General features: G+C 36.5%; 7 protein-coding genes across 15 annotated transcripts; 5 read left to right on the top strand and 2 right to left on the bottom strand.

Moving 5' to 3' along the window:
* Nucleotides 1–9,241: 9,241 nt before the first annotated feature.
* LOC132091047 (uncharacterized) lies at nucleotides 9,242–14,102 on the top strand. Its single transcript, XM_059497817.1, has 6 exons — nucleotides 9,242–9,385; nucleotides 11,915–12,282; nucleotides 12,432–12,575; nucleotides 13,491–13,592; nucleotides 13,679–14,011; nucleotides 14,092–14,102. Exons 2-6 carry the CDS (start codon nucleotides 11,928–11,930, stop codon nucleotides 14,100–14,102), a joined length of 945 nt encoding a protein of 314 aa, XP_059353800.1. The 5' UTR covers nucleotides 9,242–9,385; nucleotides 11,915–11,927.
* On the top strand, nucleotides 14,027–19,756 carry LOC132160546 (ephexin-1). Of its 3 annotated transcripts, none has more exons than XM_059570203.1 (11): nucleotides 14,027–14,304; nucleotides 14,446–14,606; nucleotides 15,106–15,258; nucleotides 15,386–15,515; nucleotides 15,614–15,688; nucleotides 15,790–15,879; nucleotides 15,996–16,147; nucleotides 17,490–17,663; nucleotides 17,785–17,858; nucleotides 18,963–19,067; nucleotides 19,172–19,756. In XM_059570203.1, the coding sequence occupies exons 1-11, from the start codon at nucleotides 14,125–14,127 to the stop codon at nucleotides 19,363–19,365; spliced, it is 1,488 nt and encodes a 495-aa protein (XP_059426186.1). In that variant the 5' UTR covers nucleotides 14,027–14,124; the 3' UTR covers nucleotides 19,366–19,756. The 3 variants fall into 3 exon arrangements, with proteins under 3 accessions (XP_059426186.1, XP_059426187.1, XP_059426188.1); XM_059570204.1 differs by having other exon boundaries at nucleotides 18,963–19,103; nucleotides 19,172–19,305; XM_059570205.1 differs by having other exon boundaries at nucleotides 14,220–14,328.
* Nucleotides 19,757–20,896: 1,140 nt separating this feature from the next.
* Nucleotides 20,897–84,117, top strand: farp2 (FERM, RhoGEF and pleckstrin domain protein 2). The gene is made up of 27 exons (XM_059571189.1): nucleotides 20,897–21,022; nucleotides 24,341–24,598; nucleotides 55,671–55,775; nucleotides 57,658–57,700; nucleotides 57,788–57,866; nucleotides 57,951–58,048; nucleotides 59,418–59,532; nucleotides 62,092–62,239; nucleotides 62,437–62,532; nucleotides 62,957–63,120; nucleotides 63,864–63,932; nucleotides 64,053–64,110; nucleotides 64,217–64,430; nucleotides 71,674–71,855; nucleotides 72,737–72,826; nucleotides 73,010–73,143; nucleotides 73,495–73,576; nucleotides 73,689–73,926; nucleotides 74,017–74,147; nucleotides 74,735–74,803; nucleotides 74,881–74,970; nucleotides 76,944–77,026; nucleotides 78,140–78,258; nucleotides 78,420–78,589; nucleotides 80,424–80,531; nucleotides 80,609–80,760; nucleotides 82,926–84,117. The coding sequence occupies exons 2-27, from the start codon at nucleotides 24,395–24,397 to the stop codon at nucleotides 83,017–83,019; spliced, it is 3,135 nt and encodes a 1,044-aa protein (XP_059427172.1). The 5' UTR covers nucleotides 20,897–21,022; nucleotides 24,341–24,394; the 3' UTR covers nucleotides 83,020–84,117.
* Nucleotides 84,118–85,998: 1,881 nt separating this feature from the next.
* On the bottom strand, nucleotides 85,999–93,036 carry stk25a (serine/threonine kinase 25a). Of its 5 annotated transcripts, none has more exons than XM_059571188.1 (11): nucleotides 92,706–93,036; nucleotides 90,643–90,873; nucleotides 89,663–89,719; nucleotides 89,410–89,518; nucleotides 89,168–89,325; nucleotides 88,799–88,984; nucleotides 88,077–88,222; nucleotides 87,877–87,985; nucleotides 86,926–86,997; nucleotides 86,696–86,832; nucleotides 85,999–86,519 (listed from the first exon to the last, which is right to left on the bottom strand). In XM_059571188.1, exons 1-11 carry the CDS (start codon nucleotides 92,733–92,735, stop codon nucleotides 86,456–86,458), a joined length of 1,299 nt encoding a protein of 432 aa, XP_059427171.1. In that variant the 5' UTR covers nucleotides 92,736–93,036; the 3' UTR covers nucleotides 85,999–86,455. The 5 variants fall into 5 exon arrangements, with proteins under 5 accessions (XP_059427171.1, XP_059427170.1, XP_059427169.1 ...); XM_059571187.1 differs by having other exon boundaries at nucleotides 85,999–86,611; nucleotides 92,706–93,035; XM_059571186.1 differs by having other exon boundaries at nucleotides 85,999–86,495; nucleotides 92,706–93,035.
* A 4,801-nt stretch (nucleotides 93,037–97,837) lies between these two features.
* On the top strand, nucleotides 97,838–107,029 carry boka (BCL2 family apoptosis regulator BOK a). Of its 2 annotated transcripts, XM_059571183.1 has the most exons (5): nucleotides 97,838–98,138; nucleotides 98,247–98,580; nucleotides 100,152–100,280; nucleotides 103,342–103,505; nucleotides 106,018–107,029. In XM_059571183.1, the coding sequence occupies exons 2-5, from the start codon at nucleotides 98,358–98,360 to the stop codon at nucleotides 106,141–106,143; spliced, it is 642 nt and encodes a 213-aa protein (XP_059427166.1). In that variant the 5' UTR covers nucleotides 97,838–98,138; nucleotides 98,247–98,357; the 3' UTR covers nucleotides 106,144–107,029. The 2 variants fall into 2 exon arrangements, with proteins under 2 accessions (XP_059427166.1, XP_059427165.1); XM_059571182.1 differs by having other exon boundaries at nucleotides 97,838–98,580.
* Nucleotides 107,030–108,364: 1,335 nt separating this feature from the next.
* Nucleotides 108,365–118,601, top strand: atg4b (autophagy related 4B, cysteine peptidase). 2 transcript variants are annotated; one of them, XM_059571180.1, is made up of 13 exons: nucleotides 108,365–108,470; nucleotides 109,585–109,686; nucleotides 109,766–109,837; nucleotides 109,953–110,051; nucleotides 110,126–110,227; nucleotides 110,334–110,406; nucleotides 110,594–110,673; nucleotides 111,629–111,828; nucleotides 111,951–112,029; nucleotides 117,187–117,332; nucleotides 117,602–117,658; nucleotides 117,759–117,849; nucleotides 117,951–118,601. In XM_059571180.1, the coding sequence occupies exons 1-13, from the start codon at nucleotides 108,461–108,463 to the stop codon at nucleotides 118,022–118,024; spliced, it is 1,185 nt and encodes a 394-aa protein (XP_059427163.1). In that variant the 5' UTR covers nucleotides 108,365–108,460; the 3' UTR covers nucleotides 118,025–118,601. The 2 variants fall into 2 exon arrangements, with proteins under 2 accessions (XP_059427163.1, XP_059427162.1); XM_059571179.1 differs by lacking the exon at nucleotides 108,365–108,470 and adding an exon at nucleotides 108,477–108,626.
* Nucleotides 118,550–120,421, bottom strand: dtymk (deoxythymidylate kinase (thymidylate kinase)). Its single transcript, XM_059571181.1, has 5 exons — nucleotides 120,127–120,421; nucleotides 119,522–119,630; nucleotides 119,311–119,401; nucleotides 118,875–119,072; nucleotides 118,550–118,785 (listed from the first exon to the last, which is right to left on the bottom strand). Exons 1-5 carry the CDS (start codon nucleotides 120,254–120,256, stop codon nucleotides 118,675–118,677), a joined length of 639 nt encoding a protein of 212 aa, XP_059427164.1. The 5' UTR covers nucleotides 120,257–120,421; the 3' UTR covers nucleotides 118,550–118,674.
* Nucleotides 120,422–129,276: the final 8,855 nt, after the last annotated feature.

The following is a 129,276-nucleotide window of genomic DNA, read 5'->3' as shown; positions in this document are numbered from 1 at the left end:
AGCGTCGTAAGACAGAGCCACCATTCCGCCAGAGGCAGCCCAGGAAGCCCAGTTTTGGTACTAAACCGGCCTCTAGCAGCCAAGGGCGACCGGCAGGCAAGAAGGAGCAGCGTTCCTGATGCTCGTGCCAGGGGGAAGAGAGCGCGGGACGTGTTCGTTGGACCCGCGGCGAAGAGGGCGTGTTCCCGCCCAGAGTTCGTCAACAATGTAAATGTTGTGAGAATGAACCCGCTGTGTTCTGTTTCAATAAATATGCATTACATGCCTCAGCAAAAGAGCTTTCTACCTCCCTCTACTATTACCAGCTACATAAGCGAAGCCTCTCCCCCGAGAGACGCTTCGCAAAGCGGAAGCTTGGGGAAACCCGAGGAGGTGACTATGTATGTTCCCGTGCAAGAAGCTGCGGACGAGTCACCTGCCATTCATATAGCGGTCAATGCTTCCCCGGTGGCTAGTGCGCAGCCCCCGCCGCAGCATGCATTAATACCCCCTGTATTGAGTCATCTGAGCGCGTGGCCGACGCTCCCCGCGGCATCTTATTGGGTGATCACCACGATAAAACGTGGCTATACGCTCCAGTTCGCTCGCAGACCACCCCGCTTCGGCGGTGTGATTATGACAGAAGTTTCAGATCAGAGCGCCCCGCTGCTAAGAACAGAAATATCCTCTCTCCTGGCCAAACAAGCAGTAGAGATAGTGCCAGTGGAACGGATAAATTCCGGGTTCTACAGCCGTTATTTTCTAGTTCCAAAAAAGGACGGAGGTATGCGCCCCATCTTTGACCTGAGATTACTGAACAAAGCGCTCGCGAAACGCACATTCAAGATGATAACTGTGAAGCAGATCTTCGCGCACATTCAGCCCGACGATTATTTCATTGCAGTGGATCTAAAGGATGCATACTTCCACATCCAGATAGCCCCACATCACAGGCGCTTCCTGCGTTTTGCATTCGAGGGTGTGGCGTACCAGTTCAAAGTGTTGCCGTTTGGGCTCGCTTTGGCTCCCCGCGTATTTACAATGTGCATGAATACAGCGCTCGCTCCCCTGAAGCTCAGTGGAATGCGCATACTGAACTATCTCGACGTCTGGTTTGTCACCGCACGGTCGAGAAGCGCTCTCAAGGAACACAAACACAGACTCCTCGCCCATCTGACAGGTTTGGGGCTGTCTGTGAACATTCAGAAGAGCACACTGCAGCCGCACCAATATATCACATTCCTGGGTATGATACTGGACTCGCACACTATGATTGCGAAGCTGTCAAAGCCGAGAATCCAGTCGATTCACAATACACTAGCCCTCTTCGTTCAAGGCAGAGCTATCCCCTTAAGAACGTTTCAGAGGTTGCTCGGTCTGATGGCGGCCGCAGCCTCCGTCTGCAGACTGGGCTTGTTGCACATGAGACCGCTTCAACACTGGTTACAGTGTCGAGTGAAGCCGCGGGCGTGGAGAGCGGGAACGGAACGCCTTGTCATAACGCGTTCATGTCTCGAGACTCTGGCGCCTTGGTTCTGAACGACCATATTCGAGCAGGGTGCTGCTATGGGCAGAGTGGTCAGACGTGTACTGGTCACTACGGATGCTTCACTATCAGACTGGGGAGCCCTATGCGATGGCAGACCAGCATTCGGTACGTGGACAGGGGACCAGACGTGCTGGCATATAAACTGCTTGGAGATGGAAGCGGTTCATCTAGCGCTGCAGAGTTTCCTTCCGTTTGTGAAACACCATCATGTTCTCATCAGAACGGACATCACGGCGGTGGTGGCGTACATCAATCGCCAGGGAGGTTTGCGTTCGCGATCCCTGCAGGGATTAACGAGACAGCTGCTGTTATGGACGGACAGGGTACTTCTGTTGATTCGAGCAGTGCACGTACCGGGCAGTTTGAATTGCGGCGCGGACATGCTGTCCAGGAACGGCATTGTACATGGAGAATGGAGGCTCCATCCGCAAACGATAAATATGATCTGGAATCTGTTTGGCAAATTGGAGATCGACCTCTTTGCGTCACAAGAGATCGCCCACTGCCCTCTGTACTTCTCGCTGACAGCATCCCCCCTGGGGGGAGACGCGCTGTCGAGCCGCTGGCCCAAGGGACGGAAGTATGGTTTTCCCCCAGTCAAGTTAATGCCGCTGGTGCTGCAAAAGATCAGGGAGGAGAGATGTGCGTTGATCTTGGTAGCACCCAAATGGCCCAACCAGCTTTGGTTCCCGGAACTGGTGAACATGTCGGCCATTCAGTGGGGAGGCACCCCCTGATAACGAGCTTTCTTCGGGGAGCTAGGCGGCTTAATCCACCCCGCATTCGTCAGATGCCGGTCTGGGACCTGTCATTAGTTAACATCAGTGGTGTCTTTTTGGGGGCTGAACGTTAAATGAAGGCTCTCTTTTAATGTAATTATGGGCCATTTTGAGTGAGCAAAAAACGCTATCTTAATCCATCATTCACGTTCACTAACTTAGTTTTGCAATGCCAGTGACATTATACATCTTTTGTGTTGCCACAGGAGTCTGCAGAATGTAGGTTTAAAGCAGAAAAAAGGGCACAAAACAGTACAACATTCCACCAAAACTGCTTCGATTCCTGTCGGACCTGAGTGACTTCCAGGATCCTTTGAAGATTTAAAGGTCATTACACAAACTCCTTTGTTACTCACACTGTCTTATTCTGTTGAAATCTTGTACATTTGGCACAACTCTGTAAACTCAGCTGCTGGCTGAGACAAACCGGCTGCTCCTCTACCAGGTAATGTTACCTGCAGGCAGGAAATAACAGCAGAGAGAGAGAGAGGAGAAGGAAGGACTGATGCCCGAGTTCTTCATCCTTTTGCAAATGTTGGCCAGTATTGTGATGTCAGATATCGAGTTTGTATAGTTGCTTTGCTATTGTAAACTTTATACGCTATAATTTAAATATGAAATTCTAGTCCTATTTTGAATTTAAAAACAACCACGGAGCTAATATGCGCACCTTAGTGTTTATTTATGGCAAGTCATATCGTCATCTCAATATATCAATGTTATCGCACATTGCAGTTGGTTGTTTGCTAGGATGGCTGAATGTGCGATGCAGTGAAAGACTTGGCTTAATTTAACTGAAGTCATAGATAAGGAGGAAGTGAAATGTCATTTATGTTCCAAGTTCATTTCTTGGGATACATGTTCAGTGCTATTTAAAGTATCTCAGCAAGATCCATTTGCTAATTAATATTTTGTTTTTGTTTTACAGCCGTAGAAGTAGCATCTGGAATGGAGAGAAAGGAGTGTGGTGTGTTTGTGTGTCTCTGTCTCAACAGGCATGCTATTGTACTCCCATCATTCACCAACTAGACACTCAAAATGATGGAATTGTTCAATTGTGTTTTGTTCTTAATAGTTCATTACATTTACTGTGATACAACAAACTTTTATAGTACAAACATGTTATTTGGCAGCATATTGATTAATTAATTTAAAACAATGATTCAAAAAAAAAAAATTTTTTGAGAGATGTCCCAATGTTGTTGTTTTATCTACACTCCTTTTCTGTTTAATACAACAGTGGTTTGACAAAATATTGGATATAAATAAATGATAATAAATGAATTAATATTTACCATTTTATGTAAGAGCATTTATTTCAGATTAGAGAACAAAATATCACTGTGTCTATGACCAAACTGTCCGAACAAGCCCTCCGTATTGCATTATATCTCCAAGATGACACCAAGAGCTTTAGAAGGCCAACCCCTCACCTCCAGGGAAATGGGTCTTTCTGTTTGGAATGTTTACAACCACGAGTTACTATGATTATAGGTACACTGTTAACTAACAGAAAAGTAACATTTCTATTTGCCAAAATTCATAAGTTTTTTTTTTTTACTATAGATACACCATTAAATGACAGAAAGTAAAAATTTTTTACTATAAATATATCATTAAATTACATAAAGTGTCCTGATTTTTTTTTACCATAGATACACCATTAAATAACAGAAGATTTCTGTTTTATTTACAGTGGGCACACTGAATTGACAGAAAATTTCCGTTTTTTAATTACGGGACAAAGTCTGGGTAATGAGCTGCCAGTTCTTTTTCTGTTATTTTACGAAATTATTTCTTAGAGTGTACTGTACAGACCAACAGTTTGGATACACCTTCTCATTCAAAGAGTTTTCTTTATTTTCATGACTATGATTTGACCAAGAAGGAGAGTGATGGGGTGCTGTGCCAGATGACCTGGCCTCCACATCACCGGACCTGAACCCAATCGAGATGGTTTAGGGGTGAGCTGGACCACAGACAGAAGGCAAAAGGGCCAACAAGTGCTAAGCATCTCTCGGGGAACTCCTTCAAGACTGTTGGAAGACCATTTCAGGTGACTACCTCTTGAAGCTCATCAAGAGAATGCCAAGAGTGTGCAAAGCAGTAATCAAAGCAAAAGTTGGCTACTTTTAAGAACCTAGAATATGACATATTTTCAGTTGTTTCACACTTTTTTGTTATGTATATAATTCCATATATAATTCCACATGTGTTAATTCATAGTTTTGATGCCTTCAGTGTGAATCTACACCCCAGAGCTGGTGTTTATAATTTTCAGAAATGGTCTTTTTTTTTTTTTTAATTCCTCCTTTGTAAATAATTGTAAAGAATTATAGTGCCTATGGAGTTTCATTTTCAATTTTTGATTTTAAGGATTTATTTTATGTGAAATCTGGGTCCTGAAACAAGAACACTGAATAGACAGTATTCAAATGGAAGCACACAGAGGTTGCAAAAGCCTGTACTATTACATTATGTAACTATAATGTGGATCTAACAAAGTTATTGATTTCCATTGTTTTTCTTGAACGATTTAAGCACTGCTTGAGCACACTTCATCCACTCTCTCCGCCCCATGTCATTATTCCAATCTCAGAAGAGTAGGTGACATGGTGACTGCAACCTATCATTTGCTCTTTTGAGGTTTTGTGTGAAATACTACTTTGAAATAATAATTTTCAGTGTAGTTCATATGATTTGAATTCATTAAAAGACAGAAAGGGAAAAATTCTCAAATCTGAATCATCAATCCATCTTCATTAATTTATGCTGTTTATTGGAGAGTAATTGTGTTTTCGGCCATATGCTTTTTAAGTATTTGAAGTTCATATTTTTATTGCAGATTTACAATGTGAAGATCAACTAGTTGCAGTATTGCAAAGTTACACCCACAAGATGGGGACAGAGTCCTCTCATTCAACTACTGTGACTTTTTAGTCGGAAATGGAAGATGTGAACCTATTTTGTGTGTACCAAAAGTGTACCAAAAGCCCAACATCTATCAAACAGTTCATTTTAGTAAATCAAATTTTTTTAACTCAAACTGCTCATCAAAAGATTCATTCATATAGTGATTCTCATAGCATGGTTAAATAAAAATGTAGCACAGCTTCAAAAATAATGTAATGGAGGGGCATCGCTACAGTTTCTGGGGCCTTTGTAGTTTTCATTGCTTTGGGGCCCCCATGAGTAGAGATTGGTGTCCATGTCCTTCTAGGTAGAGTTCACTGTGGCCCTCAAGGGGGATCTTTGGTGTATACGCACACACAAACTTATGTACAGCAAAAACGCCAGTACAGTAACGTTTTACATAATGCATATATATTTATTAACTTAATACTTACAAATCAATCATCCCACTACTGCAAAACTTTATGTATACCTAATATATAACGGAGTAAAAACAACAGAATTGACAGTTAGGTATCTAACTTAGTGTAAGTGTTAATTATTAAATCAAAGGTTTGGGCCTTCATATACTGCTCTGGGGTATTGCTAAGAAAATAATCAAGAAAATGATGTATGAGTAGCATGTACAGTGCCTACAGAATGTCTTCATACCCCCTCTTTTTTCACATTTTGTTATGTTGCTGTATGATGTTAAACTGCTTTCAATTACTTTAAATGAATAAACCAAAAACTGGATTTATCACAACTTTGCAAATTTAGTAGAAAGTAAACACTGAAAAAAAATTACATTGCACAAGTCTTCATACCCTTAACTCAAAACTTGGTTGAAACAATTTGGTAACAATTACAGCCTCAGGTTTTTTTGGGTATCTGCAATTTTTTTTTTTTTGCCATTCTTCTCTTTAGATCATCTCAAGCTCTGTCAGGTTGGCTGGGGACCATTGTTGGACAGCCATTTATAGGTTTCTCCAAATATGTCTGATTGGTTTCAATCCCATCTCTGGCTAGGCCACTAGAGGATGTTCATAGAGTCGTCCCTAAGCCACTGCTGCATTGTCTTGGTTGTGTGCGTTGGGTGTTCATCATGTTGGAAGGTAAACTTTCAGCTGAGTCTGAGGTTCTGGATCAGGATTTCATTAAGAATATCTCCTTATAAGATCATGGAAATCAACCATCAGTGTCTTGGTCACCTCTCAAACCAAGACCCTTCTCCTTTGATTGCTCAGTTTGGCCAGGAGGATAGATCTAGGAAGAGTCTTGATTGTTTCAAACTTCATCCATTAAGGATTGTAGAGGCCAAATGCTCCTTTGAACCTTCAACATATCAAGCAGCCGTTGATCCTAGTTTCATACATTTACATTAATGAATATACATATTCCACTTTGGCATTTATCTGTCGTCTCTCTGTTTTGATTTATGAGGTTCCAATCTCAATTTTACAAAATTTCTTCTATGCTAGAATGTACAGTCGTGGCCAAAAGTTTTGAGAATTACATAAATATTCGTTTTCAAAAAGTTTGCTGCTAAACTGCTTTTAGATCTTTGTTTCAGTTGTTTCTGTGATGTACTGAAATATAATTACAAGCACTTCATATGTTTCAAAGGCTTTTATCGACAATTACATGACATTTATGCAAAGAGTCAGTATTTGCAGTGTTGGTCCTTCTTTTTCAGGACCTCTGCAATTCGACTGGGCATGCTCTCAATCAACTTCTGGGCCAAATCCTGACTGATAGCAACCCATTCTTTCATAATCACTTCTTGGAGTTTTTCAGAATTAGTGGGTTTTTGTTTGTCCACCCGCCTCTTGAGGATTGACCACAAGTTCTCAATGGGATTAAGATCTGGGGAGTTTCCAGGCCATGGACCCAAAATTTTAACATTCTGGTCCCCGAGCCACTTAGTTATCACTTTTGCCTTATGGCATGGTGCTCCATCGTGCTGGAAAATGCATTGTTCTTCACCAAACTATTGTTGGATTGTTGGAAGAAGTTGTTGTTGGAGGGTGTTTTGGTACCATTCTTTATTCACGGCTGTGTTTTTGGGCAGAATTGTGAGTGAGCCCACTCCCTTGGATGAGAAGCAACCCCACACATGAATGGTGTCAGGATGCTTTACTGTTGGCATGACACAGGACTGATGGTAGCGCTCACCTTTTCTTCTCCGGACAAGCCTTTTTCCAGATGCCCCAAACAATCGAAAAGGGGCTTCATCGGAGAATATGACTTTGCCCCAGTCCTCAGCAGTCCATTCACTATACTTTCTGCAGAAGATCAATCTGTCCCTGATGTTTTTTTTGGAGAGAAGTGGCTTCTTTGCTGCCCTTCTTGACACCAGGCCATCTTCCAGAAGTCTTGGCCTCACTGTGCATGCAGATGTGCTCACACCTGCCTGCTGCCATTCCTGAGCAAGCTCTGCACTGGTGGCACTCCGATCCCGCAGCTCAATCCTCTTTAGGAGACCATCCTGGCACTTGCTGGAGTTTCTTGGACGCCCTGAAGCCTTCTGTACAAGAATTGAACCTCTTTCCTTGAAGTTCTTGATGATCCTATAAATTGTTGATTTAGGTGCAATCTTAGTAGCCACAATATCCTTGCCTGTGAAGCCATTTTTATGCAACACAATGATGGCTGCACGCGTTTCTTTGCAGGTCACCATGGTTAACAATGGAAGAACAATGATTTCAAGCATCACCCTCCTTTTAACATGTCAAGTCTGCCATTCTAACCCAATCAGCCTGACATAATGATCTCCAGCCTTGTGCTCGTCAACATTCTCACCTGAGTTAACAAGACGATTACTGAAATGATCTCAGCAGGTCCTTTAATGACAGCAATGAACTGCAGTGGAAAGGTTTTTTTAAGATTAAGTTAATTTTCATGGCAAAGAAGGACTATGCAATTCATCTGATCACTCTTCATAACATTCTGGAGTATATGCAAATTGCTATTATAAAAACTTAAGCAGCAACTTTTCCAATTTCCAATATTTATGTAATTCTCAAAACTTTTGGCCACGACTTTATTCCTGACCAAAACAGATTCAAGACTAGACAAGTCCAGAAGACATGTACACGATCAGTCAATAATGTCCCACACTCCCTCCAGCAGATGCTCTGATTTGTCATTCCTTCTTGTTTTGCTTTCACTTCGGGCTTGATAAAGAAACAAATTGTATTTTTCCAACAAAAATCCCTTAGAGCCCTGGAATGACTAGTCACACAATTGCGCAAATTATTATTATTATTTTTTTCTTTTCTTTTTTTTTTCTTTGATATACTGTGTAGAATGGCCTTTAATATCTTTGATGCAGTTCTATAAACCAGATAAATAATACTTTTTCACAAGTATTTGTATTATAGACTTTAATAAACATATTTATCAAAGGGGGATAATCATTTGTTACTCTTCTGATTTTCATATCATAATAGTAACTTGTACAAATCTATAAAAATCCTGTTTCTCCAGGCCAAATTTGATCATTCAATTCTGAAAATCATGATTTTCCCCCTTTGATGTAATAGAACAGTAATTAGTTACTCCTTTTCGTTTCTAGCTTTGAAAACTTTTATCCATCTGAGCTGGGTAGAACTGAAAATCATAACCAATCCAACTTAATATTCTCATCTGATGCTCTAGTTTGTAAACCACAGTTCTAAAACATTTTTTGTCCACTGAGTTATATTTTCAGATATCTCCTTAAATATATTGTTATCACCTAAAAGTGACTGAATTGGAATTTGGCTTTGCAAGATTTCCAACTGTTTTTTAATTAGAGGTATGTATGAAAAATAACTGAATGCCATTCCTACCCAGCCAAAATATCCTGTCTTTTTGATTATATATTGTTCTGATAGTGTGACTAGTTTTATGTTATGTTATAACCCAAGTATAAGTTACACTAAAGATGCATTATGAGTGGATTCCAGACTTCTTACCTGATTGACTTTTTTGCCTTTTTTGATTTGGCGTGTTGGGACGGATCTTCTTTTTTCCCTCCCCTCTCTCCACATTTGAAGTCGAGACTGAATTCAACAGTTAAAAGGCATAGAGGCATTCCCAACTGTAGAACTGTAGAATCAGTTAGTGTCTGAGGGTATCAAGTTTGCAAAGCATCAGGAGGTGGACAACATTTCAGAATTAAAAGCAGTGAATACAAACCAAGGTAAGTGGAAGTTTTAGTTTACTTAATATTAGTTTTAATAATTATTTTAATATAATATGGGAATATAGGTTTATGTCTTTTTGTAATACAGTACTGCATCTCCTATATATGGCTATATCCGATATCAAGTGTGTTTACAGAAACACTGATACAAAATTTAAATTATGAGGTTTAAGAGAAACATTAGTGTGAAAGTAATGGTCGTAAAATGTTTACATAAATACATACACGCAGTATACACATAATGGTTTTTGCTTGTATAAAGTCATTTTAAATGTACACACAAACCATCAAATATGTTTGTGTTGCATTATAGCGTCTGGCCCTTCATTCTCATATGCACATATCCAAAATGCATCTTTCTTATCTTCCATCTGTTGTGTCTTGAAGTTGTTGAAAACGAAATTTGACAAGGATTTATATGGGTATTGGGCACACTGACTGCACTGTTTTCTCACGATCATTTAATTGCAGGGTAAAGTGGACTGAGGTCAGCTACCTTTTATATTCAGTTGTCCGGAGATTAATAATTAATTACTAGATGTCTATTCACTGATATACTGTTATGTAATTTACATCAAACTACTGAAGTACCAAAATTTGTTTTGTGCCTTTATAATACACTGACAAGCACCAACAACACAGGTGGTAATTAGAAAGCCACATGTGGAATAAAAGTTTATCAAAAGTAACTTTTATACAAACTGAGGTAAATTACATATAGAGACTAGGTTTAGTCATGCACAGAAATAAAAACTAAAAGTTATAAAATGTAAATGATATGATTACTTGTTCTTCACTTACACAAAAGTGAGGAACACAAAAACTCATTTTACACAAAAACTGTAAAGTACTGTACAAATGCCTATATGAAATGTCCTGTTAGATTTATCTTAGTTTTTCACTGTATATAGTAAGGAAAGATTGCTATTAACCAATTAACCAATTAAAAACTAATTAAAACAATACTTTTGTTATTGCAGTGCATGTTTACTTTAATTAAATAAAAAACATAAAAAATATGCAGTTCTTAATTTGGGCAGTGGCTGAACTTTACCTACAAGTTCCTCTTGCCATTCCTACCCATATAAAAACAATTGCTTTATTACTGACATGGTTGTTTTCCCTACTATTTCAGTGGGAAATTTCCACATTCCATTATAAAGGTGACTTAGCAGAAAGCCTTAGGAAACATTACCTGCTCAACTCAATTTAGTAGGAATGTCTTAGATGATACAGTATAGCAGAGTTGACAGCAAGCGGAGACATGTGACCGGATCTCATGAGATGGGAAAAGTGGGAAATCCCAACAACAGCTCTTTTCACTACATGATCCAGCTGTGCCCACAAAAAGGAAATAACTGGTGGGCCTGTGTGTGTGTGTGTGTGTGTGTGTGTGTGTGTGTGTGTGTGTGTGTGTGTGTGTGTTTGTGGTGGGTTGTAGGTAAAATGTTCTCACTTGTCAGCCATTAAGAATTTAAAGAAAACATATTATCAGTGCATAGAATGTTTTTGTATATGAGAATCTGTAGTTATGTATAAGCACATATTTTATCTCTCAGTGTATATAGACACCTCAGGTGTCAACAAATTACATTTCTCTTTTTCTCAAATGAGAATACCTTTCTCTTTTCTTTTCTCTGTTTTCTGGGCCAATATGTTGAATCATCACTTTTCAGAGAGCACAAACAAAAAGGCAAGTTTGTCTGAGCTCTTGTGTGCAGTCAGATCAGATCACTCTCTCTCTCTCTCTCTGTCTGGACCTTTACACATGAGATATAGTCCACCCAAAACATACCCTCATGTTGTTCCAAACCTGTATGAACTTCTTTTTCTCTGCAGAAACAGAAGAGGATATTTTGAAGAATGATGGGTAACCAAACCGTTTTAGTTCCTATCGACATCCATTGTCTGTGTTTTTTTTATTATTATTATTTATTTAATTTTTTTCTGTACATTAAAAGTCAATGGGAACCAAAACAGAATTAAAAATAAAGTCAGACATGTTTGAAATGGCATAACGAGTTAATGGAATAAAGTTAGAGAAGTAGAAGTACACTTTGGCATACAAAAAAAAAAAAACTTATATGCAAAAATATACTTAAAAACATATACTCGTGCAAACTGAATGTGCAGAAACTTAACTGCGTGTTAACTTGCAATTCAATTAAAATGCAAAAGATCTTCTAAAATCAAAAGATCTTTCATATCCATTACTAGAAAAATTTGGCCACTCTTTATTTTAAGGTCCAATTCTAGCCATTAACAAACCATTAACCATGACATTTGCCTCAATAAACTCCTATTTCATAACCACTTATTAATGGTTAGTGAAGTAGTTGTTAAGTTTAGGTATTGGGTACTAATAAACAGCCAATATGTTAATAATAAGCATACTTATAAGCAAGTAATAGTAAGAACTAATCCCTATAACAAATTGTTGCCACAAATTTTTATAATCATCTGACAGAATTTACACTGACAATTAATAAGTAGCATTGTGCTCCTTCCATCTGCTCTTCCTTACAGGCATCCGAAGGCCATGCCAGGGCCAGATGGATACAGAGAACTATATCCATGCCAAAACCTTCCTGCATCTAAAACTTGCTGTCCTCCTAAACCTCCGCTTAAGGGTGAGAAATGGCACAGAGCGACAGACTTTATTTTGAGGAGAGATGTCCAAGAGAAGGACCAACAACGCCAGGCCACCCAGCACTCCACAGTGGCACAAAACTCACGCAAAGTAATTGCCACTCATGGTCTGGTTGCTCCCCCAAAGATAAAACCAACCCCAAAACCTCGTCATCTGAAGATGCAGATCCATGTTGAGCAATCACAGCCTGTCCATAATATCATTATGAATTATGTCCCACCTACATCAGACCAAGCTTGTTCAGGTACAACATACAGAATGTCTAATTCCAATTTATTAACATAAACTCCTAGACGATGACTAAGCAAAACCAGTCCTGCATGACAGCACATGACAGCACATGTGAGTAAATCTGTGAACCACTGGCAGACATTCACCAATCTGTTTCCACAGATGGAAAGAATAATGACACTCATTTGGAAAACCGGCACAGTCGTCCAAAAACTACCTCACATAAATCAAAACGGGTCCCTCCGAGCATACCTGTACCTGCCAGACCTCTTCCCAAAGAGCCAGAGAAAATGATCTCCATGATGGGTGAGTGTTCATTTCCCTTAATGATTTGAATTTATTTCTCATTTCTTCATGACTTACAGGCATCTCTCAAGCCAAAAATACACCAACTATCATATAGTCAACCATTTTTACCATTCAGGTTTTGGGTCTAACACCCCAAGGCCCTTAGTACCACCTAAAAAGGTTATGGAGAGAAGTGTCTACTAAATGCATAAATGTAAGAGTTGGCAGAACAGCTAAGTTTTTAAATTATTGTTACATATAAATCACTATTGGCGCTTTTCCATTAACAGTACCAGCTCGACTCGACTCGGCTCGACTCGCCTCGGCTCGGCTCGTTTTTCGCTCCGTTTTCCATTGCAGATAGTACCTCCACAATAGTACCTGGTTGTCATAGCGACGCTGCAGGAAACTGCCGTGACGTAATCTTCTACGCGACACACACCCGCTACCCACACACACAGGACAATGGAGGAAATCGAGTGCATGTTGTTTTTGATCCTCGGGATGTGGCTGTTTATCACAGCAAGAAGACAAACGTTGTTTCAGGAGAGGCTGAGGGCAGCAAAACGAAACACTGCTGAAAAAAACAGGAGTGTAATGATGACGCAGTGAATAGTGACGATTCTCTCTGACCAATCAGCAGTCTGCTGTGTTTTTACGTCACATTATAGTATCGCCTCAGCTCGCTTGGAACCTCGCCGGAGGTGGTACGAAAAAAAGTACCTGGAAGCCGGTACAGGTACAACTTTTACTCAGTGGAAAACCAAACAGAGTCGAGGCGAGCTGGTACTGTGTAGTGGAAAAGCGCCATATGGTATTTAGGGCTCCAAACAAGAAGGTTTATGCATATAAAGCACATTCAGGTTTCTTATTGTTTGAGAACCAATGCGTCAGCAGTCTGAATGGAGGTTTTATCCATTTTTGTTGGCAAAGCACCAAAGAATGATATTGATGAGGGAGTTTATATGGACGTAGACACATCACCAGTCCAGTCTGAATGCTCCAGCTCACCAGTGCTGCCCCACAGACAATCAGGTACTCTAATTCCACCATCATTATCACTGTGTAGTAGTATTTCATTGTTAAATCTTACCTTGCAATGTATCTCTTGTCCTCTCCAGCTTCTGAGGTTTGTCCCAATGGCAAACCTCTTTTATCTTTGTCAAAACCAATTCCTGCTTTCAGTGTCCACGATAAAACCAAAATTCAGCACAATGAAGTTGGATTGCGCAGCGAGCTTGTCAGGGAATGTTTGGTTTCTGAGCTACACAAAAAATTCTCAGGAGCAATTAAAGAGAGAGATTGTAGCACCAAAAAGAGTAAAGTATTTAAGGCTAAAGGAGATCATTCGCCCCAAATGCTTAGTAACTCTCAGTTAGAAATTTGCTCACTATGCTTTCACACCAAAAGACCGACTGATGGAGAAAGACTGCATGAAAATGTATCCATCTCAAGTGTTTCCAATGGAGAGAGTCCAGAGGACGTTCTTTCTGTGATAAAAAAACAAGAAACAGATGAGGAGAATCTCTCTAAGAACGTATTTGAAACTTCTCAGAGGTCTCCAACAATGCTGCCTCTTCCTGGTCTAGTGGATAAACTGATCAAAAGCCCTTCTAAGAGAGACTGCAACTACATGTGTGCTGATACTAAGACAAAGTTGGTGGAGAACTTGTGGCAAGAGCGAAACATCGTAAGAGACAGTGGAATACTACATCGACTCAGTAAGGAACAGCTAAAGCTTCAAGAGGTACCCTAAAGTGTATAAAAATTGGTAATACCTGGTTTTTAGGATGTCTACTGAATATTTATATTCTTTGGTGCTCTCCACACTTTCTCCCAACATTCTTTGCCTTTGCCTGTAATTCTCATCCCTTCAACCCTTTACCAGCATCTGTATGAGGTTATTACATCGGAGCAGTCCTATCTTCAGAGCTTGACGGTGGCTGTGGGGCATTTTCAAGAATCTTCAGAGCTGAAAGACGCTTTGGCACCAAGAGACAGAAAGTCATTGTTTTCTAGCATTGCAAAGATCAAAGAGATCAGTCAAAGGTACGAACCAGAGATTGTGTATACAATATAAAGTCTGTTCAGCAAGACTGCAGAATAAATGTCTGAGGAGAAAACGTTTATAATATTTGAAATATTTCTTGAACTCCAAATCAGTTTATTGGAATTACTTCTGAAAGATCATGTGACATGGAAAATTGGATTAATGGCTGCTGAAAATTTAAATTGTAATAATATTTCACATTATTACTATTTTTACTATTTTCAGTACTTTTCTAATGGAACATTTTCATATATCAATTTGATGAACTTATGTGAAATGAAGTGACTTCATAAATTCATGAAAAAAATGACCTTTAAATCAAAAATAATTGTTAAGTGGCTCTGAAAAGTTAGTTGCGGAAAAAAACTTTAGCATCGTTCATTTGCATATGCCACTTTTTAAGCTATATGTTGTATAATGCAATTAAATTCAGGCATTTTTCATTGTGACTTAAGTGTCCAAATACTTACCTTTATCTTATGCAAACTCTTTTTTTAGCTTCATGGATGCGATGCTGTTGGAGCTGGCCTCAAGTGTGTTCTGCTACTTAATCTGTGATGTTGTACACCAATATGCTCTTGGACCCTTTGATGCTTATATAAATTACATCCGTAATATGCCCTATCAGGAGCAGACATTGCACAACCTTGGGTAAAAAAAATAGTTATTGATGTTTATTTATGCAAATTGGTTGTACTGTATTCTACAGATGTTTATGATTAATGTGTCTGCTGTCGAAAATGTAATATATTTAGAATCTATGTTGTACTGTAATCAGAAAAGAGAGTCCTCAGATTGTGGAGATCTTGCATAAACTACAGGAACACCCTCGATGTAACCGCCTTCCCCTCAAATCTTTCCTTTCACTGCCATTTCAGAGAATCACACGGCTTAAAATCTTAATGGAGGTGAGTGATGAGAAGCACCAGCATAATAAGCATGAGAATGCTTCATTGTTTTTAAATGTTACATCACTGAATATGTCAAACATTTCGATGCAATGCAGAATATCCAGAAGAAGGCCGTTCCAGGGTCAGACTGTGAGGCCTCAGCATTGAGAGCTCTGATGGAGATCTCCAGGGTATGAATGCCAAGCTGCTAAACATTTTCTCAAAGACTGCTATTGTATAAAAATCAGTTTGCTGCATTATGTTGTATGTTTTGTGCCGTCTTCATCTACAGCTTCTAGAAGCTTGCAACTGGCAGGTGGGCAGAATGAAACAGATGGAAGAAATAGTGCAGATTGCTAATAAGATTAAGTTTGCATGCAAGGTACTGTATTCACAGATGGTCTCTGGGAAACTGTTGCATATACATTTTGTAATGTGTAATTAATTTATTCTTTTCATCGATGCCTGTCTGTTTTTGGATCTTTCTGTCTCTCTCAGGCCCTGCCTCTTGTGTCTTCTTCTCGCTGGCTTGTGAAGCAGGGAGATCTGGTGCAAATCTCTTTGAAGGAAAACATGTTTGGCCAGAGAAAAGTCTGTCCTGTACTTCTGTTCCTCTTTAATGATCTGCTGCTGGTGGCCACCAGGAAAGGGTAGGAGAGCCAAATCAATGAGTTTATCAAATAAGCTGATTTAAACGTTTACTTAGTGAGAAGTTTCTTTGGTTTTCATTAGGTTTTAGTTTCTAGGAAGATGGATTGTTCCTTATATATCTTTTATCTTATGGATGTCTCCGTTATTTAAAGTGACAGATTCAACTATTTATCTACCTGGTTTGCACTGATATTAAAATGTGACTGATTATTGATAATTATGCTTTGGCCAATAACAAATAAATTGACAATATTAAAATTCTGAGCAGTTTTATCCTATATATATATATATATATTGTATAATTTTAAATGCCACAAATTTAAGTGTCAAACTACATCATTGCACAGTGCGAAAATATTTATTTTGAGATTTGCTAAAGATGAATGTCTTTTAAAGAGTGATTTTAATGAGCATTAGATGACAGAAAAGGTCATCTAAATGTTAAAATAGAGGATATAAGTGTGCATGATAAATATATCCAATATTCACAGATACCAATAAATATAGAAACCTCTAACAATAACCAATTACCAATATGGTGCTGATATACTGTGTACAAGTAAATCTCTAAATTGATGGAAAAATACAGTAAAAACAATAATATTGTGAAATAAAATTATTAATCTTCTTTTTTAATATTTTACAATATAATGTATAACTGTGATGAATTTTCAGCAGTCATGTTTTCAGCATCACATGATACTTTAGAAATCATTCTCATATGCTGATTTGGTGCTAAATAAATATTTTTTTATTATAATAAATGTTGAAAACATTTGTCCTGCTTTTTTGGAAACTCTGATAATTTCATAAGGATTCTGTGATAAATAGAAAGTTCAGAAGAACAGCATTTATTTGAAACTGAAATCACTGTAACGTTATTAATGATTTACTGTCACCGTCGATTCATTTAATTGCTGAAAAAAACTGTTAATTTATTTTTTTTAATCTTACTGACCCCAACTTTTAAACACTATAGATGCAGCAGATGGTCATTTGTGACCCTGGAGCACAAAACCAGTCATAAGTAGCAGGGGTATATTTGTAGCAATAGCCAACAATACAATGTATGGGTCACAATTATCCATTTTTCTTTTATGCCAAATATCATTAGGATATTAACCTATTTAATCCCAAATTGGGTTTAATCGCAAATTGAATCCCAAATCAATATATAATCAATAATATTTTTTTTAATTGTTTTTGACAAGTGTATGAATAACTATGTTTTGTGTATAAAAAAATAAAAATGTACCCTTTTGACTGGCTTTGTGGCCCAGGGTCCCATCTTTGTCTGTCTACCTACCCATCCTAAGGTGTTAATGTTTTTTGTGAATGCAGGTTGGATCGTTTTGTAGTTCATGACTACGTGCACCGCTCTCTGATAGAAGTGACCGAGGCCAAAGATCTGGAGGAGGAGCTGGAGGGATGTGAGCTGAACCGGATATTTAGGCTCGTCCTTTTGCATAATCACCGGAGCGCCACCTCTCAGCTTCTACTGCAAACAAATTCAGAGTTCGTACCCACAATGCAAAGAACCATCACAGTCAAACATGGCCTTTATGCCAAGATAAAAGCAAGCCATTACATAACCTAAAATCTTTCTCTTAATAAACACATCTTATTGTTTTATTAGAGCTGAGAAGGACTTGTGGGTGGAGCTCCTGGGTGGGCGGAGAGATGGACAGGATACGGTGTATGAAGAGTGGGGTAAGAATGAATCACTAAATGCATTACTTGTTTTTATGTGTTTGTTTGAGTCAGTTCAACAGAAACCAAAAAAATATTATAGTACATATATCATAATGACACCGTCTTGAATGTGAATGTTTATCCTTCATTATTAGCCTATATAATATTATAATAATCATTGTATTTGTATTATTATCTATTACATACTGTACAGACCAAAAGTTTGGACACACCTTCTCATTCAAAGAGTTTTCTTTATTTTCATAACTATGAAAATTGTAGATTCACACTGAAGGCATCAAAACTATGAATTAACACATGTGGAATTATATACATAACAAAAAAGTGTGAAACAACTGAAAATATGTCATATTCTAGGTTCTTCAAAGTAGCCACCTTTTGCTTTGATTACTGCTTTGCACACTCTTGGCATTCTCTTGGTGAGCTTCAAGAGGTAGTCACCTGAAATGGTCTTCCAACAGTCTTGAAGGAGTTCCCCGAGAGATGCTTAGCACTTGTTGGCCCTTTTGCCTTCTGTCTGTGGTCCAGCTCACCCCTAAACCATCTCGATTGGGTTCAGGTCCGGTGACTGTGGAGGCCAGGTCATCTGGTGCAGCACCCCATCACTCTCCTTCTTGGTCAAATAGCCCTTGATGCCTTCAGTGTGACTCTACAATTTTCATAGTCATGAAAATAAAGACAACTCTTTGAATGAGAAGGTGTGTCCAAACTTTTGGTCTGTACTGTACATGGCTAACAATTATTTGGGGTCAGTTAGGTTACCTCTAAATATCACATAACAAAACATATTTATATGAATATATGTCTGATCTTGTGTTTTGCTTATAAGTGTTATTTATTGACAGTGCGTACAAAATAATTTAACTTTGGCAGTTCTGTAAATAATTTGTAATAGTATGCAATAAACAATAGCTTGTGCAGCTACACATTGTCCACCAGGGGGCAAAATTGTCAATGGCTTCAAGATTATGTTTCCAAAAATGGGAAACATCTGTTCTTAATCAGAGAAAACAATTCACCGTGTTGATGCTCTTTAGAATTATAATTATAAAGTAAAAAAAACAATGTACAGATTTTAATCAAATAGGCATTGTGTCTAAGACTGTCCTCAGGTGCAATGTGTAGAGGTGTACAGTGGACAACAACAAGGAGAGCTTAGTCTACAGCTGGGAGATATGATCAACGTCATGCAGAAGACTTCAGATGGTACTGTTGCAACATAACCCTGCCATTCTGAATTCAGTAAGTCTAAAATCAGTTAATGCTTTTTGAATTGGCCTGCTAATTCTCTCGTTTCTGGTCTTTTGTAGGGTTCCTGGAAGGCCGCAGGGTACAGGACGGACAGCGGGGCTGGTTCTCCACTGCATGTGTTGTAGAGATCACCAATGAACATGTGCAGAGACGTCATCTTCGTCAGCGGTATCATGTCCTACAGACAGCCACCCGCCTGCTGAAACAACGCAGTGGGAGCCTTGAACTTCCAACCACAAAATGCTTTAAATGAGAGACTGTCTACATTGCAATTTGCATTTTTTCACTGACTGACTTAAAATAAATTAGTAAATAATTATATGTATAATCTATGTATAATTTAACTGAACTACTGCCAGGTGGTCGTTTGGTCTTGGTTTATATATATTTTATGTGTCCGGTTTTACAGAACAACTTCAAACATCTCTGCACGTGATTTAAGAAACACTGAAACTACTTTCTATGGTTTGCAACAAATAATGTGGTCAGTAGTTATTTTTGCTCCAGCTTGCAAACATGGAGTTGCTTTTTTTATTTTATTTTGATATAAATTAATTTTTATTTTTATGTAGCCTGATGTACTGTGCAGGACATGCATATTTCCTTCTGTTATATTCCATTATGTTTAAATAAATTTTGTAATATAATCCATATACCTCTATTCCATTTTTGTCCGTTTTTGGTCATTTGACACCTCAACTTTCCACACTTATTTGCTTATATCTTCACTGTTTTGAATGACACCTTACATGTGAAGTTTGAAGCTTCCCTTATTTTGCATGTTAACAAACAATATTTCATTATTTGGTTTTCCTGTAATTTTCCTGGAAATATGATATAGAGCACAGACACAACTAGAGGTTGTTTTTTTTTTTTTTTTTTGTCCCTATAACTAGCAATAACTCTGTAACTAGACAGTATTTTAGGCAGCACTTTGTAAATTGCTCAAAGACGAAAAAGGGTTTTAAAAAAAAGTAACAAAGTGACGTGGCATACACCCAAGTATGGTGACCCATACTCAGAATTTGTGCTCTGCATTTAACCCATCCAAAATGCACACACACAACAGTGAACAGCCATATATGCTGCGGCGCCCGAGGAGCAGTTGGGGGTTTGGTGCCTTGCTCAAGGGCACCTCAGACGTGGTATTTGACTCAAACCCACAACCCTTAGGGTTAGGAGTCAAACTCTCTAACCACTAAGCCACGACTTCCCCCAATCATGAAAACTATAAGTGTATACTGCTTTAAATTGTTGTTGTCGTTGTTGTTTTCCGAGAAAAAAAATTATAAATATTATAATTTATTTCCCTGATTTACAGAAGAGACCCACTAAAATTGCCCATTGGTCAGTAAGAATTTTTTTACTCATTTAAAACAATAAAATGTAATATGCTGCCTTATTCTTTTATATATTTTAATATGTACACATGAGAATGCGCATGTTGTTTGAATTTTTACACTGAATGACAATGTAACACTGGTTCAACCAAATTTTTACATTTTATCTACCAAAAACTTATTTGAAAACTTAAAAGTAGACACTTTACTTACATTTAATGTGCTTTCTATGGACATAAAATCACTTTTGTTAACGTCTTTGAACCATATTATATTATATTATATTATATTATATTATATTATATTATATTATATTATATTATATTATATTATATTATATTATATTATATTATCAAACTGCATGGCATTTCGAAACCAATCAAATTAATCCGCAGGCATAACTTTCAGCCAATAGCTGCTGTGCATTTCAGTGCGAGTCTGAACCAATAGAAAGCAGAATCTGTCTGAAGTCGTCCAATCAGAGCGGAGCCTTGGCCGCAGTTCGCCTACAACGACGGTCGGACGTGTAACTCATTTAGAGTTGAAGAAATACCAGGCGAAAAAGAAAAGGTATGATATCGATTTATCTCAAAATAGAGATTAAAAGCAAATTCAGATAAATTATGTTGGCAGTATCGTATTTAAACGTGTCTCAGTGAAGCACACGATAGGGTTTATGGTCTATTCGCATGTTTGTGTGGTTTGACTAAACTTTGTCAGTCTTTGTTTCATCTCTGTAATGACAAACAGCAAAATGTGTGCTTTTATTTTTCTTCGCAGCTGAGGATCTTTTTGTTGTTATTAGTGAAATACGACGAGTAAAATAAGTTTGTCGTGAGCGTTTAAGCTATTACAGAGATTTTTTTTTTTTATCTTGGTTCCAAGCAGCTTTATCTCATTATATTACACAACTCCAGAGTTTATGTCGGCTTGTCATTTAATTGTTTTCAAAATTGTTGCATTATCAAGTGCAGCCTGCAATGAGGAATTTCTTTTCATTACTAAAACAAAAGAGATTAAAGGTCGCTGATCATTGGCTGATTCAGTTGAAGGAATTGCTCAAACTCCGGGATAAAGTATTCTTTCTCAAATATAAACTCTATTCCTATGAGGGGAAATAGGTCAGTTTGGAACACAGCTTGTAAGTGAGCCTGTGCTTTGAAAGGATTCCAGTCAAATTACTTAAACCAACCTGTTGCTTTAAAGAGCCAGAACCATGCTGAATGATGTTGGCTTTAATGAATGTTATTCTCAGTTGTCCCTGTTACTTTAGAGATCATGAGAGTTAAAGTGGAGCCTGTTTGAGTTGGTCGTGTTGCATTGATGCCTCTAGTGTTGCCAGTGTTAATCAGACCTCATGCAAAGTCACTGCTAAATTTGGCAATACATTAGTATTTTGCAATGGATTATGTGAGCTTGTGTCTTGTGGTCATGTCACTGCTATTGTGCTGGCCAATAATGACAGGAACTTTGTGAAGTGTCATGTGAAGGAAAGGGAGTCGGATCACACTATTTCAGTGTAAATGTCATCAGATGTTTTTAAAAGTATAGAGCAGCTGTGAATGTTTGACTTGAAACCTTGGCAATTAGTAGTGATGCACCGAAATGAAAATTCTTGGCCGAAACCGAAAACCGAAAAAGAGAAAACCAAGGCCGAAAACCGAAACCGAAACACCGAAAGAAATTATGCCAATTATTCCATTGCATTTATTGCTATGACCATGTACTAACTTTACTAAAATTAAGACATTGCAATTGCATAAATTAATATTAAAGTTTCAAAGATAATTACAATTACATAAATTATAAAAAAACATAAAAATACATAATTACAAATTATGCAATATTTATTAAGCACATTGCAACAATGCACAGTATAAAATAAAATTCAAACTAAAAATGTATCCCACTCATGTGAATATTAAATAATAATGTACAGGCCTACTGGCCTGCAGAAAGGTTTTAAAATGAACTGTTCTCTCATAAAAACAAAGTGCATTTAGGTCAAGTGCATTTGAAATTGTTCTCTGTAGGACTAGAAAGTGCATTACTTCTCCAGTAGGCAAGACTGTTATCACTTCTGGGGATGGGGACTTCAGACAGATAACCATCTAGCTGTTGAGCAGTTGAGCTTGTCATCTGCCTGACATTTGAGAAATATTTGAGAGAGTGTATTTAAATAGGGGCAGGGCATAAATAATTTGTTTTATCAAATTAAAGCAGAAATCTAGCAGAAAATCTAGCAGAAATATGGCTACAATCTGATATTATGTATGTATATGTATATATATATGTGTGTGTGTGTGTGTGTGTGTATATATATATATATATATATAGGCTACTGTAAATAAAATGTCACATATATAGTAGCCTAAGAACTAGAACAATAGCCAATGTATTATTATTTGAGGCACTTTCTTGCAGAATTTCACTGAAAATATCAGACAACGAGGGTGAATGCCAAGAGACGAGTCTTTTTTCCGCGCTCTGATCTGTCTCCTGCGCTTGGCGCTTCTCCGTCTCCACGCGGGTTCTCCGCATCCAGCGCGGCCTGGATCATTTCTCGTGCGCTCTGCCTTATTTCCGCATCCAAGTAATGATCTTTATAACGCGGATCAAGCACATTCGCGATGAAGTGCAGAGGATCCGAAAAGATCTCAGTGAGACGTGTGCTAACAGACTCTATAAGACTGTACCTTTCTTTGTTCTCACTTCGTGGTCCGTCTCAATCTCTTTGTTAGGAGACGCTTTAGTGCTGCGAATAAAGGAATAAGAAGAGAGAGAATGTTCTCACTGGTGTGAAGTGAATGTCGCGGGGAGCTCGTGGTCTGCGCTATGCAGGTGCACGTTCAGGTCGCGGTTTCTGTTTGCGTCATCATCACAACATTTCGGCCGTGTTGTTTCGGTGATAAAAGTCTTTCGGCCAAAAACCGAAAATGCTCTTTTGGGCCATTTTCGGCCGAAAATCTTCGGTGGCCGAATATTCGGTGCATCCCTAGCAATTAGTCAATCAAGTTTGACAATACAATAAATGCACCAATTCTGACTGACTCATGCCTGTTCTCTAAAGTTGACATTAAATGTAAAAATCCTTCTTATTTTTTTTAAATGCATCTCATTGATTTTTTTATTGCAAATGAATCATCCATGCATGGCTCATAAAAAAAAAAATAGAGCTAGAAAACAAAACCCCTATCAACATAAGAAAAAAATATCTGTCGATACATGGATACAATGTCCGAATAATCTGTTTGTTGAACACTTACTTCGATAATTGTTTTGGCTGATATTTCAATGATATTTTAACTTTTCCACAAAATTTATTATTGATTTTTCCAGTGAAATTAAACATAGGCCAAAACTCGGATGAACTCAACGGATTGTAAACAAAATGTGCAAAGTCTTTTAATTTAACTTTTTTTTATGATTAAAAACAACAAAAAAAAATTTTGAATGGTTGGTTTAAATCTTAAACTGTGTGCTATATATATATATATATATATATATATATATATATATATATATGTATGTATATATGGAGGAGTATGTTATCTTTTGTATGTTTATTATTTAGGTTGTTATGGTTATTAGTGTTCAGTAATAAAATATCAGTTTGCCTAATATGTGTAGTTGACTATCATAACATTAAAACAATGAATATGGTACCAGTCATAAATTATATTTATTAAACTTATTTTTCATTCTTAAAAAAAAAATAAAAAAATCCTGATTCTAGATTTCTAACTGCTCTCTCTGCAGATCCGGTTTCATCTGTTTTCCTGTCTTTGAATCTTGGATTAGTTCTTTCAGATTGTACCATAATATTAATTCGTGTAGAACTGGCTTGTTCCTTTCATTTCATTTCTTTGATTGTTCTGTTGTCTCCAGGCAGGGGTGTGTATATGTGTGTGAGAGAAGGGGTAGGCTGCATTGGGAGCAGCTATGGGTGAGATCGAGGGCACCTATCGCTCCTTGCAGACCCCTGCAGGGACACGGCTCGGAGCTCAGAACAACACCGGCATCAGCACCCTGGAGCCCGGGCAGAGCCTCAGCTCAGCTATGGGAGCAGGAGGGAAAGGCCACGGCAGGGGCCTGCAGATCTGCGTCCAGGGCCTGGATGATGCTCAGGAGTTTTATGACCTTGAGGTGAGTGAGTCCTTTCACATCAGCTCAGTTTTTTGTCTCTGTTGATCTCCATATATGTCTGCATGAGAGACCCTGAGTTTTTATGTAGTTGTGATGAATGTGCACTAATATAATTTAAAGTGTGTTTTAATGAGCTTTTTTATTTGGCCATGGTAAACTCTAATTTTGGGATCGGTATGATTATTTTTTTTTTTACGTGTTACACTAAATAACATTAAAAATATTGAAATGATGTGTGAAATGTCTTTGAAACGTAACATATTCTTGTGGTGACAAAACGGAATTATCAGCAGCCATTGCTCCAGTGTCCCACATATTTCCATAAACGTTTGAACGGTCATGTATTTCATAAAGGTCATGTCAATAGACTAGTTTAATGATTCTTCTAAAGTATTCGAGGTGGGAAGTTTGATTCATTTTCAATAATTTCCAAACTGTCTTTTTTTAGTGGTTGTCCATTCAGTGATTGTTCAGTGAATCATTTCAAAACTTTGATTCAGCTTGGTTTTTTTGTCATCAGTCAAAAATGTTTTAAGTCTCCATGTGGCGTTTTTCTTTTTTTATATTGCTTGTTTATTTTTATATTGGTGCACTGAATACAAATTTGCATAATCATTTAATATAACTATGAATTAAAATAACTTGTATTCATTTATCAAAAAAAAAGTGTAGAAAAACATAGCTTGATTTATATTTTTAACTAGATTTTCGTTGTAGTTTACTTTTTTATTATTAAACCCAATTAAACCTTTTATATTTACTTAACTACAACCTGTCTTGTTGAACTGTTGAAATGATTCATATCACATATGGTTACACCGTGAAATTTCTTCCATGGTTGTCTGGTTAATTGTTTGCCTGGATGTTTTGTTTGTTTGATTCCGCTGCACAAATATTGTACATTTGCTATTGTGTTTGCAAAGCTACCCAAAGTTTATTTAAAAATAAGCACACACACTGTAGCCAGAACACTGTGTTTGGTTTTGTCCATTTGCGGCTGTGCTGGAGAACGTAAACGTCCATCTCTCCGGAGACCTCTGGCAGTCTTGCGTTGCATATTGGGTTGTTGTGGGTGACAGCTGCCACATGGCTTTAGCACTTAAATCCTGCATCTATAAGTCTGTTTTACACCCTTGGCCTGAAATCACTTTCTATGTGCTAGCCTGGCTGTATTTACACATCTGATCTGACATATGCATTTCTGCATTGATGTTCTGTTTTTATCACTGTGGGTGAAAATAAAAAAAGGTAAGGTTTTCGGTGAGGATGCATTGCTTAAGTTTCCTACAATATCACTTTAGCATTTGAATACAAAACGACATGGACACGTCAAGATTTAAGATTTTGTGTGTTTGTGCAGTTTTGAGGTTTGCAGTGTGGCTTTTAAAGCGCTTTTTTGTTGCCAGCTGCTTAATGAGGGATATGGAAAAACGCCAACACCTGAATTCGTCTTAAAGGAACAGACCTCAGGCCATCCAAGATGTACATGAGTTGGTTTCTTCATCTGTACCGATTTGGAGAAATTTAAAACCTGACTTTCTCACCAGTGGATCCTCTGCAGTGAATGGGTGCCATAGAATGAGATTCCAAACTTTTGAATAAAAACATCCAAATAATCTATAACACAACTCCAGTCCATCCATCTTGTAAAGGGAAAAGTTGTGTGTTTGTAATAAGTAAATCCTTCAGTAAGAAGTTTTATAAGCTGTTTGGGCTCTCATTCTGACGGCACCCATTCACTGCAGAGGATCCATTGGTGGTCAAGTGATGTAAAGCTGGATTACTCCAAATCTAGGAAATGTTTATTTTGGGGTGAACTATTCCTTTAACAACTCTTTTTTGATTGATATGGAAGACTATCTACAAGACAGTGTTTTGGTAGAGGATGAGAACTTCCCATGATTAGATCAGATAACAATGCACTTTGAATTCCCCTGTTACAAACATTAAACACAAGATAGTGGTAAACGGTCATTATCCAGCTTTATTAGGCTACAGGACTCTGGAATGCGGTGGCACCACCAAACATGCTGTACTGAAGCAGAGACACCCTGCTGGAGGTAAATGATTCTTCATATTACGTCTAGATAATAGAAGAACAATGGGGTTAAATCTGGTTCAAAGATTTATTACTCTTTCTAATGTTCCTCTGGAGTGTATTGGGACATGTTTTCCATTACACTTAATTTAGCACTGGTAAGTGTGTTTGAATTGTGGTATTGATTGGTCTGTTGTCAGATGGTGTGGATGTTTTATTAGGGAGATTGTGTGTAATGATTCATAAGGCAACATGGTTTCCTGATCTGTTTCATGATGCACAAACTGACGCTAACGCAGTCTGGTGTTGCTCATGAAAGGGGTTTGTTTATTCTCAGCAGGTGTGTGTGTGTGCACGTGAACTTGTGTGCACGTGCACTTGTGTACTCGCTGCATTGTGGGTCTGATGTCATGTTGCCACATCTGTTTCCAAGATGGGACTGTGTTCTTTGAATGCACACCCAGGTACACAAGTGTGAGAGCTGTGGGAAAATATACCAAATTGACTCTCAGGACTAAACTGCCAGACCAAAGAAATAAAGACAGATGTGCTGAACTACTGTTCATGTTAGTCTAAAGTAGGGCTGTAGCAGGGCTGGACGATTATGGCCTAAAATCAAAACCTTGATTAATTGAACATTTTACCTCGATTACGATTAATGAACGATTATTTTGTTTCGGGTTTTTTTGCCCTCATAGTTCACTGACAAGGTTTGTACTGAAAATAACTGCTGATAGTCAATCATATTTAATCTATGTTCGTAACATTTCTTACTAGGGTAGAGTATTGTTTGAATTTTATCAATTCCTAGTTTTGATTCCAATAAGATAAAAAATCCAATATAAAAAAAATTAAGTCAAACATTTAGAGGTCAAACATTTTTACAAAGCATTCTGTTGCAGCTGAATAACATGAGCAAAGATAAGGAGGCTAAAAACACTACAAGAGGAATTTTGCCTGTGATTAAAAAAAATACCATAGCAAAAACAACTAGATTCATATAAATTTCAAATATTAAAGTGTTAAAGACAAGTAATAAGATAGGAACAAACAAATCAATTAGCAATATCATAAATAAATACAACTAAACTAAATTTCAGGTACAGAAACTGTAATTAAAAGTTTAAAAACACTGCATAGTTTTCTTTTTATAAATAAAATAAAGATTAATCAAGTAAAGTTATTAAATATATTCAGTCAAGATCAGTGAATGATTTTCTTTTGTTCTTTGATTAACATTGACAGGCAGCGCGTTTATTAGGCTGTTGTCTCTTTAAGCAAAAATACTGTATATGTTTGTTTTCTTTCTCATCTGTTTACGTTCACGTAAGACAAAAATGGCTGTGTTTATGATGATATACTGATGTAGTTTTCTGTATCGTAGTTTCGACTCGGAACAACCTTTTCTACAGTTAAAATACACAGAACAGTCCGAGAACGGACACAAACCAGGAACCCGCAGCGCGACCGCCAACCGCTGCACTCTGTGCACGCGCTTGTGCTTCATGTGCGCTGCACACAAACATGTTATAATAAGTTTTGAGATTCTAAGCTACTTTAGTGATAAATCACAGGACAGCGCTGACAACTAGTTTCTGTGTTCCTCTGTGCACGCGATCTTCATAGCTACTGTTTATATGAGTGTTTCTAGCCACAATGCAGCTGCATGAACATGGTAGCTCAATATAATAATACACATCCGTTCATCTAATCGCTTGAATGTCCAAACCATAAAACAAATACAACTGACAAAGTTTAGTGAAGACGCAAGCCTAACCGCTCACGTGCCATAAGTATGTGTTGAACCGGTGTTGTGCCCAATTTCGACCCCCTGCCGAATTATTACCCCCCTAGTATTGGTAGGTTTAGGAGTAGGTGTGGGGGAGGGGTTAGGATTAAGGGTTGGGTTTGGATTAGGCAATCAGTAGTGATTTAAACAAGGGGGGTAATAATTCGGCAGGGGGTCGAAATTGGGCACAACACCGGCGTTCACCTCCGTGTTTTGCTTTTATGCCACTGACTGGAGAGCAGAGTCATGTGGCTACACACGCGCTAGTATGCTTTTAAGGGGGAAGTGTTAACAGGGTAAAATAACCGACATGGGAAAATTACGTCGGTTAGAGGTTATGAATTTCGGTTTATTTTTCAATTAATCGTCCAGCCCTAGGCTGTAGCTATCGAATATTTTAGTAATCGAGTATTCTACCAAAGATTCCATCGATTAATCGAGTAATCGGATAAAATGTGTTTTTGCTTAATTAAAGTGCAATATTAATTATGCAAGAGAAAATAAGACTCATGGGTCTCTTAAAATGAACAACTAAGTTTCCTTTTTTAGAAAAAAAATATTTTTATTTTTTAAATGCATAGAATGCAATGCATACATCAAAAATAAACATTGAATTATTACCCATTGTTTGTCTGTCTGTACTTGTACTGTGAACAATGACAATAAAGTTGAAAGATGAATTAAGTGCATTTAAGTGCCATTCAGTTGGGGTTTTAAATAAAGCATTTTCTGAGATGCAAATTAAACATTAAACACATTAAACATTAATTTAATTTATCTTTTAATTATTAAAAAATTAAGCAAACTTTTTGGTAAACAAAGGGGATTTACTATAAAACATAAAACATGGAAGACATTTTGTGATTAAACCTTAAAAAATAAAATTATAAAAAAATAATGTTTGAGGTTTTTTTTGTAGTAGGCTATGTACATTCTGCTGAACAAAAGTATTTGCCAGAGATGTATTACTAGTCTAAAACAGGACTTTTATTTTGACGGGTTGACATACCTTTACAGTTCTGTGTATGTGATGTGACGCTAGTTTTACTCAAATCAAATGGTCAAATGCTCATGAAGTGACTGTCAGAGCAGTTCTGGAGATGTTGTTCATGTGTTCACGTCCTTATTTAGTGAGACAGCAGACGCTGAAATCACCCGAGCGTCACGCGTGCTTCCGTGTGTTTGATAAAGGAAGACGCACTTCTGCTCCATTCATTAACAGAGACACGCAGAAGTTGCAGGATTCATATTTAAATAGACTGTTCCGGTTTAATATTTACACATATTAGTCCATATCGTGATTTGATGTAAGTGCAATGACCTATTTTTGATTAATTCATTCAAAATTTGGCAAATTCCGTGCCATTCCGCGTTAAACTGTAAATTCCGTTTTTATGACTGGATTCTGTGATTCTGTCCGCGTTTTCTGCATCTCGGAAATCATAGGGCCCTAGTTGTGGTATGCCAGCTCTATCTTGCAATGGACACACACCACGACATTCTCTTTACGTTTTCCCGCGCCCTCAAATCAAAACACTGCTGACTCCTTGCAGTATGAGATTTCGGACGCAGCGCTTGTCTCCTTCCGCTTTGTGGGTGACGTAAACACGTTGTGTCACATTAAAACAATCATTGCGAAAGAACCTGACATGAGATTTAAAATAAATTAAAAGAGGCTTCGAGGCAGAGGAATTTGACTCGATCATTTTTTGTAATCGAGTTACTCGAGTTACTCATACACAAATGTATGCATTGACTGGTGACAGTTGTTTTGATTTAGACTGTTTTGATTTAGTTTTGCAAATGTACAAGTTTAAAACCCTGGGTTTGTTTTATTGTTCAAATGCAGACACGTTTTTTTTTCATAATCAACAAGACGGTGCGTTTTATGAACAACTGAAAAGTCTGACATTTTTACATGAATTAATTTATTATGTCAAAACCTGTCTATCTGAATGTCTTTTCATTAATTCAATAATAATAATAATATATGATCTTAATTATTTTAAATTAAATGCTGCATCCTATTCCTCTCTCTTTTCTCAAATTATTTCCAGTCACACTGTCATATCAAATAAAGCCAGAAATGTGCAAATAAGTAAAGGTTGAGAGCAAAAGATAAAATTTGAAAAATGTAAAAAGAGGAAAAATAAAATACCAAGGGAAAAAAAATCAATACATTGTAGGGATGAAAAGTGTATGAAGAATGAAAAGTGTAGAAGCATAGAAAAGCATAGAAAAGTCACTGACTTTCGCCATTCCTTCTCGGAAAAAAACAAAAAAAACATGGTGCGCTGCGCTTGCGTCAGACTGTTGCTGGCTGGACATGATTTAATAGTGAGTTATTAAAACCGCGATAATCAAACACGGTTTTAATGATAATTCATTTTTAAACGATATTACTAACCTTCAGCACATTTTATCACGGTTATCAATAAAACCGGTTATCGTCCCATCCCTAATACATTGCCTTACAAACCAAGAGTAAGAAATGAAAGCAAAAAATTTAAAATACTAAAATAGTTATTAACTGTAATTATACAATGTCTAAATTTGCTTAAATAAGATGTCTTCATCATTCGAGTGTCGAAGTCATCATCGGATTGGTTAAATTCTACAGGATTTCCGTGAGACATGTCGCGTTCTTTAACACTCCGCCTAGGAACAAAGATACCGTGGTGGCGCCAAACCCCTTCATTAAAAAAGAAAGCTGGCGTGTTTACAACTGTGAAGAGGGGTGCTTATCAGGATCAACTAAACGCAAGGTTTTCAAAAGTATTTCAAATATTTAAAGTTCGCGTCATAGAATCTTTAAAATACATCCGAGAGTTTTACACACCGGTCTGTTATTGCGACGACATTTCTAGGCCTTGGAACATGATGATTAAAGAAACGAACTGTGATTGGTTGTTTGGCATTTCGGTCAAACGGCCTCATGGGCGGCCCTTGGGCAATGAAAGCTGCCATATATTCTATTGTATGAATGTATTAAATGTTCAAAACTTTAAAGTAGGGCTGCAACAAACCGTTATTTTGCTAATCGATTAATCTAACTATTATTAGAACGATCTAAGCATTGATTATTTAGCTGATTACTCAGCAGACATTTATTGATTATTCAGCTTTTGCAATTAGTTAAAATGTTGTTATACATATTCTAACGAATAAATGAAGGTAATCACTTCAGCTTTTGAAAGTCATATTATGTAATTAGTTATACAATTTATACAAATGAATATATTTGGCACACAAAATGAGATTTAATTACCTAAAATATATTTTTGAGTCATGAGTCATATGGATAAGAAACAAAATAAAGGTTAAGTGATAAGACGTTTTATTTTTTGGATAAACTAATATTCACAACATAATCTCTCTTAAAATACTTTATAGGGTTATGATAATCCGAAGTCATGGCCTAATGGTTAGAGAGTATGACTCTATCGATTCTCGATTCTCGGGCCGGCAATACCACACGTTAGGAGCCTTTTGCGCAAAGCACCGAACCCCCAACAGCTCCAGGTGTGTGTTCACAGTGTGTGTGTGTTCGCTGCAGTGTGTGTGTGTGCACTTTGGATGGGTTAAATGAAGAGCACGAATTCTGAGTATGGGTCACCATACTTGGCTGAATGTCACGTCACTAATCAGAACAGTCCTGAGCTAGATCAAGCTTTGATTTCTGCAGACCAAACTATAACTTTAATGAAATATTTTTTCCCCACTAATAAAAAGATTGTATCACTTGCTAGCTCCACACTGGAGAGCTGCTTTATAACAGAACATCAGGTTGTAATTCTTAAAAACTCGTTTTTCATGTTTAATAATAGTATAAAGCTGCTTGATTTAAGGCCATCTACTGTATAAAGTACTAAATAAACTTAAACAATCTTACTGATTGACTGTTGGTATACAAGTATTCAGCCATACTGATAATTGAAATGTATTTTATTTATTATTATATATATTTTTTTTGTTGTTACAGACCTAAGTTGGCATAAAGGAGGGAGGTCTTACAGCTGTTTGATTTTAGGAATTGGCAGGCCCACACAGTCTGTAATGATTTGCCTTGAGGGAATGAATGCTTACGCACGTGCATATTGGGCACCAGTCTGTTTGTTTTGCCTCTAACCTTATTCCCAGTTCACCCGGAAACCCACTGACCTGCTCTCTTCCTCTGTGAGCCGCTCCTCAGCCTCGTCAACTTGTAATTTGTGCTGCCATCTAAACGCTGAAGGCCTACAGCGATCCCAGCCTCAGCATTTATTTATGGATATGGGTTTGTTCTCTGCTCCACAGCGTCTGCCAGAGTTATAATTTTCTCCGACTTTGAAATCAGGGAAAATGTATTTATGGACTTTTAACCCGTGGCTGGATTATGTGGATATATTTAACTTTCGTTTTGGGATCTGTAGTCAAATTGTGAATATTTGGGCCTGTTTACACTTGGCCACTTTGTTTGTCAGGACTGATAGCATAGCTGATCTGGTCATGAAAAGAGCAGATGTAAATGAAATGTGTTTAAGACAGATCACCATCCGATCACTCGAACCATTTAATGAGGTAGTTTAAGGCGCACTGTATTTGTTTGTATTGTCTCATCAGCGTTGACACCGCTCTCTCCTATTGGAGTCTTTGATCTTGTGAAGGATTTGTTATAAAGTCAGACGCAAGCATTTGGCAATGTGGTGATGTGCCATCAGTCTCTATATTTGACATGTTGCTGAATTACTCCAGACACTTCATTTTCCCTGTTTGTCTGAACTACACTATTTTAGTTTGAATAATATACAACCATCAATCATATTACATATCTTCAACTGCAACATCAAACACAGATTGTGATGTTTCTTGTTTGAAACATCATTGAACATCAAACATCATTAACTCATTGAAATAAATTTAACTTCAAATCATATTTTTTTCACACCTGTTCAAAAGTTTGATGTTGGGACGATATTTTATACATTTTTGATAAAGTCTCAATGTCCACATTTATTTGATCAAAAATGTATGATGTTTTCGATACAATGATCAAAAACATTGTAAAATCTGAAGACAGTTTTCTACTTTAAATATATTTTAAAATGAAATTTATTCCTAAAAGCTTTAGGAAGTTTTGCTGCTTGCATTTTTAGGGAAATTGTGATTTATTTTTATTTTTTAATTGATAGAAGTCTTTTGTGAGATTATAACTGTGCACACTCTAGGGCTGAAACAATTCCTCGAGTAACTCGATTACAAAAAATGATCGAGGCAAATTCCTCTGCCTCGAAGACTCTTTTAATTAATTTTAAATCTCGCATCAGGTTCTTTCGCAATTATTTTTTTAATGTGACACAACGTGTTTACGTCACCCACAAAGCGGAAGGAGACAAGCGCTGCGTCCGAAAATCGCATACTGCAAGCAGTCAGCAGTGTTTTTATTTGAGGGCGCGGGCAAACGTAAAGAGAACATCGTGGTGTGTGTCCATTGCAAGATAGAGCTGGCATACCACAACTAGGTCCCTATGATTTCCGCGATGCAGAAAACGTGGACGGAATCGCGGAATCCAGTCATAAAAATGGATTTTACAGTTTAACGCGGAATGGCACAGAATTTGCCAAATTTTGAATGAATTAATCAAAAATAGGTCATTGCACTTACATCAAATCACGATATGGACTAATATGTGTAAATATTAAGCCGGAACAGTCTATTTAAATATGAATCCTGCAACTTCTGCGTGTCTCTGTTAATGAATGGAGCAGAAGCGCGTCTTCCTTTATCAAACACACGGAAGCACGCGTGACGCTCGGGTGATTTCAGCGTCTGCTGTCTCACTAAATAAGGACGTGAACACATGAACAACATCTCCAGAACTGCTCTGACAGTCACTTCATGAGCATTTGACCATTTGATTTGAGTAAAACTAGCATCACATCACATACACAGAACTTGTAAAGGTACGTCAACCCGTCAAAATAAAAGTCCGGTCTAAAGACAATTATTTGCCAGATATCTATTACTATTGTTCAGCAGAATGTACATAGCCTACTACAAAAAAGGTTTAATCACACAACATTTCTTCCATGTTTTATTTTTTATAGTAAATCCCCTTTGTTTACCAAAAAGTTGTTTGCTTAATTTTCAATGATTAAAATATATATTAAATGTTTTATGTGTTTAATATTTAATGTGCATCTCAGAAAATGCTTTATTTAAAACCCCAACTGAATGGCACTTAAATGCACTTAATTCATCTGTCAACTTTATTGTCATTGTTCACAGTACAAGTACAGACAGAGAAACAACGGGTAATAATTAAATGTTTATTTTTGATGTATGCATTGCATTCTATGCATTTAAAAAAAAAAATATATTATTTTTCTAAAAAAGGAAACTTAGTTTTCATTTTAAGAGACCCATGAGTCTTATTTTCTCTTGCACAATTAAAAATATTATTTTTCTAAAAAAGGAAACTTAGTTGTTCATTTTAAGAGACCCATGAGTCTTATTTTCTCTTGCATAATTAATATTGCACTTTAATTAAGCAAAAACGCATTTTATCCGATTACTCAATTAATCAATGGAATTTTTGGTAGAATACTCGATTACTAAAATATTCGATAGCTACAGCCCTAGCACACTCTCACCATTAAACAGTTGCATCCTTGCTTAAGTCTTACTTATCCAAAATTGTAGTGTATGTGTTTGTAGTAATACTAAAATTGTTATAGTGTAAGGTTTTATGAAATGTGTTTCTGTTGAAAAGTAAGTAGGATACATGCTGTGTCTGAAATTGCATACCTAGCATGTAGAGTATGTATTGTATGCAAGAAGAACTGTTTATGTGTAAATACATTCTTGGACAGACTATATCTGCCATCTTAGCATTGTCCTTTGACCCGTGTGTTCTTTGACCTATGACACGCATATAACAGCAGCACAAATAGTTTACCTGCATGTTGTTAAAAATTGAACCATTTTCTTGATACCAATAATGTTTGGCTAGAAATGGACCACCTAGTTTACATCTTTTTTTAAAAATCTGATTGGCTTCCATTGCATAATGGGATAGTAATGTGTCTGATATCAAGTGTACAGCTAATTGGTCTGTTTTGGCACATTTTCTGAGATGATTTGCAGTCTTGACATTTCCAGTAAAACAGGCTCTGAACACTCTGAGACTGTCAGACATCTGGCTCTCTAGGATTTCTGCACTAGGCCAATAGGAAGTGATGAGGAAGCTGCTACAACAGCCTATAATTCCTGTCCCATCCACACCCTTGGGACGACACAGGCCTCAATCACTCAAGCTATATTTTGAATTAGTTTTTATATTTTTTATAATAGTTTTATTTATATATATATATATATATATATAATTATTATTTTTTTTTTTTATATATATATATATTTAGTATATATTTATTAGGGCTGAAACGATTCCTCGAGTAACTCGATTACAAAAAATGTACGTCAACCCGTCAAAATAAAAGTCCGGTTAAAGACTATTGTTCAGCAGAATGTACATAGCCTACTACTAAAAAAAAAAATCAAACCTTTTTTTTTTTTAAGGTTTAATCACACAACATTTCTTCCATGTTTTATTTTTTATAGTAAATCCCCTTTGTTTACCAAAAAGTTAAGTTAATTTTCAGTAACTAAAAGATAAATTAAATTGTGTTATGTGTTTAATGTTTAATGTGCATCTCAGAAAATGCTTTATTTAAAACCCCAACTGAATGGCACTTAAATGCACTTAATTCATCTTTCAACTTTATTGTCATTTTTCACAGTACAAGTACAGACAGACAAACAATGGGTAAGAATTAAATGTTTTTTTGATGTATGCATTACTTTCTATGCATTTAAAAAATAAAAATATTTTTTTTCTAAAAAAAGGAAACTTAGTTGTTCATTTTAAGAGACCCAGGAGTTTTGTTTTCTCTTGCATAATTAATATTGCACTTTAAGCAAAAACACATTTTATCCAATTACTCGATTAATCGATGGAATTTTTGGTAGAATACTCGATTACTAAAATATTCGATAGCTACATCTCTAATATTTATATATACTAAATATAAGTATATATATATATATATATATATTAGGGGTGTAACGATACGCGTATTCGTACTGAACCGTTCGGTACAAGGCTTTCGGTTCGGTACGAGGTACGCATTATGGACCGAACGGTTCGTTGAACTAATTAATTATATTTGGAAAATAAAACAAATTGTGAAATATAATGATATGCGTTCAACAAGGTAGCCCAATAACCCAAACGACGTAACAGGCAACACCCCTGACACCCCCGAAGAAGAAAAAAACACCAACTTATATGTTTATGTTAGGCTACTCAGTCAGGCGCTCGCTCACTCAGTACGCGCTGAAGGCGCGTTGCGAAATGGCCAATGCGTTTAACAGACCAGAAATAGAAGATCCTCCAACAGGTCTGGTGTTTGGGTGCACTTTGGATTCCCTGTAAGCTATAATGGTGATGGCAAGAGAGCGGTGGATAAAAACAACAACGATATGTCGCATCTAGGGTTACACCAGCGGGAATACAAAAAAAAAACACCAGCGGGAATACTTGAAACATGTCAACTCATTTACGCCGACATCACCTTAGTGTGTCAGTATCTGGGAAAAGACGGAAAAAAAGGAGAAACATACATGCAACAAACTATCCCCGCAGCATTTAGACAGACATTTCCGACGGATTCAAACAGGGCAAAAGACATCACCACGGCGTTTGGTAGGCTACATTTACGTTATAGCCGCGGATATGAGACCTTACTATTTACCATTCATTCTATCATCACCATTATAGCTTACAGGGAATCCAAAGTGCACCCAAACACCAGACCTGTTGGTTATTGGAGGATCTTCTATTTCTGGTCTGTTAAATGCATTAGCCATTTTGCAACGAGCCTTCAGCACTACTGAGTGAACGTTATAGCCGCGGATATGAGACCTTACTATTTACCATTGATTCTATCATCACCATTACAGCTTACAGGGAATCCAGTGCACCCAAACACCAGACCTGTTGGTTATTGGAGGATCTTCTATTTCTGGTCTGTTAAACGCATTAGCCATTTTGCAACGAGCCTTCAGCGCGTACTGAGTGAGCGAGCGCCTTACTCTGTAGTGGAAAACATAGGTTTTAAGAACATGCTTAATGTAATTGAGCCCCGTTACAATATTCCTTCACGAGCCCATTACAGACCGTAATTCCTGCTTTGTTCCAAAAAACATAAGCCCTATAGAGTAAAAACACACTCAATATAAAGAGTTATAGAGTTCCATATAAAAAGTTACATCTTTGTATTTGTTCATAACTAATATAACATTTTCATTTTTTTTTATAAGGAGCTGTTTTTGTTTTATACAGTATGCTGCTAAGAAAACACCATAGAAGATGGGTAAAGAATAGCTCCATCATTGTTCAATGTAAAAAAAATAAATAAAAAAAAACATACTTTGTTAGTTTTAATAAATAAAACATTTTTTAAAAATCAAGGAAATTTATCTGGCAACTTTTTCTTTTTGCTGTATCTAAAACGTAACGAACCGTACCGAACCGAACCGTGACACCAGTGTATTGTATCGAACCGAACCGTGAATTTTGTGAACCGTTACACCCCTAATATATATATATATATATTTATTTAGTATATATATATATATATATATATATATATATATATATATATATATATATATATTTAGTACATCAGGAATAAAATAAGTTGTTTTTTTGTTTTTCTTTGACAAGTAATGCAAATGATTTTCGTATGGTTTTAGTTAACCCTGGTTCTACAGGAGTCAGATCTGTTCAATACATTTCTGTTGGAGTGCATGCAAAACTACAACACTGACCTAAATTTGTAGTCATAACAATGCCTCTGCCAGCTGTGATGGAGTGGGCTCATCTTAGACCATTGGTATTTATAATTTAGTTCACCATATGCTGTCTAAGCTCTTGAAACAAAGAGAGGACATGCGCACACGCACATTTGCATGGAATCTGACCAGCGCACGCTGCACGCCATTCAAGACCTACTGTGACTTTCTGAGGAATCTAATGGAGCGCAGGGGCTCTGCAAGGGGAACAGCAGAAATAGATGCCGTTAAACAGAGACTGCAGAGACCTCTCGCACAAACCAGGGCCTGAGTGTGCTGCATTTTGGGAGATCCCCTGCTTTCAGTCCCGAAGAGAGGCAGGAGAGGTTGTGTGTGGTAGCATGTCACACTGGTTCTCTAACTGAGCGAAGTCTGTGCTAGGACCAGGACCCTTGCCAAATACTCTCCAATGAGGGTCTGTTACCAGCTGCTTGTGGAGAGAGCGAAGAAAAGAGAGTGTCCACTTTATCTGCTCAACGACTCTATGCAACAGATATAAATACACCTCAGACGGGTGATAATGTCCTCTTTGTCTGGACAAATACTTTTTATCCAAGTCTACAAATTTATAGGCAGGCTGCGAGTTTTAGTCATGATACATCAAAATGTTACACTTAGAGTTGCAACAGTGACTTCTGGGTCAGTGATGTGGCACTCTTTTTTTGTGTGTGTGTAGACCTCTTGTATGATAAACTTGTTTTTAATTTCTGATTTAAAAATATACTTTAATTAAAAACTTTTGTGAAGTTTTTTTTTTAATGTTGTGATATAAACCAAAAACAAAAACTGACATCGTGAAGAGGACTCATGATGACTGTGTCATGGTCAATGTCTTAATTCCTCATCATGTGACCTTTTTATGACATCAATCAGATAGTTCAGATTGCAAAATGTGACTGCCCATGAATGTAATTATTTTTTTACCATAAAGTGTAATTTTCAATTTTGATAGTTTTTTTTTTTTTTTGAGTAATTTAAATTTAGTTTAAGATCATGGCACACTTCAAACTAGATTTTTAAAGGATTTCTCATTTTCTTTATCATGCAGACTCTTCTTTGTCATTGACCCAATCGCTTTGTGTATTTGCAAAACTTGTGATAAACATTACTTCAGGAATCATAAAATCTGTTCTGACTTTACACACTTGTATTTAAATCTTGGGCTTGTTCTCCATTGATGTGCAAGTAAAAATAGACAATAATTGCTGCATTGAATGTTGAAAAACAGCCTGTCTTTCCAAAGATGAACCACTGAGAATGTCCAGTGGGCAGAAACGATCTTTGAACCTGCACAGACCTGGAAACATTCACATTAAAAGACATTTCCTTTACATAAATTACATTAATGGCACAACAGAAAGGAAAACATGCCTTCCAAGAATGCTGGCTCCATGTAGCAACTTTAATCCTTACTGGCAAAGTTCTTCCCTTATAATGTGTGTTTTTCTTCTTAATAAACACAATGTTTGTTGTGGAAGCCTGTGCACAGACCCAAAGTAGACATTCCTTCTTTATGTAGACGTACCCAGATTCTTACCTTTAATGCTGGAGCCATTTTTGAATGTGCTTTCAGAATCAAAACAACTGCATCTGACTGCGAGGGAGCCACAGTGACACCAGGTAAATGGAGGCTCTACAAAAAAGAGGTTTGAATGGGATTGGTCAGCAGGTTCGGGGCTCCACCCACACCTCACAGCACAAGGAAGCTCAATAACACTGGGCCTTTTTATTCAGCTCGTAACAACAGCAGAGGGGAAAGAAAAGCACTGACGTTCACTGCGTCTAAGGCAGACCTGAAGAGCGATGAAAGAGTGTGTGTTTTTAATGAATATATATGAATGAGTTTTATTTGTGTGAGGCACAGATGAGTCTTTGTGGAGGGGTCAGTGCAGTGAGGAGGCTGCTTCGATCCCTGGGGAATGCGGGACAGTGGAGACGGGGGCTGGCTGATGGGAATTCAGAGGAGGGAGTGGAGCAGGAGCAGCAAACAAGCTCATAAATAGTTCGGTTGACAGGCTAAAGAAGGGTGGGTGGGAGTAGACTGTTGAGTATTGGGCGGATTGTGTTGGTGTAGCATGCTAGTACTGTGGTAGAATAAACAGTGGGACTCCAGTAGTCCAGAATTTGGGCAAGCCTTAACTTTAAAGACCTATAGATGACTTAAGATTTTTTTTAAGTACACTGATGTCTAATAATAGCCCCTTTTACATAGCCATACCAGTAAATTCAAAGTGTGGAATCTTTGAATTTTACACACTCTCGGGAAAACATGCCAAAAATGGCATGCAAAGTTGGGATGTGCACAACGACTAATTTGACTGCCGTTTAAACTGAAGTTTTGTAACCGACTTGTTGACTAGTCTAAAAGCAAGAAGCCCCCAAAAGATGGTAAGAATAAAAATAACTTTGTGTGTGTATATAATAGCCTATATTTGAAATACTTAATCTATGAATCACACTGTCAGATTCCTCAATAAATTCTGCTCAAACTAGGTCACATTTATGCCGTTGCCTATGCTTGCTTCGCGTTATCATCTCATTTTAGGCAGTCGTTAAAGAAGAGGAAGAGCACAAACTCAACGTCAGCCAATGCTTATTTATAAAAAATCATCTGGGGAACAATGGAAAACCAATCAATAGCCTGGGTGATTTCTTCATCTTCATATAACGTTAGCCAACATATTAAAACACAATTAAAAAACAATAGGAAATTTCATCAAGGAATAGCATTAGAATGACTTTTAAAAACATACTTCATCATGTAGGCTATATCATCCAAAAACAAAACGAATTAAAGAAAGACAGGACCTGAGGCGATAAACAATTCCTGCACTTAAAAAAAAAAAAAAAAAAAACCTTGCTCTGCGGGAAATGAAGTTGCAGGGACACGGAGATGACGAAAAGCAAGCTAACAGAATTTCGTAAAGCACCTGGACATCCTGCACCACCACCGAAATGGGTCTGCCTAGTCTCTAAGCTAATGCCAACGTGCCTGCATTTAATATGATAACGCATCACTCTAGTACAGTTATTATAAGATAATTTGACATTACAGAGTTTACACACAACTTTTCAGTTTCCTTATAATTCTAAATAATCCCACACCTTGCTCATCTTTCATGTGATCACGTTTGAGCTCGCCACTACTGACACGAAGAAAACTCATGTGAGGTCTGAGGAAAAAATTTAGTTTATGCCCCGATACACTTTTAAAAATAATGTAGTATTTTTCAAATATTTTATTTGGGGGGGGGGGGGTTTGTCGTTAACTTGTATTTCTACCAGTTATTTGAAATTACTATTATGGAAATATGGCAATGTAGTAACCTTATATATTTTAATTCCAGTCTCAAATCAACAGTGACGAAACTGCATTCAAATAGTCAGTCACCGGTCGAGCGATGTGTCCCATCAGTACAGTCAGTAATAGGAAGCCTTACACACACTCTCATTTGGCTTGCTTAACGTCCACCATACGATGCAATTAGTGGAACAAATTAGTGGCTGCTTTGACAGAGCTGGCTATGAGGAAAATCCTAGAGGCCAGCGTCTCTTGATTGCTTCAAGCCCCCGCCGTCCCCATCTCAGATGACAACTTTTGCCATCTCTCACTCTGATATAATTTGAGGGTGTTGAAGTGTGACAGATTGGGCTTTTCATTGGTTTGGCCCTGTTGGCAGCCATCGCTGGCTTTGAAAGTAATAGATTCAGACTAAATTATATATTAGGTTAAATAAAATATAAGTATAAATTATATTATTGTAATATATTTGTTTCATTTAAACAATGACAGTAATTATACAATGCAGTAGAGATGGTAGGACAACTTTGTACTAAATGTCTTTCTCTTTTTTATTGTATTTTATATTTAACCCGAAAACAATCTATCGCAACCTCTCTAAGTGTTATTGCAGTTTGACACTTTTCATTTTTATTCCATCCTTTTTTAGTCATTGTTGTCATCTACTATTTTCTCATACAAGCTTTTTCTCATAAGTCTGTTTTTGGGGGGTTTTAAATGCTGGTTGACTGATATATTGCCAAGGCTGATATATCAGCCGATATTTTTCAAATATCGACATTGGCCAATAAGGTTTTCTGTTTGGCTGATGTGTTCGACTTTTATTTTGACAGCGCTGAGAAAGGCAGCACCTGACACAGAGCTCACATTCTCCCTCTTCATTGTTTGCTATCACAGTTTAACAGTTCTTTCTAATAGGGATATAAATCAGTCTCATATTTAGATAGAATGTTAAACAAAGGATTTTAAAGGTATACAAAAAAGTATTAAAACAACTGCTTTTATCTGATTAGTAATAGAAAGGCAAACATACTTTCTCGTTTACCATCAGCCTTCAGCAAAGATGCATTTGTCATTTAAACAGACCTTTGACTTAGACTTTGAATGTCTAATAAACATTTAATTTCAAAAACCTTGCAGACTTAGTTGGATTTAGCTGTGAGATCTTATAAAGTGTGTGTTTGTATCCTGCATGGTCACGTGTTCTCTGCATGACGTTTGGTCCATGCAAATTGAATGCTGGCAGGAGGAGAGTTCAGCTTCACTGGAGACACGAGATTGATAAACTTTAATCTCATGATTTCAAACTATGCTGTGTTTTATCAATTTTCCCACTGTCATGTTCATGTCATTTTCACTGTGCGCACTTGTGGATTGTTCAAATTCACTACCCTTTCGAGTTGTTTGGGATGAAAACATCCACTCAATTAAACTGCTGTAAAAATGTATCAGATTCATATTTTTTTTCTATTTTTTTTTGCATAAATCTGTTAATCAACCTCAGTCCTGATCAAAACTACCAAATGTTTTTAAAAAATCCAAGATTTTAACTCTTTAATTGCCAAGTTCATAAATTATGTCACTGATTTGGGGAAAAAAAACAAACAAAATGACTTATTTTCATTTTAACTTAAAGTTTAGTAGCAACATTGGCTTTGATGCATTTTTAGTTTTTGTGCAACATTAGATTTATTTTTTTTCTCCCTAATTAGTTGTTGGTGGCTGTTTTTGCCCCATTGACTTCTATTATAACAACATTTTTTGATTGCAAAGCCATGACACTATGTAATCATGCATTCTTGATTGTTGGTGGTTTTCCCTGTTGGGAAGAGGTAACATTTGTTATTTTTACAGTTGATCACTAGGTGGGACCATTAACCATTTAGATAGGCCTGTGCAAAAAAAGCTTAGTTTCTGACGTGTATATGAAGCTATATGGAGTATAACAGCATATTATATTGAGTGTGTATGTGTGTGTGTGTGAGAGAGAGTGTGTGTGAGAGAGACCTTTGCGCAGTTACCTTAATGTATTTCAGAAAATCACAATGTACACCTCAGCTCTTAGAACTACATGGAGTAAACAAAAGTGTATTTATGCACCTGCTGCCTTTTAATGGTGGTGAAAGTATTCGGTTGTTAAGTGATGACGTAAGAAGCGCTGTTTCCGGGTCCAGGCCTCAACTCGCTTCACTTGAGATTATGACCTCAGCAGCCATTTATGAGCACTGTTTATTCATATTGATAATTTAAGTTAAATGCTTTCAAACTTACGATATACACTATAGTCTCCGTGCTCACTGCATCCCAAACACAAATAATTTTTAGATATTTTTTTTATATTTATATTTTCATTGTCTGGCTATCTGGTACTTCGGTATGGAGTTAAAGGTTAATATTATAACTTTTTCGCTAGTATTCTATCACATTGTGAGTTTATATTAGCACCTTTTGTTGTTTTCTCGTGGTAACTGATAGAGCGTTTGGACACGGAAGCACTGCTACGTGACGTCAGACTTAATAAGCGAATAGACTAAACAAAAGCAAAGTACGTGGATTTAAACACTTGCATGCCATCGTGCTGGATATTTAATGGTTAAAGAGAAAGGGCTTGACTTGTACCAAAGTTTTAGAAATGATTATGTAGCGTGACCCCTCCAGCGAGCTGCAGCTTATTTGAAGTTGGTATTGCATTTTGGTTCATAATACATTATGTTCATAAGTTTGATGCGAAGTAGATTTTTTTACAGGATTTTAAGGTTTTAAACTGGCTTTACCATCAAGAAAAAGAGGAGCATTTCACTTATAGGCCATCTGTACTTTTTACCATCAAAAGGAAGCAGGTGCATAAACACACTTCTTTTTTTATTGTTTACTCCATGTAGTTCTGAGAGCATGAGGTGCATATTTTGATTTTTTCAAATACTGTACATCAAGGTAAGTGCACAAAGGTCTCTCTCACACCCTCTCTTTCTCTCTCTCTCTCTATCACACACACACACACACACACTATAATTTGCTATTATACTCCATATAACTCCATACAAGCCAAAAACTATGCCTTTTTTTGCACAGGCCTATCTAAAGGGTTAATGGTCCCACCTAGTGATCAACTGTAAAGAATAACAAATGTTACCTCTTCCCAACAGGAAAAACCCCCAACAATCAAGAATCTCACACACACACAAACACTATAATTTGCTGTTATACTCCATATAACTCCATATACAAGCCAGAAACCAAGCCTTTTTTTGCACAGGCCTATTTAAAGGGTTAATGGTCCCACCTAGTGATCAACTGTAAAAATACATTTTTTTACCTCTTCCCAAAAGTGAAAACCACAAACAATCAAGAATGCATGATTATATGGTGTCATGGCTTTGCAATCAAAAAATGTCGTTATAATGGAAAAAGGGGAAAAACAGCCACCAACAGCTAATTAGGGAGAAAAAATTTGAATCTAATGCTGCACAAAAACTAACAATGCATCAAAGCCAATCTTGTTACTAATCTTTGACATGCCCAAGACTGTGATAAAAGGTAAAAAAAAAAATCCAGTCCACAATCACTTTTTATATTGAAAATTATGTAATTTTGTGTGTTTTTTTTTTCTCCCAAATCAGTGTCATCATTTATGAACTTGGTAATTAAAAAGTTAAAATCTTGGATTTTTTTTTAAAATTTGGTAGTTTTGATCAGGACTGAGGTTGATTAATAGATTTATGCAAAAAAAATTGAAAAAAATATTTATCTGATACATTTTTACAGCAGTTTAATTTAGTGGATGTTTTCATCCACGAACATCCCGAAAGGGTAGTGAATTTGCCCACAGTGTACCGTTGAGTTTTTTAAAAATTTCAAAGCATTTTCCCAAAATATGGGTCAAAATAAGATTTGTCACCAAAAATCATTCCATTAGCTCAAACACAGAGAAAGTTGTGGCCAAAATAAGACTCAACTTTACCCCCTAGTGGACGAAAACGTCCCCAACAACCCACAAGGGTTAAAGGGTTAGTTCACCCAAAAATTAAAATGATTTCATTAATGACTCACCCTCATGTCGACTCACCAACGATATCATTGGAATCACTTTCAGAACGATTTTTTTTTCTGATGAACGATAAAAACATTGCCAACCAATCAGAATCAATCCTGCTGTAATGAGCTCTAGAATTTAAAGCAGCAGATGCGCGTCCACTTAGAATACACAGACAATATTGTTCGCTGGTGTGGACGCTAATATCGTTATCTTTAAAGTTATCTTTATAGTTATCGTTCGTGGTGTGAACGGGACTTAAGACCTCCGTTCATCTTCGGAACAGTTTAAGATATTTTGGATTTAGTCCGAGAGCTTTCTGTCCCTCCATTGAAAATGTATGTACGTACATTTTGGTCCAAAAAAAAAGTAAAATTACGGCTTTATTCACAACCCTGCAGTGATGGTGCTGACGTGTTTTCTGGTTCGCCCAATAACAAAGATAACACGTCAGCAGCGTTGTACGTCAGCAGCGTCACTGCAGTGTCGTGAACGCACTCACAACAGACCCGGAAGAGAAGACAATGCTGAATAAAGTGGTAGTTTTTGTTATTTTTGGACCAAAATGTATTTTCGATGCTTCAACAAATTCTAACTGACCCTCTGATGTCACATGGACTACTTTGATGATGTTTTTATTACCTTTCTGGACATGGACAGTATATCGTACATACATTTTCAATGGAGGGACAGAAAGCTCTCGGACTAAATCTAAAATATCTAGAGCTGAAACAACGAATCGATTTAATCGATTAAAATCGATTATTAAAATAGTTGTCAACTAATTTAGTCATCGATTCGTTGCTAAATAACTTTTATTTGCCGTAAGCGGCTCATTTCGCGCATATTTCAAATCTGCGGTGACCAAAGTGTGGCAGTAATGAGCCACCGGAGGTTTTACTCAGCCAGTACAGCAGGAGAAGTAGCCAATAGCTGGCCTCGTTTTATGTCACGTGCTTCCTGAATAGCGTCTCTGCAGCATTCAGCGTGATGTGGGAGAACTTTACTTTGAGCCTTTAAAAAAGAAGAGTAACCTGTAAACTCTGCACTACTGAACTGTTTAAGGGGACGTTCACATATCGCGTCTTTTGCGCGCTCAAGTTCGTTATTTCCAACACCGCACCGCATCGAGTTAAAAACATTTAAACTTTTCAGAATGCGGCAAGCGCACCGCGGGTCATGTGACAAGAACTAACCAATCAGCTTCATTCTTTCCCGTAACGTTAAAAGCTCAGTCAAGATGAAAGGAACAGCTGATCATAGTTGTATATGGATTTCCATTTTGAAATAAATTTACTAGCAGAGCTACTGCAAGCGATGTTTTGAGCTGCAAATCCATTTATCCTTTGCTGAAATTTCCGCGTCTTCAAGGAGAGAGCACGTCATGGTTGCTTAGCAAAGGCAGACACCTCAGGAGCGCTTCTGCCCGAGCGCTTTGGAAAGAAGGAGAAAGCGGCGCGCCTAGCGTTTTCCACGCGTTTTTAGGCGCGATATGTGAACGGCCCCTAAGACTTTCATTTGTGCAGATTCTCCAGTACAATGTTGTTTGCAAATGTTTAGTCGTAAAAGCTGATAACATTGCTTTTTAACAGTTAACATTTAAAGCTTTACAAACATGTTCTGTGATCAGTTTGTCGTTTACCAGTTCAAAATTCAGTCTTGCAGCCTAATTATGACTGAATAAGAGAGGTAAATGTTTAAAGATATTTGAAATGCACTTTTTTTCCTAAGTATTCACTGCTCTTTTTCACACAGCAGGTTTTTTGTGTGTGTCCAATTTTTTTTTCTGGACAACCTTCTGATGGATTTTACTTTAAATTGTGAGTTCCATTCAGGTTTCATGCCATTAGCACTTTATTCGAAGGATTGTTTACAATTTCACAGCAAAAGCTATAAAGCTGTTTCCCAGTAAATAATAAAATACAATGCACTGCAATTTTATTCTGTTTTATCCTTATTCTTCGTGAAAATATGTTCTGAAAGATTCCTTAATAAGCTTTGTTTGGGATGTTAAACTACGTTAGGAGCTCTAAGGACTGCCATGGTGAAAACATTATTTGAAATCTACTTGTGAAATTTGCTGAGTATGGGTCAGTGTTCTGATTGCAGAAGAGTTCGACAAAGGATTACTAACACATAATAAAACAACTCCAGGTATATTTTTGATGAGGATATGACAGTGCAAAATGGTTAAAATCTCTTAAAAAATCTATGCTGAAGGATAAAGACCATTTATTAATAATTTACTTGGGGAAAAAATGGAAAAAACTAAAATATAAGTACATAAACCGATTAATCGATTAATCGTAAAAATAATCGACAGATTAATCGATTATCAAAATAATCGTTAGTTGCAGCCCTAAAAATATCTTAAACTGTGTTCCGAAGATGAACAGAGGTCTTACGAGTCATTAATGAAATAATTAAAATTTTGGGGTGAACTAACCCTTTAAGAGTGCGCACCGTGAAAATGACATGAACATGACAGTGGGCAAATTGATACATTTTTGGGTGAACTAACCCTTTAAGATATTGGCATCAGCATTGGCTGTCAAAAAAACAATATCGGTCAAAATTATTCAAAAATTCTGTAAAACGCTGTTGCCTGGTCACTTGTCATGTGGCATGAGAGATGCTATAAGTGAAATGGATTTCTTTGGATTAAACTCTCACCCTTCATTCCAAAATGATCTTGTTTTTTTTTCCATTTAAATGAATTTTATCTCTTGCTTTTAAACAAGGCGGTTCTGTTTTCAGTTGACTTTAAAGCCTGAAGTATATTTGTCTTATCCACATTCCAGTCCAGCTTTTGGGCAAACAAAGAAAGGTCCAATAAGTAGTGCTAACATTATTGTGCAATTGAAAATTTCTTTAAAAGAAAAACAACAGAGAAAAATGCTTTGATTCATCCCATCACATGTAAGAATGATGTCTAGGCGGTTTTGCAATGTCACTAGAATTTATTCCTGAAAATAAGAGCCGGGCTTAGCAATGGGCCAGTCATTTTGGCCTATAGCAAAGAATGTGGTAAAAAGAGAGCATTTGATAGAGTGACTCCTGGGAACTTGTTTACACATTAAAGGAGCATTTCACCCGTGGGAACATTGATCTTCATTGAAAGTGGGTCATATATGTAGTCGAAATCTATTAAAACTTTCGAATTTGGTGCCTTTTTGACCGAGTTATTACAGAAAGTAACTTTAGGGCTCATTTGTATGTAAAACCACAACTCCCACAATGCAACACATTTGCACAGCTCCACAAGCCACTCCCACTAATCCAGAACACCGATGTTAGGTAGTTAGGCGATATTGTCTACAAGACATTGAGGACACAGTTAGCGATGTATGGTATTTACGTGCCACAGTAGTAAACAATGCCACAGTAAGCTTTTTGTGCATTAAAAAAGGTACTGCACAAACAGTTTACAGTTGACGTTACGTAACTTATTAACTGGGAATCATTTCGTGATAATAATGCTTGAAGAAATTGTGTACATTTCACGAAATGAATAATAAATAAAATTGAAACACTTATTTTACAGTTAGACGTCCATTTGTGCAGGCTTCGGCTGGCGTTTCCAGTTTTCTGAATTCTGAAGTATGTCTCCAGGACGCCTCTGTCCATATGCGGGGCGAAACTAGGATGGTTCACAACGCAAACATCCGTGTCCTTGTCTGCCTCAGACATTTCTTCGAGGAGAAATTGGCATCTTTCAAATTCTTGCAGCAGACGGACTCGAGCTCTGTGTCCGTAGGCGCACAACGAGAGCACAGCCACCACCAGTCCGCACCAGCTCGAGCACGCCCGGGCTCCTCGGACGCGACAGGCAGGTCTCCGTCCTCGGCTGCAGCCGCCGCCGCCTCCTGTTCCTCCATCAGCCTCAGCTGCTCTGCGCTATATTGTGGCTCGTATAGATAGCCACGAACATCTGTTTCGAGCAACAGAAAATCCTCTTCTTCCGTATCATGAGTTGTTCCTCCAGCCATTCTTGTAAATCTGACTCCATAAGCGCTTGTTAGCTTAGCTACATAGCTTCCAAACAAGATGGCGGATTTTCATTTTCGTTTCTGTAAGTTTAGTCCCACCCACTGATCTGTAATAGGCCTGTTGGGTGAGTGGGTCCCACCCCCTGGAATAATAATAAGCTAGTCTCTGTAGTCTCTACACTTTTCAATGAATTTTGACTTCCTGCTTATTATGACGCAAAATGACGATTTTTACGTCATAATAAGCAGGAAGTAAAACACTTAAATCCTTATTTCTCCCATCTCAGGGAAAAATAAAGGGAAAATCCATGATCATTATAACATATGACTGGGTTTCTAACAATACAAAGCTAAATGCAAATGGGTGAAGTGTCCCTTTAAACATTGTATTAAATGTGACTAAATCACATTAGATCTACAACTAGATAATGTGTTGCTCTGTGCTGTGCTTGTTGAGTGAGACTGAGCTCCAAACCCCATGTTTACAGTTCATGTTGAATCTGCACTCTGGGAGTTTGGTTCACAAGGCAGGATTTAGTGAGGTGTTTAACAAACTGGGTGACCCTGCACACTGGAGCAGTTGGTCAGTAATGCCAGGTGCACTTAAACCCTTCTCTGATCCTTATTAACTCCCATTTTAACTGCTGACAAACTCTTTACTGTATGTCCAAATGTATGCAGAGAGGTGATGGTCACACATCGCTAGTGGAAGTCAGTCGGATTGATGCATACAATAAGATATCAGATTTATAATGAAATGGCCCGGTTCTGTTTATTTTAAAGGTCAGATTCCTGAAGCATTGAATGAGGTCTATGCTCTTAAATAAATCCAGAGTAAAGAATCTGAGAGTAGGGTCAGCTTCAGTTACGTTTTTTGTGTGCTTTGCATGTACGTTCTTACCTCGGTGATGAAAAGTTGGGAAATGTAGCCGTCTGCAGCACATTTCCTGAGAACTTTTCCTCTTACTTCAAGCTAAATATTGAACTAAATAGTTCATCTAATATGTACATTCATGTGTTGTTGCCGTTACATTCATAAAATCATTTGGCTGAGGCTGCCTTTGATTTGTTTGATTTGAATTGATTCACGAACAACATTCCACAATATATAAGTGCACAAAACTTGCTTTATTTTAAGATGGATATTAGCAGTGCTGGGAAGGTTACTTGGGAAATGTAATAAAATGTAGTAAGAAGTGTAACTATTTCATTGACTTCATTAAAGTAATTTAACTGATTACATTTGATCACTTTTTGATTACTTTTTTTTTAATTTCTGTTAATTATTTTGAAACCTTTAAAGCCAGCAGGGTTAACCTTACAGTATTACTCAACACTCATTACTATCAGACTTTTTAGAAACATTCATCACTTAAATTAAGATTATACAAAAAAAAATTCTAAAGAACAGACACCACAAATTTGGACTTTAGCACCCTTTTTTTACATTGAGATTGCTCTGAGGTTAAATACAGATTTAAAATCATAACACAAAATAGTTTAATTTCAATATATCAAATGGGAAATAAAACCGTTGTCGAATAAGCATGTGTCCTACTCTGTGTCCTAAACTCCTGAAACATTGTTGTCTCATATTTTAGAGCAGTCAATGCAATTTATGAAAGAAGTCCATTAAATCTGTTTGTGTGTGATAATATTCAGATGTAACCCTTTTGTAATCGGTAACCTTTTCAATAGTAACTAATTTAATTACACATTGTTTCTCAGTGACTGTAACAAATTACAGTTACTTTAATTTAGTATTTAAATTACCTAATTATGTTGGTACATGTAAGGTACTCTCCAAAGGAAAGATCCACTCTGTATATGGTTAATATTTGTTTTTTTTGCCCTTGTGATTATAATCAAAATGTCAACTCTATCATCTGGTGAAAATGGCAGACTAGACTGGTGATGTTTGCCAGATTTCTGTGGTCGTATCGTCCACAATCCACTACAAGCTTGCATTGATTATTGAGTATCTAAAAACAACAATCAATTCATCCACATCCCTCCCATAGGTTTCCTTTTTTTTTTACATTCGGATATATGTCACAGTATGAAAAAAAAAGGTTTCTGTTGCTACTTAAGTTTAATTGTGACCATAATCAAGTCAGATGTTGAATCATTGAGTTAATTTAGTTAATGATTTGCATGAACTTGTTATTCTTTTGAACAGATATGATTTATTTTGCTGAGGGCCTGTGGCGCTAAAGATTCAGCAACCATGACATAGGAAACACTGTAATCCATTCTTGTAGCTGCAATGCATTTACTTAGTTAATGATTTACAATGTTTTTCATTACAATCACTTGTTGTTAAGGTGTGGCTAGAATCATTACGACGCAGAAAAATCTGCCAGCTGCTTAGAGTGTGAGAAAGAAATGCCTCCTCCTGAGATCTCAACATGCCCAAACACAGTCAGCACTCAAACGCATGATCACAAAGATTCTGTTCACAGACAGACTAAATGAAAAAGCTTACACACTACTGTTAGTTTGGATTCAGCAGTCGCCAATATAGTCTGACAAGCTGGCTTGGTGAGTACCAGAAGGATTCCCCAGACTGTGAACATCTGCTGCTCAGTAATCCCAGCCACTGTTGACCCATAAACCTGCCCAGCTGACACTTCAACTGTAACAGGGAAACGCCTACATGATGGCACTGCTCTCTGTATGGAAAATATGATTCGGCTGCTATTTCCTTGTTGCAGTCAACACCACAGAGTTGATCCATGGCTTAGTTTTGTTATGCTGTATTTCTAATGGGCTTTTAGTTTGGGTGCTTGGGAAAGCTGGAGGAAAAAAAAAAACCTTAATCCAATTAATGCTGAAGTACGTGAACTGAGAGTCTGTAGAACTTACTCCCAAGCATAAGACACACCTCACACGTGAGAACATTAAAGGTGCATTCCTGACCTTTTTATTTTTTTTTTTTTTTTTTTGAGCAAACCATGTCCTTTTTTTCCAGGATTTTTTGTTAAATAAAAAGTTCCAAAGAACAGCATTTATTTGAAATATAATTTTTTTTATATAACAATAGCCATACTTACATGGACACTTTTTGTTTCAATTGGAATTTTTGAAATGGGCACTTTTCATTCCTACTGATGAATCCGAACATAGTGTTCACATGAATGCTTATGTCACAAGCTTCAAACCGGATTTAATCTTTTGACATGCTCACACTGCACGAATATGCAGTGTTACCCACTGTTTTTACACAATAACCATCCTCCTTTTCAATTTACATAGTTGTTCAAAGCTTTGTGCAATGATCCGTATGAGCTGTAACAATGCTAATTCCTGCATCCAAAACAAGATGTCTGCAGATGAGAATCTGAAGCAACAGTAACCTCAAAATATTACAATTTCTGTCGTTTTTGGCATATTTATTCCGATTGAAGCAAATACATGGCACGTTTTCATTTGGATTGGACTTTTAAACTGATTGTAATCGGACTACAGCTTCATGTCAACATACCTATTATAAATGTATTTACTGTCATGCTTGATCAATTTAATGCTTCCTAGATAAATAAAAGTAATAACTTTCACAAAAAGACTTAATAGTAGGATATCTTTTTTTGTATACAAAATTAATTGTGATCTTGAGCAATCCAATATTAATTCAGTGCCAAGGTAGAAGAAATCATACTTTGCCAGAGATGTTCTTGGGGAATTAAGAATATACAGCACAACCAGTGTAGCCTGATTTCTAAAATGAATGACATTTATCAGCCAGTTCTTTAAAAGGATAGCTTAAAAAGGTGAATTAACGGTTTTGAAGTATTATGCAATGCCCTGTATAATTTAAAGCATTAGAGGACAATTTATAAATGTCATTATAACTGAAATATCCCCAAATGAAATAAAAAAAGTATCAAGTTGATTATGCAGTGTCCAAGGGCATTTTGATTGTGTGAGTCACAGACCATGGCAAAATGACAGCGGCAAATAAATATTAGATCATTATTTAAAACTACAAAAAGGAGACAACAACGGAACAGGAGAAGATGGCTTTCTTTGAATCTCCACAAGGACTTGAATCATGGCACATCGGCATTGTCTGTCACGGACAACTACTGATGTATAATGCTATGTAGTGTAATAAACGTAAAGACACTTGTGCTTTGCTTAGTCTTATTTTATATAAGAAGGTGTAACATTCAAATTAAAGTGCACATAAACAAAACTCAAGTACATATTTAAGGAGGGGTTCTAACAGACAAATCAGAGCGCTTGCGATCCACGTAGAGTTGACCCGCTGTTAGATTTTTGGAGAGGTGCACGTCAGGTTACGGCGTAGGCAATGGTTTAGAATGTGTGTCTATGCGTAGGCTACGGCGTGGGTTCGACGCAGAAGTATAAATCAGCCTTTATAAATGAAAGGCAATTCGTTCATTCACAGCTGCTCTGTTGAGCATTGTGAGTTCTTTATGAGTGGTCTGTCTCCTCTACTTTGTACTGAGTGTGTTGTACATGTTGATGCGGGTTTTGGCAGAGCTTATAAAGCAAGCCATTTGAAAGGTGCTTACGTACATTCTTTACTTAAAAAACTGTATTAAAGGCAGAAAGAATCTGTCAAGTTTAGAACGTACCAAAGAAATGGAGGGCAACAATCTAGCCAGCCCTATTCAACTCAGGCTGTTTTTATGGTTTTTAAAAATACATTTCACATTACAAACAGCTGTCTGCTGTATAATTTTCCCAGGAAGTCACAGGCTCGAATGGCAAAACCTAAGCACAGTGTGTTCTGGGTACATAGTAATTAGTCCTTCATTTTGTAATGACAAACCCCCGAGTCCGTTTTTTCAGCAGGTTTAACTGCCTGTTTGCTCTGAAATGTCCTCGGATGTTCTCCTAGCCTTTCACAGTTCTATGTTTACAACAGACAATCCAGCTGATCTCAGAGATTGACTGTGTTGTGGCCTTGTGTCTGGTTTTGGCCCGGCTGCATGCTGTGGAGAATTACTCCGATAGCCCACAGATATTTCCTGCTGACACCCATTAGCCTCAAAAATCAAGAGACTTCATAGCAGACACAGCTGCTTTTCCACAGAAATATGTAAATATTTTGACCCCCAAAACCCCATAATCTTCAAAAAGACAAAAAAAAAAACTTTGTGTAAAAAAACCACATTGTGTAAAATAAACTTCAATTTTTAAATTAGAATAGGTTAGACTTTCACTCAATTATTTGATTGAATTGCAGTTATAATCAATATTAAAGGTATACTTCACCCAAAAATTAAAATCCAGTCATCATTTACTCACCCTTAAGCTGTTTGAACCCTGTTTATGTCTTCTGTTGAACACAAAAGATATTTTGGAAAAAATGAAAAAAAAGTTGATGGCCCCATTTGCTTTCATTTGTGTTTTTTTTCTATCTTTCTTCATTCTATGGAAATCAGTGTGGACCATCAACTGTTTGTTTACCCATATTCTTCAAAATGTCTTAATTTGTGTTGAACTGAAAAAAGAAACTCATACAGGTTTGGAATTACCTGTGGGTGAGTAAATGATTTTCATTTTTGGAAGAACTATCCCTTTAAGAATCACATATTAAGAAAGTGTTGGGACACTGATCATATGTAGATCACTGGTTAGGGGTTGTTTTATGCAGTTCATGTATCCTTTCTAAAATGTATTACTAATGCATAAACTTCTGACATTCATCACAACAATAATAATCAATATTATATTACCATAATAATCTAATTATGTTGGATTGATAAAAAAAGCAGTGTCAATGTGAAGTGCAGAGAAATATTAATTTATTTGTTTTATTTATTGCAATTTGAGATATAATATTTAGAATATTGCTCTTCATGTCATCTTGATCTTGTGCAATACGAAGCATTAAAGAGAAAGGTACAATTAAATCATTAATTGTAATTATTTGTTAATCAGGAAATAATTTGATAATCAGCCAAATTGTCATGATTGTGTCAAAAATAAAAATAGGATTTTTTTTCAAATGTCATAATTGAATGTCTTGTCTTGTTTTTCTTCTCTCTGTTGTAGTCAAAAGCGGATGGGCAAACTCTTCACAATGAAGTGTTCAGACGGATCAATCTCATTGAGAGCGATTACTTTGGTCTGGAGTTTCAGAACCTGCAGATGAACTGGGTAAGTGGCCACTTTGACAAACAGTCCCCCTGCTCACACAAAGACAGGATTGTGAACGGCCCGCTCCTCTGAAAACCCGGCTAAGCTCTTAAAAGATGAGGAGGTGTATTATGTTGTTTGTGCTGCTTCTCTCTGGGCCCCAGAGGTTTGCTGTTCCCTTTAAACCTGCCTGATACAGGCACACAAACTTAAAGAATACATCATTATATTTTAAAACATACCTACAAATAAATGTGTTTAAAAGGATACATTTATGCAGAATTACTATAGTAATTAGTATGCAAACAAATTAGATACTTTACAGTTGATTAAAGACAAGATTTTAAGTATTTAAAGGATTATTTGATTCAGGCTAAAGTAGAAGTAAAAAGTTTCTTAAAGGTGAAGTATGACCCTTTTTTTTAAATCTTAAAATACTTACCCTTGCTTAATAGTCAGAGAAAATAAGTAATCCATCAGTAAATTGATTGCAGCACTGACTCTCACTGAATATTGTGAGTTATAAGTGGAAATCTCCTTTTGTTTGACCAATGAAAGGAATGTTGAGGAAACCTGTGTGAAAACAGTCATTGTTTATTTTTATTTATTTTGGTGTCACAGGGACAGAGATTACACAATTCAACTTTAAGTCAGTTACATACATAGTCAGTATAATCTTTTTGCTTAATTATGTGCTCAAGTAAAGAAAGTTCAAAAATGAAAAATTGTCTTTTGTTGTTCCAAACCTGTATTTCTTCCTTCTGTAGAACACAAAAGAAATTATAACCAAACATTTTCGCTTCCCATTGATTCTATTGCATGGACAAAAATACAAAGGAAATCAAAGGTAACTGAAACAGTTTGGTAACCAACATTCTTCAAAATATCTTCTTTTGTGTCCAGCAGAAATAGGAAATAAAGGTTTGGAATGACATGAAGGTGAGCAGATGATGACAACAATTTCATTTTTGGGTGGATTATCCCTGTCCCTTCAGAAGTGTTTAGTAATGTTTTTGTTACAGGCTTGTTGTTGTTTTCTTGGTTTTCTTTTCTTTTTGTTTTGGATTTGAGTTTTGGTTTGTTTTTGTTGTTTGGCTTTTTTATTATTGAATTGGGTCTATTTATTTAAGTATTTTTATTTTATTTTTATAATAACTAGGAAAAATACTGAGGCTGCTGACAAAGGGCTGTTGTGCTGTATAAACCCACTAGTATGGCATTTCAATTATCGCCATAATGCATCTTTTTTCATCTGGGTCTCTTTATCATTGGTGAAATTAATAAGAAAAAAAAAGTAATTTTGAGAGAAGTACTGGAGACAGTATGTTGGCCATCTGTTTTTGAGTGTGTCAAGCCAGCTTTTTTGGAGAGAGTTGAATCAGGTGTGGAGTGTGTGTGTGTGTGTGTGTGTGTGTGTGTATGGGGTTGTTGTGATGATTCTGTAAAAGATGAGAGGTCAGTGGTGTAGAAGGATCTGGAGGTGGAGTGAGAAAAGGTACATTCTTGCCACAATCAGCTCCAGATGTGCTTGGAGGAGCAGGGCATCTACAAACTCTGCAGACACATACAATTAAAACAGATCATCACATCTATGCAAGACCCCAAAACAGGCAAGCACAGAGGTTTTCATTAATAATGTGCATATCCCGGAGCATTCGAATAATAGCTGATAATATCTTTCCAAAGATTCCTGAAATGTGTTTTTGGTGTGGTCAGCACCTCAAGATCTTATCTGTGGCCTCTGTGATTGAGATGTTCTTCAGATTTAGTGCGTTCCTGAAAGACCAGAAACAGATGTAGTTTGAAAGAGTGAGAGATTATTTGTATTATTTATTGCTTAGACTTTATAAGGTGGTTAAAAGCAGAAATGCCAGTCTTACTCGGCACTGTTTTGTTTCAACAGGTTTGGCTGGAGCCCACCAAGCTCATAGTGAAACAAGTGAGACGTAAGTACACTTAATGTTTTGTCGTGTTTAGAGCTCAGAGGATGTTGGGGTCTTTGAAACTTGTGTGTTTATGCTTACTATTCACAGGGCCGATGAACACACTCTTTCGGCTTTCAGTGAAGTTCTTTCCTCCAGATCCTGGTCAGCTTCAGGAGGAGTTCACTAGGTAGGATGTTCAGAATTATCCTCCATGTTTTATATACTGATAAGCTGAATTATGGTTGTAACTAACTATGTACTTTTCCTCCAGGTACTTGTTTTCTCTGCAAATCAAGAGGGATCTTATAGAAGGCCGACTGAACTGTACGGAAAACACTGCTGCCTTGCTGGCCTCTCATTTGGTGCAATGTATGTATAACACGAATCAGTTTGTGTACCTGAAGTCCTGAACTCCTGTCCGCCATAATGTTTTAAATCTATTGTTACTCTGATTCTGTTGTCTCTGCTTTGTAATGTTTTTGATAATGAACGTTATTATTTTCCTGCCTCTATTAATAGATTCAAAAATGCATTAATGAGGTCATGAATTGCCTTTTTATTTGTATTTTTTTTGTACTGTTCTCTGTCAGAGAATGGTCACATGCCATATATTCCGTATATTCCAAAAAATGCATTTTACTTAAAATTTACTTAGGATTTGTTACTTTTTGTACCACAGTAAACTTTAACAACTTAATATGTTATTTAAAAAATTAAAGGGATACTCCACCCCAAAATGAACATTTTGTCTTTACACACTTACCCCCATGTTGGTCCAAAACCATAAAATTTTTGTTGGTCTTTGGAACACAATTTAAGATATTTTGGATGAAAATTTCACATCAAAGCATAAATGTACCGTATTTTTCGGAGTATAAGTCGCATCAGTCCAAAAATACGTCATGAGGAAAAAAAGTGTAGACTACAGGAGCACTGAGCAGCATAGAGCGCCCTCTCGCGGCTGTTGACGGTAATGTTTTCTCTTGGTTCATTTCTCTCCGTTCATGTCAAATTAATTTTGATGAATAAGTCGCACCTGACTATAAGTCGCAGGACCAGCCAAACTATGAAAAAAGTGTGACTTATAGTCCGGAAAATACGGTACGTAGAAAATGTATCATTGTGGCGCGGCTGACAAAGATTTCCAAAAATGATGCTATGCTGATGTGGAGTGACACATAGACAAGTCGCACCTGAAAGTCGCATCAGTCCAAAAATACTTCATAATGAGGAAAAAAACATATATAAGTCGCACTGAACTATAAGTCGCATTTATTTAGAACCAAGAACCAAGAGAAAACATTACCGTCTACAGCCGCGAGAGGGCGCTCTATGATTTCAGTGTAGACTATGCTATGCTGATGTGGAGTGACACAGAGGAGACAACTTGTTGAATAAAGTTGTTGTTTTTGTTACGGTTGAAGCACTGATGGCATATTCTGACAATGTCTTTCATTCTTTTTCGTGAATCTTGACAGTGTTTTTTTACATGGCAGTAAATGTGACAGTCACCAGCCTCCCTGTTTTCATCCAAAATATCTTAAATTGTTTTCCGAAGACAAACAAAACTTTTACGATTTTGGAGCAACATGGGGGTATTTTGGGGTGGAGTATCCCTTTAATACCATATGAAACCCGCATAAACAGTCAGTTTCTAAGAACTTGTGTTTTTCCTTTTCTTATTCTTGGACACTCTTATTTGTTGTTGACCCTTTACCTTTCTCTTTCACCCACACAGCTGAGATCGGTGACTACGATGACATAGCAGACAGAGAGTTTCTGAAGATTAATAAACTGCTGCCATATCAGGAACGTGTGCAAGAAAAGATCATGGAGATCCACCGCAGACACATGCAAGTCATTTATTGTTTTGGTCAGATGTTCTAGGCTTCTGCCTTGTTCTCTTTAATTTATCTCAGCCTGTCAGGCTTTGCATTTGTAAATTTCACTGCGCTGGCCACCGGGAATCAGTACAGGGAATTTATGGCACAAAAGTAGGTTTTATCTTTTTCATGTCCAGTTTATTTGGAAGCATTTGCGTGGTATGAGAGGCCTTTTTTCCAAGCTGAACATCTAACTGAACTTTAAATACAGACTCCCCTGGTAATCTTGAATGACTGTCTGTTTCCATTTGGTGCTGAGTTTATTTGGTGAGCAGAGATCTGATCGTGTGTAAGTGATTGTTTTGTGTGGCAGTTTATAGGATTTAGAGGCAGCTAAAGGTGGACTGCAGTTTCTCTCTCTGCTTGAACTTTGGAAACATGTTGTTTTAAGAGCTTGCAGACATTATTAGACATAATATGATAATATGGGACAGATGATCCTTCAAGCTCTGAATTGATCATCCTTCCAGATAAATAAATAAATTATGTAAAATTAAATGTTTTAGCAGCATCATCATTATTAGTGATTCATTTTTTGCTCATGCTATTCCCTTTATTAAACGTTAGATGTAACTTGTTCCACACTGTTTGTGATACTTAAAAAACATGTGCTATGACATTGGAAAGCAGTGTCAGAGATTTAGAATTGAATTTTTGGCTTGCAGTTTACATTGAACTCTGCCATATCTAGGATATATAATATCGCTGGATTCACAAAATTGTAAAAATAATGCTTTATGATACCAACGTTGTCAGTTTTTGTAAAATCTCAAGCGTGTCAGTCCTGTGTTTTTGGCTCTTTGTAACGGTGCATTTAATCTGAGGCTTTGGCTGTGAGAGAAGTATTGCTGTGGGCCATGTCAGCGGCTATGTGAGGCTGTGATTGTAATCCAGTGGCTCAAGGCTCTTTATTAGCCATACGGCCACAAGGGAAGGTGAGGGGCTTAAGCAGATTGAACAGCTTAAAGGATGAGCAAAATTCGAGTGCGCTGATGATCGGGCACTGCTCTAACATTTGCCAACATTAGCCAGAACGCTGCTCAACATTACTGGAATATGTTTGCCCAGCCCCCACACTTGAAGTAGAAACTACTTCAAATGATTAGAACCTATATCCTATATAAAGTGTTGTAAGTATGTATGTGTAAACATTTGAAACCAGTATTTTTCTGCAAAGCTGATTTGAAACAATATGTATTGTGAAAAATTAAACTGAATAGAATAAAATATATAAGGTAGTGAGGTACTGTTTATGCACTACCGTTTAAAAAAAACAAAACAATCAGACTTTTATTCAGCAAGGATGCATCAAATGTGATTTGTATTTAATTTTTTTTTTTTATAAAACAAAATATATTTAATATAAATAAAATGATTAAATTATAAAAAAATCCTGAACAAAATATATTACTGTGCAAAAGTCTCAGGCCACTAGTATTTTCACCAACCAAAAATGGTTTTAAGTCAGTTATTTCTATCTTTTGTTGTAGTGTCAGTAGCAAATATCAGTTTATATTATATTATTTTTGCTATTAATTGTAATAATCCAGTGAGATTTTTGTTTCCACAAGGAGTCTGACAACAGTCAGTGCTCCACACAGAGATCTGATCTCACCATCATCAGTCTGTCTGGAATGACATGAAGAAACAGAACAAACTGAGACAGACTCAGTCCAGAAGAACTGTGGCAATGTCTCCAAAACACTTCATGAAACCTGCAAAGCTACAGTACTGTGCAAAGTTTTAGGCACTTGTGTAAAAATGCTGTAAAGTGAGGATGCCGTCAAAAATAATGCCATAAATGAATTTTATTAATGAACTTCTATTAACTTTATTAAATTAAATCAACATTTAGTGTGACCACACTATGCGTTGAAAAAAGTTTTTGTCCTAGGTGCACTTGCACTTTGTTTTGCAGGTAGATCTCTTGAAGAATCTTGGAGATGTTGATTTAGTCTGTCTCAGTTTGTTCTGTTTCTTCATGTCATTCCAGACAGACTGATGATGGTGAGATCAGATCTCTACTGACACACTACAGCAAAACATAGAAATAACTGACTTAAAACCATTTTTTGTAGGTGAAAATACTAGGGGCCTAAGAATTTAGCATATTAATATATATTGGTTTCAACAAAACTATTAAGCAAATACTTGTTTTCAGCATTGCTAATAATAAGAAAAGGATCATGTGACAAAATTCAGCTTTTTTTCAGATTTGCTTCATCATAAAGTCTTACTGACCCCAACCCATTGTAATATAATATAATATAAAATATAATGGTTTGGAGAATTTATAAATGCATGGTAAACATGTTTTAATGATGTTATTATAAAGTGAGTGTAGAGAAGATGTTTGTCTTTTAAATTGTGGGATTATGTAAAAGTTTAAAACCTGCTATTAAATGTTATTCTAGGCTACAAAATATGCTTTACCACTCCACATTTTCCTTTGAATTCTTTTTGCTTTAGTACTGCGTTTCATTTGTTAAATATTTTCTACATTATTTGTATTTGCTTCCTCGCCTGTAGTGGCCAGACTCCAGCAGAAACAGATTTCCAGGTTCTGGAGATCGCTCGTAAACTGGAGATGTATGGGGTGCGCTTTCATCCCGCCGCTGACCGAGAAGGCACCAAGATCAACCTGGCTGTCGCTCACATGGGCCTGCAGGTGTTTCAGGTACATGCTCTACTTTATTGTCTCACGGAAAAGAATTGATTTTCATAGTGTTCTCTATTTTAGTCAAATTATTAGTGAATTTTAACACATTCTTATTATTGCACTAGATTCACATAAAAACCAACTGATGTGTTATCACACATTTATATAGGTTTGTTTTTTTTTATTTATCTTTTTTCTATCTTTCTTTTTTTCAGGGCCACACCAAAATTAACACCTTCAACTGGTCTAAAATTCGAAAGCTGAGCTTCAAGAGGAAACGATTTTTAATTAAATTGCACCCAGAAGTTCATGTGGGTATCAAGTTTACATTATATATTGTTATTTAATATTATTATATATTTACAAACATGTAGACACACTGCCTCAATTCAAAGGGGACAGAATGTAGTCTAAAGACTGTTAATACATAACAAAATAGACAATTTGGGAGAAATACAATGCTGTGAAATCAGTCTGCGGACCCCTGGGACATACAGATTCAAGTGTAGAAGTAAAATGTACAAGCTCAGGAGCTTGGTTGGATGAGGCCATCCGTCTCTTACCCCGTGTAAACATTTTAAATGTATTCAGGCTGACGTTTGTTATTCTGTCGGGATCAGTTGCATGGAGTGCTAAGAATCAAAACCATATGCTTCCTCTTGTTGCCTTTCACCTGAGATGGAAGTTCTTAAGTTCAGTCTTTTCTCAGTGACCGATCAACCTCTCGTTTCACAGGGTCCTCATCAGGATACGCTGGAGTTTCTAATGGGCAGTCGAGATCAGTGTAAGATCTTCTGGAAGAACTGTGTGGAGCATCACTCGTTTTTCCGTCTGTTCGATCAGCCTCAGCCCAAAACCAAAGCCGTCTTCTTCAGCAGAGGATCCTCCTTCAGATACAGGTGTGATTATATTGATGTGGGAGATATATTATTAAATGTGATGTACCAGAAGACATGTTTAAATATGTTTTTCTGTTGTGGTCATGGTAGTGTTTCCTGTTCTGCTTCTTCGTGCTGGTTCTTAGTATTTCTAAGAACTGTCCCTGTCTTTCTAGACTGTCCTTGTGTGTTCCAAGCAAAAACACACAGCGCAACCACTGTAACAGACTTACTAGTTAAATCAGTCAGAGAAAACCTAAATCTTCACAAAACTTTCAGTAATGTTTGTCACAAAATCAGTTTTTCAGTTACAAAGTTTCATAATTACTATCAGTGCAATTACAGTAATGTACAATTGGGTAATATCTGTAAAAAAAAATTTTTTTTTAACCTTTCTATTAATCAGAGAACCCTTGGGGGGGTTATCATGGTTGCTACAAATATGCTATATTAGGAGCACAACTGTTTTCAAGATTAATAATAATAAGAAGAAATGTTCTTAAATTCAACTTTTTTTTTCACAGGACTAAATCATATTTTAAATTAATATTATATTCAAATAGAAAAGTTATTTTAAGTTGTAATAATATTTCACATTTCTGACTTGGTGAGCATAAGAGGTTACTTTTAAAAAACATTTAAACGTCTCACCAACCCCATACTCTTGAACAGTAGTGTATATCACAGATTTTTTAAAAGAATATTGTGATTTCAAATTGTAGCTTTTACTTGGTTTGTTAAAAAGCATTGTGTATCTGTGACAGTGGGAGGACGCAGAAGCAGCTTGTTGAGTACGTGAGGGACAGCGGGTTGAGAAGAACTCCTTACCAGAGGTAAATATTTCTTTCAAAGTTTCACCTGAAAGCAGTTTTATGCTGTATACTGGACCATCTTTGTTAAACCTTTTGTTGTGGTGCTTGTTTGTCTTTGCACTGATTATGCTGTGTTTACAGGAGGAACAGTAAGATTCGCATGTCGACACGTTCCTTGGCTTCTGATGTGCCAAAACAGGTGAGTAGAGTCTTAGATCAGGGACACAGCCAATCTTTCGACTGTCAATACCAACAACTGACTTTCTGTTTTCATCCTCTCTCTTTACCTTACCCATCCGTTTCAGAATCTGTGTTTTAACGACAGTCTGAGGTCTCCAGTACCTCCTTCCTCTGTCACCGCCTCCTTCCACTCCCTGCATGCCCCCAGCTCACCCATGCGGATAGAGACCCCGAACCAGCCTGTGCATCTCCAGCAGATGCAGCAATCTGCCAGAGCTCCCAGCCCAATGCAGCAGGACTCCATCAAGAGCAACTCCCAGTCCACCTACGCTTTCCCAGGTGCCACTCATAGCCAGGCAGCAGGAGACTGCGGCCCCTCGTTTGTGTGTGTAGAGAGTAGTTCCCCTGGAATACCGCCCTCCCAAAATGGCAATGAGGATAGCGAGCGAGTAGGGGTGAGTGCGGCCAAAACGGGCTTCCTCACACCTGAAGCGTTTGAGGCAGAGTTAATGTGCGTTCGACAAATGTCGTACCAGATCCCGATATCCTGCACGCAGCTGCATGTTAGCGAAGAGTACATCGATGACGATCCGGCTGAAATTTCGTTTTACGCTGGCGGTGCGGAGGCCTACTGTTACGGGTTTGACGAAGAGATTCCTGAGAGGTTCGAATATGGTGATAGAGTCTCCGTTCAGCCCGCTACATACACTCTCGGCGTCGAGGACCTCAACGGCAATGCTGACGCGTTCCCTGAAAGTGCTTTCGGCCGATCCGAGACCAGTTCTCTGTTAAACAACCGCTCCGAGTGTAGCTCGCTGGATAACCTTCCACTAGGTTCTGTTGGCGACTCGCTCTCGCTCGGTTTCGGAGGTCCCGACTCCTCATCCTCCCTACGTCTGCCTGGTTCTGAGAACCTATCCGAGGCCAGCTCGATGGTTAACTTCCCTGCGTATTCCGTGCGTTCAGAAGACAGCTCGGCCATGCAGTTCAACGATCTGGTGGAGCAGCTGGAGCAGCTCAGCTATCCGCCCACAACCACAGAGGGCTCGGCTGACGGCAGCTCCGATTCCGACTCCGACTGGGGGTCTGATGGAGGTCTGCCTCCAGATCAGAACCTCTTCTTTAGCAATCCACTTGTGAGCGGGACGGATTTAGACAGCTTCCTGCTGGAATGCCAAAATCTCAGGGCTCTAGGCATTGGGGAGCCCCCACCAGGCACCACCCATCTTAAAATGTAGCGTGACCCCATTAAACGGCAGCAGTTATTGGTTTTTAATGCAGAACATAACCAAGCACTTAATTGTCCACCTTATCTTGATCAAATCAGTATTTATAATCTTGGCACCTCCTGTTAGCGCTTTAATCTACCACTTTTTTTCTCACGTCCCCTTTCCAGTGTACTTCCTCTATCTCTGTCTGGTTTTAATTCATTCTCTTTTTTTATTGTTTTTGAATAATGTGCTGTGAGTTCTTTTAGGACAGTAAGCATTTTTAAGGGTTTTTTAAGATTTATTAGCATCTTTCAGATTATATATAGTTAAATCCCTCTTTATCCGTTAACATTTAATCTTAGTAGTCTGGATGGCTACAAACTAAAGTTGCGCTGTGACCTTAAAAAAAAAAAAGTGGCCATGTTAGGGCTGCATGACATGCAGGAGAAATGTGATAATGGCTGCATGCATTACTTACATGATTACAATTATTATTATTATTATTATTATTATTATTATTATTATTATTATTATTATATTACTAGATTTAAATCCAGAAAATGATTAAACATCCAGTATGCAAGGCTCGTGTTCTTCCTGGGTAAAGAAAACATCCCTCAGACTTTTCGAAGTGAATAGCAAGTATTTTACTGAGGTATCATGCTGTAAAAATAAAAAAGTGTAGTAAAATAAAATCTGACCCAACATTTAAAAGCAATCAAATGGAAATCTAAACTAATTTGCTGAATATTATTTTTTTAAAAATCGGTATATATTTTGATTCTTTTTACAATAAATGTTTTGACCTCATGGAGCCCTAAAGTGAGTTCAACATTGATTTTCAAAGCAAATATTTTTTTAACGGCTGAACTGAATTGTCTGAAGTGGAAAACTAATTGAATGAAAATGAATAAGAAAATATACTGTACATTATAAAGATAAACTTTACATGCATGTATGAAGGTACTTTTGTATCAGGATAACTGCACGAGTCTATTCCAGTAATGAACCACTCTACTCAGGGCTGGGATTTATTTAGCAGTGGACCTGACAGCCATTGCTGCTACGAGCAAATTTGAGCAGAAGTTATTTATGGTTTTAGAGTTAGGCGCTCCACTCTGCCCCCTGCTGTTTACCTGTCAGACATGCATTGCATCTCCGCTATTCTGATTGGTCTACATGACCATTTAAATTCACAGCTACAGACACAGATTGGTCATTGTTGCATGTATGTATAACAAAATCACTTTTTTGGCATCAAATTTGAGCCATTTTTTAACCTGTCAAAAAAAAGTTTGGATATGTGCATGTTGCTTTCCAGTGTAGATTTATTAATTTTTTTTTGTTTGCAGAACAATTGTAGCGATTATCCCATGGTCTGCACGTAAATAAACACTAAACGTAGACACTCAAGTTCAAACGATTGGGGTCAGTAAGATTTATTTGAATGCTTTTGAAATAAGTCTATTGTGTCTATGAGGCTGAATTTATTTGATCAAAGATACAGTAAAATTGTGGCATTATTATAATGTAAAATAATGATTTTAATATACATTTATTATATATCTTATATAATTTAGTGCTCGAGAAAAAAAATTTTATTGTCAAAGTTGCGAATAGTTGTGCTACTTGCTTAATTCAGTTTGTCATCGTTAGTTTTTAATGATCAAAGCTGATAAGAACAGCATTTGAATTAGAAGTCTTTTGTAACATGCATGTCTTTACCATCACTTTTCATCAAGGTTAATGTGCCTGTGTAAAATAAAGGTATTAATTTCTGTAAAAAAAATCTCACGTACCCCAGAATTTGAACAGTAGCGTAGCTTTTTACTTTCCATTGAAGAATGTATGTGTTTTAATTCGAGTATTGAAATATGCTGTCAATACAACTGCTAAGAAAGTGAATGTAGTCTAGAGCTTGAATCCTAACCTCATGCATATTGCATGCACATAGGAGCATTTGGACCTGACAGTCAGTGGTCCCCAATAACGATTATGGTTTGAAAAAGTCAAATGTTTCCATCATTAACAGTACATCAATTTTGGCACATTTCTATGAATGTAGTGTACATTTCTTACTTTAAGTTTAGGAGCTATTTGCTTGTGCCTTGTATTTGATTTATATAAATTGGTGGACTTTCTGCCGTTTATCAAATAGCTTTTTGGAAATGATTCGGGTAACATAATTTGTTGAAGTATTTTCTTTTCTTTGTCACTTTTGTGTATCCACTGTGTTCTTGCAGTGGTTTATTCTACAAGTACTGCAGGTTTGCTTTCAAAACACTTCTTTTGTCTGTCTCTAATTACCTTTGGGTGTCTCTTTTCAAGGATGAACTTGATCTTTAATTGCAGTTAATGCCTCACTTAATGCATTATATAAGCGACACTCCTAATGATGCAAACTATTACACAGAGCCTTAATAGGTAACACCAGCTCCATGCAGTTGTGTTTTTGTATGACATCCAGACCTCATAAATGCCTTGGGTTTCTGTTCTGGGGTCTGGAGTGAATAACTCTGTCTGTGTGCCATGAGTACATTGAGTTCTGTGAGCTCAAGATGAGAGTTTGTTTCATTTCCTCTTCCTTTCTTGAAATCCCATTTCATATCCTGCCATATTACTCTGCTTTACTTCACTGTGTGACTCAGGCTCTTCTGTCCTTTGCATTTCTTTGTCAGTCCCATTTAATGATTAAAATTGATTACATTTGCTTTCTCCACCCAGTATTTCCTGTCAAAGCGGTGAATATAATGGTAACTAAACATAACTAAACTCAATTGTTCCATTTGCAACTAAGGTGAACTATTTTGTAGTAAACAACAACCATTGTAGTATTAATAACCATAAGAATCCATTCTCATTGTCATTTTGAGAGCAAGCGAAAGTTGGCCCATTTAATCTTCATTTGCATCCTATGGTTTTAAACTACTGGAGCCTCTCTACTCCCACAAGCGAGGGCAGGCCTGAGCTGCTCTTAAACTCTGGGCAAGGCACCATTTGGCCATCCAACGGTGCTTACTTCACATCAGGAGCCATGGACATAATGACTTTGACTTTCTCCTTGTATTGACCGTTATTATTATTATTATTATTATTATTAAGTGTTGCCAAATCTACTTTATAACGTCACCAATGAAGTACAAATTAACCTTTTTTTTAACTAAATAATACTGTAATTCAGAAACTGTTTTTACTTAACTCAGCTTCACAAAGCCTGCACTAATGAAAACCCATAATGTTCCTGGTCTAGTCGTCTTCTCTCATTTCAATCATAGTAAACTATTTGCTTTTTGAGAGCTGCTATGGTTTAGATAGCAATGTCCATTTGACACACAAAGCAGCTTTATTCTTTTTAAGAAACCAATTTTTATTTAGCTCAAATATGTCTTATTTCTGTCAAACACATCAGTATCTCAGATTGTGAATGTGTGCCAGTTACAGGACTGTTCTCGAGTGTGGACTAATATATAATTACAGTGTGCTCTATCAGTGTTTATTAATATCACACTGTTGTCCCTGAAGAGTTTTTCTGTATTACGGATCATGATTATTCTAATGTATAGCTATGAACCATTTTTAGCACTCGCCCAACACATCCTAGCAGTTTAGGTATATTTCAAAATACACAATACACCCTCTTTTAATAGTAGATACACTCCATAGTAAGTATTGAAGTTCACCATTTATTTTTGCTCCCGGATAAATATATATATATTTTAAAAAGCTAGTGATGTGTTCTGATTGGTTGACATGCACACTTTAAATATTGGCACAAAAATTCAGTTTTTTTTTAGTTTTGTTATGGTAGGGAAAAACATTCATTGGCATCTCAAATTAATATTACTCATTTGGTATTTGTAACAATCTACATTGCGCACACACACATGTTTTTTGCATAGTTTTTTTTTTAGGCTTTTAATGTAAACGTTCAAATTATTTCAAATATAAATGCTATTAATTCACAAAGTTAAGTAACAATGAATCAAAATACTGCAAAAGAAACAACATTTAAGTGTGTTTTTAATACAATAAAAAGCGTATTCCTAGTGCTTTGGGGGATCTGATGACAAAAGAGAACCCGACCAGATTTGCCTTTCTTTACCTGCCTTTTTTTTTTTTTTAATTCTGAAATTAAGAGCTAAATAAATACAAGGTCCTTAATGTACTAGTGTGAAAATATTGTACTTATGTGTGTGTGCATTACATATTTTTCCCTTTTGAAAAAAAAACAACACTTTTGGGTGACTGGGATTTCAGGCTTTTTTTGTACCCTTTTAAAAATTATTTAAGTGCAGCAAATGACTTTAAAAACAGAAACTACATTATCCCCTGTAATAACCTGTGTCCATACCTTACCTACTGCAACTATAATATGATGTTCATTAAAACCTAATACAGTTTTCATAAAACTACTGGAATTCTTTTTTTTTTTTTTTTTTTTAATGAGGATGTGACCTTAATGGGATTTTCAGGATTTGTGGTTTGCAGTGTTATTTTGATTAGTTCTATATTTAAGGAGCTGTTCTCAATGGCATGGATCAGTGCCAGTGTCAACAACATCTTGAGCCACCTATTTATCATCTTTTTTCTGAGTTTGTGAATGAACTAAAATACTAGAGGAAACATGAGGCGATGGGCAGGAAAGTGGGAGCAATGCTAAAACTAGTTGGAGAGAATGTGTCATTTTGAATCCTTTACCTATATGTATAAATGTTACAAATAAGGAAATGCTCAGTAAATCAAGGATAAATTCACTTTTGTGTAAAGTAATGTGCTGGTCTTTTGTTGCTAATTCAAGTAACTTTATCCATTTTTAGCTTGTAAAAAATCTTAAGTGAACATGGTTGCAAATACTGTACTAGCCATCAGGAAATAAATAAGCTGAATTTGTAAACCGTGCTAATGCTGAGCCCATATCAGATGTCCATTTGCCCTCTATGTTGATTCCTTTTTGGTTCATCAGTGTTCAGTGTTCAGTGTAGGAATTCAGTACAAATGTAATCAATGTTATTTTAGTGTTAATTATTATACTATAAAAGTATTAATATTTTGAATTCATATTGTTGGTTTTAGAAATGTTTCATTTAATTTTTTTAAGTTTCATTTCTTTCATTTTTTTTAAACATATTTCAGTCAGTTACCGAGGCAACTTTTTTTTTACATCATTTTAATAGCTGAAAATTATTTTAGCACGTTTAGTTTAACAATATAAACACTGGTGTTCATTATCTGTTCTTAACAGATAAGTTAAGTAACTTAAAGTCATCAAGTGAAATAAATCCTGTGCTTTGTATCTATACATTATATTTGTTTTAACAGATAATTTCTTACCAATAGATGATACTATTTGTGAATAATTCGGAATGCATGTTGTGTATTAACAAAACGTTTCTGTTAAACAGTGTTGATACACATGTATCATCTATAGTTTATAACTCTAATGACCTACAAATAGATTCGTTACCAACTGTGAAAGTACACCCAATCTAGCATGAGTCTTTCTGTTGTTTTAGAGTTTTAGACACCCTTCTTATGCTACATTCCACAGCCTCGTTCTAGTGTAGAGCGCTGCCTGTGTGTTTGTTCAGGCTGGCTGCCAAACCCCGGCTCCGGACCCCTTCGCTCCCTCCCCTCTTCTCTTATGTCATCCCTGCTGGGACACTCCAGTTAAACTGTAAACCACTGCCGGCTCACCAGCCCAGCAGTATCGCTGAAAATCCTCTGCAGGAATTATTTCCGGGTCGTAAAGCCACCTTTTTTTATCTGGAGTTCCTTGTTTATGCCCAGCCTCTACATTCTTGTTTTCCCTCGTGAGCTGAAACCATTTCCACCTTCTTGTATTTATGCCTTTTTATATACAGTAGGTGTGGTTTAAACGTTCATTGCTTTTCAGGTCATAGCATGTGGTAAAATTGGTTTTTATTGTCTGCTTTGTCAGAATTGCTGTTGCAGAATTGGTTTTGACTTTTTTTTTTTGCCATGTTATGACATGCATTTTAAATCACCTATCTGATTTAATTCAAAACATAAAAGACATACTTATTGCATTAACCGTTTCTAAATGCATAAATGAGTGGTTTCTATTGCATAAGTGCAAAGTGCATTTAATGTGAAGTGATTACTATTTAAACATTTATTAGCAGTAGTAGTTTTATTAGTATTTAAATTACAATATTTTTTAATTATTTAATCTTAATAAGCTCCTAAACATTTTATGTACTATTATATTTTTTTATAAAAAATTAAATATATAATAAAATTTGATAAACATCTAAACTATTTACTTTTATAATATTATTATTATTATTATTATTATTATTATTATTGTTTCAACAGTATTAATGTTCTTTCTTTGTTGTTTTATCCCCTAGACTCTGCCACTGACAGCCCACAGCCCTCTCCCTTCAACTCCAAGGGTCCTCTGTGCCTGTCGCCCTCTTTCCAGATGTCCACTCTCAGTCTTCCTGGCCAGGCGCCTTCACCCCTGCAAAGCCCCATCTTGAATGAGGTGGGAACTACCAGACTAGAGGAAGACGAAGAGAGCAGGAGGAAGGTACACTGATCGCATGCCAACCTGCCCGGGCAGAAAAAGAGTTCACAAAGTTTTCTGTTGAAGCCCAGCTCAGGGCATCCTCGGATTTGATTAAGTTTGAAGAAATGAGAGAGAATAATTTGGCTTGTGTGGTCTTTGATGGGATTTGCTAGATTGTAGGTTACGACGATGACCCTGTGATTTTAGGGTTGATTTAAGAAGCTTTATAACTTTTTGCTAACCTTGGTGTGCACAGCCAACATAAAATAACCCCCTGCCCACACCTCAACTTTTATAGACTTATCAGACATTGACATTTAAAAAAAGTCTCACTTTAATTTCTAGGCACTAGGTTCTGTGTTATAAATTCAAGGTTCTAGATTAACCTAATAAGTTCAATTTTAGGTTTTGTGTTTGAGGTTGACAGTGTTTTCTTGACTAGCTTCTACATGCATTTTTATATTAACCTCTATGTTTGAAGTTTTACATTAATTCCTAAGATAAATTCTGCACTTTTAACTTCTAATTTCTGAACCATGCTAACAGTTAACTTGCATACATTCTAGGTTGTGTATTCAAGGTTATCTTCTACATTAGTTTTTATATTCATTTCTGGGTTTTGCATGAAGTTGTAAGTAAACTCTGAATTGTATACCGAATACTGAAAAACTGAATTTTATAGATAGATTCTTGGTTCTAGGTCTACATATAAGTTCTAAGTTCGTTATTAATTTCAAAGTTAAGTTCTTGTTTCTGTGTTCTGCATTAACTTTTCATGTTCTACATTCCATATTAATTTCATAGAACATAAAATAGATCAATTAACTTGCCAAATTAAATGGTGTTTAGAGGGCTTAAATCCACTTATCTACGAGTGGTTTTAAGTATGCTTTTATTTCCAGAGATATCCCACCGACAAAGCCTACTTCATTGCTAAAGAGATTCTGACAACAGAGCGGACTTACCTGAAGGATCTGGAGGTCATCACAGTGGTGAGCAGAGCTGTCTGTGCTCATGACTCATGAGTGGGACACGTTTAGTGTGTGAGGCTTGTCTGTGCAAGGTTTCCTGTATGGTGTCACTTAGCTGTGTGGATGACCTTTTGAGGTTTAATTTAGATGATCTTTTGGCTTTGAACTGTGTCTAATCACATTGTTGTGTGCGTGTGTCCTCAGTGGTTCCGCAGTGCAGTGATTAAAGAAAACGCAATGCCTGAGGGTCTCATGACCCTCCTGTTCTCCAACATTGACCCCATCTATGAGTTCCACAGAGGCTTTCTCAAAGAGATTGACCAAAGGCTGGCTCTCTGGTACCAGTTCTTATTTATCAAATCGTAACTTGTTTTGCATATGAGAGTTTTAAACCAATTTTAATTTATATTAATATATATAAAGCCTACTCCATTATATTGATACACTCATTTCGAAGGCCTCTAAATTATCAACATAATCAAAAACTGTGAAAAAAAATGTTTTATACAATCTACTATATGCCTTCTATTGTATGATTGATAATGAATACTAGTTTTTAGCAAGACAAATTTGGTCTCAGTTTATTTCAAGGTCCAATTCTTGCTATTCTCGCTCGGTTTTTGCCTCAAAGGATTTATTACAGAAAACCTATTTTGTCTCAGCCATTGATAATTTTCACATGTTCACAGGGAGGGTCGCTCTAATGCTCATGTAAAAGGAGATTACCAACGAATTGGAGATGTTATGCTGCACAACATGTGTGCTCTGAAGGTGAGGTTATAGTTCAGTTCTACAAGCAAGTACGACTTGAATTTTAATTGATTATTGGTGCAAGTATTCAGATCATCCATCATTTGGGATGGGGTTGTTGCCTTCATCTCAGGAGTTCACAGGCTATCTGCAGAAGCATGATGAGGTGTTAACAGAGCTTGAGAAAGCCACAAAGCGTGTGAAGAAGCTGGAGACGGTGTATAAGGAGTTTGAGCTGCAGAAGGTGTGCTACCTGCCCCTCAACACCTTCCTGCTGAAGCCCATCCAGAGACTCATGCACTACAAACTCATCCTGGAGCGTCTGTGTAAGCATTACGCCCCCCAGCACAGAGACTACGATGACTGCAAAGGTAAGCATGCTACCAGCTAATATCAATTTATTTATTTTTTTCTTTAAGATCTGAGCGTGATAATGAACATACACATTACATTTTTTGCAGAGGCTCTGAAAGAAGTTGCAGAGATTGCTGCTCAGCTGCAGAGCAGTCTGATTCGACTGGAGAACTTTCAGAAGCTGACAGAACTTCAGAGGGATCTGATTGGCATTGAGAACCTCACGGCTCCGGGAAGAGTGAGTTGTTACCTTGTACATTTTTATTTTGGTTGTAAGTGGGTGGATGAACTGGCATCCAAAATATCTCCTTCCAGTTATGAGCCAATTATACTATGGTCATGGTATTTTGCCAAGTAGTATAAAATCTAACTATGCATTGCTAGATTTACACATTTTATGTGGCAGAAATCTGTAAGATAAAAGATTAATATGAGATAGACAAATTATCGAGAAACGTATTTAAACGGGTTATAATACCCAAAATAACAGCAATGTTCTTCACTGGAAAAGTTATTTAACCTCAGTACAAACACTCATTGTCATGGGATTCTTCGTCTCATTTCTCTGCCTAAAGATTTGTGGTACGCCGCTGGCAGGATGATAGTAATGTAGTGGTAAGAGCTTGGAAGGAATACAATAGACGTGATTGATTCAGCCTTGCATATGAGCGTCTTACAAAATGAAGAGTTCCAGAGAAACAAGGAAATTGGATTTGCAGTTTGCTGCTTTATAATTAAAGTCATTAAGTGTTGTGGGACAAACATGTCAAAGTACAATTGAGTGTCTGCTATCCAGTTCATTTTTTTCCCCTGCTCCTTCTCCAGGAATTTATCAGGGAAGGTTGCCTCTACAAGCTCACCAAAAAGGGTCTGCAGCAAAGGATGTTTTTTCTCGTAAGACTGAACTTTTATTCTTATTTGGCAGTTTTGATTTGAACTTCTGTCTGTTGACCAAAACCTTTTCCATCCAGTTTTCAGACATGCTGCTGTACACAAGCAAAGGGGTGACTGCAACCAATCAGTTCAAAGTTCATGGACAGCTTCCTCTGCATGGGATGATTGTGAGTATCACCAAGAATTATTTTAGAGGTGGATTACAAGCAAACTAAATACTGAATGAAGTACACTGTGTACCGCTGTGGCATGCGAAACAGTAAGTGTTATGAAGTGATACACATTTCAAAACAGCAGTGTGCTGAACATTGTCACATGATTTGTAAAACCTTTGAAAAAAAGTCAAAAATACTACTCCAAAAACCAAACAGTTTAGGACAAAACCAGAACAAATGCTATAGGGAGCCCTCTGTTGCTTTACATCGATCACATGGCTATTGGAGAAATAGTGTTGTATATTTTATTTAGTCTAATGTAACGATATAAAAACTTCATAATCACGGGAAGGAGGAGGCGGGAACCGGCAGACATTCAAAAATAAATTAAACACAAAACAGCGAGTCAGCCCCTCGCGGACGACCAAAAACCAAACACAAAATAAAGCCCAGGCCTGGTCCTCTCTCGTCCTTCTCTGTCGTCGCTCCTCTTTTGTATCCTTCCAATCTCCTCCGTGGGATTCGAGACCGGTGAGTGGAGCAGGTGTCGCACATTTCCCCAATCACTCCACCAGCCTCGCTCCGTTCCCACGGCTCTCGGCCCCGCCCCCGCCCCACTCGTCACATCTAACGTTGGAATAATAAAATCTATGCTCTACCTTAAACCGGATCAGACTATGTCTAGCATTTATTGAACAATATTGGATCCTAGGAAAACATTCATTAAACATTAAACACATGAATGTGTAGAGGTTGGGTTTGACGTCACAATTTGTTAGCCAATGACTTTCAGTTAGGTCTGGGAGTCGATGCCAAAAGGAATTGATTCTTTGATTCTGTGGTTCTGGGAATCCAATGTCGGCCCCAAATATAAATCAACATATCTTGGCATTCTCCTGATATACTATTGTTATGCCTGAAAACACATACTGAGTCTGTACTACATTTGATGAAGAGCTTCACTGTTAAATAATTGTTTTACATAGAATGTGTGTGTGGCCTTATGGGATAGTAAAGTATCAGGCATATTAAAAGGCCTTTTTGATAAATGACTCTGTCCAAACATTCTGCACAAGTGCTATGTTGAGAAGATTTGTCCATCTTTAAACGTGAGAATAAGGTTTTCTCTGTAGCATGCTGTTTTTAAGGTGAAGTTAGAATTAATGTGGTTTGCTGGACAGCTCTCAGATGAAAGTACACAGGCAGGCAGGGATAAATGATGTTTACACTGGCATTTACCTCTAAACGTCTGCACTGTCTCGCATCTTAGCTTTGTTTTCGTAAAGCAGTGATCTTTCAGGCCTTATTTGTAGTGTCTGCCGTTAACTACAATTTAAATGTACACGCTGTCCTGGCCAACAATTCATACAAAATGAATGTTCAAAGATACACTTACAAGAGCTGGTAAGGACTGGCGTGCGGAGAAGGAGAAGAGTAGTCTGGGTTGTTTTCAGCTTAAAACAGACAGACAGTACTGAGAAATCTAAATGAAAAATAAAAAAGCTATTTTAAATTGTAATATTTCACAAAGTTACTGTATTTACTGTGTTTGTGATCAAATAAATGCAGGCTTGGTGAACATTAGAGGTTTCATTCAGAAACGTTTAAACGTTTTCCCAAACCCTGAGTTTTTAAACAGTAGTCTGTATTACCAAATGAGAAACGCATTAACAGTACATACTGTTCCAATGGACTTGTCTATGCTTCGCTCTTGTTTCAGCTCATTGTGCTGGATGCTCCGGTGAGTATGAAGAAAATCCCCAAATCCTCCACTCCCAAACAACACCTCGAAAGTCAGCCTTTGCATTTCCCTCTCAGCTCCTTCTGTTGTCCCTCCACAGCATCGATAGAAACGGAGATTGCTAGTAGACCGGATGTTAACAAGTAGATTATTGACACTTTGGGATGAGATCAGTCACATTATCCCAAAGAATGCAAGTCGTACAGATAATTTTAACTCTGGACTGTGTTTAAATGTTTTGCAGGTGGAGGAGAGTGAGAATGAGTGGTCTGTTCCTCACTGTTTCACCATATATTCTGCTCAGAGGACCATTGTTGTGGCAGCTAGGTAAAGTGCATATGAAAGAAAGTGCTTTCACACCATGTTTAAGTAGGACTGGGAATCATGATGAATTTTAGGTTTGAGTTGCTTGAGAAATTTGGGTTTTAATGTAAAAAAAAAGAAAAAAAAGAACAGTCAATTAACTACACATACTTACTATATGGTTTGGGTAAGAATTAGGGGTTGGTTTAGGGTTACTTGCATGTATTTATGCATCATTTATTGTTATTATATTAGTATGTACATGTAACGTGTAACTAGGACATCTTAAAATAGGGTTACCAAACAATTTTGTAAATGTACTACCCTTGGCAGCATGTTGAAATCATGAGATCAGATTTAAACAGTAATAACAAATATATTTTAAAATGCAATTTTTATATACTTCTATTCAACAAGGATGCAACATGACAGTAAAGAAATTATTTTTACAAACAAATCTATTTAAAAAAAAAAATGTATTAAGCAACACAGCCGATAATAGCAAGAAATGTTACTTGATCACCAAATCAGCTTATTAGAATACTTTCTGAAGGATCATGTGACACTGAAGACTGGAGTAATGACTGCTTAAAATTCTGCATGGCAATCACAAGATGTAATAGAAGAGTTTTTTTAACTGTAATATTACACAGTATTACAGTGTTTTTTTGTTTTTTTTTTTACAAATAAATGTAACCTGGGTGAGCACAAGAAACTTATTTCAAAAACATTATTAACAGTAGTATTTTAGTATTTTTATATTCAAATAAACATATTTTAAATGTATAGTTCACCTAAAAATATAAGTTCTGTCATCATTTACTGTCATCATTCCGATTTTATTTTTCTTCTGCTGGACACAGAAGATGTTTTGAAGAATGTGAATAACCAAACACTTGCTGGTCCTCATTGACATACATAGTATTTTTCCCACACTATGGAAGTCAGTAAGCACTATTAACTATTACCAGCAATCTTCAAAATATCTTCTATGTTCAACAGAACAGAGAACAGAAGAAAAAAGGACTTGAGGGTGAGTAAATGATGACAGAATTTTCATTTTTGGGTGAACTGTGCCTTTAATATTTATCTTTGCTGTTCATCATCTTTCAGTAAGAGCCTCTTTCTCCTCCACAGCTCCAAAGTAGAGATAAACAAATGGATTGAAGATCTGAACATGGCTATTGACATGTCAAAGAAATGTCAGGAGAAATCAGATCTTCTGTTGGACCCAAGCCTGTGTGATCGCTCCAACAGTAAGTATCTCAAGCCTGCTTGCAATGTATTGTGATGTATTCTTGTCCCTTAGCCTCCTTATCACTGATCCTCAAGTAGATGTAAACACCATTCCCTTCAGATTGCTCCTCCTCTCTCTCCCCTATCCTCCTTTCTTCCTCTCGCTCCGCACAATCATAAGGATCATCGGATGAAGTGTCTCTGGAGCAGGAGCAGGAGTCTGAGGATGACATGAACTCTTCCCGCTGCTCTCTGGACAAGCAGAGCCACCACAGGGCCAACACCACCATGCATGTGTGCTGGCACCGCAACACCAGCGTCTCTATGTCTGACCACAGCCTAGCCGTAGAGGTAGCATTTACACACACACACACACACACACATTCATGGAGACTGATTGTGTAGGTCTTTACTACAGCTGTAGTGTACAAATGAAGGAACCTGACTGTAGTGTTTGGGTTTTATTTCACCCCAGAATCAAAAGAAACAAATATTTTGGATGAAAATAAGACTTCTTTCTTTCTTTCTTTTGGTCATATATTCAGTACTTGCATTTATTATTATTACCCTGAATCTGTCAATACTGTAATGAAAAAATATAATCCTTTGCAATCATATTTTTGTATGCTTTTCTGCTAATTCAGTACAACAGATATTCTACAATATATTTAGACACATTCCCTTTTTAAAAAATCTGTTTAATAAGTTCATTTATTTTTTTTAAGTGCATCATCTAGTTACAACTTATATATTATTGTTATATTTTTATTATTCTTCTTATTAATTATAAATTATTTTCACATCAGCTATAAACATTTTCACTGTTATGTACTGTAATGCAAAAAGGAAAAAAAAAATCTCGAGCTCTCCAACCCAGTTTTTTAATCATAAAATTCAGTGTGAATAATAATTGTAGTGTTTAATAATATGTTTAAATACAAGTTCAAACCATTATATTATTTAAATTTTGGGGTGAAAATAGTCTTTTGTGAGATTCACCCAGTTTGAGCTTTACAGACCGTACACACACACACACATCTCTGAGGCTGGCTGTTGAGGTCTGGACTGTAACTGTAGCTTGTGAATGAGGGGCGAAGACTCTTGGATCTTTTTCTGTTGCTGTCTTCTTTTTCTTCACCCTCATATTTTCCAGTTACACCACATCCAATAGCTTCTCCACCCTTCCCCTTCCATGTCTTTATGTCTGTAACATATTTTCCTCTCTATGTGTCCATCAGTAACTGTCTTTTGGAATGAAATTGAATGAATTAATAAACATTTTCATGGATGTTTCATTTCTTCTATTCTCTTTTGCTTCAATTTTCTATCTGTCTTTTTTTCCTTTCTTAGGGATTGAAAGCTAACTTTCTAACACTCTTTGTGTCCTCTGTTCTTCTTGTTTTTTTCTTCTTGTTGTCCTTTTTGTCTTGATCACTTTCTCTGCACCACATGATCTGTCCTCCTTCCTGTTTCCATCTGTTCCTGTGGCTGTGCTGTGTTTGCCTGTCTGCCTGCTCTCAGTGTTCAGTTCTCCAGCCGTGTCTCCAGAGCTCCCCCCTCGGTTCCTGCTCGGTCAGGGCCAGAGACCCAACACTATCACTCATGTGTGCTGGTACCGAAACCAGAACCTTTCTCTCAGTGATTATCTGCGCATGAACCAGGTACCAATGAGGTTTTGAAGCCCTTCACTTGAATATGAAAATGTCACAAATCATTAAAATACAGCGATCCTTAATTATCTAAATTCATCCTTGTTTGTCTGTCTATCTATCGATCTATTGATCTGTCTGTCTGTCTGTCTGTCTGTCTATCCATCTATCCATCCATCCATCTTGTGGTTTATGTAGGGCTACATATTACAAAACCTAGGCCTGATTGATGATACATCTGACATTATATCACAAAAATATCATCATTAAATAAATCAAAACTGACTCGTGAGAAATGTTTAGAACGAAGAGTTCAAGATCTTCCAGCGAAAGTGAGACTTTTCTCTTGTGATTTTCTCTTTTTGCTCATTTGGAAAAGTGGTCCTCTCTTCTTTAGCTTATTCTTTCTGTGTTTTGTGCAGCTGTACATTTCATTAAACTCTAATGTAGCACAAATGGACTTTTGTGAATGAGGGGTTCTTGCAGCTGTGTTGTAGCAGTTGAATTTTAACTTGTCCTGTCATCCTCTGTTACAGAACCAGCTGTCTGGTTACCTCCTGAGGAAGTTCAAGAACAGCAACGGCTGGCAGAAACTCTGGGTCGTCTTCACCAACTTCTGCCTGTTCTTCTATAAGACACACCAGGTAATAAGAGCTGTTTGATATATTCTGAAAGATTAAACCTCGTCTAAAGGTCTGGATAATTCTTGTTTTTGTTGCAGGATGACTTCCCCCTGGCCAGTCTGCCATTGCTAGGTTACACAGTCAGCAGCCCAGGGGAATCAGATAGCATTCATAAGGAGTACGTCTTCAAGCTGCAGTTCAAATCCCATGTTTATTTCTTCAGGGCAGAGAGCGAGTATACATTTGAAAGGTATGGTTTAAAAAAAAAAAAAAAAAATATATATATATATATATATATACTGTATTTATTTTAAAATTGTTTTGGTTATTCTAGGTTTCATATTAATTATGTAATAATATGATTGTCAGCTGATTTCAGTGTATCATTTTAATGATTTGGTAATTAATCAAATGAATGTACAGTGCTGTCCTAAAGTTTGGGATCGGTAAGATTTTATTAAATGATTTTGAAAGAAGTATCTTATGCTCACCGAGGCTGCAATCATTTGATGAAAATACAGTAAAATGAGCGATACTGTAAAATTTTAATATAATTTAAAATAACTTATTTAAAAATATATTAATTCCAAGTGATCAGCAGCCATTACTCCAGTCTTTATTGTCACATTGTGACCGTCGTCACTGATTTGTGATTTTCTATTTAGTACTGGGGGTGTCGCTCTTGAGCGTATATACGGGGAACCAGGTAGGAAGTTATTTAAGGAAGTATGATTGCGTCTCTCTCTCTCTCTCACTCTCTCTCTCTCTCTCACTCTCTCTCTCTCTCTCTCTCTCTCTCTCTCTCTCTCTCTCTCTCTCTCTCTCTCTCTCGCCTTGGTTAGGTGTGCGGGTTATTCCAGGTCATGGTCACACTAGTGCACGGTTTGTGAGTGTTGTGGTAGCCGCTTTGCATTAATGTGTTCATACTACATTTAATGCTGCGGTCTTTTGTGTATTAATGCTTACGATTCCTATTTTGAGGAATGTGATTACCTCATTGAATTTTGTCAAGCATTAAGATGTTATTGCAAGTAATTCGCGTGTAAATGGAGTTTTTGAGAGAGAGAGCTTTTTCTAATTGGTTGTGAAGTTATGATGGTGATTTCAATGCTAATTCAGGGCATTATATGTAGTGTGTTTTGATGAGGTTTTTTGGTGTAGGGAGATTTCATTTTATTTATGTTGGTGCTCGAGTTGCCGATTTCAGTTGTAATTATTGGGTGATGTTATGAATTATGTTTCAGGCCCAGTAGTTTAATGAGTGACAAGGTAAGCTTAATTGTTGGAATTATTTAATTGTTTAATTATTTGCCGATTTATTTGTCACTCATTTATATTTGTAAGGTATTTAAAAGGTAAATGTTCCTGGGCTTGGCAATACAATTGTGATTTATTTTATTTCCAGTTATTTTTTTTCTTTTTCTGTGTTAAATATAATGTACTGAATTGAAGTAAATGAATTGGAATTGATTATGAATAGAAAACTTTTGAATCAACTTCCCTGTTGTTCCTTGTTTTATTAATTCCAGATAATATAATAGTGTCATCATTATATGTAATATCGCTAATGATGTATTTAAAGTCAATAATTGTGGTGGTTTTTACCCCTGGCACCCGAACCCAACTTTTCTAAGGCCAAATACCGTCACAACATGATCCTTCAGAAATCATTATAATATGCTGATTTGGTGTTTAAGACACACGTTTTAAGGTTTTTATCAATGTTGAAGACAGTTCAGGGTTCTTTGATGAATAGAAAGTTGAAACTGCTGATAGCCTTGTGGGCAGCAGGTCAACATATAGCATCATTGCACTTCGGGTATCCCGAGTTCGAATCCCAACTCGTGGATATTTCTCAATCCCACCCCTCTCTCTCTCACTCCCTCTCTCTCATTTCACTTCCTGTCTACCAAATGTCCTATTAAAACAGAGGAAAAAACTAAATTCTTTGACTTTTTATTGGTGTAGAACAGTGTAGAGGTGACAGGAAGTGAAGTGGGAGAGAGGGTTGTGGGATAGGGAAAGGTCCTCAAGCCAGGATTCCAACTCAGGATGCCTGTCACATAACAGCGGTATATGCTGGTGCACTGCCCACAAGGCTGTCCGCACTGACAACATTAGAAATGTCATGTGATCAATCCGGTGCATCCTTTCTAAATCATTAAATACTTTCACAAAAACAAAAAACACATAGTTACCCCAAATGCTTGAACAGTACTGTATGTCATTATTATTTGCAAATAATTGCTCATTCTTGCTAATAAAACATACAAATCAAATATTTGAATTACAATTGAATACATAGTAGTTTTAAAGTTTTTTTATTATTATTATTAATGCTAAATGAACATCCTTAGTTATTTTTTTCTATAAAGTGGCTATTTGGTATGCTAAAACATGCTGGGATGTCTGCAGATGGATGGAGGTGATCAAAAGTGCAGCGAGCTCCGCGGGACGCATGAGTCTGCTTGTACCCAAAGGTCCAGCAGAGATGAACGGGGGAAGCTGAGTGTGTCAGACAGATCTCCTGGAGCTGAGGGCTGGGCCCACTGTCTGCCAGGCCCAAACACACCATCATCATTTTATCCTTTCAGATTTGTGGCTCTGAGAAGCTTCATCATAATAACTTGAGTCTCGACTCTGGACTGTTAGCTCTCTGCTTGCTGGGAGTTTGAGCTGCTTATTGAAACCTCAGACTGAAGAAGTTGGTCGGACAGTATGCGCTCTGTAATTCTCTTCTCTAAATCTTTTCTTCTTGTTTTCTTGCTAATGAAACAAAAAGTGGGCATCTTGGTTTTCTAGAACCACATTAGACTAAAAGAATTCTTATAAAACCACATTAGACTGAATTAAGTTATGTTTGTGTTTATCTGGCTAAGGTTACACTTACTGCTGTATTTAGGATTTAAGGTCTTTGCTAAGATGAATCCGTCATGAGGATGATATTTAATGACTCGTTACTCCAGTTTATTCAGTAGAAATCTAGTCCCACAGGACTACAGAAATGCTTTCTATCATTTGTTTTGGGACAACATGACTGAATACTACTGAATGGAGTGCTGACAAACAGAGGGTTTGTATTAAGTCCAGCTGGTGCAGATGTGCAAGTGAGATGAAGGACTAGCACTGATTTAGAAACAATGTACCGTTCTAAGTTCTATGATCGAGCACCTCGGCACTTTTAAAGGGCTGATGGTGAGATGCTGGTACAGGAAGGAATCGGAGAGGACTAGAAATGTTATTTTGACGATGAGGCAGCTGAATTGGCTTGTACAGTGTGTGCTGTCCTCTTCCAGCGTAGGTTAAAGCATGTCTTGAAGGTCATTATTAAGCGACTGTTACTATTTAGGGGATTTTTAAGTTCTGATCCGTTTATTTTTTTGATCTCACCGCATTGATTTTCTTTAAATCTGAAAACTAAGCAGATATTTATTTTAAAGTGAAGACTGACCAAAAAATATTCACTAACCAAACTAAGTGTAACGTTTGTAAATGATGTATTCACAAATGTCACTAGTTTTGATTTTTGCGATACTTGACAGATAATAAGCTCAAGTCTAAACTAACCCCTTTATGGGGATAGAAGGTCATCCAGTGCAATACAGCACTTATTACACACAGGGAAGAGGAAATGGTTCTGGTGAAGTTTTGTCAAAAAACAAGATCGTTCGGCCGATATATCCTAAAATTTAAACTGGGATCAACAGCCTAAAACTGCCCATTTCCCTTTTATTATATTGTATATGATTTTTTTTTAAGCATATTAATAATTAATTTACAAGTTCTTTCCCTATGATCTATTGATAAGCTAAAAAATATTCCTTTTCTTTTTTACTACCAATATTTTTTGCAAGGCATATCTATATATATATATATATATATATATATATATATATATATGTATATGTATGTATATGTATGTATGTGTGTGTTACAGTCTAATTTTGATGCAAGTCCAGTTGAGTTATTTGTTGTTTTAGTAGCATGATGAAGTTCCACAGCATGTGTGACAGTGTTATGTTTACTGATCGGCTTCACTTTATGAAGACAGATATGTAGACATCTGATTTGGGAGATTTATTTTGCCTCTTGGATTATTAGTTATATTTATAAGGCTTTTTGGCTTTGTCTGTTCAACATGCTGTACAAGACCTGAAGAAGTCTTTTAAGCAGCTGTTAAGCAGTGTTGCTTTGTGCACTCATAACAATATACTGAAAGCAGCTATCATCTCGACATGAGCTCTGCTAGTCTGATGCGTTTCGAATCCCTCTTAATTCATTAATGCACTGTGTGGGCTCATGGCCTCCACCCTTTTTTGTACATTTTATGCAAGGACTGGAATCGTTTTCTGTATCTGGCAATAAGATGAATGGTTGTTTTCCATCCCGGATTGCTAAGCACGAGAAAAGGGAGTTTACTCAAAGACCTCAGTTTCCTGTCTTATTTTGAGAAGCACTAAACTGAGTTTTGATGAAATCGCTTCTCTCCAGCTTTTACTATTTATTTTGTGTAGCATGTTGCTGAGGCGTTGCTCCTGTACACACCGCATGTAGTAAGTTTCATGTTATGACATTGAAGGGATATTAAATAAAACTGAACTGTGTAAACATTTAATTCTCTTCTTTTTGTCCTATTTAAAGGGTTAGTTCACATAAAAGTAAAAATCGTTAGCAGTATCCCACCCTGTATGAGTTTGTTCATCATTAAAACACAAATTAAGATATTTTAATGAAGACTGAGATTTCTGTCCCTCCACTGAAAAATCACTACACAAAGTAAGTTAATAAAAACATTGTAAAAGTAATCTATATGAATTGAGCAGTTTAATTCAAGTCCTATTTAAATTAACAAAAATCGTTTGTATAATATAAACTAATATGTAAGATTTAATTCAGGCTTTTATTCACATATGTGACCCTGGACCACAAAACCTGTCTCAAGTCACTGGGGTATATTTTTTAGCAATAGCCAAAAAAAAAAAACACTATGGGTCAAAATTATTGATTTTTCTTTCATGCCAAAAATCATTAGGATATTAAGTAAAGATCATGTTCCAACAAGATTTTTTTGTACATTTCTTACCGTAAATATATCAAAACTTAATTTTTGATTAATAATATGCATTGGTAAGAGCTTCATTTGGACAAATTCAAAGGCAATTTTCTCAATATTTAGATTTTATTGCACCCTCAGATTCCAGATTTTCTAATAGTATCTCGACCAAATACTGTCCTATCCTAACGAACCATACATCAATGGAAAGATTAATTATTCAGTTTTCAGATGATGTATAAATCTCAGTTTTGAGAAACTGACCCTTATGACCGGTTTTGTGGTCCAGGGTCAAATATAAAGCGTTGATCAACGTACATACATGGAGAACATCAAATATAGTAAACAAGCTCAAGTGTATGTGCACTGATCAATATTTATATGTGAATAAAGTTAAATTGGTTTATATTACAAAACAAACAATAAAAAAAAGGATTAATTTTACAATTCTTTAATGAATTTTTAATGAAGGTACAGAATTCTCTCAGATTTGTTTCGAAGCTGAATGAAAGTCTTCTGGGTTTGGAATGACATGGGGGTGGGAAAATGATGACAAAATTTTCATTTTCTGTCAATCCCTTTAAGCCTTTTCCTACATTTCACCTTGTAATTTATGTCCTAAATGCAAACGTAAGAAATAAACCCTTTTTTTTTTTACACTAGTTTATTTACATTTCAATGTACTTAATGTCATTTAATGGAATACACGCAAACCTGGTTTGTCATTTCATATTTTACATTTCATTTAGACATTTCAAAATTCTATAAAGTAAACTGTAAAAACATCTCCTAATACAAGCTAGAATGGAATGACTGATTGGTGTTCAGCCGAAGGAGCAGGAGGTGGGCATGTCTTTCCATCGGACGGAGCTGACCAGCAGTCAGAAGGACCTCATCGTTTTGAAGGCATGCTGTTTCCGTTGAGTGTAAACCTGCAGGGTTGAGACAAAGGAAGTCTCAGAGTTCACTCATGCGGAAGATTTAGTACTGCATGCAAGTGCCACAGCGCAGCACAGTATCTTATATTGAATCAGCATGACCTGAAAACCTGGCATAATCAGAAAATGACAAAATACAATTAGATACTGTGTGTACAGACACATAGGCGAGACTGTATATTAAATGTGTTTACCTGCACACTCTCTCTGTAATGTTATTGAGTAAACGGTCAGAGATTCCAGGGCTGGACTCCTCTGCGAGGCTGAAAGCATTTTCCAGTTCCTCCAGGGCACATACAGCGCTCCTGCTAACCCGCCGCTTCTCCTTCAGCTGCACACAGAACATAATCCACGTGTTCCGACTTGACGTTAAAGCAGGAGGCTCAGGCTCACTTACATAAATGTAAGTTTTTGAATTCTTTACCTCTCTGAAGATGGGTGTGATGAATGTTTTTAGAGATGGTGACTTTGGCTGCCTCTTCATAACATCTGATGTCTGTTATATATATAAAAAAAGAATAATTTCAGCTGTATCTTTATTAATCTTATTTCTCTTTAAAATATATATATATATATATGTGTGTGTGTGTGTGTGTGTGTGTGTGTGTGTGTGTATATATATATATATATATATATATATATATATATATATATATATATATATATATATATATATATATATATATATATATATAGGTAGGCATGTTTTTAAATGCTTTTAATTCAGTTGTCATTTGTGATACTTCATGGGATTTTAGCATTTTTTTCCCTCATTAAAGCTGTTCAGTATAACCTTGTACCTCGGTTTGTTTTGTCCAATTTTCTAATATTGTCTGCTTCAAATGAAAGTTTATAATGTTATGATTTTTTTTTCTTGTAGCTGGCTGGTTTGTTAAGTCTCAAAGCTCATAGCTTGTAAGTCTCAAAGACTTTTTTAATCACTATTGGAAAACTCTTCTTGAACCAAGACGGCTGAAAAAAATCTACAGGCACTGTTGCGATTTATAACACCAGGATTGAGCAGGTCATGTGATCACAATATGGCTCAACTATATACACAAGACTGTACATGATTTTAAACTAAAAAATATTTAAAAATAAATCTATTACACTTACTCTCTTTGCATAAAATGTTTACTTTGACAGCATTTTTTAAGGAGGCACTGAAATATGTAATACAGTATAAAATCAGATTAAACATTGCCAGATCTGTCCCATTTATCAAAGGCAGCTCTGATGCAACTTTAATTTACATCAACTAAAATTCTGTGTAGACATGCTGACTCTGGCACTACAAAGTCTGTTTAACCACCCTTTATGCCCTCTATATAGTAAAGATTTAGTGCTGGCTTTGCTGACTTTAGATCATGTTTACCTTATTGTCTAAATGACTGAAACCTCTTTGTAACTTGTTCATGGAAGTGGGCCGCACAGTGGGGAAAGTCCACACAGGACACTGGTCCCTGTCATCCCCCTCCCCATCCCTGAGTGAAAACACACACAGAGTAAACATACTGTACGGAATCTTCACAGGTTTGCTGATCGCTCATCTAGGAATGGAAAGCACACACATACATGTCAGAGTCATCAGAGCTTGATTCGTCCCCGTGGCCCTCTGATTTCCAGCGGCGGTATCGATCAATGAGCTCTGCCAGGTATGAGGTTTTCTTGGTGTAGCGGGTGATGAACTTGTGTTTCAGAAGCTCTTTGGCTGTCGGTCTCTGTTGGATGTGAACAGCATATCATAAAAATTAAAAGCCTCATGTTTTAAAGTTTAATTAGCCTGATTATTCTAAAAGCTAATGGCATCACTAGTAGAGTTTTATTAGAATTACAGGTATGACAGTTCTATTCTATGAATATTTAAAATATCTATATGATACTTTACATGGCATTAACTGATGAAAATGGCAGACACCTAAATTCTATACCATTTGGGCCTGTTATATATATATATATATATATATATATATATATAATGCATTACAACATTATGTACAGTTAAAAAATGTATATTCATTTTGAGATTGCTAAAGAATACATTTAATAGTGCTATAAAAAATTTGTATTTTAACATTTACATTTTTAGATGATACCAAAAATAGGAGAAATTGACATGCACAAATATCTAATATCATCAATTATTCAGTTGTTGTTGTTTTTTTAAATATGACATTAAATTATTATTATTGAAAAAAAAAAAAAAATATATATATATATATATATATATATATATTTAAAAAATTATTTTCTTTTTTTAATAAAGTTACAAAAAAAAAAAAAAAAGAGGTACTAACAAATCGTGGATCTTTATTGAGACAAGCTTCAACAAAGTCCTTAAAGGCTTTGCTGTAGGACCCCTCCAGCGTGGGTGGGTTATTTTTAGGGATGAGGAACAAGACTCTCATGGGGTGAAGTTCGGAGTTGGGTGGCTCTCCTTTAGCCAGCTCGATGGCTGTGATACCCAATGACCAGATGTCAGCCTAAGACACCGGGAAGAAAAAAGGGCAAAAAATGGGGGTCAGTGCTTGTGCCATCTGTCTGTCTCTGAATATTTAATTGAGCTTATTTTCCTCATACAACAGCAGCAGTCTTGACTAGTGAACAGATGTTGACGTGGAGAACTTGAACATGATACCTGTTAGCTAAATGACAAGTACTTGTACCTTGAAGTCATATGCAGACTGTTTGATAACCTCTGGTGCCATCCAAAATGGAGTTCCTACAAATGTGTTTCTCTTAATTTGTGTGTCTGTTAACTGGCCAGCCACTCCAAAGTCCGCCAGCTTGACTTCTCCATGTTCGGAGAGTAACACATTGGCCGCTGTAGAAAAAAGCAGGGTTATTAATGTAGGGACACTTCAGAGAACTAAAAGGAACTAAACCGAGGTAAGTTTTGCAGACTAACCTTTGATATCTCTATGAATCTTCCTCTTGGAGTGGAGGTAGTCAAGTCCTTTCAGTATTTCCCTGAGAATGGTGGCGATATATGCTTCTTCCAAAGGTCCCGGCCTTAGCTGTGCTCAAACACATTAGAGAAGGTTAAATACAGTGACATTTCCTGTGCCCTTGACATTTTCCAGAGTTTTTCCCTGAAGTAATTTTCCGAAGTTATTCCTCACTTTAAAGAACCCAGAAATATAATGAAAAGACCAACTTACCAGGTCCAGAGCCGATCCACCTCCCAAATATTCCATGATTATCCATAGCTTAGAGCCCTGAAAAACACAAGAAACCAAATAAAATAAAGTTCTACAATAAATTCAACTGATTTTTTAACTATTAATACAACTGCTGAATTTTTGTATTATTTATATACTTTTATAGTATTTGTTACAATTTTGAATGAGCTTTTGTTTTCAGTTCTCATTTGAATATAAAATTAGTTTTGTGCGTTTTTAAATTATGATCAAAGTTTGATAACACTTTACTTAAAGCCTTTATGCATTAGAAAAATAGTTTTAATGCATTAATTCTGCCTTGTAATGTGTTGTATGATATCATGACTAAATGGAATTCACTACAAAACTTATAATCTATTCATTTTCACACCTTTAGAAAGTTTAATGCACTATAACATGACAAACAAATCTAAATATAATTGTAGTTATTTATAAAAATAATATAATGCATTACAATATAATTTATGAATACCTTTATAATGCATTATACATAAAGGCTTTGAGTGTTAGTGTTTTTTTTTTCTACATAATTTTCATATTTATATCCATTTTAATAGCTTTAATACTTTAATGTGAACTTATTCCACATTCCACTTGGTGGCTATGGTCACTGTCTACTATTTCTGTATGGGGAAAAAACAGCTGAAATTTTGAAAGATTCTTCATTTTGTGTTTCATAGAACAAAAGTCAGTGACCCTTTATAATAAAGTCATTCTTATTCCTAAAACATGTCAAATTGATATGACTGCTAAAAAACATATTTATGTAGAAATTAAAATTTTTCCCTCTTAAAGTATTGCTTATTTAGTTAGTGATACATAGCACATAATCTAAACTAATGTTAAAGTGTTACCAGGAAGTCATGTGTTTTCATTCGAGTAAACTATTCCTTTAAAACTACAGAATTATCATGTAATCTAATAAGAGCTCTGCCTGAGTGATAGAAATCTGCACAAACCGTCAGATAGGAGCCGTAGTATTTGGTGACATAAGGGCTGTCACACTGGCTGAGGACCGTGATCTCCTGCTGGATGTCTTCAATCTCATCCTCTGCTTCCTCCAAGTCAATAATCTTAATGGCCACCACCTCTTTTGTGCGGTTGTTTATGCCCTTATACACCTCTCCAAAAGAGCCTTTACCAATTCGTTCCAATTTAGTGAAGTATTCCTCAGGATTCAATCGTGAATTCTAAAGAAACACAAAAAAGATTTGAAAAATCTTACCAGATATTTATGACAAGATCCAACACTGCGTGTTTTCTTTACACGCGTAATGATACGTTTTCCTATTATTCAAGCAACAAATTCAGGAAGATCTACCCAATCATCACTCCACTGAAGGTCCGGAGAAGATGAGAATCTGTAAAGAGAATTGTTCGAAATCCCATGTAGTTTTTTAAGCAGTTTTTTCATTTTTCTGTTGTCTACCCACTAGCAGAGCATCCGCTTCCTTGCTCGGTACAACATAAAGATGAATTATACTGACAATCCATCTGGAAGTGGCACCGTTTTATCAAAACAACAACAAGCTCTTTTGACGACAAGAATCAAAGTTCAGGAGATAAGACCTCCTTCTAGGTATCAGCTGGACATCGGATTTCCGCATTCATCACACTTTTATTACACTTTTCTAAGGCACCGGGCAATCAAAACACAAACCTTTACTATTCTTGGTAGTACCACCCATTGGAGGCTCCATAAAATGAGATCACAATTCTCAGAAAGCCGAGTTAATTATTCTGCCAGCTACACCTGTGTGATCGGTGGGTGTGCTACTCTGATGTTCAACACTCCTCAAAACATGATGCACTACAATTATCACCCTGACCTACAAAACGTGCGCATGGCTAACATAGCATAAACAGATGAAGTCCATCATCACCTGGTTCACTACAGAATAACAACACCATCTCATCATTTAATATTACGGCTTTACACTAGGTTTTTCTCTATTCTGATGATGTCAAAAAAATGTGATGTGAAGAGACTCGATACGATATCACAGATGCAATCAGAGATGGCATAATCTAAATTAATGTTAATTGACAATCAACATTTCCTTGGGCTTTGCCATTTTTGCAACCCTGTTACCAACAGGATATTTTGCAAAGCTCTAGCAATAAATATTTAAGAAATGTCAAAATTAAATAGACATTAGAAAAGATTTGTGTGAGTGGGTAAAAGGGTTGCAAATTCTAGCCTAAATTGTGACGTTTCTCAGTAGGACCAGCTATAGATGGAATATAAATAACTAGCTTTTAGTGATTAGCTAGTGCTAAAAAAAATGACAATATTTTTAACTAGACAGGCCGAAGTTCTCTTCTTTAGGGGTAGCCTACTGTCTGTTTCAAAATCAGAATTGTACACTGGAGCTGTAAATTCATAAATCATAGCAGCCATCATATCAGCTTTCAACCATGAAAAAAAAAAAAAAAAGAATTACGGTATCAGTTATAATACTGCCAACATTTCTATTTTGGTGCACCCTGAGTTGTGTTCTATTCTAAACACTATTAAAGAAAGAGACTTGTGTTTTCTTAATTTACCGTTTTATTTTTTCTTCCTAAGAGGAACATCATGTAAGTTGCCTACACTTTAGTTCACATTATTTAAATGTCACACTTTACATAATTGTACAATATATTTACATAAACTACACTGTAAAAATACATTTTCCAAGCTGTAAAACAAAGATTATCGGAGTGTGTTTTACAAGAAAATACTGTGATATTTCACGTTTAATGTGTAACTTGCCTTTTCTTTGTAATTGTTTGTACAATTTACAAGCAATTTCGGGGTAAAAGTTATGTAAATCCCACACCATTTTTTTTCAGTGTAACTACATGTACTCATTATATTACAGCCTATTATTTAGTAGAATTAATAATTACAAAAGCTTACTATAGTACAAAGACACTGTAGCTAATGTTAAGTTCAGTCATCCTCCATCAAGGACAGTAAATAACTCTTATGTGTCTGTATGAAAGGCATGCCTGTGTCATCTTCATCTCTCTGGATTACCTGGTTCCTAATGTTCTGAAGGTGTGCCATGTCCAGCTTTATCTACCTCCAGTTCGGGGGTTCTTCTCTGATTTTTCCTCTTTCTCTCTTCTTGGACAGTCACCCACTAAAGGAACAGCTTGTTCCCAATCCACGCTGCTCTAAATCATTCTAGTGCATCAGACTGACCAGCTCTATTGTTTAGAAGGATTTTAATATGTAATCCTGTCCATACATCAAGAGCAGACACGCAGTCTTTGATATGGATGTTTACGGTTTATGCTCTGCACAGGAGACTCCCTCAGTCTAATGAAACCCCACTACTCTAAAAGAGAGGAACTGTGTTAAGCGCGTGCGTTGCCCAAAGACTGCTGGGAACCGTAGTTTTTCACTCACCACCCCGTCGAGCTGGGGAATATGACGCAGGGGCGTTTTCAGGTTTCAGTGTCTGCTATACTCAAAATTGGTTGAGAAAATAAACGATATTTCCTAAATAAAACCACTCAAATATGATATTAAAAGGTACGAAACTTGGTGACTTTTATGGCCATTGGTATGTGAACACATACATAAAAAATTGATTGAGGGCGTGATTCGAAAAAGCTAAGTGTTCGTAAAGAATTGTCTCACTCATGGTCTTCGGTCAAAAATGACTGACCATATGAAATGAATGGGAAATGAAAAAAAAAATTATTTATATATATATGCTGAAAATGTTTGTGTGTTAAAATGTTTGTGTGTGAATGTTATATACAAATATACCCCCCCCCCCCCCCCCCCCCATGAACTGGTGTGACTAACACTGCAGTTATATAAAATAAAATCAATAATTCGACTACAATTTAGTAAAAAAGTTAACTGCAAGAAAGGGGTTACATCAAGAGTGCAAAGACGCACACAGAATTATACACACTCAAATGAATTGGTATGGCTATAGCCATATAGCCAAAATGAGTCAGAAAACTGAAATAAGAGGTTCAAATCAGGCCCAGAAGGATTAAGCTGTGATCATGCATTCTGCTTATTTTTGTTACATTTTTATAGAATACAAAATGCCTCCTGTATTCAGGTTTGTTAAATTAATATTTAAAAACAAAACAACATTTTTAAATAAACCTTGACAAAACGTAGTCCTTGAGAATGCCTTAATATACATTTAAATCCACAACCTAATAAAAGTAAACAATTATGTATAAAAACAACTAGGGATTTCAAAATCCTGACTTCTTTTCAAATGTATTTTTTATGTGTTCAGTGAAAAAAAAAAAAAAAAAAAGGATTTACTCTGTATATGAATTTTAAACAATGCTACATGAACCTTTTCATATAAACTGGAATAAATACAAAACTAGAGCCAAACTAAAACTGAATGAGACATTAGTAATAAACAGTATAGTGCATAAAAATAAAATATAATAACTATAGGACATATAAAAGCCAGTATTTCTGTAAATGTCGAAATAAGGTGCATTAAAAGTGAATAAATCTTTGATTTAATATGAATATTTTAATTAAAAACATGTCTCCACCACTGATCTATATTGTGATGGCATTTGAGTTATTTTCAGTTTCCTGTTATTGAGTATAGAATAATTTCTTGTGCAATTATGTGCAAAGTGCAGGTCACTTTCACTCTGGGGTTTATGTCACAGTGTTTTTAAGTCCTTTTTAAAAAAAAAAACTATTTCATGCAGCTAGTCTATTTTTTTCCCTCTCTATAGAAAATCTGTGGGGGAAAAAATGTACCATTACTATAAGGGATATAATGACATAAGATCAATAGAGGATTTTTTCTGTTTTCAGTCAATTTTATGTTCAGTCAGAACATAACCTGCCTTGCTTTGATAGTCAGTTTGAACTGGCAGGTTTCTATACCAAAATTATGATCCCTCGGTCTGTATGAATTGTGTTAGTAGTGGTAACAAACAGTTGGTTAGATATTCTTTCAAATATTCTTCTCTATTTAAGCACAGTTTGCATTCCAATATGTCATGTGTAGTTTCAGTTTATGTCGTCTTAAGCATTTTTCTTTTTGTTTTAGATTTTGTATAATAGCTTCATATCACATTTCAAACTTGTTTTTCTTTTAATGTTCACAATAAACCATTACTTTGACAAAACGCCTTTGTAGGCTAGGCATCACATCCATAGACCTTTAAATCAGAATTTCAATTTACATGTCCTTCATGCTTTGTTTTGTACAGCCTTAATAAAGTTTCTTGTTGGAATCAAGGTCATTTAAATGGTTTTCTAAGGGCACTTTTTCTAACCTGAAGCCTTATGTGGTCCTTGTGGCTATATATTTATTTATAAATCAGTATTTTATTATTATTTTTTCTTTCAAAAATGGCCAAAATTCTGCTTTAATCCTCTTTTAATGTCAAACACTGGCATTTTCACCTCACATCAAGATTACATTGATAGAATCTTTTTTTTTTATGATTCTATGTCTGTTTTCCTGTTAATGTATTTTCAGTTTATTTTCTGTTTAAAGATGTCTCATATTTCCAGATCACAGTCGGTTAAGGATGTTCTTGTAAAAATAGTGTACTAAGCAAATGTTTTTGTTGTTATTGTGTAGCTTCCTTCTTCTACCTGTAGGGAGCAGTATTGTACAAAATAAAAGTATTGTTCAAAGCCAGGAGAAATGTATTTATTTACATTTATTTCCGGCTTCAAAGTAGTACTTTATTTGTAAATTGACACGTTTTCATTTTTATCTCTGATCCTATATCTCTATTTTGATTATAAAAATCCAGATATGGAGTAGGAGCGAAACCGATGAGAAGTCATGTGATGGGCATGCAGAAGCTTGTAGCGTTTCTGCAGAAAACTTAAGCATTTTTCCTCGGAGGTGTGGTGTTACAACTTACTGAAGATCACTAGTTTCTACATTGTCTCATTATTCCCTGGAAATGAATGAAACGTAAACTATAGCAGCAGTAGCCTACACACTGGGCTCCATCTGTCTGTATTCAGTTGTGTTTTAACAAGATAAACGGTCTCAAGCTATTTTTAATAGGCCATAGTGTCAGATACAATATTTTAGTTTTTAAATTAGGATACAGAGGAAGCCTCAAATGTGGTCAGAAAAAAAGGAACTGTATCATTGTGTGCCACTGAGATACACTTCAGCTTTCAACTGTTCCTGTGTTGAACAGAACTGCCTGGTTGATCTGGTTTTACTTTTTGTTCTTTTCTGTCTCTGTATTTAAGGAAGTTCACTGTATTGTGCTTGAATAAGCCTTTTTATTATACTCCATCACTGAATCAGTTATTCAGCATTGGAAACTTGATATGTTTTGCATGTTCCTGCTTACAAGGATTTACCAGACATGTCAAAACAAATCATGGTTTAATATGTTTCTTTGGGAAAGCCGTTGTTTCGGATGGGTGGGTGGCTCTTATGAATTCTAACTGACACGCTTGGAGCAAAAACAGTCAAGACTTGCAAAACAACTCTATCAAAGATGGTGGGTGGAACTGGAGGAACATGGCCCTTTTTTGTTAAAAAACTACTGAATGCACATTAAAACACCTTTTACAAACAGTTTATACACAAAACTTTCCTTGTTATCGGTTACCCAGCTCCATAGAGAGAGAGAGAGAACTGGGTAGATTACTTTCATTCGTTGTAATTAACAACATGAAGTGAAAAAAGTTTGGGAATGCCTGCATTATTTGCATTTAAATAAGACATAACATTAGCCTAATTTGTGCATTTTAACATGTTTGAACAACAAAAAGCCTTCTAAAGATTGAATATTTTTAGTAATAATTCAAATAAAAATGAATGTGTTCATCAGTAGTTGATGCAATGTTGAAACACTTCTTAAACCTCAATGAGTTTTGTAAATCCAGTGGTCAAATGCTGACTAGCCACTTAACTAGTGACTGGTCTTTTTGTGACTGTTCACAAAACTGGAAGACTTTGAGTGCATAGGCCTGTATAAGGACTTCTTTTTTTTTTTTTTTAGAAAGGAACATTTAAAAGATGACAAAAGAGGAATTGGGGAGAATCAATAAATTATGAATTTGTTGTTGCTATTAAATAATATTAAATCATAAAATCAATAAAAAAAGTTACTTTAGTCCAGGCCTGGACGGCTGATCGGGAGCACCGGGAGGATTCTTGATTTTTGATTTTGTTTTGATTTTGGCAAATCAGTCTTGGGGAATGCAAACAATATCCAGCAAGGAGGAAAACATTCAGACATCTTTCACTATTGTAAGATAATGATGTTAAATAGAGAAAGAGAGAGTGAGATAAAAAAAATAGGGCAAATAAAAAAATACTTTTAGTGTTTTCTTAAACTTGGACCTCATTATTGAAGTACACATTCTCGCAGAAACAGCCCACACTCTCCAAGTTTTCTTTCATTAAAATATGCATTGTCATTTATAGGCTGGTTGCAATAAAATTTCAGTAAAAAAATGTAAGTGCCTGTCTAAAATATGCTTTATTGACTGACCTTTCATAGACATTCCATTATGCTTTCAGATTTCTTGTTATTTGTATGTAATTTCACAGTATTTTCACCTCTTGCCGATGACATTTTTGTTTGACATTTAAAATTATTTTTTAAATAACTGTACATAAATAGGTTAAGTAAAACATTTGCATTAAAAAAATATTCTTAGAACTTTTTAACTGCATTCAGACATGCATTATGGTACAGTACAAATATTTTGAGTGTCCTTTGTTCGGTTGCTTAAGTTCCTTTAAAAAAATAATGAAAAATTGTCCCTTATTTTCCATTACTGAAGATACATCAAAACAAAAGCTCTAGAAAATACAATGAATTACAAAGCGGTAAAGAACAGTGCACTACTGCAGATTTATATCTACTTAACATCTTGTTTTAATTACATGATTTTAATAGTCAGTTATCAACTAAAGTTGGGCTGAAAATGAGTCTCACTCTGGCCCAGCTGTAGTCTGATTACAAGTAGGCTATTTTAATTGTTTGGAATCTGATTACATAATCCAGATTAAATGTAATCAGTTACCAACTCGATAGATAGATAGATAGATAGATAGATAGATAGATAGATAGATAGATAGATAGATAGATAGATAGATAGATAGATAGATAGATGGAGAGATAGATAGATAGACAGATAGATAGACAGATAGATAGACAGATGGAGAGATGGACAGGTGTTTGTTTTCTACGTTTGTTCTTTGGTTATTCAAATCTTCTAAACACTAGCTCTTCTAGAAGGGCGGACTATCAAAGCCATAACAGAGCTTATCTCCGCCTTAACGGAGAGCTTTTCCATAGAAGGAGACTTCATGTGTGCAGCCCATCCACAGAATAAATACAGACAGCACTGCTTCCTGACAGCAGTTTCAGCTCGCAGCCTGCACCTTACAAATCTACAGAGAGAGTCATTAAACGTCGATATTCGAGACTTTCTGAGGATTTAAATGACTTTCGTGGAACAGCAAAGGTATCTGATCACTGATTCTCGCTGCTTTATCAGGTTCACGTTCATTCCAACAGAAGGTGAGAGCGAGTCTTTTCTATTAAAAACAGGCGAGTTTTTTTCTTTATGCAGATCGTTTAAAGCGCCATCAGACTTTGGAAACAGAATAGGGTGGAGAAGAAACACTTCCATACACGGCGATAAAGGTGGAAGTTGTCATCTGATTGTAACTGATCTCCATTCATGAAGGGCATGGAGATGTTGCGCCGCTCCTCAGTGTTTGCGGCTGAAGTCATGGAGGCGTTTGATCGCTCTCCCACGGATAAGGAGCTCGTGTCTCAGTCTAAAGTCTTGTGCAGGGACTACATTCACTCCAGACTCCATCAGGCTGGAATCGGATGGTCTAAACCAGAGCATGGATCCGGAGGAACACTGGCTGAGGTGTCTTCAGTTCTTCTGTGGTTGGGTAAGACGGTTCACATGTGTACATTTATGATTAATAATTGGGGATTGCCATGGTTTTACACACACACACACACGTATATATATATATATATATATATATATATATATATATATATATATATATATATATATACGTGTGTGTGTGTGTGTGTTCGTGTGTGTGTGTATATATATATATATATATATATATATATATATATATATATATATAGTAGCAGGAAAATACAAGATCAGACATACTGTATACTTATCTACTGTATCTGTCTGAATTGTGGGTTGATATACTGAGGTTATATTATGGATCTGTCTAAGACTAAGCTAAAACTGCACAGAACTTCCTGTCAATTTTCGTTCTTTCTTGAGCTGTGCTTGTCTGGTTCATACCAAAATAAATGCAAAAATGAGGCATCCGTGAATGTTCTGTGACCTTTCAGAAGTGAAAATAAACACATGTATTTCAGCTTCCTCAAAGCCAAACCATATGATTGCGTAAAGTTTTACAACACTCTTGCAAGATTCGGCTGTGTCTCACCCACTCTAAAGTACTTTGCCTTTTGTACCATGTTGAGCTATCTTCCACATTTCTTTCTTTCTTCCTTTCATGCTGTTGGACGTTCTGAGCCCTTTCACAAGAATGGATGTAATGACTATTAATGATGTTTAAACTCACATCATCTGTTGATCAGACACACTTCAAGTTGGCTAAACATATAACACGTGAAAGTCATCTGAGTGACCTTCATCTGTAAGAACTCGTTTTCTCCTAAATGGGAAAATTTTACACAAATTTTGAATTTGAGACCACTGTGTAATTGGGGGGAGCTGCTTTTTGTGGACAAAGCATGCAAACATGCAGATCATTATCACAAGAATGATTGAGGGTTTCCCACCCACATTTAACCAGGTTAACCCTGTGTTGTCCTGAAAGACATGTAGCTCTTGCATAGACACCTCACCCGCCTGAATCACTGACATAAAGACCAATGATTCAGCCAAAAATGAAAATGTAGGGATATTTACACCCTCAGGTTATTTGAGATGTAGATGAGTTTGTTTCTGTTCATTGGAACAGATTTTAGCATATTACATCATTTGGTTTAAAATAAAGATGCATGATTTGTTTCTTAAAAACTAACAGCTTTTTACTTCAAAAGATGTTAATTGATGGAATTGATGGTCGTGTGGATTACTTTTGGATTGTGATGTTTTTATCAGCTGTTTGTACTCTAATTCTGACGGCACCCATTCACTGTAGAGTACCCATTGGTGAGCAAGTAATGTAATTTTCTGCAAATCTTCATTTTGGATGAACTATTCCTTTAACAGACAATTTCATCATCAAGACATTGCAATATAATGGCAGAAATATAATTGGCTTTCCTCAAATGAAAGAATGATGAAAAGATACAAACAATGCTAAAAATTATGCTGTAATTATGCACTGTCATTGTGTCAAGCTTCTCTGAATTAGTGGTTTTATTCAATACGGCTCTTGACAGGTTCTTTCTGTGATGAGAAAACTGATCTTGTGAGCCAAGGGAAAATAAAAACACATTTATCTCTGTCTCCTAGGTGATGAGCTGGAGTACCTGCGACCCAATGTGTACCGCAACGTAGCGAGACAGCTCAACATCACAATTGCATCTGAGAGTATAGTCTCTGATGCCTTTTTGGCCGTTGCTGCAGAAATCTTCTCTACAGGTTGGTCAATGCTTTGACTTAAAATACATTTAGTACAGAAATCTCTTTGGGTAAACTGGTTGGTGAATCTGGTTTCAGAGATGTTGTCCATGTTGTTCCATACCTGTGAGAACACAAAAGAAGATATTTTGACAAATGTTGGTAACCTAACTGTACTGGTTGTCATTGACTTCCAACGAATGGTGAAGAAACTGAAGCATTTGCTAAAATCTTATTTGTTACATAGAACAAAGTGTACTGTGTATATAGTATAAATACCTTCTTTATTCCATGGAATAAAGTTATACAGGTTTGGAATAACATGAGGGTTAGTAAATAATTTTTTGGCGGAACCAGGGCCATAATTTTTTAGCCGTTTTGACAGCCCTACTGTTTGCATTTTAAGAGGAAATAATTGAAGGCCAAACATTTGGATAACAATTTAAAACTATGTCAGTGGGCAGTATATTATTGGTCAATACCAGCTCGCTGCTTTGATTGATAGTATTTTCATTTTCATTGTTGTCAGTGAACAAAGTAAACAAATGGTTACTTTACTGTAGACTACCAGGAAAGATATTTAATTACTTTTGATAAATGAACAATATATGCCCATTCATTATTAATCATATGCCTACTAAATTATGAAAATGGCTTCGTTAATATTGTCTTGTCTTGTGACAGTTACGAATCACATTAAGGTTACATGAATCACGTCAATTCAGAATGGTGAAATTAGACAAGTTTATAAGTTTGCATTCCTGATTGTTTTTCTTGGTCGTTTAACATTTTTTTTTATCATAAAACAGCTGTCAGATATGAAATCTGGCTACTTACATCTTTATACCGCACTTTATGGTGGCGAATTGAAGCATCACGTTGAAATTCGCACTATGCCACTTCTGCGAACATAAAGCCCGCCTACTTTGATTTGATTGGTTATCTCAAATATGTTCTGACATTGTCGAGCGTCTCCTTGACAGACAGCTGAGGCAGCTCAGTTTAATCTTGCTGCTGTGCAATATCCTTTGCAGCACGAAGGATGATTTAATGCTATTAGGCAATTATTTCAGAAAGTACACCTCAGAAAAATACAGAGGTCCGGAACTCATAGCTGGGCTGAACTATCTATCCCTTTTAGTGACTTAAACACTTCTTTGAGAGAGGATAACAATGAATCCATTCTGACATTATATATACACAGAGAAACGGTGCTGCGCTTGACCAGAGGACTCTCTCAGCACCATAAAATATGGATTTTCTTGAAAGTAAACAGGGTCTGGGCACCATGGAAGTTCTCATTCCCTTTGCTGCACACTGTACATCACTTATATTTAGTACAAGCCCTTGGGATTCTGTTTAGTTCATAACTTCAACCCTTATTTGCCCTCCCAGATTTAGAGTTTAGCAAATCGTGGTCTGTTTTTCAACCTGAGCAGCTCTTAAGATGTGCTGCAACATGTTCACCTCGTGTCCAGGATAACATTCTTTGTTAAAAATTAAAGCATAATTGCTCATGTCAGTCAAAGCAGTAGCCTAGGCTACAATAAAGATTCCTCGCTGGACCCGGTGACACCCTTGTACCTCCTGTCTGCACACATACCTGTCCTAAAGCAGTGCAGCTAAGTGAGCATTTTTCATATGACTCTGCACTTTTTCATATGACTGGGCAACTATGTAGGCTAGTTATTTTGTATTTATTTATTTATTATAGAAATAAATATTTATTTTGATGTTTTCACACTATGCATTATATATTGTGTATATATATTTAATATATTTTACATATTACATATTAAAAATTATATATAAAATATATATGTATATTCACTTTTGCTTTTTAAATGAGTTATTTCAGTGATAATTTGTGTTTAGTTTTACTGTGACTATTTCTAAGATCATTTAAAATAAATAATGGTGCAGTTTTATGCAGAAAAAGATGTTATGCATAGCATTTTGAAAAGAAATCCAAATGATTCCTTGTTTCACTTTGTGGCTTAGCAATGTAAGAAATTGTGTTTTCTAATGCATTGGTGCACTAAAACTTAATCTACTTAAATTTATAGCTGATTCTGTCAAGAGGATGCTATTAAACGATTAAAGCATTTTACAAAATTATTTACATTTATTTAATAAATGTCTTCATTTGATTTGAAACAGTTTGCTGTAAAGTATCAAATATTCCCTCTGAATTGTATAACTTGACGTCCCTGACAAGAGACAGAGGGAGGGAATGTTTCTTTTTATCTTGAACTTCAAACCAACTTTTATCTCTCATATGCCTCAGTATGGTTTCCTTTTGCCTTTGTGTTTCCTGTCATTGCTAGTCTCAGATTAGGTTCCTGGGTTGATGTTTATGTCTGGCCATTTGATGTTCCCAGACGGGAGTTTGCAGCTTTATTACTTTTTGTTTCATTCCAAGTTTAAAAGTTAGAGTAGTGTATCCAGGAGTACATTTATCACATTAACTCTAATAAATCATAATGCCCACTTGTTATTCAAAACATGATAGCACAGAGAGTCTTTTCATTCAATTCAGACCCATGACCCTAATGCATTTATGATGGAGGGAAAGCAAAGCATTTGTACCTTTTCAGCTGTTATTGAAGTCATTACGCTACTAAATACACTCAACATAATATAGCCACATTGAATCACATATACTGTATGTTGAGATTACCGTCACAAGTCAAACATGAATTTGTTCTGCTAAAAAATATGAAATGTTTCTTGTGTCTTTCTGGCGGACACACCAGCAGATGGCCTGCCTGGCAGTTATATAACAATAATAATGTTCTGTAAGAAATAGGGAGGGATTATGAGGAATTTTCATGACTCACCTTGTTATGATTTTCATACACCGTTCCACCAGCACACACACATTTTCTACATTATATACTGTCAGTGGAAATAAATGATTTGATTATGCTTGATATGCATTAGTTATTAGTACACTTTACCTCTTTGCCTGTGTCAAACAAAACAGTTAGCATGAGAGATTTAACAGTACATGATCTTGCAATGCAGCATTTTAAATGTGTTCTGAATAAATGTCAGTTGGATTATATCTGTCTCTCTACAGGTGTAACATGGGGGAAGATCGTGTCTCTGTATGCTGTGGCTGGAGCTCTAGCTGTGGACTGTGTTCGGCTTGGGCATCCAGCGATGGTGCACACCATTGTCGACTGCATGGGCGAGTTTGTTCGCAAAAGCCTTGTGTCATGGTTAAAGAGGAGAGGAGGCTGGGTAAGCAATAAATCCATTAATTCAGTACAATTCATTAACAAAAAAAGTATGCTTTTATCATTCTCCTGGCCCAAACATACATAATACTTACGGTATTTCTGATTGGTCAGTTAGAGCAATTAGCGGTCAATTTCCGTCATGTGGCTTATGTTTATCAGACCACTCATTTGTGAAACAAAAACGGTTGCTGCTTTCTTGTTTCTCGGGCTAGGGCCTACATTTGAGGCCCGTTCAGAGCTATAACAACATGAGGCTGACCAAATGATGAGAGAATCTGCATTTTTGGGTGACACCTTTTTTTTTTTTTTTTTTTAAGTTTAACTGAAAGTACCATTGTGCTGTGTGTTTATAGATCTGAGCTAAGGCCCAGAAAGAACACAGACTTCTGCCTTTCCGTCTTTATCCTGTATTTAGAAGAACGTGCAGTGTTCTCACAGTTTATGGGTGGGAATCTGATAATTCTCAGAGAGACAGCACAGTTCAGCGATCCTATTGAATGAGGAACTGTGCTGGTATGTGTGGCTGTCTGCGATGTCTGTGCTCATTACACGGTCTCAGTTCAGGCAGATTCAGCATGCACTGCACCAGAGTCATCACAAGCTGCCTGCATTTCCAGTGGGCCCATATACAACAACTTTCTACACCTGCTTTTGTGACTTTGTGGATTACAACTTTTTGAGATCAATCAATCAATAGTTTTGGCGCATATGAAAACATTTCTGTGGTAAACAAATTAATATATTATATTAAAATGCCATATAATAACTGTTAGAAGTTTGGAATACTGGAATTATTTTTTTTTTTAAAGATGTCTGTTGTTCTTGCCAAGGCTACAGTTTGCTACTATTTTGCAGTCACAGGAATTAACTACATTTTAGAATGTACTATAATATAAAGCAGTTGTTTATGTAATAAACTCTTGTTAATGTAATACAATTTCACAATATTATTGCTTTGTTTTTAATGTATTCCCTTTATTTTTAGACTTCTCTTAAAAACAGATTTTAACAGAATTTGTAAAAAACATTCTTTATGTAATTAATAATGTTGAAAAATGAGTAATAGAAGAAATAATTCTTAGAAGTATGTCAAAGTTAATTAGAACACAGTTATCTAGGTATGATTATCTAGGTCCACAAGTTTGATGTTCTGTCACTTAGAAGTGAGAACACAAAGAACACTTTCAGAACCTATGAAGGATCACCTTTCAAATGACTGGTGGAGGCACAGCATGAAAGAAAAAAAAAAGTTGTAATGGATGCTTCAGGCGAAATCATTCTCAACATTTTTCAAGGTGTTTTCCTCTTGGGAGTGTCCTGATCTTGCAACTGCAACTGGTTTGAGTGAGTCCAATATGGGCAGGGCACACCCACAGACTGAACTCAACCTGAAAACAGGATTTATCATCAGGAGCACTAAACGAAAGTCTGTCGAGTATAAAGTGAGACTGGTAGATGGTATTTGTTGTTGATGTGAGTATGTGGGTAGTTGTGTCTACGTGCCATTCTGCGTGTTTTGTTCTGTGGGATTGCCCTGGGAGCTAAATAAAGGGCCTATTCACAAACACACACAGATACACAAAAACACCAGCAAGTTCATTTTGTTTTTTTAATTGCAGTTCCTAATTAAGCCATGTTCCCATCTCGCATTGCCTTCAGTAAAGTTGCCTCTTGATTTGCATTTCTTTTTCACATCTTAAATTATGGTCATGCTTTAAAAATGATCATCATTGTGCAATAAGCTTCTGTTTGGCCACATCTTTTTTAATTTTTATTGATACTTTAACAAAGATGCAAAAAATTTATCGAAAGTGACATTAAAGACATGTTAAACATCACAAAAATATTTTCTTTTCTATTTTCTATAATTTCTTTTGAACTGAAAAAAGAATGATTGTTTTCTCAAAATGATTAAGCAGCAAAACAGATTTCAACATTCATAATCATACAAAATGTTTCTTGATCATAAGACACTGATAAATGAAATAAAAGCTGCTGAAAAAAATCCTCGTTTTCATTTCAGAAATAAATAGCATTTTAAATTACATTTAAATTGAAAAGTTACTTTAAATTGTGATAATATTTCAAGTTTTTCTGTTTTAACTGTATTTTTTATCTAATAAATGCAGCCTTGTAAGCATAATACTATATTATTTCTTTTTGTGCTTCTTAAAAAAACTGCAAAAGTTTGCCAAACCCATTCAAATCCAAACAAACTGAACTTTAATCATCTGAATGTGTAGCTAATTTGGAACTTTTATAACATTTGGCCAACCTGGTAATGCTGCATGCTGAAATGTATGATGTTAAGACAACTGAATGTTGGCTTTGGCCTAAAAGATACATACTTCAGTGCAAACTGCAGTTCCTTTTTCCTTTTGTTGTTGCCAGGTTAATTTAAGGGGGGGGGGGGGGGGGGGGTGGAGTAAAAGAAATTGAAAAGTTAATTTTTTTTTCAGCACTATTGAGTATGTTGATTATGATATTTAAATATTTTCTATGTTCTCTTACAGGCGGACATCACAAAGTGTGTAGTCAATACAGATCCCAGTTTTCAATCTCATTGGCTGGTGGCAGCTGCCTGTGCTTGCGGTCACTATCTCAAGGCTGTGGTCTTCTACCTGCTGAGAGAAAAATAAAGAGCAGCACAAACAAGTGACGGACAGCTGGACTCTTCCAAAACTGGCAGAAGGGGTTTTTAGTCACTGCTTAAGCCTTTCATTGCTCTTGATGTGTTTACACTTGCACAAAGTTTGCACTTTTCCTTTAAAGGATAGTCTTCAAGATGAACCGTTATCTTATGTGTTAAACCTGGCCTCTTGCACTCTAGGCAGTCCTTGCTGTTACCAATTTCATTGAACCTAATGTTGAAAGGCAAAATACCATGGCCGGCGGGACACAGCTGAGAGAAAGCTATTGTGACCTTTGTATTTGTGTGTGAAATAGTGTTCATGTACTTGGACCAGTGTTGCCTAGACCAACGTTGTCTAATCAGAAAGTTTCTCTGAATATTATTACATTTTTCACTGTCTGGAGTTCATGAGAAAACAGATCCGTGTGAAATGGAGCTCAATATCAGGATAATATTCTTGTATTTCCCAAGGAAAAACAACAAACTACTGTATGCAAATGACTGTGGGAGAGTGAAAAGAAATAGATTTTGGTCAACTAATAATGAAAAATGGATCTAGTATTTCAGTTCATGCCATACTAGTCGGAACCTGTCAGTTAGTTTTTTTTTTTTTTTCTTTTAGAGTGTTGTCTGTCTCTTCTATGTATTTTTTTTATTTTTTCCCCTGTGGAATATTTTCCCCAGATCTTATATTTAGCGTTGTTAGTGCCACGTTAAATAACTGTAAGATATCATGGAGCCATCAGTATAACTTAAAACTTGGTGTTTTGTCATTTTGTTTCATTATTTTTTTCTCTTGTATAGTTCAGTTTATAAAAATTATTATTATGTTGAAAACTACACATTGTTGTGTATGCTAGACTGAATGTATGCTAAATAAAAATATATAATTACTTTTTTTTTTTTTTCAAAAAATTTATTTACTCTGCTTTACTCCAGGTTGGAAAAGCCATTAACATAATAATAAAGCCTCCATGCTGATAACTCTACACAACATTAGTGTAAGACATTAGTGTAATTGGTGGAAAGCGAGTGGGAGGATGCAGTTCAGATCAGATAGCATAGTTAGAGATATTGTTACTATGGTGATCACTCTTATCATGTGGTTTCATTTACCCTGAATCAAGCAAAGAAACTCGGACTTTGAGAACAACAGAAATGAGTGGCCTTTAAACAAAGCATTGTATTGAGAAAGAGTGTGATAGTCTGCGTTCATTAAGATAAATGTTAGAACAAATATTTCTGAATATGATCCAGCATATTTTCTGATATGGCTAAGTAGCTGTCAACTTAATTATCTATTTATAATTCAACTTTCTGCGTGATTATTTCCCATTTGCGATAACTCATTGACATCTAGTGGTTTTAAATGGAACTACAGGTGCCTACTGTTTTAAACTGAAGTTATCTCACAAAATAAACCGCAACGACTGCTGTGGTGAGCATAGTAATTAAAATTAAGCGATTGATTACTTGAAATTATTCTTGATTTATATATTAAAAAAAATCTATCACGTGATATGTTTTCATTAGACTGAATATGTAATGTATTTAATCCCCCTTTTTAATTATACATGTTTATCATGTTATGTTACTGTCTGTCATTGAGATGAGAGATCTATTTTTTAAACTTATATGGCAATAACAAAATTGTAACTTGCTGACCATATTTTATCAATAGAATGTATAGGAAAACAACAGTTTCCATTGCACAAGTGCTTTTGGATAACAATGTAACTTGATGTTAAAAAACACACACAAGGAAGGATGATTATTTCTGCTTTACTTGCAGTCAAATTATATATACTACTGAGTTAAATAATCAAATACAAACAAGCTAGATCGCCTAAATCTGATCAATTTGGGCTGATGAAAGGATAAATAAAAATCATATTACAAACAGTTTAACTAAAGACGAGCACGGACTGGGATTTTTAAATCGCAGGCTTTAGTAGCTGACTGTTATACTTTTTACGTAACAATGTCAGATATAAGTTAGCAAATTTAAGACAGAGCATACACTATTAAAGCTGCTCACGCAGTTCCTAACATTTGATGGTAAATATCTTGGACATGGAACATTTCTAATCAGAAGTACATTTACGTAGCACTATTTTGTAGCTTGTTTACATCCACTTCCCAGAAAACAACATATCCCGCCTTTGGAGAAATTCTATTGGCTAAAAAGACCATCAAATTCATTGAATTGATCCGATTGGTTATCACAGTAATGACGCATGGTTACCAAGGCGGAAGTGCTTTCCTATTCGTCAGTGTAGTGTGGGGAACACTCAACAAACAAGATAGGCTGAATCACTGTCGGGATGGATGCAGGTAAGAAAACCGCAGGAAAACAATTCGTTTACATTTTGGTCATCTGTCCGGATGTCATGAAATTGTTAAAAAGCAGAATTCGTCTATCGTCAACCAAGTACGCGCCTGTTATCGGAGAGGCTGCCTCTACAGTTTGGGGATTTGTCGTTAAATATGGTACATAGATGTCCCAGCTGCTTTCAACTGGACAGTTAAACAGAACAGTCTGCTGTCAGATAAGGGGTGGACACAGAAATTACTTCTAGATATCACTGCACCAAAATGCTACTGGCTCCGGTCGAAACTGTTAGGCTGTATCGGCTGTGTTTAGAGACTAGTCAGCTGTGTCTCGAGCATTGTGTGGACATCACAGCACAGGAGCGTCCCAGGGCACGAATGAGACCGTGCAGATGTAAACGCTGTCCATGTCGTCTGTTATCAATTTCTGCGTAACTTTACTCTAATAATCTGGTTGTCAGTAACTTTAACCCTTTGGTGTATGACATCCATTAGAACGAACGATTTTGTAGCCGTATTAAAAAAGTGAAATGTTCCACATACACAGCTGTATAAATGCAGTAAAATTGCTAGCACTTTAAAATAAAGTTCCATTTTTTTAATGGATTAGGTTTCAACAATCAATTATAAATTACTTTTAGTAATCTAGGTTAAGGTTAATTTATAAATATAATTTATTATATTTGTTCATATTAAAGGATTATCTTATAAATCTTAAAATATTTTCTACTCTAAACAAAAGTAACCGAGATTATCTTGGATAAATGAATGCTTTATTTGTTGTATGTCTAATTGCATTGGACAGATATATATATATATATATATATATATATATATATATATATATATATATATATATATATATATATATATATATATATATAATATTATTATTATTATTATTATTATTATTATATATATTTTTTTTTTTTTTTTTTTTTTTTTTTTTTAACTCGACCTAAAGCACTTTTTAATGATTTATCTGATGGTCTGTTACTTGTTTTTTTTTCTGTCACTAAAACAAATTCCATGTATGTGTAAATACCTGTCAATAAAGCTGATTCTGAATCTGTAAGGTATTGAACTTTCAGTTGGTCTTTTGCTTTTCTTTCAACAGCTACACTCACATACGACTCATTGCGCTATGGCGAGATCGAAGATTTCCCAGAGACCTCTGATCCTGTCTGGATTTTGGGAAAGCAGTTCAGCGCTCTAACAGGTAAGGAAATTGCCAGAGACATCAGAGGTTTTGTGTTGTTGTGTTTGTCTCTTGTTTCATGAAGTTCTTTGTGTCCCAGAGAAGGATGAGATTCTGGCAGACATCGCCTCCCGTTTGTGGTTCACGTACAGAAAGAACTTCCAGCCAATTGGTGAGAGTCAGAGTCCTCAATCTTGATCTCACTGTCCAAGGACTGCATTTAATTATTAATCTGGATAGTCTTGTTTAGTTTTACAGATGGTTTGTTAATGGATGTGATGTTACAGGTGGCACTGGGCCCACTTCAGACACTGGCTGGGGCTGCATGCTTCGATGTGGACAGATGATTCTTGGGCAGGCCTTGATCTGCAGGCATTTGGGTAGAGGTAAGACAAACCTGTGGTACGAGGTTGGTGATTATGGTGTCTGCTGTTGTCTGAGATGGTTGCCTTTTTATTAGACTGGACATGGAGTCCAGGTCAGCGGCAGAGGGCAGAATATATCAGCATCCTCAATGCCTTCATTGACAAGAAGGACAGCTATTATTCCATCCATCAAATAGGTACAACTCCTCATCAGCCTGCTTCCTGCATATTATAGAAATAGTGTTAAAGTTACTCTTTTGATGGGTAAGTTACTGCATTGCCATTGCTTGTTGTTTTCCTCAGCTCAAATGGGTGTTGGTGAGGGCAAGTCTATAGGCCAGTGGTATGGTCCAAACACAGTGGCACAGGTACTCAAGTAAGTTGGCCAAGTCTAATTAAATACTTCTTATTATAAAAAAAAAAATCACCATTCTCCTTTGCTTTTTGTAATTTTTAGTACATAATATAACCGTAAAATGTTATTAAAGCTCAGTAATCCTCAAATAAATTACTTTTGTTTTACTGTCTTTGCATAAAATCAACTAGACTTTGTGCCCATCTAGGAAACTGGCAGTTTTTGACTCCTGGAGCCGACTGGCAGTTCATGTAGCTATGGACAATACTGTGGTCATAGAGGAAATCAGTGAGTTTTCTTTCATATCGCCTCTTTAGTAGGCTTAGATGGACTCTGCAGACATTTGCGTTTGCTTTTGTAGAATTCTGGGAATGGATTTGAGCTGATAGACTATATATTACTCTTAATAGTAGCCAGTATATTTAAAAGTATAATTCACTCAAAAAATTAATGCTGTCATTATGCACTCACCCTCATGTCGTTCCAAACCTATATCACTTTCTTTGTATCGTGGAACATAAAAGAAAATATTTTGCTAAATGTTTTGTCTAAATCGTCTTTAAAAGGGAAGTAAATTCAGCATTCCTCAAAATAGCATGTTTTGTTTACTTCAGAAGTGAAAAAGTTCATTTAAAAATCTTAATTAATCTGCAAGTATTTATCCCCTTTCTTTAGTACTTGGTTGAACCACATTCAGAGATATTACAGCTCCCAGCCTTAGGTCTTTTTTTTTTAAATTTGGCACAATTTAATGGAACATGAATAGCGCATTCCTCCTTGCAAAACCACTAAAAGTGAAGCAGTTTCTGCTTTCAGAGCTGTGCGATGATATTGAGGTCAAGACTCTGACTAAGACACTCAAGGGCATCAATCTCTTCATTTGAAGCCACTTCAGTGTTATTCTGGAAGCGTGCGTTGGGTTGTTGTCCTACTAAAATGTCCTCAGTTTATAGTTTCTGGCAAAAGGGAGTAGGTTTTGATCCAATGCAGCATTCATCAATGTTAAGGAGATTTCCAGTGCCTGTGGCTTAAAAGCACATCAAATTGCATAGTCGAGTGAGTTTGAGGTCGAAAATTTCATCTCAGTTTAATGATAGTGCAAAGTCTTTTATTATTTTGTAGCATCTTCTAATGACTTTAACTGTAGCTCAACAATTTAACAGGTTGAATAGTTGTTGTTCTTTTCTTTCAAGGTTGTTAGAGTACTTAAGACTTAATGCTTTTTTTTCTTGGCTGTCTGTAGAGAGGTTGTGTATGCCGTGGCTGGACTTTGACAGGGGTGCATGTGCGGCTTCTGAAGAGCCTCTGGAAATGAATGGTGATCTAGAAGGGGCTTGCGCTCTGGCAGAAGAGGAGACGGCTCTGTGGAAACCCCTTGTTCTGTTGATTCCACTAAGACTGGGTCTCAGTGACATAAACGAAGCCTATTTTGAACCACTCAAGGTAAATCTACAACATTATCTGTCATATAAATAGATAAAACACTTCTTCATCTATTATTGCTTTAATGATCACCTATTCAAGTTTGCTGATTGTTGGAGTTTAATCTTCTGTCTTATCCACAGCAATGCTTCATGATGCCTCAGTCTTTGGGAGTAATTGGTGGGAAACCGAACAGCGCTCACTACTTCATTGGCTTTGTCGGTAAGCAGAGTTTTTCAAGCCAAACCTATAAAACGTCAGTTCCAATAGCAAAGTAAATGAGTAAACTGCATATCTTTGTTATTGGCATAACAAAAGAATACATGCCCAATCAATGTCTATGGTTTTTTGTTGCAAATATTTCTAGTTGCGTTGTAGAAGCTAATTAAATTACATAGATGCCAACATTAACAGGTAGTGTGACATGCCCTTATTCTTAAAACTAAAAAAAAAAAATGTATGATGAAAGACTGTGCATCTCAGACTACATTCATTTAAACATTGTTTGTCCATCACAATGTGGTTTGTGCACTGAATATATATATATTTTCATATACTATTATTGGGTCATTTCACCCCAATCGATTTTCGATTTTTGAATAATTAAATTCTGGAGAAATATAAAAATATATGGTGATGAAATCCAGTATATTAAATGTCATGTTAATGCTGAAACTAGAATTATAGCTTGTTTTCCTCTATCAATAATTACATAGAACAAATGTATGCATGTAAACATAATTTCTTTCTTCCGACATTGCTTTTTAAATGTAATAAGTATCAGCTGTATATAAAGTTACTTTGTACAAAGTGTCAATGGTTTTCAAGCACTGAAAATGGGTAAAATTTAACAAATTGGTCACTGAGTCACATTGAGCTCCCCATATATCTGGTAAAGACCACAAAAGAAAAGTTTATTAAGAACCATAATAGAAATTAGAGATATTTTTAATACTACTTAGGTTACAAGCATGCATAATTTGTAAAAAGAATGTTTATGGTACCCGGACAGGTACGTTTTACGCAGTTGTTTTGGTAGAGGAAAACAAGATACATTTCCAGATTAAACATTTGTTCTTCAGACCTTCCCTTTTAAAAGAAAAAACTGAAAATGTGTAACGAAACACTTTACTCTTGGAGCCATGTTGAGAATGCAATATTTCTGTAAATGAATCATATATGGCCTTAAAATTTAGATGCAGAAAGGAACGTTTTTTTTGAAAGGGCAATAAGATATCTTTAATACTTTGAGTTACAGGCCTACAAACTTTGGAGAAAAAACTTGAAAAGTGTTCTTTCCCCATTTTTGAATGGTCACCATTGGCACATAATGTAACAAAGAATAATAAAGGCAACAGATTTTACTAACATACATACCAATCCCTGTGTAAAAATAACATTATTATTCTGTCATCTTTCTGAAGTCATTTTTAACCCTCTGTAATTTGGCTCTGAATCTCAGGTGACATAATTTTACAAAATAGTGGTTTACTCTGTAAATGTTCATCCATGACATTTAATATTTGGCTTTCATCACTATACATGTTCATCTTTCTTCAGAAAAAAATATTAGCAAAATCATACATTTGTGCCGGGGACCTCTGCTTGAGTTGACACGGAATGACCCATTTATGTCTTGACTGCTAAAAATGCAATGATATGGTCAAGGCACATTATCTTGCTCTCAGTAGTCATTTAATAAGATTCTATATATTTGAATCAGTTTCTTTTTAACAACTTCTGCTGTTATTTTTTAACAACTTCTGAAGCTACAAAGAAGTGTGGTTGCTGTCCTCAAATTATGTCAGTAAACAAAGATTTGCCACACCTGGTATTAGTATTACACTTTCTTATTGTTATAACATGTGAAGCATATTAATAGATCAAGTAGTACCTTCTGCTAAGAGGCATTGGGGATCACTGATAGTAAATCAAATGTTGAAACAACATTAGTAATGTTAATGTTACAAAGTAATGTTAAGGAAATAATTAAAACTGGGTAATTCTAAGCCTCGGGTAAATGGGATCCTGTGTAATCTTATTTTACATTTCACTCTGTTCATACTTTACCCAGAGTTAACGATTAATCTTGTTATTCGTAATCTGACATATCCCACTATATACATCCCCCAATTCCAGAAATGTTGGGACGTTTTGTAAAATGCATTAAAATCAAGAATCTGTGATTTGTTAATTCTCTTTAATGTTTATTTAATTACGAAGGAATTACAAAGATTTCCAGAGTTTTCACTGACAAACATAAATGTATTTTGTAAATAGGAACAAATTTTTATTTTGATGGCTGCAACACACAAAAAGTTGGGACGGAGGCAAAATAAGAGTGAAAAGATTATAGTAAATCCATGTCAACCTGTTTTGAAACAGTTCACAGGAAGCAGGTGAATTGGTAATAGGTCAAGGTAGGGGTGCGCGATAAATATCGTACTATAATTAATGCGCATCTCGTCAGTAAAGACGGTTCTCTAATCAGCGGTAAATTCCATCAGGTGCGTGATTTCACATAGAAGCTATGTTACTACACAGAGCCGTTGTTAACTGACTAGCTGCGCAAATCCACGTTCATTATCATCGTTTATTTGTGCAGCTAGTCAGTTAACAACGGCTTTGTGTAGTAATAGCTGCTCTATGTGAAATCACGCACCTGATGGGATTTTCCTGCTGATTAGATAACCGGCTTTACTGACGAGATGCGCATTAATTATCGGACAATATTTATCGCACACCCCTAGGTCAAGGTATCATGTTTGGGTGTAAAAGGAGCATCTCAGTCTATGAAAGCACAGCTGGATCATGAGAAAAGTGTCAAACAAATAAAAAATAACATCTCGCTATGCAAAATTGCAAAGAATTTAGGTCTTTCACCACACACAATACTGTGAAAAGATTCAGAATCCAGAAAAACCTGTATGTGTAGGGCAAGGCAGGAAACCTCAGGTGAATGTGCTTGACCTTTGAGCCCTCAGATGGAACTGCATAAGAAACGGTCATGCCGCAGAGTTAAATATAGCAACATGGGCTCAGGAGTACTTCAGAAAACCACTGTCATTTACCACAGTCTGCTGCTGCATCAATATATGCAACTTGAATATCTGTTACTCAAGGAAAAAGTTACACATCAATTCTATGTAGTGATGATGCCAGGTTCTCTGGGCCAGAGCTGTGACTGTGCTCAGATGAGTCCACATTTCAACTTGTTTCCGAGAAAAATGGATTTTGATTTCTCAGACCCAAAGACCAAAGGGACCATCCAGACTTTCATTAGCGACAGAATCAAAAGCAAACGTCTGTCATGGTATGGAGGTGGAGCAGAGCAAAGAGAATAGGTGACTGGAATATGTGCGAAGGTACCATTGACATGGAGGCATATATTGGAATTGTACAGAGAAATATACTGCCATCAAGATGATGTCTTTCATGGGTAGTCCATGGTTATTATATCAAGACAATGCCAGCTCTCATTCTGCATGTGCTACAACAGCGTGGTTTCATAGACACAGAGTGAATGTGCTAGACTGGCCAGCAGATCTGTCTCGTATTGAAACTGTCTCGTATTGAAAATGTACTACCAGTCATGAAAAGAAGAACCAGACAATGACGATCACGGACTGCTGAGCATCTGAAGTCTAGTATCAAGCGAGATTTTGCTCGCAAAAATTTTGCTTGCAAAACTTCTAACAATTAGTATCCTCCATTCCCAAACAATGAAACGTTGTAAATTAAAGGAAAGTTGATGTGACACCGTGTTAAACGTCCCTCCGTCCCAGCTTTTTTGGAGTGTGTTGCAGCCATCAAAATCAAAATTGGTCTTTATTTACAAAATAAATCAAGTTTGTCAGTGAAAACATTGGGGAAAAATTATTTTTACTTTAGTCAAATAAAGCCTAAAAAGAATGAACAGATAACATATGCTTGATTTTATGCCATTTCACAAAATGTCCCAACTTTTCTGGAATTGGTGTTGTACATTCCTAAACCCTGGGTTACTGTTATTCAGTTCAATTCAATTCAAGTTTATTTGTATAGTGCTTTTTACGATACAAATCATTGCAAAGCAACTTTACAGAAAATTAAGTTTCTACGATATTTAGTAGTAGCTTATAAGTGGTGACTGTCAGTTTATGTGCATATGACAGGAATTTTCAGAAAAATTAATGTAAGAAATAGTCAGCCAGATGATGAACACTATTAACAGCAGTTATTATGTGACTGCATGTGACTGTAAGTAGCAATATTTGTTAGTTCTGTATGTTCTGTTATTATTTGCATACATGCAGTCAAAATTCATGACTAGAAAAAAACAAATTCACATGTAATTTTCATCCATTGAAAATGGTTAGGATTCAACAATTTGGACTTGAGCTCCCAATATCTCTGGGACTGAACCATACAGGGCTTAACAATGATTATAAAAGAACATTTCTTAAGAGCTAGAATCTAAAATCATATTAAAATATTTTATATTTCTTGAGTTACAGGGATGCAGACTTGAGGAGAAAAGAACATTTTTAGCACTAGAACAAGTGTGTTCCATATGCAGTTGTCTTGATAGAGAAAAACAAGCCACATTTCTACATTTATTTGTTCTTCAGCCTATGTTCTTTCAATACAAAAAGGATCAGCTGAATGCAAAGTGACCACATTTGGTTTTCAACAATTGAAAATGAGTAAAATTCCCATGTCTCTGGAATCAAACAGTATAAATCTTAAAAATGAAGATTACAAATGAAAACAAATTTTACATATTAAGATATTTTTTATACTTTTTGAGTTACAGACATGCACACTTTGGAAAAATAATATTTGTGACACTCAGACATGTATGATGTTGTGGGTCATATGCATCAGAAATATAGAACATTGTAAAAGGTGCACTAACTTTCAGGCAGCACTCTATAATACAACAAAGATGGCTAAAGTCAACAGATTTTACTAATAGACTCCGTGTAAAAATAATATAATGATGCTGTAATCTTTCTAAAGTCATTGTTACAATTTAGCTCCAAATCTCGGGTAAAAATTGCCATTTTGACCATCGTCTACAAAATAGTGGATTACTCAATAAATATTCAATGACATTTATTTTTTTGGGCTTTCATCACTATAAATGTTTCTTTACTCAGAAAAAAAAACCATTGACAAAATCAAATATTTGAGTCGAGGACCTCTGGTTGAGTTGACAGGGGATGACCCTATTATTAAAGCAATACAAACACACATTTGTTTATCTGAGCCTCTGCTGTTACACTGTGGTAGCTAGGTTTATCTGTGGTTTAGTACATATTAAATAAATATTAAATGCTGAATGGCAGTATATTGTGTTTCAAACTGCTACATTGTATTTACTTATTGATGCACTAGGTCATGAGCTCATTTATCTAGACCCTCATACCACTCAGCCAGCTGTGGACCCAAATGAAGATGGTCAGTTCCTAGACGACTCCTACCACTGCCAACACCCTCCCTGCCGAATGCACATCTGTGAGCTTGACCCCTCCATTGCTGCTGTAAGTACAGCTTAATGTGTAAAAAAATCCAGTCCAATCCAAAATGTATCATGGTATCCACAAAAAGATTAAGCAGGACAGCTATTATAATAGTAAGATATGTTTCAAGAGTATTAAATCATCAGTGGCTTAGTTTCCTGATCAGAGGAGTAAAATGTGTGCTTGCTTGTCTTGGAAAATTTTGGAGTTCAATACAGTTAGTGATAAAAATGGCAAACAGTAATTTCCTTTGAGTAACAGTATCCTCTTTGCCAAATTTTGTCCATCAGGGCTTCTTCTGTCAAACAGAGGATGATTTCGATGACTGGTGTGCACAGATTCGTAAGGTACTTAAGCCATAAGTTACTTCATTTTTAATAATTTTTAGTAGCCTCGGTTGGTGTTTGTGCCTTTGGACCACTCTGTTTTTGCGTGTACCTTGTGCAGGTTTCAAACTGTAGAGGTCTCCCTATGTTTGAACTGGTAGAAAGTCAGCCATCTCATCTAATTACCGCAGATGTACTTAATCTCACTCCAGGTGATCTCTTATACCGTTTATTTATAAGTTCAGAATTGTACGAGTTTGCAGAGAGTTACATTTATGAATACACAACACTATATTTCATTTTTCCTTAACAGACTTTTCGGATTCAGACCGGCTCGAACGCTACTTTGATTCTGAGGATGAAGAATTTGAAATCCTGTCCTTGTGAAGAACGTTTGCATTTGCCAGACTTTCAGAATTCTGTGGTAGAGCCTCTTCAGAGGAAAGAGAAGAATAACATTGACGTCCAAAGCCAATGTGGCATAGTCACGTGCGTCAAACACACAGCTTTCTTCTTAAACAGCTATGCGTCACCCTGAGTGAGCCGAGGTCAGGTGTCATGGTCACAGGCACTCAGGATCATCAGTATGTACGTACTTAATTGCATTTATGTGTATCCATATTGAGTCTTAACACTATAGATTAATTTTTAAGTGATATGGTGCCTTTTTACCCCCTTAACTTAAAACACAGGTTTGCCATAACACATTTTATGGTTTTGGTCTGGAGACCTGCTGATCAGATTTGATTTAGCATTTACTCTCAACCCATGAAAGTCGGGGAAATTTTGAACATGTATGAAATTGTAAATGACAACTAAGGAAGGCTGGGCATTTGCAGGTTATGTAAGGAGGGGCTTGTGTAATTATACAAGAATGATTTTGTCTTGATGTTTCAAATCTCTGTACACAAGTTTATTTTATGAATATTTATTTATTCAAATCATTAAAAATTTAAAACAATAATTCTGTATTTTCTGTACTGTGACAGAAAAAAACAAAACAAAAAAAAACCATTTAAGATGTTTTAAAAACCCGTTCACCTCCACAGCTCTCCAACTGGCTGATTCTGGGCTAAACTGATGATGTCTTCACTTAAAAGCTTAATATCTTTGTGCACCTCTTCAATGGTCCTTGCAGCATCAATTACCTAGAGATTGAAAGGTAGAGATTAAATTAATTTGAAGATTACATACTGTAGGTTTACTTAAATTAGGTTTATAAAATAAAATAAACCACCTTCCAGTTGACGGAGGAATCTTGCATGAGCTCTTCAAATCTTTGATGCACTGTCCGTTGGAAGGCGCTGGTTTCATAACGTTCAATTCCATATTCTCCACGGTTTGCTGCCGTATTGGGATTGAGCTGCAAAAACATCACCAGGTCTGGTTTTGGAAGTCCAATATCTGGATTCATGCACCACTCCAGAGAGAAGCCCTGAACATAAAGAAAACTAAATTAATGTCTTTACAGAAAGAAATTGTGATGAATATTAAGTTCAAAATAACAGCATTTAATACAATATAATATTTATATAAAGTGAACAATATGACATTAATTTCACTCAAATCTTATTGACCCCCAACCTTTTTAAACAGTAATGTACATGACCATACTTTATAAATGAACACAATATGTTTTCCCTGTATTGGAGTAAGTTAACAGTGACACTCACAGGCTTGGCACTAGTGAAGGCAACTCCAGAAAACGCATAGCGGTCAACCACTAGATTGATCCCTTGTTCCAACTTCTGTTTCATCAGAGGCCTGAAGTAGGAAAACAGATCCGCTTTTTGATACACTTAATGAATGATAAATTCATGAGCCATTCCTGTTCATGCACTCTACTCGAGTAATGGCAACATAAACTCTGGAGAGATAACCTACACCATTTCCCATCGGTTTGCAGAAAACAGCAGGTGAACCGTATGATCCTCCAGATTACTCTTCTTCTCCAGGTATGAACTGATCAGCTGACCGATTTTAGTGGTTCTGTCTGTAAAAAAAAAAAAAGCAAGGCTGTGTCTCAAATCCCAGTGAGCTGCTAAATCACAGCCGCCTTTATTCAGACACAAGAACAGTTTCTTCCCCCAGGAAATCTACCTCATGAACAGTTAAATGTACCCCCACTTATGCAATAATAATGTGCAATATCCTTATATTTATTTGTTACCCCTACATCCTAGTACATCCCTGCATCTTACTCAGTTCTATTCCATTATCATCTATAGCATAACGGTTTATACAATTATTTATTTGCAATCTTTGTGTGTGTGTGTGTGTGTTTGACTGTGTGTGGTTGTATCTGTGCACTGGAAGTTTGTCACTAAAACAAATTCCTTGTATTCGCAATCAAACTTGGCAATAAAGCTCTTTCTGATTCTGATATCAAGTTAATATCAAGGCAAAACGCCTCACTTGTTTTGGTCCAGGCAAAACTTCACAAAATGGATTACTATAGTATAGCTTTAGACAAGAGGAGGACATTTTACCTGGAAATCGCATGATTTCTGCCGCTCGTCCGCTCTGTTCCAACGCATGGACGAGTTTTTGACATTGCGTGGTTTTCCCGGCTCTATCTACTCCCTCAAGGACAATTAAAGCTCCTCTTCTGCAAGACATGGCTCTTAAAACACAATTTAAAAAGGCAGAACAACGGGGAGCAAATACTTGCAATGGCTAGCAAATCACTACTAGGCCGTGATCTCTTTACGCGGTACTTTTCTTTAAAAACACATACGTAACATCCTCCTACGGTGCAAGATACATCCACATCTAACTGCAGAACCCTTACGTCACAGCAGTCTGACGACAGCAGCGTCATGCCAGAAGTGGGCGGAGCAAAAGTTATCTTCCTAGGCATAGCGCCTCGTAGTGTTTTGGATGGCAATGGCAATTGTATTTATATAGCACTATTTAGTACAACCAGAGTTGACCAATGTGCTTTACAACATAAAACCAAGAACAAGGAGAGTACATTTTTTATTTTTTATTTTAATCTATGTTGATGTCAAGTCAGCATTTTATTATATGGATTTAACCAGATGATAGATAGATGAGGTAGATAGACAAAATAAAGCTTGATGATCTGAATATAATATATTATATATATAAACAAAAGACACATTATCATACATAAGGAGCAAAAGATAAAAAAAAACTAAAATAAAACACAAATGTTAAAGCAAAGCAGGCACACATTTATTTATCAATTATCAAAATTGATAAAAGAAAACTAAAATAAATCAAAACTTGAGAAACATGCAATTTATTTTTAGGTCCCTTTTGTCCATGCACTCATCGAGAAAACTGTCTATATTATCCTTATACTGGATTTGAAAAACAAAAGGTTCTTTGGCCAGTTGCTGGTCATCAGCCATTTCGGCCTGTGAACGCTGAAGAAGAGCTTTCTTCTGGTCTTCGTCTTTCAGTTGGAGGAACCTCAGCTCTCTCACCAAACCTCTGAAGACACAGAGGTTTTTCTGCAGTGTGGAGGTCTTTTGTTAACCTTGGTTCCTCAATGAGGTGAACAAACAAGTGTTTGAGATTCCTTAATCCTGTGCATTCAATATCACATAATACTAAAAAAGTAATGAGCTTTAGTCAGGATGTTGCAAGCATTATCAAGTTTTGACTGTTTTTTTTTTTGTTTGTTTCCTCAAGTGCCCCTATTTAATATATAAAAAGCATACCCTGGTGCAGATTTCAGTCTCCTGCTCTTCCAGGACTTGCACACAGTGAGGACATGTTTCCTGTGAAAAATAAATCTGGACAGAAAAACGTAAGCGAGAAAAAGATACCTTTCAAGTGATTAAAATTTTGAGAGAATAAGGCACCACCATTTTAGTATTAGACAAAAATCAAACTGACAAATAAGGAAAAGCAAATATTAATATATCATCAAACTGAATTAAGTCCCAATTATCTTTTTAAACAGCAACTTACAGCTGTGAAATCAAAGGGCATCTCAAAGACCATGTACTGAAAAGACTATTTATACAGAGGTCAAAGAAATCCCTTTTATTCATCCATTCTAATGAAAATGAAGTTATATTTAAACCTAGATTGCCTACACTTCATCATTTCATTGTTGTTGTTGTTGTGTTTAGGGAATACACAGAGCATCACGAGTCATGTTTACATTAATCTACACCCCGCCTCCAGCAGTGCGGGGATATCGTTGTTCAGCCTTTTCAAACTTATTTTTGCCCCGAACCAGGCCAGGCATCAAGGGGGGGGGGCTTGGGGGGGCTTAGCCCTGCGCTGATCTCAAGCCCAAAATCGGTTGCCCACTGAAGCTAAGCAGGGCTGAGCCTGGTCAGTACCTGGATGGGAGACCTCCTGGGAAAACTAATGACTCTCTGTGGTCATTAAAATCCCAGGATGTCTTTCGAAATGAGTAGAGGCGTGACCTCGGCATCCTGGCTAAATTCGCCCATTGGCCTCTGACCATCATGGCCTCCTAACAATCCCCATATCCGCTGATTGGCTTCATCACTCTGTCTCCTCTCCACCAATAAGCTGGTGTGTGGTGGGCGTTCTGGCGCAATATGGCTGCCGTCGCATCATCCAGGTGGATGTTGCACACTGGTGGTGGATGAGGAGATACCCCCTGACAATGTAAAGCGCTTTAAGTGCCTATAAAGCTCTATATAAATGTAAGGAATTATTATTATTATTATTAGATAGATAGATAGATAGATAGATAGATAGATAGATAGATAGATAGATAGATAGATAGATAGATAGATAGATAGATAGATAGATAGATTTTTGTCCAGATTTAGCCAGTTTTCACAAAAAAAGTGCATCTGTAAAAGGCAAACTAAGGCTGTTCAGACCTTTCAGGAGAAACCACAAAGAAATTTTATAGCAAAGGGTTTATAGCTAAATGGGGTAAGTAAATGAAAATGCTTTTGTTATAGCTGAATTATTCCTTTTATATTGCAAATACAGGTGCTGGTCATATAATTAGAATATCATCAAAAAGTTGATTTATTTCATTAATTCCATTCAAAAAGTGAAACTTGTATATTATATTCATTCATTACACACAGACTGATATATTTCAAATGTTTATTTCTTTTAATTTTGATGATTATAACTGACAACTAAGAGGAAAAGGAAAATCCCAAATTCAGTATCTCAGAAAATTTGAATATAAATTAAGACCGATACAAAGAAAGGATTTTTAGAAATCTTGGCCAACAGAAAAGGATAAAAATGAAAAGTATGAGCATGTACAGCACTCAATACTTAGTTGGGGCTCCTTTTGCCTGAATTACTGCAGTAATGCGGCGTGGCATGGAGTCGATCAGTCTGTGGCACTGCTCTGGTGTTATGAGAGCCCAGGTTGCTCTGATAGTGGCCTTCAGCTCTTCTGCATTCTTGGGTCTGGCATATCGCATCTTCCTCTTCACAATAACCCATAGATTTTCTATGGGGTTAAGGTCAGGCGAGTTTGCTGGCCAATTAAGAACAGGGATACCATGGTCCTTAAACCAGGTACTGGAAGCTTTGGCACTGTGTGCTGGGGCCAAGTCCTGTTGGAAAATGAAATCTAAAACTTCCTGGTATACGGCTGTGTTGACCTTGGACCTCAGAAAACACAGTGGACCAACACCAGCAGATGACATGGCACCCCAAACCATCATGGCTGTGGATACTTTACACTGGACCTCAAGAAACATGGAATGTGTGCCTCTCCTCTCTTCCTCCAGACTCTGGGACCCTGATTTCCAAAGGAAATGCAAAATTTACTTTAATCAGAGCACATAACTTTGGAATACTCAGCAGCAGTCCAGTCCTTTTTGAAGTGAGACACTTCTGATGCTGTCTGTTGTTCAAGAGTGGCTCGACACAAGGAATCCGACAGCTGAAACCCATGTCTTGCACACGTCTGTGCGTAATGGTTCTTGAAGCACTGACTCCAGCTGCAGTCCACTCTTTGTGAATCTCTCCCACATTTTTGAATGGGTTTAGTTTCACAATCCTCTCCAGGGTGCGGTTATCCCTATTGCTTGTACACTTTTTTCTATCACATCTTTTCCTTCCCTTCCCCTCTCTATTAACCCTCTGGAGTCTAAGGGTATTTTTGGGGCCTGGAGAAGTTTTGTCATGGCCTGACATTTGTGCTTTTTTCAGTTTCTTATAAATATCTAAATGGTTAAAGTCTAATCTCACTGTAATCAGCACAAACTGGGCTATAATAATATGTGAGCAGCATGTATGTACATGATTGTGTTTTTGAGAAAAAAAATGTTATGCGTGGTTAGTGAAAAACAAAAAATGTTAAAACACTTGAATAAGGCAAAAAAACACATAAAGAACAATGGTTCCCGGGATTTATGAGAACTGGAGCTTGTAGCCTAGAATTTTTCTTTCTAAATGATGTGAAAATCATCTTGTTTACTCACTTACAGAAAACAATATATTGATTTAAATTTTCTAAGACACTTTTTGTTGGTAAAAGTCATATGCGAGTAGGCGTCAACTATCATGAATATCATTGTGATTTACACCTGAGAAGACAAAGGCCCGCATAATGCGCTGCATAATGAGCCTTTCAGTCATCTGTGCCACTGAGAGGGAAGAGTTACAAGAAAGAATGTGAAGACAACATAAATGTATATAATTTTAGGTTTGTAGTTTATTTAGAATATATTTAATTATGCCACAACATAATTTAATATCCACTTGGGGGAGCAGTTAAACAGTTTATTAGGAACAATCAAAGCTGACTTTCAAACTATTTTTTGCACCATTACTCAAGTCACACAATCCTTCAGAAATCCTTTTAACAATCTTAATTTCTACTCATAAAAAAACATGTATTGTTATTATTATTATTATTACCATTATTATTATTATTATTAATGTTGAAAAGAGCTGAGAATATTTTTCAGGTTTTTTAGGGGGGATAAATTAAAAGAACACCATTTTTTGTTACATTTGTTACAGTTACATTTATTTGTTACCTTTTATATTATTTACATCAAGCTTTTGAATGGTATAAGGCTTGTTCGACTTCATGGAGCTCTGCGCAAACCGATCGTCGGCTGACTTGAAGCAGTGCATGCCGGTTAGAAATTTTGTCCGACTTGTTACAGCGCTGACGCCACGTGACTGTGACGTGTGCCATCAAAGTACCGCGAGAGCGATTCGAGAGTAGCCGGAAAACTCAGCCAGCGCAGCTTCTGAATCGCGGCTGCACAGGTTCTGATGACGACACAACTGATCCACGATTGGCTGGATTCACTGATGACACCGATGACGTGCGTTTCAAGTTTATTGCGAGTCAACTTCAGTTTCAGAAATTCTCATATGGACTTTTAAAACAGTTCAATACGTTTTTATGTCGTCTTCATCTTATAAATCATACAACCCGAATTCCGGAAAAGTTGGGACGTTTTTTTAATTTTAATAAAATGAAAACTAAAGGAATTTCAAATCACATGAGCCAATATTTTATTCACAATAGAACATAGATAACGTAGCAAATGTTTAAACTGAGAAATTTTACACTTTTATCCACTTAATTAGCTCATTTAAAATTTAATGCCTGCTACAGGTCTCAAAAAAGTTGGCACGGGGGCAACAAATGGCTAAAAAAGCAAGCAGTTTTGAAAAGATTCAGCTGGGAGAACATCTAGTGATTAATTAAGTTAATTGATATCAGGTCTGTAACATGATTAGCTATAAAAGCTTTGTCTTAGAGAAGCAGAGTCTCTCAGAAGTAAAGATGGGCAGAGGCTCTCCAATCTGTGAAAGACTGCGTAAAAAAATTGTGGAAAACTTTAAAAACAATGTTCCTCAACGTCAAATTGCAAAGGCTTTGCAAATCTCATCATCTACAGTGCATAACATCATCAAAAGATTCAGAGAAACTGGAGAAATCTCTGTGCGTAAGGGACAAGGCCGGAGACCTTTATTGGATGCCCGTGGTCTTCGGGCTCTCAGACGACACTGCATCACTCATCGGCATGATTGTGTCAATGACATTACTAAATGGGCCCAGGAATACTTTCAGAAACCACTGTCGGTAAACACAATCCGCCGTGCCATCAGCAGATGCCAACTAAAGCTCTATCATGCAAAAAGGAAGCCATATGTGAACATGGTCCAGAAGCGCCGTCGTGTCCTGTGGGCCAAGGCTCATTTAAAATGGACTATTTCAAAGTGGAATAGTGTTTTATGGTCAGACGATTCTAAATTTGACATTCTTGTTGGAAATCACGGACTCCGTGTCCTCCGGGCTAAAGAGGAGGGAGACCTTCCAGCATGTTATCAGCGTTCAGTTCAAAAGCCAGCATCTCTGATGGTATGGGGGTGCATAAGTGCATACGGTATGGGCAGCTTGCATGTTTTGGAAGGCTCTGTGAATGCTGAAAGGTATATAAAGGTTTTAGAGCAACATATGCTTCCCTCCAAACAACGTCTATTTCAGGGAAGGCCTTGTTTATTTCAGCAGGACAATGCAAAACCAAATACTGCAGCTATAACAACAGCATGGCTTTGTCGTAGAAGAGTCCGGGTGCCAACCTGGCCTGCCTGCAGTCCAGATCTTTCACCTATAGAGAACATTTGGCTCATCATTAAACGAAAAATACGTCAAAGACGACCACGAACTCTTCAGCAGCTGGAAATCTATATAAGGCAAGAATGGGACCAAATTCCAACAGCAAAACTCCAGCAACTCATAGCCTCAGTGCCCAGACGTCTTCAAACTGTTTTGAAAAGAAAAGGAGATGCTACACCATGGTAAACATGCCCCGTCCCAACTATTTTGAGACCTGTAGCAGAAATCAAAATTCAAATGAGCTCATTTTGTGCATAAAATTGTAAACTTTCTCAGTTTAAACATTTGCTATGTTATCTATGTTCTATTATGAATAAAATATTGGCTCATGTGATTTGAAAGTCTTTTAGTTTTCATTTTATTAAAATTTAAAAAACGTCCCAACTTTTCCGGAATTCGGGTTGTATTTATTAAATATTGTTTTACTGTATTTACTTTGTTGTTAATATAAAGTTTGTGTATGTTTATTTTGCATGACTCTTTTTTATACAGACCTTTTACAGTATTCAGCAGCATAACCTATTCAAATTAGCATTTTTAATAACTAAAATGTTAATCTTAAAAACATACAATCTAATGTGGTCATAAATGTATGCTCCTATACAAATGATACATAATACATTATGTTCCTCCATTTGTTTGGTTTCTTCATATTCTCTAGTTTATTTTGCTGTGTTTATACTTCACCTGCATGTGGTTAGCAAACTGCTAACAACTTGCTGTAACTTCAACTTAACAACTTGACAACATTCTGTTCACTTTCAAATAGTTGGTCTAAATCACAATATAAATCCAACAGAATTGTGCTTTTCTGTGTATGAAAATCAGTGGTGTTATGTTTAAAATTTTAAAAAGAGCTCAGCAGGAGGGTACTGTAAATCTTGTTGCTGAAACCTTCTTAAAAAACACATACCCAACAGGGAATTTTTTATAGGTTACTTTTATCATTTTGTATTAGCAGAAACACCCATGTCATACTGCTAAAGTACAATATATATCCAATATGTTATCTTGTTTTGGAAGACACCCTTCCAAAACACCACTTATACACACATCTTAAACGCTATCAAGTAAGCAAACGCCACGTGATCTGCCATGACTGACGTAATTGCAGCAAACAGGGCCGGCTCTAGGTTATTTGGTGCCCAAGGCGAGAGAGCCCCAACACCCCCTCGGCCCCCCAAGCACCCCCCCCCCCCCCCCCCCCCCCCCCAGAAAAAGCACCTCCACAGTTATTCCATAGTTATTCATTTTTTATTTTAAATGTTCACACAACAACTCTTTAAAAGCAACAACCTGAAGGATACAGTAGAAAACAATAGAGAAGCATTAAGATCTCACCTCAAGGAAAAGCAGTTATAGTGTAACACAGCATGTTGTTCCTATTAGCTCATAGCCTACCAAAAAGTTCTTTTGGTAAATTGTAAATAAATAAATAATAAATTAATAAATAAATGGTAAATAATAATAATAATAATAATGCATTTTATTTACTGTTAAGGTGTAAAGAGTTGTTGGTCATCCTCGTCTTTATCTCCTCCGGGTAGGCTGTGAGCTTGATGATATAGTCTACATAAGTTACCTCTGCTTTGTGCCCGTTTTTCTTCCTCCTCCTTCCTTCGTTTTCGGAAAGCCGATCCCGATGGCTTTAGTGTTCTTTTCATCATAAAAGATTATATATGATCATTTATAGCCTACAACCGCCAAGGGGGTGGGGGGTGGGGGACTTTTACCCCATCATTTAAAGCGCTAAAACCAGCTGTCAGATGTTTTCGCGCAACTCCCGGTTGCTGAGCAACGCGCGTGAGTTTGACAGCTGCCTGTCAGAGTGACTCGTTTTTTAGGATTGTAAATCTAGTAAAAGAAATGGACAAATACAAGCATTGTGTGAACAGGGCACAGTAAAAGTGTACAGCGTGTGCACAGCTTTCATAATACGATACATACATTTAATTAACTTTTTTTTTTTTTTTTTTTCTGCAATTTTGCGCCCCGTCCAGCAAATGGCGCCCCAGGCGGCCGCCTGTGTCGCCTGTCGGCAAAGCCGGCCCTGGCAGCAAACTACGGGAGCCACAACGTGTCCGGCTTCATATCTCCGTTTGCAGCTCCTCCCCACCTGCACGCGGCTACTCTCGCCGATCGGTTGCATCCAGCCGCAGCCGATGTCGAACACACCTATAGTATTGTATATTGTTATTGAAACTTCATTATGTTTTACTTGATTATACATTTAGTCAGGAATTATAGTTTGGAAAAAGTCTAACTAGTAAAATGTTTACACATTATGTGAAAACTAGTACAAGTATATAAATAAATAAAAAGAGACTTACTCATGTTTATGATCTCTGCTGATTAAAGTGCTTCATTCTTTTTTTTTTCTGAGGAAATCCATTTTTCAAATCCTCAACCACATCACATCTTTTTGGGGTGAATTATGTCTTATTCCTCTCATCGCGAAGCAAACAGTAAAATAAAAGAACTTGAAGAACAGTCTCGCTGCTTTTTCTTCTGTTATGGGCGTATTCAAGCCGCGCGCTTCAGTTTGAATCTGAATAGCGCGTTCAGCGTGGGGGCGTGGTCACATTAGATAATGAAGGGAGACGTGAAAAACGGACATCGCGTTGTTTTCATAAGGATTACTTTATCACAGAATATCTGTTTTCAGCGGCACTTGTTTAGTTTAAAAGTAGACATGTCAAGCTTTCTATAGATATCTCTCTCATGTCTCTTCGTTGAGTATTCACGGAGTTACAGTTCATTTTAATGACGTGTTTGTAAATGAAAATCAGCGCATACAAAGGCTGCAGACAGCACACCTTTTTTGTTATCTTAATTTTATAAGTGCACAAAGTTTTGTTATTATTATGTCTGTATCCAAAAAAAGTAGACCCTTTACATGTTCGATTGATGTATTGCTCTTATCTGTACGATTAAAACTGAAAGTGTAATTTAAGTTCTTTTCGGGGTTATCAGGAGAAAATGACTCATAACGCGTATCCGTGTTAATCGACTCCAGAGGGTTTCAATGTGCTTGGACACAGAGCTCTGTGAACAGCTAGCCTCT

This window comes from Carassius carassius, chromosome 17, assembly GCF_963082965.1.
Source record: "Carassius carassius chromosome 17, fCarCar2.1, whole genome shotgun sequence".
NCBI lineage: Eukaryota > Metazoa > Chordata > Actinopteri > Cypriniformes > Cyprinidae > Carassius > Carassius carassius.
This window is presented reverse-complemented; position numbering and strand designations above follow the sequence as displayed.

Bases quoted from the DNA above. Each gene is read 5' to 3' on its own strand.
- LOC132091047 (XM_059497817.1), top strand. From the start codon at position 11,928: ATGCCAGGGCCAGATGGATACAGAGAACTATATCCATGCCAAAACCTT. The intron at 12,283-12,431 runs GTACAACATACA...CTGTTTCCACAG, and splicing joins ATCAGACCAAGCTTGTTCAG to ATGGAAAGAATAATGACACT. The intron at 12,576-13,490 runs GTGAGTGTTCAT...TTGTTGGCAAAG, and splicing joins GAAAATGATCTCCATGATGG to CACCAAAGAATGATATTGAT.
- LOC132160546 (XM_059570203.1), top strand. From the start codon at position 14,125: ATGCTGCCTCTTCCTGGTCTAGTGGATAAACTGATCAAAAGCCCTTCT. The intron at 14,305-14,445 runs GTACCCTAAAGT...ACCCTTTACCAG, and splicing joins AACAGCTAAAGCTTCAAGAG to CATCTGTATGAGGTTATTAC. The intron at 14,607-15,105 runs GTACGAACCAGA...CTCTTTTTTTAG, and splicing joins ATCAAAGAGATCAGTCAAAG to CTTCATGGATGCGATGCTGT.
- farp2 (XM_059571189.1), top strand. From the start codon at position 24,395: ATGGGTGAGATCGAGGGCACCTATCGCTCCTTGCAGACCCCTGCAGGG. The intron at 63,121-63,863 runs GTGTGATTATAT...TATCTGTGACAG, and splicing joins GGATCCTCCTTCAGATACAG to TGGGAGGACGCAGAAGCAGC. The intron at 73,927-74,016 runs GTAAGCATGCTA...CATTTTTTGCAG, and splicing joins AGACTACGATGACTGCAAAG to AGGCTCTGAAAGAAGTTGCA.
- stk25a (XM_059571184.1), bottom strand. From the start codon at position 91,097: ATGAAAAAACTGCTTAAAAAACTACATGGGATTTCGAACAATTCTCTT. The intron at 89,326-89,409 runs GTTAGTCTGCAA...TTTTTTCTACAG, and splicing joins GATTCATAGAGATATCAAAG to CGGCCAATGTGTTACTCTCC. The intron at 87,986-88,076 runs GTATGTGTGTGC...GTTTTCACTCAG, and splicing joins AGCTCTGATGACTCTGACAT to GGATGGGGAGGGGGATGACA.
- boka (XM_059571183.1), top strand. From the start codon at position 98,358: ATGAAGGGCATGGAGATGTTGCGCCGCTCCTCAGTGTTTGCGGCTGAA. The intron at 98,581-100,151 runs GTAAGACGGTTC...TCTGTCTCCTAG, and splicing joins TTCAGTTCTTCTGTGGTTGG to GTGATGAGCTGGAGTACCTG. The intron at 103,506-106,017 runs GTAAGCAATAAA...GTTCTCTTACAG, and splicing joins TAAAGAGGAGAGGAGGCTGG to GCGGACATCACAAAGTGTGT.
- atg4b (XM_059571179.1), top strand. From the start codon at position 108,527: ATGAAATTGTTAAAAAGCAGAATTCGTCTATCGTCAACCAAGTACGCG. The intron at 111,829-111,950 runs GTAAATCTACAA...TCTTATCCACAG, and splicing joins CCTATTTTGAACCACTCAAG to CAATGCTTCATGATGCCTCA. The intron at 112,030-117,186 runs GTAAGCAGAGTT...TTGATGCACTAG, and splicing joins CTACTTCATTGGCTTTGTCG to GTCATGAGCTCATTTATCTA.
- dtymk (XM_059571181.1), bottom strand. From the start codon at position 120,256: ATGTCTTGCAGAAGAGGAGCTTTAATTGTCCTTGAGGGAGTAGATAGA. The intron at 119,631-120,126 runs GTAAAATGTCCT...TTTTTTTTACAG, and splicing joins AGAAATCATGCGATTTCCAG to ACAGAACCACTAAAATCGGT. The intron at 118,786-118,874 runs GTGGTTTATTTT...TTCAATCTCTAG, and splicing joins ATTCCTCCGTCAACTGGAAG to GTAATTGATGCTGCAAGGAC.